Source organism: Panthera onca, chromosome B2 (genome assembly GCF_046562875.1).
Source record: "Panthera onca isolate mPanOnc1 chromosome B2, mPanOnc1 haplotype 2, whole genome shotgun sequence".
Taxonomy (NCBI): domain Eukaryota; kingdom Metazoa; phylum Chordata; class Mammalia; order Carnivora; family Felidae; genus Panthera; species Panthera onca.
In genome coordinates, this window is record NC_138343.1 from 39,529,680 (window position 1) to 39,666,332 (window position 136,653).

Genomic DNA, 136,653 nt, shown 5'->3' on the forward strand with positions numbered 1-136,653 from the left:
GATGGGGAAGGAGGGGAGTTGCTGAGGCCTGGCCTCAGAGGTGTGGGTGGCTGGGAGGGAGGGGGAGAGGGGGTGAACCCTGTGGGGTCAGCAGGTGGGGGATGGGGGTAGGGAAGGGAGGCGCGGCCTGCTGTCACCCAGGGAGCAACACAGCTCCGGGGGCCCAGATCCAGGGACTCTGGTAACAGCAAGAGTTACCAGTGTGCCCCCGGTGTGTCGTGGGCCAATCGGCTTTTCTTCTTCTCTACCAAGGGCCCTACTTTTCTACTCGCTGCCCCCCCCCTTCCTTTTCTTGTCCGCTCAGTGTCTTCTCGTCTGGCCTTGCCCTGCCCTCTTCCCCCACCCCTTCTTCCTCCCTGTTCCCCCTCCTCCAGGCCCCTTGCTCTGACTCCTGGGAGACCACAAATGGTGGTCAGTCTTCAGTAGGAGTGGGCAGCCCCCACCCCCTCCCTCCCCATCCAGTAAATAAAATACTAAATAACGCTAAACAAAATACCCTGGCTGACTTGCCGACAGACACACACTTATCCCAGGCACACATGCGTGCACACGCGCGCACACACACACACGCACACACAGAGGCACACTCACACATATTTTCTTCATTACCTCCTCTAATACTGTCTTTCTTCCATCTTGAGTTCAATGTTGTTTTTTGTGTCTTTTCGACCCTCCCCCTCCACTTCCCCTCAATTTATTCCAGCTGTGAAAACCTTTTTCCCATCTCCTCTGTCACCCCGGCAGATAGGTGAGTGGCAGGCAGAGGAGTCCACTGCGCAGCCACCGTTGGTAATCGATGCCAGATGTGGAGCTGGCCCCCAGCCCAGCCCCAGGCAGGGCTCCCGCGCCCGGCTCCTGCATCTGGTGTGAAAGGCGAGCTGCGGCCCGGGCCCGGGTCTTGGTGGGCTCAGGGGACGTGGTTGGAGGGGGTTGCTGGGCCCAGGGGCCCCCAGGAGGGAGCAGGCCAGGGTGCAGAGGATAGGATGTGGGAGCCCCTTGGAGGAAGAAGGTGGCCACCCAGCAGGCTGGCGGGGGTATGAGGCTGGGATGCGAGAAGCTGAGACAGCCCAGAGACAAGACGGGGAGAGCCGGCTTCCCTTGGCCCCTTGTCAGCCATTTCACTCCCTGGGGGAAAAGGTTTGGGGCCGCTGTTGTTTACAAACGTCTGTATTTGGGAAAATAGAAAATGCCAATTAAACACGCTAGAACCCTCCACAATCATTCTACCATTCACGGTACAGAAAAAAGCTAACATTTGTGGAGTATTTTCAGTGCTTTCTGAGCCATTGCACATGAATTCACTCATTCTCTTGTTTCGTTTTCAACACAGTCACATGAGGTAGGGACCATGATTGGCCCCATTTTACAGATGCAGCGAAAGAGGCCCAGAGCATCTAAATGGCCCGCCTAGAAAGCGGTGGTAACAAGACTTGAACCCAGACAGTCTGGCTCCAGAGGCGACTATTAGGCTCTCAGGAAAAGACTTTAAAATATGAAAAGGTCAGAGCTAGAAGGAATCTGGTGCACACCCTCATCCTAAGGAAGGAATGGACGTCCAAGGAGGAGAGGCGACTTGCCCAAGGGCACACACAGTGAGTCGAATCCAAAGCAGGGCTGAATCCCAGAGCTCCTGGTACCTGTTCAGACCCCTTCATACAACACCACCATTCTGACTCAGACTGCAGACCCTTAGCCAACAGCCAGACTTCCTGGAGGAGGTGACTTCTGTAGGGCTTAGGTCGAGATGAGAACCAGAGACTGACAGAGAGGCAGGACACAGCACCTTCAGTGGAAAGCTTTCTTCCAAAGACCAGCGTGTGGGGAGGCAACACCAAGGTGGGGCTGGCAGACAGCATTAATCCTATTTCTACTGCCAGGCACTGGAGGTTACAAAAGAGACTTAGAGCCAAACTCTGCCCTCAAAAATTTTTAAAAACAAAAGAGAAGAGAAGAGGAGAAGAGAGGAGAGGAGAGGGGAGGGAAAGGGAGGGGAGGGGAGGGGAGGGGAGGGGAGGAAAGAGAAGAGAAAAGAAGAGAAGAGAAGACAGAGAAGAGAAGAGAAGAGAGAAAAGAAAAAAGAAGAGAAAAGAAAAGAGAAAAAAGGCAAATGAGATAGGGAGTACCACGAGGGGCAGCAGTATGCTGTTTCAGATACAGTGGCAAGGTGACGTTTGAGCAGACCTCTGAAGAGGCAAGGGAAGGAGCCACGTGAACATCTCGGGTAAGAGTGTCCCAGGTGGAGGGATGGCAAGTGCAAAGGCCCTGAGGCAGGAGTGTGCTTAGCTGGCTGGGTCCAGAATACAGGGAGCAAGGGAGAGAATAATGGGAGGCAAGTGAGAGGAGGGAAGGGGACAGATCATATAGGGCTATGATAGGGTCAGGCTTTTTATTCCCAGGGCAGGGGATGCCATGGAGGGATTCTGAGCAGAGGGGAGACATGGGACCCGAAGGAAAGCAGTGGAGGTGGGGGGGAAGTGGTCGGATTCTGGGTGCATTTTGAAATTAGAGCCGACCTGATTTCCTAAAAGTTGGGTGTGGGTGTGAGAGAGAGCCGGCAAGCCCGACTCGGGTTTTTTTGACCAAAGTGACTGGAAGGATAGAGCTGCCTACGAGGGATGAGTGTAAAGGAGCAGGTTTGGGGCAGATCAGGAACTTGCTTTTGAACCCACTGAGTTCCAAGTGGCTGCTCTCGGGACCACAATGAGTCACGTTGGAGACTGAGGCAGTAAGGGCGATCAGGGAAGATCCTGTCCTTATGTAAAATTATAGTAGCTTGTTCAGCGTGGATTTTTTTGGCATTCATTTTGATTTTTTCAGATAGTACCTCAAAATATTATTTATCTTGATTACTGAGGTTTGGGGCCCCCACTTAAGTCTTGTATCCTCGTCTAGGTCCTGCCTGGTTCAGATATCCACGCGGAATGCAGGGGTTGGGCCAGCCTCCCTCGATTCCCAGACACTCTCCGTCCACAGTGAGCAAGAGGTCCCCCGAGGGGAATCTGTGGCAGGAATGTGACCTCAAGGGTGGCCGCATGCAGCCAGGAGGTGGTCCCGAATGGAGAACGTGGCCAGGGCAGGCAGGGAGAAGAGTTGGTTTGGATGTGTGGCTGGCTGACCTAGAAGCAGCCAGAAGGGTGTGAGTCCATCAACTCACCGCGCCCCACCCGGGGCCCCAGTGATGGATGGCATCTGTCTTCTGCTTTATTAAACTCACGCCGCTCAGTTCAGCCCTGGATTTGCAAACGGCTTAATAAGCATTTGGAAGGGATCGGGGGAGGGAGGCCGGGATTTCAGGGGGTTACCAACCCAGACAGGAAACAGGCTTGCGCCCAGAGTGGGCCCCAGGAGGGAGTCAGGTGTCCGGGTGGGCGACTGGGGGGAGTGTTTGGTTTCACAGAAGGCACTTGGGAGCCCCAGAGGAGGGGGGCCACGGGCCTTTGGTGCCACCCCTCCCCCAGCACAGTTGTTACCACACATTAGGAGTTCACAGCACCCAGAGGGGTTTTCTGGGCACTTTGAGAGGGCAAGGGGTTGCAGGAACTGACCAAGGACGGGGGAGGGGAAGAGGCGGTCCCTGTCCTCCACAAGTTCCCAGCTGCAGGGGACAGTGGGATACACAGCACTGACGCCTCCCCACCCTCCACACACACACACACACACACACACACACACACACTTCCTTCCCACTTGTGAACTTCTACAAACTCCGTAGCATGTGCCATGGTTTGGAACCTTCTGTACAACCCTGGCATGGGCCCTGAGTGTGGGTACCCGGTGCCGCTTCTCTCCTGAACGAGGCTGGAAGCCCCCAGGGGAAAATAGGGGTCCTCTAAAGCCACCTTCTGTCTGCACGGGCAGCTTGGGCCCCCCTGACTCAGTGACGTGCAGAAGCCAGTTCACACGGGCTTGCCAGAGCAGACCGCGGGTGGGCATCTCTTCCGAGCTCCGTCTGGTGAAGGGCGCCTTGGTAGCTTGGAGTGAGCCATGGTGGGGGTGTTTACACCAGGGAAACTGGTGAGTGCTTTTTTTTTTTTTTTTTTTTTCCTCTTGGAGATCCAACTGTTGAACACATACCTGCCTACCTCCGCCCTCAACCAGAACCACAAGCCCCTTCGGATATATAAAAATGATCCCTTCTTCCTGAAAAGGTTGCGCGGCTCCTTCTGGACCGTGGCAACTGGGACTGTGTCTCTTCTTAATAAGGACAGTACCCGGGGTGGTTAAGTCTCAAATGTCTGGGCTCAGATCGTGGCTCCACCACTGAATAGTTGGTGATTTACCATGTTCTTCCGTTAGATCTTGGAGGGGTTGTTCTGAGATTTCAAGGAGGTGACACTTGAAAGGTGCTTTAGACCGGGGCCTGTGCCCGGTAAGTAACCAATAGATGTTAGTCCTTGCTGTGGGTCTTTGGTGACGCTGAATACCTTGCCCTACCCTGAGCCTCACAATCACCCTTGATGGAACTGCGACTGTTATCCCCATTCCCGTAGATGGGGAAAGTGAGGCGAAGGTGTGTTCATCCCTTCCTGAAGTCACTTAGTGACCGAGCAGGGGTCTGAACCCAGGGCTGTCATGTCTCACAGCCCTGCTGTCTCACTACTGTGCCACCAGACCTATCCAACATGGCAAACACAGGGCTGGGGACTTTAATCACGGAGGAAGTGGCCCTCGGTTTTCCCCCCCCCCGTCTCCTTCTTGCCAGCAGCAGAAGTGACGGACCCCCCCCTCCTGTACCACCCCAAGAAGAAGCCTCCTCAGAGCGCTGTCCCCCAGCACCTCACCTCCACACCTGCTCCTCCAACCCCCAGTCGCTCCAGAGGCTGGGAGCTGCCTTATCCAGGAACCTCCCACTTCCCCTCTGGCATTTCCTGCCTACCTCTCTTCCAACCCACTACCTTTGTCTCTGGGCCGGTTTCCCCGCCTGCCTCTCTCTCTCTCTCTCTCTCTCTCTCTCCTCCCCCTGCCCAAACTCCCTCTCCACCCTAGTCCTCCCAAGCTGTAGGAACCAGGTCGAGAGCTGCCTGGCTCAGCAAGGGGCCAAGGCCAGGGTCCTCAGCCCCGGCCCCAGGGAGGTCAAGGGCCCAGCAGCTTTTCCGCAGCGTCCCTTCCAAGTGTCCTTTTATTTATTTTTTTCTTGCTTGCCAGTTTTAACCATCTCTTCTTCCTTTTCCTCCCTCCTTTTCCTTTCTTCTCCTCACCCTTGTTTGTGTCTTTGGTATCTCTGTCTTTATATCTTCCGTCCTATCGTCTTTCTCTGCTCTTGTCTCTCTATGGGTCAGTCTGGTGCCAAGTGTGTATGTGCATGGTTCTCCCTTTGTTTTTTTGTGGATGTCTGTGGGTCTGTCTGTCTGTCTGTCTCTCCTCCCCCTGTCTCTCCCTTTTCCCAACATCCTGGAGTTGGGGGGGGGGGGGAGGGGCGGCTCCCCATGTCTCAGAGTCTCTAACTCTACCTCAGTGCCTTTCCTGCTCTGTGTGTGTCTGTGTGTCCGTGTGTCTGTCTGCCTCTGACTCCGCCTGTCTGTCTTCAGGGCTCCCCCCCCCCCTCCCCCCCCCCCCCCCCCCCCCCCCCGTCTCTCTCTGGCAGCATTCTTTAGGGCTGCACTTTGGAGGCTCCCGGAGGAGACCCCCACTCACCCCTCCCAAAGTTCACTGCCTTGTCAAATGGAGCTAATCTCTTATGGGAGGAAAAAGCCTCATTCAAACTGGGGGGCGGGGGGGGCGGGGAGCGGAGGGGGAAGGGGAGGTCTCCTTGGCTGCAGCCTGAAAACACCCTGGCCCATAATACCCCTTTTGTTCTAGGCTGGTGGGAGGGGGTGGGCGGTGGAATGAAAGAGGGGGGATATTAAAGGAGCAGGTGAAAGACATGTGTCTTCAGCAGCCAGAGATAAGCGCTTACCCCCTTCTAATCTGACTGAGGCCTATTATCTTCCTGCCACAGTCATTACTATTAATATTAAACACCCCCAACCCAGCTAGAAAACAACCTGAAGGGGCTGACTCCCAGCCCCAGCCAATTCTGGGGCGGGGGGGGGGGGGGGGGGCGGCAGAGACCCTGCCCTGACACCTCCTCCTACAGGACCTGACCACCTCCACGGTCTCCAAGCCCCCTTGAACTTCCCTAGGACATCCAGCCCCCAAGGCGGCCCCCTTCTTCTGCCCCTCCCCCAGCCCCACCCAGTAGCCTCTCTGATCCCTAACCCTTTCTCTCTCTAACAGACACCCCCCCCACACTTCACCGTCATTTCTGGGGGTATCTCTCTGCCACAGCCCTCTTCTCTGCACACCTCAGGATAACGTGAGGTGTTAGACAGAAGCCATGTAGACGTTTACTCCCCTGACTTTGACATCTGACAGAATTGGATTTGCATTCCAATGCCAGCATGTGCAGGCTGGGTGACCTTACCCCTCTGAGCCTCAGTTCCTCACCTCTAAAATGGGGGCAAGTTACCTAGTCCTTATGACACGGGAAGCAACAAATGAAGGACTCCTATATGCTCGATGCATTCGAACAGCTCAATAAACAATGATGGTAACTGTTGTCATTTGGACCAAAAGCGACCCAGGGCAGAAGGTCTCCCCATTCACTCCTTCATCAAGCCACCCAACAATCACTACCCATGCCACCCTCCCCGTTGCACGCCGGAAATATGGGGGTGGAAAAAACAATTCCTGCCTCCAAGAATTCACAAGCGGGTGACTGTGAGAGACACGTAAACAGGTAAACGCATCATTGCAGCGCTGGATAATATGAACCACAAAAGAAGCTAGTAGAAAGAGCTTTGGGAACAGGGACGGTGAATTCCCTCTCGGTGGGTGATGTTGTGTCTACGCAACCCAAGGATTAATTGCCTATTCAGTGTCTACAGGGCGGTGAAACCAGTTACGACCTTACTCACGTCTATGGTTATAGCTCTCAAGAGGAGAAAGTCATTAGGCTTCTGCCAGGAGTGGCAGAAGGTTTAGCGGGGGGCCATACATGGGGGCCCCCTTCCCAGCTCCCAGGGCCCTGAATTGCAGGAGCTGGCCTAAGGAACCTGCAGACACAGGAAGAGGGAAATTGAGAGCTGATGTTTACTAAATGCCTTCCTCTGAGACAGCCACTGGCTTGGGTGTTTTGGTCTCCGGTCACTCACTCCTTACCACAGCCCCTCTCCCAGCAGGCATCATTGTACCCATTTCACAGGGGAGCAAACAGGCTCACAGAGAGCAGGTGACTTTCCCTAAGATCCCACTGCTGGAAAATGGAAGAACGCGTCTTCCTCTCTCTGGTTCCCAAATCCACATTATTTCCGTACCGAGTGCATCTCAAATTTCCAACCCCCAACTCATCCTTACCATCAGAGAAGCTTGAAAAAATTTGCAAGGGGATGAGGAAAGCAACCTGCTTACAAACCCTGGACTCTTTTGCTATCTTCTATTTTATCTTAGAAGTCTATATGAATTGTGAATTTTAAATTTTACTCCATAATATAGCTATGTGTGCTATAAGTAAAAATAATGTTTTAAGATGTCATTGATAGGGGCACCTGCGTGCTCTGTTGGTTGAGCATCTGACTCTTGATCTCAGCTCAGGTCTTGATCTCAGGGTTGTGAGTTCTAGCCCCCATGTTGGGCTCCATGCCCAACATGGAGCCCACTTTAAAAAAAAAAACAAGAAGAGAGATAATGGGGCGCCTGCGTGGTTCAGCCGGTTAGGCATCCGACTTCGGCTCAGATCATGATCCCATGGCTCGTGAGTTCAAGCCCCACGTTGGTCTCTGTGCTGACAGCTCAGAGCCTGGAGCCTGCTTCGGATTCTGTGTCTCCTTCTCTCTCTGACCTCCCCTGCTTGTGCTCTGTCTCTCTCTGTCTCTCAAAAACAAATAATAAACGTTAAAAAAAAATTTTAAACAAAAGATAAAATGTCATTAAAAACTTACCCAAGGGACTCCTGGGAGGCTCAGTCGATTAAGGATCCTACTCTTGATTTCAGCTCAGATTATGATCTCATGGTTCATGAGTTCAAGCCCCACATCAGGTCCTGTGCTGATGGCAGAGTCTGCCTGGGATTATCTCTCTCTCTCTCTCTCTCTCTCTCTCTCTCGTGCGCGCGCACTCTTTCTCTGCCCCTCCTCTACTCTCTCTTTCACGCATGCTCTCTCTCAAAATAAATAAACTTAAAAAAAAAACTTTCCCCAAAAATCTTGGACTAAAATTTGAGGCTCTAAGAACATGGGCCAAGTTTATTCTGTTCTGCCTCCTTATGGGAGGGCGTTTGTTGTTTTGTGTCTGTTTCTGTGACTTACTTATTTTATAACTGGAAGTTTGTACCTCTCAATCCCCTGTATCGATTTCACCCATCTCTGTACCCCCTCCCCCTCGGGCATCCACCCTCTGGGCACAAGCACCAAGCTGAGCCAATCATTGCATGCTGTTTTCCTAGCCACTTGATTTGCCTAAGAGGTGGGCACATGACTGAAGCTAGGCCAATAGGAGTCTTCCTCTAGGATTTTATAGGCAGAGGGTGTTGGAAGTCATACATGCTCTCTTTCTTCTGGGCAAAGCCCTGACCTCCCTCTCCCTCCCCACTCCCAGTGGGGAGGGGGCTGGTGGGGGGGAGAAGCTATTGTACACTAAAACACATAGCCAAGATATGGATGAGGTCAAGAAAGAACGCAAGAGAGAAAGCTGATGGTATCTTTTGAGGCATGACAATGTCTAAACTGTGCCCACACTCCCACCCCATGTGTGCGTGCACACATACACACACTCCTTCCTGGTTATTTGAATCAATAGATCCCTTCCTTTTGCTTTAACTATTTGGAGATGGGTTTCCATTACTTGTTTGCTAAGCAGCACCTCCTGGAACACTCAGTCCTACTGAGCTCCTCCCCGCTGACCAGCACCTGCTGGCAAGAGAAGGACCAGGGGCCCCACAGGCTTTGGGATTAAGGAAGCTCAATTTATATGCCACACAGGTGTCACTTCTTCCATCAGGGACCTCTAGGGGCTCTCCCTCACAGTTTTGGAACCAAAAGCAGAGGGATGATAGGAAATCTATTCTAATCAGAGAGCTCTCTGCTGTCTTCAAGGAAGACTGCCCTGGAAACACATCCCAGGACCCCCTTCTCTGAGCTGTTGCAAGTTCTTTCTAGCTGCTTTGTCCTGCCTTAGTGGGAGCTGGACAATATCGATCTTTCTTCTGTTCTCTTCCTTCAGAGGCTTCACTATTCTTTTGCCCTTGTTCGGTTCATGCAGGCTGTGTGTACTATGTACTGGTTAAGAGCCCAGGCTCTATGGGGCGTGTGGGTGGCTCAGTCAGTTAAGCATCTGACTCTTGATTTCGGCTTAGGTCACGAGCTCACAGTTTGTGGGATCGAGCCCCACGTCACACTCTCCACTGACAGCACGGAGCCTACTTGGGATTCTCTCTCTCCCCCTCTCCCTGTCCCTCCCCTGTGCATGCTCATGTGCTCTCTCACTCTCTCAAAATAAATAAACATTAAAAAAAAAAAAAAAAAAAAAGGAGCCCAGGCTTTAAACAGGATCAAATCCTGGCTCAGTTACAGTGTGACTTCGAGCAAGTTGCTTACCTTCTCTGGGCGTCAATTTCCGCATCTTGGAAATGGGAATGATTCTATGAATTAATTAATGCATGTCAAGTGCTGAAGCCATCCCTGGCACACAGTAAGCACTCAACAAATGTTACCTGTGATTATTATATGCTAATGCTGTGTGTCTGTCTGTGTCTGTGTCTGTGTCTGTGTCTGTGTGTGTCTAGCCTCCTCCATAAGGCTGCGAGTTCCCTGAGCACAGGAGACAAACCTTGTTCATCTCTGAAGGCCCAGACTCATTGAGAGGGTGCTCGAAAGATGTTTGTTCGTTCAACGAATGGTAAATGAACGAAGGTTGTCGGCTGAATACTCTGAGAATTTGAATCTTGATTTCGGTCCTCAGGTCTCTCCATAGCCTCATGTGGGTAATCTTTAATTCCCCCTACCCCTGCCCCCCAGAGGGACGCTTTGTTAGGCAGACGAGGTCTTGCCACAGAGTAACAAAAGAAGCAAAAGCAGTCCGCTCTGCCTCAGGTATGGCCCTTGATGGTGTCCCAGGCTCTGTCACAACACCACACAACGCTGTGAGGCAGACAGGGCAAAGGTCGTGACAGATGAGTAAACTGAGGCTTAGGGCAGTTATAGGACTTTCCAAGGACAGACACAGCTGGCTTGTGTCCCAGCTGAGGCCAGAGCCCGGTCACCAGACCGCTGGACTTGGATAGACCTCTGTCAACCACATCCCAGTGGCCAGATGCTCTCTCCCTGTTCCATCCTGGCTGGGGGCTGGGGGGCGGGGTGGGGAGAGGAAGGGGAAGCCCAGAGCCCAGGCGTGACAGTGACTTCAGCACACACAATGGCCCATTGTGCCCCCCACACACACACAACCGCGTCCCCCCTCCTCCTCCACCACGCCCAGCACGCAGCGTCCTGTTTACCTGCCTCCAGGACCTGGCTCCGTCTCAGGTGCCACTCCAGCTGGGCCTACGCATGGACACTGCCAAGCCCTCTGCCCACGAGCCTAGGCCTGGCAGTGGCACCTTCCTGGGGACTCCCCCCAGCCTTTGTCCTATCACCATGCCCTTCTACCCCACCACGGTCACCCCCTCTCGGCTCATAGCACTGCGGAAATGGTTCCTGATGATCAGAAGTGGGTCCTCAGTGACCACAAGAGCCCCCAGCACGTGTGCCTCCGGGAAGGAAGAGCTTCTCCCAGCCTCAGAGGTGGGAACTGCTATTGGGGAGGAGGCACACTGGGGGCTCAGTGTCAGCTAGACTTAGAAAAAGCTTGCTCTCCTGCCCTCCCCCTCTCCCTCAGCCTGGGTTTCTGATGGGGAGGCGGCAGCATGGGAATAGCCAGCCTGCCAGCCTCTGGGGACAGGAGACCCATATAAGGTGCTCTCTTGGTCCAACTGGGATGCCATTCTCCCACCAGTCTCGGAGGTCAGAGGTCAAGGGTCAGGGTACCACCAAGACCTTCAAGGACAGACTCCCAGCCCAGAGGACAGATGGAGAGGCACGGATCTTTAGGCCTAGGTCCTGTTCGGGGGGTCAAGAAGCCAGGTGGAGGTGAGAGGGGGAAGCCTGGGGAAGGAGTCAGTTCAGCCACACGTTCTCGAGGCACTAGGACTGTGGCAGAGGAAGAAGAGGAGAAGGAAAGATGATGGACAAGAGGGGCAAGCAGGGAGAAGGACAAGGGGGACACCACCGAGAAAAGCCAAAAGCTGGCGAGAAGTGGGAGGGCAGAAAACCATACCCTCAGATGCCCAGCCTCCAGAAAGGAAGCTGAGGTTCCCCCAGCTCGGAAGAGAAGCACCAGAGGCTGCGGGGGAGTTTAGAGAGCATCCAGTCCAACCCACTTGCTTTATTTATGAAAAGCCCAAGGCCCAGAGAGGGGACGCGTCTTGCCCAAGGACACACAGCAAGTCAAGGCCCAACCCAAACCGGAGGCGCAGAACAGCGGCTCCAGGCCAGAAGACTCTTCCTGACTTTCTGCTGAAAGGGGGGCAAAAAGAGCCTTCCAATGGTCCTGCTCTGTCTGGCTTCCAGAGATGTAAGAGCCAGAAGAACGGCCCTCATGGCTCCCCCAGCCTGGAGCCAGGTTTCAGAGGGAGGAAATGGCACATTAGCGCCCACCAGCCACCACACACAGCATTGTCTACCTGGTGTCGCATGAGCCCAGGTTTGACAGGCTTTCTATTTTCCGCATCCATTTCTTCCACCACGTACTCTGTGTGCCCAGCACTGTGCCAGGCCCTCGGGTGGGGGGTGGGGGAGCAGGCAAAGGGAGAACAGCAGGAGAGCTTACAAGGTGGTCTGCCCATATCCTTTGGAAGAAAACCAGTTAAAGTGGACATGCATTTGGAGCTCACCCCAGGCCAGCTACTCATCCTCTCTGGCCCCCATCGGATCCTCACAAAGCAGTTACTATTGTTGGTCCCGCTTTTTAGATAAACTGAGGCTCCAAGAAGCTACGAAGGCCTGGATCCCACAGAGCAGGAAGCCGAACCGTGCCATCTGGCTTCAGAATCCTCGTTCTTACCCACCAGGCTGTACTTCCCCTGATGCTAGAGCAGTGAGCCCCTCCCTCCCCCCCCCCCCCCCACCACCACCCTGAATCCATCACACCTGTCCTTCGATCCGATCGGAGCCCAGCTGAGGGACTCCCTTCTCCCTCAAATACGTCCCTTGGGCCCTTGTTTTCTGCCTTGTCTTAGAATTAGTGGTTGGCATGTCTGTCTCCCTGGCAAGTTTAAGGGCAGAAATGGTCTTTGATCATCTCGGAATCCCCAGCACTCAGCACAGTGCCTGGCACAAGGCAGGTGCCGAGCTGGAAGATGTGACATCTGCATATGAACAGAAGATAAGTCCCAGTCAAGGCTTAGGCCTTGGGGTCCCATCTGTCTCCAACTCCTGATCCTAGCGCACTGCCTGGCATACAGTAGGTGTTCATAATTGCCTACTGGAATGAGCACAGTCAATATGGAGGATGCTCCGGATATAAGTCTTCTGTGGGTCTGGAGGGTGGGGTCAGGAGGTCTGGGACTGCATCTGGATTGGGGTCAGAACTGAGTGTCTCTCCTCCAGAAGTCTGAGGCCCAGCCAGGCCTCCAAGAGAGACTGCAGAGGACTGAGAATCAGGAGGTGGAGGGGGGTGGGGGATGGGCAGCTGTTTCTGGGGACTTTGCAGGAAGTCAGGAGTGGCAGGGGTGGGGGACAGTGGTGGGAGTGGGCAGGCTGGAGCTGGTGTACATTTCCCAGCCTCTTCTGTTTACAGGTGCCTGAGGACACTACCCTGGGCCTGTAACGGTCACTACTAACTTTGTATCCCCAGGGACAGGGCAGGGGAGCCACAAATGGTGGTGCCTTGGGCTCCAAAGTCTAGAAGAGCCACAGAAACTAAGAGATGGACAGAAAGAGGTGAGGAGAGAGACCCAAGGAGGCTTCTGGGGAGGAGAGGGAAGGTTACCGCGGGAGGAAGTCTGCACTCCCAGCAAGCCATGCCTCTGGCGGCAACCCCACTGGGCTGGGGTCCCAGGGATTTATTGACTAATCCTCAATGATACACTCTCCCTGATTTATTCTCTCTCTGGCTAGCACCCTCACAAGATCCCATTGTCTCCAGACACCGCTGGCCCAGGGCCTCCACCGCAGGGCCTCCTGCCTCCCATGCATTTCCGGGGGGGGGGGGCGGTAGAATGGAGGCGCGCCACCACCAGGCACCGAACCTTCGCTTTGCTCTCCCCGCCCGAGGGTCAGGCTGCCAGGCCACGGGGCAGTGCCAGGCACAAGGCTGACGGCACCTAGTCAACTCGAGGAGCTGCCGGTGAGCAGGGTGACTGCCCGGGGCTGCTGGCATTTGTGCCTGGCTGATGCAGTGGCTCCGCGAGTCTGAGGGGGGAGGCAGGGGCGGGTGGGGGCGTGTCACCAAGGAAGTGGGTGTCAGGGGTGCTGAGCGAGGGGGCAGAGGAAGGTCAGAGTGGAGGTTTTCACTGATCCGAGTGGGCGGGAGTAAAGAGAATTCATAAAAAGTTTCTTTCTTCTTTAATGGTCTTTTTTCCCTATCCGAGGGCCCGGGCGCGGGAGGTGAGGGAAGACGGGCGGGGGCAGGGCAGGCCCTCCACAAGTGACACTTAATTCCCGGTCTGGACTGGGCCGGCATTTGAAAGCAGCTAAATTAGCAAAACAGAAGTCAACTGTCGATTGCTTCATTGGAGGATTAAGTGTGATAAATGGGGGGTTTGTTCGCTCCCAGGTCCAGATGTTGTGTCTAAGTGAGGGTTTTTTTTTTTTTTCAAGTTTTTTTTTTTCTTTTTTCTTTCTTTTTTTTCTTTCTTTCTTTTTTTCTTTCTTTCTTTCTTTTTTTTTTTTTTTTTTTTACATTCTTGGCCCAGGGCCCATATATATTTTGGATACTGCTGGGAGTATATAATATCATTGGAAAATGATGCGGTCTGCTAACCTTTTAAATAACATTTCCTCCCTCCTCTATTTTCTAATAGTTTGTTTTTCTTTCCATGTTTGCCTTTTATTGGGGGAAATTTTTTTTGGAAATTAATGAGGCTCAAGTTTGGAGAGCAAAATAAAAAAAAAAACTTTTTTTTTTTTTTTTTTTAAGAGGGGAGTGTAAGCGGCAGAGGGGTGTGGAATGAGGCTGGGCGGGAGGAGGACGGCTCTTTGTATCTTTTAAAACTTTCCTGGGTTTTTTTCCCTTTTTTTTTTTTTTTTTTTTTTTTTTTTTTTTTAATCTTCCTGCGGAGGCTGCCCGCGGTCCTCCGGCTGGGCTGCGCGGTGGCGCGCGCGGGCAGGGAGCCCGGGACTCTCCGCGGCGCCCGGCGCCCGCTCGCCCAGCCCGGGGCCTCGGTGCTGCGCGCCGCGGGCCTCCGGGAAGAACCTGCCCGGCCCGACGTGAGACCGGGTGGGGGTGGGGGCGCCTCCTTCCTGAGTGAAACCTACGGAATCCGGCAGGAATTCGGGCCTCCCAGATTTAAGAAAACAAACAAAGGAAAGATTGTCAGAGAGGGGCCGCCAAGAGCCGCCGGGCCGCCGCGCTGCCCTCCGCGCTCACCCCGGGGGCGCCCGGGCCTCCCGGCGGGGGCGGAACACGAGGCTGGAGTGGGGGGGGAGGGCTCCCCCGGGTGGTCCCCGGTGGGCTTCCTTGAGCTGGGCCTCGGCTAACCTGCCGCCCCCCGGTCTCAGGGCGCCAGGGAAAGGAGAGTGTCGCCGGAGTGGCTGCCTGGTGGAGGAGGGGTCCTGCGGGAGTCATTTGGGGGCAATACCCAGCTGCGAGGCAAGCCCCCGCAGAGCCCCATCCCGCTCCCGCCCGCAGTGTCCAAGCCCCTAAACCACGTTTGGGGCTGAACTCCAAGGCTCAAGTTCCTTTGTGGGCGAGGGCTCTTCCTCCGCGCAGCCACCTAGGTTCCTCGAGGCCAGGACTAGGTCCCCGTGCGGGCCCAGTGTAGGAAGAATCTAGGAAGAATTATAAAAAGTGAGAATGTGAGAAGGAGGCTCTGTAAAACAAGAAGGGTGGACACCTGTAACGCAACAGGACCCGGCGGTACACATGTGGGTCTCCAGGCCCCGGTTCTCTCCGGCCCGGCCTGTCTACGCGTTTACCTCTCCCTCACGACTCTACTCTCCGGTCAACGCCCCCTGCCTCTGTTTCCCTGTCTTTCCTTCTCTCTGTGTCTGTGTCTTGCGCCCTCTCTTCTTTCTCTGCTCCTAAATCCGAATGCGGCTCAACATTTCTGGTTTCCCCTTTGTCTCTGTAGCTCTGTCTCCTTTTGAGATTGTCTCTGTTCCTTTCTGTCTGCCCTCTCTTCGTGTGCCTCTGTCTCTGAGTCTCCCTCGCGCTTTCGCTCTTGCTCTCTCGCCCTCTCTCCTCCTCCTCATTCCCCTCCGTCTCTCCACCCCGCCCCCGCCCTAGGTAGTTCTGCGGACGGGCCCCGGGCCAAGGCCGCCCCCGGCAGGGCCTTGCCCGCGCTGACAGAGCCTCGCGCCCGCGGCCCAATTAGCGCGCCGCGCGAGGGACGCGGCATCTGGAATTGCGCTGCGCTCACGGCCAAGGCCGATTGTTTAGTCTGCGCGGCGGGGCGGGCGGCCCGCGCGGTGGCCCCACATCTGGAGCCGTGGCCAGACGGCCCTGCTGGCGGCTGGCCGGGGTGCGTGTGCATTTTTAACTCTGGGATTTGCTGACAAGTTAAGAAGTCAGAAAGTCAGTGGCGGCGGGAACTGGCGAGGCGCGCAAGGAAGGGAGGGGCAGGCCGAGGCTCGGGCGCACACGCCGCCAAGGAGACACGCTCCCGGGGCGCGCACAGCCGCTTGGCGCTTTGGCCCAGCGTGGCTTTCCCCAAAACTGCCCCCACCCGCTGCTGCCCAGCGCCACAGCCGCGTGTTGACTTTTCTTCCGGATTGCTTCCCTCCCCCGCCTTTATCCACTCCCATTTCTCCTTCCTCTTCGTTAATTAAGTGGCTGAGTTATCCCAAAATCCCACACTCCCCAGCGGGTTGGAGCTCCTTGGAGGCCAGCCTCTAAGGAGGAAGCCTGGGAATCTCAGGGCTCCCACGCTTTGGAGGGAGGACACAGAGGCCCAGAGAGGGCCAGCGACTTGGCCGAGGTGGCTCAGCAGTCAAGTGGCAGGCTAGGACCGGAGGCCAACTCTCTTGACCCCTAATATGGTTCTTGGCCCAGCTCTGGGTCCCTCTTGGGCCTGGTCCTGACTAATGAGTATTCTTACATCGTCATAGTTCCTTCCCATTCTTAGAAATGTGCTTTTGCACTTCTCATTCATTTAACAAATACCTGCGGCTCACTGCTGGCAAGGCTTGGGGACTATCCCTGTGAATAAGACTAGCACGTTCTTATGCTACAGAACTTACACTGGAATGGAGAAGACAGAGATGTGGGAGAGACAGACTTCACAGTGGATCAAATAAACTACTCAAAGTTACTGTCAAGGAGCAGGAACAAAATAAGTAATGTTTATTGAGCATTTATTATGTCCCAGGCACTAGTAAAGGTATTCGCATTAGGGGCACCTGAACGGCTTCGTTTCTTAAACATCTGACTCGTGGTTTCGGCTCAGGTCATGATCTCACGGTTTGCGGGTAAGTTCGAGCCTTCGATGTCCAGGATCCATCATCCAGGCTCTGTGCTGACAGCACAGCACAGAGGCCCCTTGGGATTCTCTCTCTCCCTTGCTCTCTGCCCCTCCCCCCTCTCAAAATCAACAAACTTTAAATCTGCTAACACAACATTCTAAAAAACAAAACAAAACAAAAACAAAGGTATTTGCATTTGCACTAACTTGTCCATTCCTCATAATGTTCCGAGGAGGTACCTATGGGTCCCCACTTTGCAGATGGACAATCAGAGGCCCAGAAAGGTTAAGTGATTGTTCCAAGGTCACACACATTCACACGTGGTGGAACTGAGGTTCAGGTTCAGGCTTGACTCCGGAGTCAGGCGTCTTAGCTTGCAAGAGACTGCAGGAGAACTTCCTAGTTGTCCACAACTGGATAACTGGCATCCAGGTAGTATACCATTTCCTCCCGCAGCAGAACAAGAGTTCATCAGGCCTCTGCTGTAATGACCATCACTAACATTCGCGTATACCTCCCATTTTCATCAGCCATTTTCCACTCGGTCACCGCGACTTAGATGTAAGCATTATTATCATTTCCATTTCCACATCTGCAAACTGAGGCCGGCGACTGTCCCCAAGCTTCCTGGGGATGAGGACTTCCTTTTCTTTCCAGTTCTGGTCTGTTTTTCTCTTGTTCTGTTTTCCGTGGAAACAGACCTCAACAGCCACTCTCATCCCCGGGGAATAGTGACTCCATCATGCCTTCGAGATGTCTCCCCAGGAGCGTCCTGGTTTTCTGGTTGAACAGACCTGCTTGAGCTACATAGCCACACAGGGTTAGGGACTTTGGGGTCCATCCGGTTCCTAAGGTGTCCCCCAACACAGTCACATTCCCTCTCTTGAGATGGGAGATGTGGGGTAGAGCACGTCTGCTTTCCTTGAGTCACAAACTCATTTGAAAATTTGCTGGAGGCTCCAGATCATCAACTTTGACTGGTTCACGTGCCCGCATATACTCACACACTCAATTCCCACGTGTTTTCAGGAGATTTAGGGGCTCCTCAAACGTATCCATGGGCATCCTAGGGATTCCAACACCCCGCCCCTCTCATATGGAGCATCTCCGTACTAATGGTTTCTACATTCCCCAGCCATTGGCAACCTCCAGTGCACACTTAGAAATAAGCCACACAGCATCCCTGTGGATGCCTTTGGATCCTTTTGGGATTCTTTCCACTGAAGAGTCAGCAGTTTGAAGCCCTTTGGCCTTTTCTTTCCCGATCCTTTACCTTGGAAGTTGTCACGTGATGGAAAGAGGCGGGAGGCATCCCTATAGGGCCGGGGAGCGCACCTTTGCGTTCTGACCACAGAGGTGTGTGAATAGTGTGGCTCTTGGATAAAGCCTGGATGGAGGAACTGCTCCCCTGCCCAGCATCGTCACAAGCCACACCTTACCACTTCTCAGCAGCCACTCCCCACCCCCCTAAAGATCATTCCAACTTGTCACAACAGGGCTCCGGGCTAAACAGACAAGGTGGCAATAGCCTGATTTTACAGAAGGAGCAGGTGGGGCCCAGAGTGGCTGTATCTCTCTCTGCGTCACACGATGAGTTCAACCCTGAGCAGCGGGGAAAGTCTAGGTTTTCCCAGTTCTTAACCCAACCCCCTTGTAGGCACCAGTGGTTATCGTGAGCCTACGGTGTGCAAAACCCTGTGCTGGAGGCTGTAGGGACAGAAAAGTGAAGAACTCAGCCCTGGGGCACTATTGAGGCCCCACCCATGTCCCCGGGGCTACCTCTTAGTTCATCTGCAGGCTGTCAAGGCCAAGAGGCAGGGGGCCTGGAGTTGCCTGCCCCAGCTAGCTTTTCTGCTTCCTACCTGCACCGTGTTTCCAGTGCTGGGACCCCGGGGTAGCTTTACTCAGCCTATAGGGTAGCTGGGACGGGCCAGGGACTTATGGCCCCAGGGACAACTCTAACTGAGGAGGGCAGGAGCAGATGGAGGAAGAGGCTGGCTGCCTCAGCACTCTTTGGGATGATTCTATAACGTGTTCTCACGGTCCTTCAGCGAGCCCACGTTGCCACAGTGTGAGTCGTTCATGGACCATCCTTCATTGGCTTATCTCCCTTCCCTTCCCGTCCTGTCTCCCTTCCCCATCCACCCCCTCCCCCCGCCCCCAACTTCCAAGGACTACCTTCCAAATAAACTACCTGCACTGGAGTTCTGGCTTCAGAGACTCTTTTCAGGGGACCCAAACTAGGACACACATACACACGCAGCCATGTCTCTGAAAACGCAGGGCACAGAGAAGCGTGTTGGCCACTCATGACTGGGAGGCACCGATAATAAATACTGATGTGCACACGTTCTTAGACTGGGCCCCTCACTTTGCCAAACACATTCATTTCACACTCGCTTCATTTAATCCCTGCGGCCATCCCATGATTATACCTGTTTTACAGAGTAAGAAACTGAGGCTGACAGTAACCTTCCCCAGATCCCTCTGCTTAGTGGTGAAGCCTGGCTGTATGCTCAGACCTTTCTGTCTCCAAAGCAGCCCCATAATGACCACACTGGGCTCTCAGGGGCCAGTGTTGGAGGAGCCCAGCAAGGTCCAGAAGGACTAGGGGTGGGGGACTTCCTGGAGGAGGTGGGGCTTGGCTTGGGCTTGCAGGACAGGGTAGGCTTTAACTGCTCTGATGGGAAGGAGGAGGAAAGTTCTGAACAGGGTTTGAAAGTGTGAAGAACTTTGAAAAGAACGGTGAGGAGCTGGGTCTGGCTGCCCAGGGATCTGTGTCTAGGAATTGGAGCAGGTCAAAGCCTGGCTGTGGCCGCCTGCATATCAGCTCAGACGGATGGCTCTTCCTTTCCCCTCCTGCTGACTGGCCTGTGTCGGAGAGGGCTCAGGAGCAGGGATGGAGGCGGTTGGGGACTAGCCAGAGGAGTCCCGCTGTCCACCTGGCCTCTCCCCTGTTTCCCGGCCAAGCACCCCGCGGGACTCGATGATCCCCCGTTTCCAAGTAGTAAATAGATGTATAAAGCAACCATTTCCATTTAAAGCTCTGCAGACCGTAGGGAGGAAGGCCTGCAGGCCATCTGGGCCCTTGTTTGGCAATGTTTGTGCTCACAACAAACCTGATAGACAGAGATTTATCACCGTTTTCATTAGCTGAGGTTCGTTTGGTTTGCTGCTTTTCTACCACAGCACCCCCTCATCCCCCCCCAACACTCCAGAGTTACAGATTTATGGTGAGTGGGAGGGCCAGGGACTGGGGGAAAAGGGAGGAGGGGGCTGAGAGCAAGGTGTGGGCTTGGAGCAGGGGGCAGGGGGGAATTAGGGGCTCTGGAAGGTGGGTTGGCCAGAAGCACACCAGCTCCAGAGAAAGGACTGAGGGAAAGAAATGTGTGTGTGTATTAGGGAGTAAGGAAAGACATCTGCAGCAACACCCCCCCTCCCACAGGCACACACACATCTCATAATCACCATAATTGTTAAGCATAGAGGCTATTGACATTCTAAGCCATCACTACCAATGCTAGGCCAGAGGGTCCGGAAGGACACACGACTAGGGCAACCTCAGGGTCCGCTCGGGTCTGAACATAATTCGCAAAGTTCTATACACCGTTCCTCCTGTGCTAGACACTGTCCTGGGGCTTTAGATACATTAACTCATTTCGCTCTCAAACCAATGCTCTGGAGCAGACACCAGGGTATTTGCTATTCTGCCTCCTCCCCCGCCCCCCCCCCCCCCCCCACCGCAGGCTGTGCCTCACTCTTCTGGAGGAAAGAGCCTGGACGTGTGTGTTCCCGGATGTTGCAGAAATCATCTTTACCCCTGGATGTGCCCGTGGCGCTCCCACGAGCACCGACTGGGAACCCCTTCCTCAGTTTCTTTCCAGCTCCTTTGCTGCACAACCGCTGCCGCCAGGCGGGCTCTGTGCCCGCGTGGACCTTGCGGGACCCTGGCTCGGCATCTTTCCCCACCTCCCGCCTCCTCCCTGCTCTGCCCTCCCCACACCTCCAGGCCTCAAAATTCCTCCAGCCTTCAAGTCCATCCTGGCGTCCCCCGTGAGGCCATTCCTGAGGTTTCTCAATGTGGTCAGGCCTTCCAATCAGAGACACTCAGAGCTGCCCTTTGAAATTATCTGAAAAAGAGGAAGAAGCCAGAGAACAAGGGCTCCCCGCCCTCGGAACGGAGCTCCTCTACCTTTTACAGCTGAGTCCTGTGTTGTATTTCATTAGAGCCCAGGTCCCATATTAAGAGAGGAAGAAAAGGTTTAACCCAGTGATCAATCCGAACGTTCTCATCTTATGGATGAGAAACCAAGATCGGAGAGGGTAAGTGACTTGTCCAAGCCCACACAGTGAGTTCACAGGGCCAGAAGGCTGAGGCTCCCTTTATGTGATGTTCCCCCCAGTGTGAGCGTCCGTCTTCCCATGAGACTGTGAGCCCTAGAGGGAAGAAGCCAGATTCAAACATCTCTGTCTCCAGCCACAGCTGAGTGTCATTTCATGGGTTTTTGCTCCCCAAATCAGGCATCCTTCCAAGAAGCACATGTCACCAATTTGCGTCCGTGGTGCCCAGTAGAGACAGGTTATGGGGCTGCGACAGGGTGGGGGGAGGACAGCTCCTTGTCCCTGGAGAATCCCCTGTGACTGGAACCCACACCACCGAGAAGCTTTGCCTCAGAATTTCCAACATACAAAGGACCTTCCTTTCCTTCCAGATCCACCCAGCCTGCGTCTCTAGAAAACAGAGGGTTGTTTTGTTTGTTTGTTTTTGCCTGGACAGCTCTCAGCTATAATCTGAAGGAAACCAAAGGAACTTCCTTTCCCCCAACACACCAGGACGTCAACCTACCATCTTCCTGCTAAGTGCCTGCAGCTCCCCCATCAAAGTGCCTCCTTTGGGATAGGGCCTTGTCCCCAGCAAATCCAAACCCCAAGCAGGAATGCCACAGTGGGCACTGAATGAGGCCAGATCCCTCATAGGGGAAAGAGAGTGCCCCCCAGCCACACATTCCTGGGTTCTAGTTCTGGCTCTGCCCTGGGAGATCCGGGGCAGGTTACTTAACCTCTCTGCTCTGGTCTCCCCGTATGTGACATAGGGACAATAGCATTGGGAACAGTGCCCATAGGATGGTTACACAGATTGAATGAAATCACGAGTTGAGGGCACTCAGCACAGTGCTGGGTGCAGTCTCGCCCATTGATACCTTCCTGCGAAAAAGCTTCAAGGGAAAAAGAGCCTAGGGACAGTGGAGCTTGAAGAGACAGAAGACAGGGGGGATCACCCAAAACATCAGACAGCCCTGGGGGCGAGGCGGTCCCTGGAGGGGGCTTAGGGGGAGGGGCCGCCCGATCACTGAGTGCCCTCCCCCCCCCCCCCCCATGGGAGAAGAAAGATCTGGCACCAAAACAGACTTTGATTCCTTCCTTGGTTTGGCAGGAACGCTTAGCTTGGCTTCATGTTCCCTCAAAGGGGCCATTTTATGTGATAGTAATAACAAATGTTTTATAGCACTTACTGTGTGCCAAACAGTCACTGCATCTTTCCCCTCCCCATACCCTGTGAGGTGGGGTAATTAGGGATTATTATCACCCGCCAGTCCTACGAGTACTGAGGGGGGCTATGCCACTGGCCAGGGACCGCTCAGTCCTCAAGAGCAGAGCCCGGCTTTGCACGGGGCAGTCTGTGACTGGAGTCCCTTCTTCGAACCCCTGGGCCCCGGTCTGCTTTCTCCCCAGCCCCTGTCTAGGCCACACCATCCAAAGGCCTCCCTAGACTCCTTTCCCCCTGGGGCCACATCAAGTCCGCATTTCTCGCTATCAGGCTGGGATCTGATTCTCTTTCCAGTTCGGTGGAAATTACCAAGCCTAGGGGCCCCTGGTGTGGGGTGTGGAGGGAGGGAGAGTGCACAAGGCAAATAAGACATAATCCTGGCCCTGGGAAGTTTTCCACTCACCCCTTCTGGACCGGGCAAAAGTACAAATGGAGGCCCACATTCCATATGTCTAAATATTTAAAAGTTATAAATCAAGTTAACAAACTGTTAAATAAAATATGTTCTATTCTCCTATGCTGACACATATACCTTCTAAAGATCTGGAAAGCCAGGTTCAAATTTAGAGTTCTCAGGCTCCTTGGAGCTCTGCACAGGGCAAGGCGGGGAGAAACTGCCTCTGTGCTCCCCCAGCTCCTGCCTCCCCCCTTCCCTTCTCTTCCCATCCCCCACTGCACCTGAAACTTTGAAGCACTTCCGGGTGTGGACACCCTGGGCCGCCAGCCGCTGGGAGGGTGAACCGGGGGAGGCAGACTGCACAGGCCCCTCACGCAGACTCCTGTCCCTCTCCCGGAATTCGGGGCTCTGGGAATCTGGAGAGTGATCTGGAAGGAGGGTGGCTCCCTGTGTAGACTCCTTGCCTTGTGAGAAGGGGCAGAGGAGGCCCTAAGTGGGAGACCCTCATACCCAGTCTAGAGGCCCTGGAGCTGAATGAGGGTCTCCCTTCATTCCTCTGTTTCCAGCTCCCTTTTATCCAGTCAGCCAATGTCTGAACCTCCTGACGACTCTCATTGCCAGACAGTTCTCTGAGCCCCATCACAACCCCTGTGGTCCAGGCCACTCTCATCTGTAACCGGGTCACCATGACAGCCTCCTAACTGGCCTCCCAGCCCCCAGTCCTGTCCTTCCCCCTCTCCACAGCCAGACTGATCTTTCTCCAGCACAGCCTGGATCGTGACGAGGTCAGGCTTGACACGCTTTTGGCTCCCCGCTGCCCACTGGAGAAAGCCCACACTCTTCAAGCTCCAGCCCTTGGCTCCTGGCCCCCCAAGCTCCCCAGCCCCAGCCCACACCACTCACTGCCTCTAAATGCTGCTCTGGCCCCTCGAGGCTGATCCCAGCTCCCGGGGACACGCGTAGACCTCACTCAGCCTTGCTGCCCCTCTGGCCCATCTCCCATCCCCCACCTGGACCAGTTCCTTCTCTTTCAATTTCAGCCCTGATCAAACCTCCAGCAATCCTTTCTTGTCAACAGCCCCGTCCTGCCTCCAGGCCCATCAGGAGTCCCTGACTTGTGCGCTCATGATGGACCGTCTCCACTGTACTGTAATTGTGTCTAATCTGACCACTTCCCCATACCCCAGCCACCTCACCCAAACCATCACCATCTCTTGCCTGGACTATTGCAGTAACCTCCTTACTAGCCTCCCTGCTTCTACTCTTGCCCCCCGCCCCAGGCAGTCCACTCCCCGGAGCCAAAGTGAGCTTTTTAAAACAGATGTTTGCTCATTTCACTCCCTCCCAGATATCCCCAAAGGCTCCCATCTGACTCTAGAATCCACAGACCTTGCCAGGGTTCCCGCACCAGTCACGATCTGGCCTCTGTTGCTGCTGACTCCTCTTTTCCCCTCACCTATCCTTCTCCAGTCACACTGGCCTCCGTGTTCCTTTTGGCTCACACAAGCATCCCTGCCTCAGGACCTTTGCACGCACTATTTCATCCCTACACTCAGGTCTCTGCTGAAGTGTCCCCCTCCAAGACCCTTCTCTTCCCCGCTGCTTTGTTTCCCTCGCCTTGCTTATCTCCACCTTGCAGGTTATCTATCTCTTGGTTTCTGTGTGGCTGCCTCAAGCATGTAAAAGCTCCATGAGAGCAGGGACTCTGATTTTTTCACCTCAGTGTCCTGAGGGCCTAGACCAGCATCAGGCACACAGTAGGTGCTCAACAAATATTTGGCAAAGGAATGAATCTGTTTATGCTTCTATGTTTTAACTAGAATGTGTCCATCTAAAAGCAGAACCCATGGCTTATTCATCCCAGTGTCCCCACTGCTTAGCCTGGTGCTGGGCACATAAATGGAGGTCTTCATTTGGATGGTGAAGGAGAGAGGGCAGGACCATAGCGTGCACCTAGGCACAGAGGTGGACAGAGCTAAGGTGGAGTGGAGCCCAAGTTATGGAGGGGCCTGAAGGTTGCTGGGAAGACTTGCCCCTATCTGATACGGAGCATTACAAGGTCTGGGGCAGAGAGAAGAATTTTATACAGAAACTAGAATTTGGGAGAAGAGGAATTCAGAAGGCATGGAATTGACCAAGAGATTGCAAGAGCCCCTCACTCCCCAGTCTCAGATCCCGGAGGAAAAGCATCATCTCTGATGTGCTCGCCTTTGGATACTTGTGGACCTGCTCACCTTGGGTTTGTCACCTTCTAACTCTGGACATGGGTGGTGGACACGCCTGCCCCACCACCCTTGAGGCTGCCTGGATTTGCGTGAGCAGGTGTATGAGAGAAAGATTTGGACGGGGAGGTTACAGTGACCCTGCCGACAGCGGAAGATCGAAGGCCCCTTTTGGCAACCCCTCTGGCCCAGGGCTTGGTCACAGGACGGAAGATCGAAGGCCCCTTTTGGCAACCCCTCTGGCCCAGGGCTTGGTCACCAAGAAAGGCCTGGGAAACAGGACGACAGAGTGTCTAGGGTCTCCCCTCCCCCCTGCCCACCCCCAAGGCTTTACTCTGGGTCAGTTGGAGCCTGAAGTGGCTTTTAAGCAATTAGACTGAGCACTGGGCCCTTGCAAATCTAATTGTTTCAAAAGCCCTTGAAGGGTTTGAGTCTGAGCTCTTAAAATGCCAGAGAAGAGGGAAATCAGTGATGGTAGGAGGTGTGGAGGCCCTGGCTTCTCTTCCCCTACCCCACTTTCTGCTCTCCATCTTCTCTGGGGATGGGGAGGGGCCCGTTCGGGGCAGAGGGGCCCCTCCCTCCTGTCTCTTAAACGCCCCCCTCACCCTATGTCAGGTATCCAAGCAACTGTCTGACCTGTCCCCGTGGGCAAAGCACCTCGCCTTCACCCCCAGAAAACATGTCAACAGCTTCCCCACGATTGCACACCTATTCATGGGCTGGATGCTTGAGATTAAAAAGACACCCCTGACCTCAGCGAGCCCAACAGTCCAGGAAGGGAGAAAAGATCTGCTCCGAGGGAGTAGACATATAGGGGAAACTGATCTTTGGAGAGGCGCAAAGACAGGGAGCTCTGGGAACACCAAAGAGGGTGGGCATGGGGCCAGAACTGGATGAGAGAAGGGGACAACGCTCCACAAGGAGGTGGTATTTCAACTGAACCTGAAGGGCGGGAAGGATTTTGCAGGTCACGTTGGAAAGGAGGACACATCGTGAGTCCAGGAAATGAACGTGAACCAAAAGCAGACCATGGGTGGGCGGAGAACCCTAAGGACCAGCATCCTCCCCACCATGTTCTGACTCGGTTTCCAACCAACTCAGTGGATTCTGTCTGCATTCTCTAAGCTTTGGTGTTCCACAGGGGAGCTTGGGACCACTTCCGGGGGGGGGGGGAGGTAAGTATATAGCGTCCACCCCTGACCCCTGCCCCACCTCAACTAGAGCTACAACTCTTGGCCGGTTTACCTTTTGGGTTTCAGTGTAAATTACATTTATTAAAAGGCAGTACTATTTTAAGCCACTCTACCCGCTGGAAACTACTGGACCAGATGGTTCCTTGGGTCCTTTCAAAGATCTGAGCTCAGAGTTTTCTCATAGCTCCCAGGCAGCCCTTCGTCTACTGAGGACAGAGTGAGAAACAAACCCAGAACCCTGATTGCCGGTTGGACCCGTTTGGACATTGCCCGCAGGATCTGATTTCCTGGATGGGCTCCTTCCCACCCGCCCGGAGGAGCTCAGCCCCATGACCAAACTGGAATAAACCAGGTGATACCTGAAGAGGCACCCTCAGAGTACCACCTTTGTCATTTAAGGCAAACCCCCCTGAGCTCGTTCGTGGGGATGAGTTACCTTTCCTTTCACCCAGCTGTGAAAAAGCGAGCCTGGGTTGCTGCCACTATACCTATGCCTTGTGTGAGAAGTTGGGGGTGTCAAAGCTTGGACGGTAGCCCAGCAACCCGCGTAGAGAGGTCGCAGCTCGGGTTTTCAGATGGGGTGGAGGCCCTTCAAGAAGGCCAAAGGAAATGATTGAGTAAATCAAAGAGTGAACGGACAAAGAAGCTGTTGCCAAAATGCACTTCTGTCACGAAAGGGTCACTTTAGAAGCTGTTATCAGTCCTGTTGACTTTGGTGGGAGTGAAGTATCTTAGAGCAAGAGTTGATAGGGGTAGGAACGGTTTGGGAACCCGGGTATCACTCTATAAAAGAATTATACCAAAAGGAATGTGACCAAGTGTAAGACAGTCCCATAACTTTGTCTTCCCCTGGACTACCCCCACCGACCCGCCTCACCTCACCCCAGCCCTCCGCTCCTCACACTCACCCCCTTTCTTCCCTGGGAGCCCGGCCAGGTGCTGAAAGGTGCCTTCAGGGGAGGGGAAATGTATTTGGCCTGGAGCAGGCGGGTGAGGGACAAAGTGTCAGTCTGTGCCATTGTGAGGGGTGTGGCTGGCTGAGTGTAAACACGGGGGAGAGGCAGTGGCTTCCGGCCTGAGCTCTGGGCAGGAAGGAGTGAAAATTCCTACCTGCGCTCCTCTCCCTTCCCCACCTGCCACAGCAGCCCCTTCCCTTCACAGACAAAGCACAGACTGGAAGTCAGTGGAATCTTTGCTATGACATCCACCCTAGCCCAGGGCCTGGGCCCTTGCAGACGTCCTTGGATCCAGCCTCCGGCACCTGGGACCCCACTCTCAGAGGCCTCTGCCCTGGCCCACTTCCCTGGCTCCGTTCTCCCTTCACATACAAAAGCTCGAGTAGGTTTAAGAAAACAAAAACAATAAAATCTCCCACGGGGCTCCCAAGTTCATAGGTGGAGAAGTCAGGTGTGTGTAACTTAGAACAGGTCCCTTAATTTTTCTGGACTTCAGTGTCTTCCCAAACAGACAAAATAAGCATAAAGACAGCTCGAAAGCACCTTTCCAGGGTTAGGGAAAAAATATAAGGCCACTCAACTGTAGGTCCAAATCCTGCCTCTACCTCCTACCCTATAGGTGGGGGGTCTTGAGCAAGTTACTAAGTGCTTGGTAACTCAGTTTTCTCATCAGGGGTGCTCATGTGACTTATCTCAAAGCTCCCAGAGGTAAATTGCATGACTTAATGTATTGGAACCACCCAGCCCAGGCCCCATAGGTGGGAGATATTCCTACCTTGCTGTATGTCCTTGAACTAAGATTGTAAGATGCACCATTATTTCACGTTCCACTAAGAAAGAAATAGTGCCGGGGCACCTGGGTGGCTCAGCCTTGCTTTTGGCTCAGGTCATGGTCTCACAGTTTTGGGGGTTCAAGCCCCACGTTGGGCTCCGCAGCTGGCAGTGAGGAGCCTGCTTGGGATTCCCTCTCTGTCTCCCTCTCTCTCTGTCCCTCCCGGGCTTGTGCTGTCTCTGTCTCTCTCAAAATGAATAAACTTAAAAAAAAAAAGAAGAAGAAGAAGAAAGAAAGAAATAGTGCCATCAATGGATTGGGAGACACATCTCAGATATCAGAGATGAGTGCACCTTAGAGAAATTTTTTTTTAATGTTTATTTTTTTTTAATTTTTTTTTAACGTTTATTTACTTTTGAGACAGAGAGAGACAGAGCATGAACAGGGGAGGGGCAGAGAGAAAGGGAGACATAGAATCTGAAACAGGCTCCAGGCTCTGAGCTGTCAGCACACAGCCCGACGCGGGGCTCGAACTCACGAGCCGTGAGATCATGACCTGAGCCGAAGTCGAATGCTTAACCGACTGAGCCACCCAGGCGCCCCAATGTTTATTTTTTAAGAGACAGAGAGAGCACAAGCAGGGAAGGGGCAGAGAGAGACAGAAAGGGAGACACAGAATCCGAAAGGGGCTCCAGGCTCCCAGCTGTCAGCACAGAGCCTGGTGTGGGGCTGAAACTCACGAACCGTGAGATCGTGACCTGAGCTGAAGACAGACCCCTAACCGACTGAGCCATCCAGGCGCCCCAAGATGGGTGCACCTTAGAATTGAAATACTGCAGGGGCACCTGGGTGGCTCAGTCGGTTAAGCGGCTGACTTCGGCTCAGGTCATGATCTCACAGTCTGTGGGTTCGAGCCCCGCGTCGGGCTCTGTGCTGACAGCTCAGAGCCTGGAGCCTGCTTCTGATTCTGTGTCTCCCCCTCTCTCTGACCCTCCCCCATTCATGCTCTGTCTCTCTCTGTCTCAAAAATAAATAAATGTTAAAAAAAAAAAAATTAAAAAAAAAAAAAAAAAAGAATTGAAATACTGCATTATCCGGAGGACAGACAGGGAAAGGGCAACAAAAGAGTCAATCTCTAACAGCAATAGCTCTCCACTCGGGATGCAACTTAGAATCGGAGGCCCCGAGTATATCTCAGTTTAACCAAAACCTCCGGGGTGCGACCCAGTAATCTTTCCGTGCCTTGTTTTCCCCATCTGCAAAACTGGGATAATTATAGAATCTACTTCTGATGTTGTACTGAGTTAATTCACACAAGTGATTTAGAGCAGCGCCAGGCCCCCCAGAAATGCTAACCTAAGTAGTGTAAGTAAATGTTAACGATTTCTCAACTCTGCGCCCCAGGTCCTGGCACCCACGAGGTACCTCCTAAGTGTTGGTAGAATGCAGTAGATATTGCCTCGTGACTGCTGCCCTGCACCCCCCCCCCCCCACCGCCACCCCTTAGCTGGGAGAGGCCCTCTCTGGCCTCTGTCGGGGGTGGGGGCCCAAGAAGAGGCTCACCTGCCCAAAGGCCTTCCGTCCAAAGTTCAAGAGAGCCACACCCTTCCCAGGCACAGCGCCGCCCCAGCCCCCGGAGGCAGCCCCCGGAGGCAGCCCCCGGAGGCTGCTTTGCGGTGGGCGCCAAGAAACTGGACCTGCCATGGCCCTGCAGAGTCAATGACAAGAACCAAACTTCTCCCCTAGCCTCCACCCCTCCCCTTTCCTGCTTTTCTTATTTTCTTTTCCATAAAGATTAGTCTGTTGCTCCTCTATCAAGGCCTGGAGGATAAACATGTGGTCCAGAGGCAGAGAAACCCCAGGCTTGAAAGCCCCACTGCCCCCACCCCGGCCGCATAAACCCAGGGCTTTTAAGCAAGGAATGGTTTTCAGTAAATCTCTCCTATCAGCAGAAACCTTTGAAAGAGTTTGTTTAAAGGCCAGGGAGATAAACAGCAAGGAGAAGTGTTTGTTTAAGATGTATGTTCTGTGTGGCCACTCTGGGGCCCGGATTCACATCTAAGGGAGAAGAGCCACTCAGGGACCAGGGTGGGGGCCTCCCAGGGGCGCCTGGGGCCCTGGGTGTGGATTCCAGCCCAAGCAGGGACTGAGCCTCAGGAGGGAGGGGGAGCTGGACGGCACCTGCAGTGTGTGTGGGGGGAGGGAACCTGGCAGCCAGGGGCTAGGTGATGGGGGCTAAAAGGAGCTTCAGGGAGGGGGAGGGGTGGGGGAGGGGGACCCGGAAGGAGCTGCTGGTTGGAGAGCAGGTGGAAATCCCCCAGGAAGCCCCCTAACTCAGAGTTCCAACCACCGGCTCAAGGCCCACCCCACACCATACTCAGCAGCCCAAACTAAGCAAGGGCTTGACTCTGGGTTCTGACAGCTCTGTGACTTTGGGCAAGCCACCCAGCCCCTACCTAGAGCCCTGACTCCTCTCTGTTGTGCAAATAACACGCCTGCCTCAAAGGAGTTGACAAATAGGCGTGTTGAGCACCTGCTTCTACCAGACACTATTCTAAGGGCTTCGTGTATACGACAGTAAACAAAATCAACCAAGTCTCTGTCCTTTGGGAACCTAAAGCGAAGGGGAAATAGGCAGTGAGCAGAATGACCGAATTATTACTGTGCTAGGTGACAGGAGCTGTGGAAAGTAATGGAACAGGGCACGAGGGACTGGGAGAGGCTGGTCAGGTTCAGCCCGGCTGAGAAGGTGGCCTTGAAGGACATGCAGATCGCTGAGGGGAGAGGGGTCCGGGCAGAACACTCAGCCGGGGCAAACGTCCAGAGAATTGAATGAAATGCCCTACGTTAAGCACACCTACCAGCCCAGGAGCACAGTCCTGCGGTCAGAGAGTGATAGCTGCCCTTGTCGTTGTCTCCCTGAAGCAATTACTGAGGGCAGGAGAGCTTTCAGGGAGGAAGCCGGACTTGAGCCGGGTTTCCCCTGGAATTCCTTGTCCCTGCCAAGTAGAAAGGAGAGAAAGCCTCTGTGGTGCAAAACATTTTGAAGGTGGGGAGACAGGCAGACCGATGACAGAGCCCGTTCCCCAAACCCAATGGATCCTCAAGGAAAAGCCCTGAGCTGCGCCCAGGAGTTCTCAACTCCAATTCTGACTCTGCCTCTCATCTACCAGGTCATCTGGGGCAAGTGACTTGTAGCTTCCTGGGGTTTTCTTTTCTCCAAGTAAGATGGGAATAATACATCCCCTCTCACTGGCTGGCTGCTGGAATGGCAGGAGGTATGGTGGATGGTGGATGTGTGTGCCTAGAACATAGGAGATGCTCAATCATGTTAAGTTTGTGTTTGGGGCCCTCCCTCATCCTTTTTGAATCCCTTTTGGCTTTTCCACGGGAAGGTGACCTGGACGGTTGACGGGCTCCCCAGTTCCCAGCATTGGAGGAAAAGTTATTTGACAGCTGAGTATTGTCTCCATGTAGTTGAAAGGCTGCCCCACTGGAGAAAGTTGCTTTGTTCCTGGGCTCCAAAGGGGAAGGTAGGAATTTGGGAGAATCTTACACTCAGGAGGAATCTTCCAGTGACCAGAGCCTCTTTGGCATGAGTAAGTTCCTGCTGATGGGAATTGGGTGAGCACAGACAGGCAGCTGAGCTTTGGGTGGAGTTTAAGCAGAGGAGATACCTGCTCTAAAAGGAGTTTAGACCCTGAAATCAGAGGGTCCCTCCCAGCTGTGAGATTGGGGGATTCACTTCCATTCCTTTCCAGACTCCAGCGTCCATCAGTATCTGCCCACACATCAGACCTTCTCCGTTACCTTGTGAAAACTTGCCTGACCTGTGGCCTTCAGGTTCTGCCATGGGACAGGCCAGCATGTCTGATAGCTAAGTCCATGTGAAATTTGGAATGGTCCCAGATCAGCATATCAGTCCTGCCAGGTAAGCCAGGTGGCAGCCTAACGGGGACTAGGATGCGTTAACTCAAAAGCATGAGGAATGGTGGAGTTTCAGGCACTGTGGGAGAGACCAAGGGACAGATATGTTTGGGAAAACGTGCCTGAGTAGTTGATCCAATAGTTCCCAGTACTTAGCTAAGATCACAGACCACGGCTCAAAGATTTAAAGGGCCGGAGTGCCAGCCTTGGCCAGTCCTCAGCGTGTCCTCACCAACCAGCGGAAGTCCCAGGGGGTTCTCTGTGCACCTCTCCCTGCTCCACGGACGCCTTGCCGAGGAGAACCCACTCGCCTGGCAGCTGGAAGCCAGCACTTTTCTTTTCAAAGCCTCTACATCTCCTTTCCCTCCTCCTTCCTTCCCGCCTCCCCCCCACCCCGAAAGGAGGATGCCCCTTCTGTTGAGTACACAGCCTGTAATTTTGCTGTCAGATCTCAGCCAGGAGGTCAGTGTTGTGACTGACTGTGTAAGGATCGCTCCCTTAAGGGTAATTACACTAAATTCCCCTCTGAAGGACAGCTCTCTCTGGATAGAATACAAGAAAACCCCACATCCCCCCATTCATGGAAATTCATGATTGCTGTGGTTGTCACTGGCACCCTGGCAGTGAGACACTTTGAGGCGCTCCAGCTGCTTGGAGGTGAGTCTGCAGGGTGGCAGGACCCAGGCAGGGAGAGGGCGTGGGGGTGGATGGTCAGGCAACCAGGGAAAGGGGGCCACAGAGAGGGCCACACTGGGAGCCAGGGGCCTGGGTGGCCCGAAAGAACTGGGCCAGAGCCGGGAGGATGGTCACCCTGAACAGGAAAAGCAGGACAGCCCCCTGCAGACACCGGACACCGGCCCAGGAGCGGAGACCCCTCCACATTCACTCATTCCTTTGTTTAACAGGTTGGCTTTGATGGTCCGCCTGCCCCACACTACACTAGGCCCTGAAGGGTGACTCCAGGATGGGCAGCAAATCCATCTGGAAAGATCTGGAGGGCTCTTGGGCAAAACAAAGAATTCACACATGGAAGGTGAATGAATAGCCAAGCCCCTGCCCACCAACGCCAGGCCCCTCATCGCTGGCTGCTTCCAGGACCACAGCCCGACCTGCAGAGACCTTCCAGATCTAGCCTTCCCTGCCCTGGCACTTCTCCTCCCCCCTCCCCACCCCCCCAGGGAGACCTGAGGGGGAGTTGGGGAGTCACTCACCCACGACAAACAGTTAAAGGGAAGAAAGCGGGTCTGGCGATATCAATGCACTTTGATAACAATAAACTCTGCTTTTAATTTATGCTAATGTGTAGGGCTGTGGTGACAGTAAGAACTAAATTACAGAGTGGCTTTCGAGCTGGTAATTATCCCTCCATTTTTCGCTGCTCTGGAAGATGGACACACAATTATGCTCTCTTGCTGTATATTAATACAGATTCTTGACATCTTCAGCAGACCTGGAGCTGTCATGGAGCTTTTTGTCTCCTTTAATTGAAAATTAATGGTTACTGGGTTGCCACGGAAACAGAGGCCACGGACGCCAATGGCGCTCACGTCTCACCAAGGGACTGGCGGCGTCAGGAGTCCGGAATGACCTTGAAAGTTAAAAGAAAAAAAAAAAACTTAAAAAAGAAGGGAAGAGGAGGGGAAATGAGGACAGAGGACAGGAGGGTGGGAGAGTGTGCCAGGGCTGAAAGAGAGAAGGGAGAAGGGGAGAGAGAGGGAAAGGAAGGAGAGAAAGGGGGAAGAGGGAGAAAAAGGAGAGGAAAAAAAGAAGAGAAAAATAAGAAAGAGAGAACTACAGGAGGTTGGGAGAATGGATGCTTGAGAGGGGGAAATTCAATTAGGAAGTTTTACCTCTCGATTTTGGTCTCCTACCTCTTTTTTTTTTTTTTTTTTTTTTTTTTTTTTTTTGTAAGACCCATTGAAAAATTAAGAGTTTCAAAATCCATGACTCTTAAAAATCTGTATTAGGAGGAATGAGGGCCTGTGCCCAGAGCCCCGGGGTGGGGGGGGGGGGAGGGCAGAAGAAGAGACAAAAGCTCCTGGGGGCCGTGGGACGTGGCAGGCAGAGCTGGGGGCAGGGCTGAGGTGCGCCAGAGTGGGCACCTGCCGGGGGCCGCTGGGCTGTGCGCTGTGCTGACAGAAAAGGAGGCCGGAGAGGGGGCTGCTTCGTGGGGAGCCCGGGGAACTGCCACAACATTGCTCCAGCAGTAATGAGCAGGTGAAAGGGCTCTGTCGGCTGGGCCCTCAGCTTGAAGACACAACAAAAGAACTCAAATGAGTCAGGGATGGGGGGTACAAAGGAGGAGGGTCCCTGCAGGGGGAGGCAATGTTTGGTTTGCTACCAGGAAGATAAGAGATACTGGGAGGGATTTCCATGTGCGTCCAGGACGGCCAGGGGCTCTGAGCTTGGGAATGTCTTTTTCCCAGGAGAACTGGGCAGGCCCAACATAGGGGCACCGGGGATCCCCTGAGGGTTCTAGCAAGGAAGGTGGGCTCCTCTCTGATCAGCCCACCCTTCAAGTACCTCACTCCAGAACAGGTTTCAGAAATGCCACGCAACTCCACAATTATGGCACGTCTACAGTGAACGAGGAGCCAAGCTAGGGTGCAGAGTCTGGTCTAGAAGTTCTCGGGCTCCAAGCAGAGGTGGGAGGTGGGTAGACAGATAGACACACAAACACTGCAAAAGTCAGCCGCCCACACGCATACACCCCCACACAAAGATCTCTATAAGGGAATGTTTATCACGGTGTTGTCCACACTAGAAAAATCTAGAAACACTCTGGATGACCAATAACTGAGGACTGATAGAAGTATAGTAGTTCCCTTTTATCCGTGGTTTCGCTTCCCACGGTTTCAATTACCTGTGGTCAACCACGGTCCAAAAGAAGATGATCTTCCTTCTGACCTATTGTTGGAGGGTCAACAGGATCCTAATGCTATGTCACAGCGCCTACGTCATTCCCCTCACCTCCTCTTACCATGTGGGCATTTACCATCTCGTGTCATCACAAGACGAGGGGTGAATGCAGTACAGTAAGACATTTGAGAGAGAGAGACCACATTCACCTTTAAAAAAATTTTTTTTAACACGTATTTATTATTGAGAGACAGAGAGAGGCAGAACATGAGCAGGGGAGGGACGGGGGTGGTGGGGGGAAGACACAGAATCCAAAGCACACTCCAGGCTCCGAGCTGTCAGCACAGAGCCCGACGCGGGGCTCGAACTCATGAACCCAAGATCATGACCTGAGCCGAAGTTGGACGCTTCACCGACTGAGCCACCCAGGCACACCCACGTTCACTTTTTATTATTACTATTGTTATATATTGTATAACATATTGTTATATTAAAGTTATTGTTATGTGTTCTATTTTATTATTAGTTATTGCTATTAATCTCTTACTGTGCCTAATTTATAAATTAAACTTTATCATAGGTGTATGTGTATGGGAGAAAAACATAGTGTATATATAAGATTTGGTACTATTCACAGATTCAGGCATCCACTGGGGGTCCTGAGGGTAAGGGGGGGACCACTGTATACACCTTATGACACATCCAACGGATGGAACATTTCAAATTATGTTCGAGAATATTTAATGACCTGGAGACAAGGTTCTTCATATTTTGTTTGATGAAAAAAAACAGTTTATGAAACAGTAATATATTCTTTCTCTTTTTTAATTTTTAAAATGTTTTTATTTATTTTTGAGGGGGGAAGGGGCAGAAAGAGAGAGAGAGACACAATATCCCAAGCAGGCTGCAGGCTCTGAGCTGTCAGCACAGAACCTGACGCGGGGCTCGAACTCACGAACCCAAGATCATGACCTGAGCCAAAGTCCAACGCTTAACCAACTGAGTCACCCAAGCACCCCTGAAATGCTAGTGTATTCTTGATTCCATGATCCTGTTCCTAAATTTTGGAGATGTATATACATCAAGCATGTTATGCTGTATGTAATAAAGTTAATACATGTGTGTGAAAATGTATGAGTGTGTGAGTGAGCGTGTACTTAAAAAAACTAGAAGATACGGTAAAATCCTCCCACGGTAATCTCTGAGTGGTGGAATTATGGCTGAACGTCATCTCCTTTTTTTTTTGCGTTTTTCTGTATTTTCAAAATTTTCCACAATACATAGATATAACTTTTATTGACAGGTTAAAAAAAAAAAAGATGTATTTTTGAAATTAGCTTTTTCAGAAACCAGTCCCCTAGAAATAGAAATTCCCAGCCAGGTGCTCCCCACACACTGGGACTAGAACCCCTGGCCCAGGTACTTTTCCTAAGAAATCAGACTCAGCAGACCCTTTTCCTCAATTACCAGTATCTCTCCCAGGCTCTCACTCCCACCCACACCTTTCCCCAGTCCTAGCCTGTCCCACCCTACAGTGTCCAGAGATGGGGTGAGGGGCTGAGGACCTCCAGAAGGGACTGTGTGGTAGGCCAGGCTAAGCAGGTCCTGAGTCACATAGCCTGGAGGCCAGCAATGACCCCTCCTTGGTATGAATCTTAATCCCATTTTGCAGACCAGGCAACAGAGGCCCAGAGAGACTAATTGACTTGTGCCAAGTCACACAGCTAGAAGGTGGCAGAGCCCTCTGCCTCCAGATGTGTAGCCTCTGTACCTTTCTCTGTCGCCTCGTCCCTCAATGGGCCCAGAGAACTTGAGTTCAACTGGAAGCCTCTTTGAGTTGCTTGGATTTCCGGAATAAGCTCCATTCTGGGAAGGTCACCATGATAAACAGCATCTTTTCATGGTCTTTGTCCCCTTGGCTTACCCTTGGTTGGACTGGGAGAGGGTAGTCATGTTACCCCTAGTTAGAGTAGGAACTTTGGCTCAGAGCAGGGCTCCAGGAGGTATATCCTTTCCCCCTTCTCAGACCCTGCACTCACCTGGCAAGTGGGACCTCCACCCCCACCCCTGACTCACACCATCCCCGTCCCTGGTCTCAGTCTCCAAACTCAGATTCCATGCTCCCTCCCTCTAAGACACTTTCAGGCGGGTTAACTTCACACAGCCCCCTGGTAACAAGACTGCCCTCACTGCACACATCCCCTGCGGTGGGCCCTACATCAAATACTTTTCACGTGCTCTCTCCGTCTTCTTGACAACCTTGACAACCAAGCAGGGGGTGCTAGTATTTTCTTCCACTCAGGCATAGAGAGGTGAGCCGACATGACCAAAGTCACACGGCAAGTTGGTGGCAGAGTCGGAATTTGAACCCAGGCAGTCTGAGGCCAGAAGCCACAGTCTTAACCAGCTCACCCGGGACACTGAGAGGGTTCGAGATTTTGCTGCAGCTCTACTGGCACTGGCTGGCCTGGAATTCAGAAGTCCATCTGGCTGGCCTCTTGTGACATTTGGATGAGTAGGCACATCGGGGTGATGGCCTTGCCCCCAAAAGAGGGGACCTTGCATTTGTAGGCAGGTAGAAACAGGTTCGTCCCCTATCCAGAAGGATTCTGGCGTCTGCCATGTTGTTCTGGTGGATTCTGTCCTCACTGGCCCTGCCACCGACACTCAGGACAGGCTCTGCCATGGGGGCAGGTTCACAAGGGGGTGGCTGGCCTGCTGGGGACAGGGTCCCAGGGAAGGGCCCCCTGTGTGCCCCTGAAAGCCACGAGGAGGCCTGGCGTCCTCTGCTCTCCACTGCCCTGCACCTGCCTCTCTCCTCCCTTTTCTGTCCTCCTCCCCCAACGTCCCTGCCTGGCCCCAGCCCACTTCCCTCCCCACCCACCTTCCCAGAATGAGAATAAACAAGAAGACAAACCCAGCATCATCACGGTGGCAGCAGCAGCAAGGGGAGCAGGGAACTTGCCTTCATTTCCCTGGTTTCCCTGATCCCGACCTTAATCCCCCGCTCAGCATCCTGTCAGCCGGCTTGTTCTCAAGCTGACTTTGCTGCAGGCGCCTTCTCGGCAGCTTTTCCTCAGATCTGCCTCCTCCGGGGACTTCTAAAGAGGAGCCCGAGGTTTCTCTGTTACAGCCGGCTTCACTCGCTGCCCTCAAGCAAAGCCTGGGCTCCCGGGGGGCCGTGGGGAGTGGGGGCTGCCGGGGGAGGGGGGCAGTGCCAGGCCTGACGTTTCGCAGGACCAGGACGAGGGGAGGATGCGGGCGGCTGCACCCCAGAGGCTTCCAGCCTGAGGGTCAGTCCTAGGGCAGAAGCCCCTCAAGCGGTGGCAGAGCCTCGCTCGGCTGTGGCGGCCCACAAGAGGGGACACCGAGGCTGGAGCGCAAGGAATTCAGGCCGGTGCTGGTTCTGGCTGTGGAGGAAGCAAAGGGGCCTGCGGTTTGCTGAGTCTGCACGGAGGTCACAGCTCAGGGTGGGTTTGGAGAAACGGCAGCCGGGGCCTGCGCTGCTTGTATACGAGAGAAAACCCATATACACGCACTGATCAGTTGACCTGCGGAACATTCCTAGATGCCGGGTGCTGGGAGAAAAACGGGAAAGGCGGCCTGGTGAAAGGAATGGAGCGCGAGCTTGGCATGAGACGGATCCGGGGACCAGCCCAGCTCTGCCATGTAAGAGCTGTGTGGCCTCGGGCCAGTCACTTGGCTTTTCTGGGCCCCGTGTCTCTCATCTACAAGTTAGTGGGAGGTGGCAGCGGGGAAGGATATAATAAAAGCTTCCTTGCAGGATCAATGTGAAGTTTAGAGACATGTGCGGAGCACCTGGGGTTCAGGATGGTATTTACTACTCCCGTCATCACCCACAGGGGACATTAGAGTCCAGAGTTTTGCCTGGGTCTTCACGAAGGGGGTCTGCATGCAAGGGGATCACCTGAGAGCATGTGTATGCAGGTGAGCATCTGTGAGGGGTCTGAGCAGGGGTCTCATGAAATTGCACAGTCCCTGTGTTTTAAATCAAGCTCAGCATGAACAAACGACTAGGACAGTAGGCTCTGGCCAGCCCTGCCCCTCCCCACACACTCCTACCCTATCCTGCCAAGGGGACAGAGATGTGGGAGGCACCTGGAAACCCAAGAAGCAGTGTTCCTTGAGCCCCCTCCCCCCATCACACGGTTCCTCTCTCCTGGGACGCCCTCAGAGCCACGAATGCTCCAGGGACTAAATTGGCCTGGAATTCAGAAGCCCATCGTCCAAATATCACAAGAGTTCTGGGCATCTACCCTCGGGCGGAAAGCCCTGAGACCAGGATGCAGGCTGGGTGGGCTTCGAGAGAGTCCACGGGGTTCCAAAGGCAAGAGGCTTGGTGAGTGGCAGACAGGATGCCTCCCAGTCTAACTCCTTGGTTCTTATTTGACAGGTGGGAGGAAGGGAGTCTTGGCAAGAGGGCTGCAAATCGGGTTCTGCATTCAGTTACTCTATCTCCTTGAGATGATTCCTCCTGGGAGCAGTGAAAAGAGCAGTGGCTCTTCCTGATGCCAGGATTGACTTAGCTGAGTGGCCTCAGACAAGTTACTAAACCTCTCTGAGCCTTGGTGTCCTCCTCAGTAAAATGGGAATGTTACTGTTTGTTGACGTTGTAGCACAATAATAAATAGGATGTCCACGATGTTTCAGGTTTCAGAAATGGCAACAAATGTCAAAAAGTCGAAACAGCCGGATCCAAATGTCCCATAACTACGCCTGGCACCTAATAGATGTGGGTAAACTCTCATTTCTTTCCTTCCTTCCTCCTTCCTCCTTCCTCTCTCCCTTCCTTCCAACCGAACCAATTTTACCATTCTTCTGACCAATTCGTTCCTGCCCTTTGGGGAAAGTCAAATTCCCTCCCGACCCAACCCATAAGGCTCGTGGCTCATCTTTGAGGGCACAAGCTGCTTGCAGGACCCATTTATGTAGGGCACTGTTGACTCCAAGTCTTTGGGGGAAACCACCAATCTCAGAATTTCCAGGAACTTGCCCAATTCCTGGGCATTCCCCACCTACTGAACTAGCACCCAGGGGTGAGCCTGGGCACCAGTGTTTAAGAAGCTCCCTTGTGGGGCACCTGGGTGGCTCAGTCGATTAAGCGTCCAACTTCGGCTCAGGTCACAATCTCACAGTCTGTGAGTTCGAGCCCCGCGTCGGGCTCTGGGCTGATGGCTCAGAGCCTGGAGCCTGCTTCTGATCCTGTGTCTCCCTCTCTCTCTGCCCCTCCCCCATTCATGCTCTGTCTCTCTCTGTCTCAAAAATAAATAAAAACGTTAAAAAAAAAAATTAAAAAAAAAAAAAAAAAAAAAAAAGAACTCCCTTGTGATCCTGACACCCGCTGGATTTGAAAGCCACCACCCTGGCTCGTGTTCACTTTTGCACTGGGCCCGCACCATGTGGTCTGACATTTGTCACATGGTGTTTAAAGTCCTTGTCTTGGGAATGTGGCCGCTTCTTCCACCGGCCAGGAGATGCCCGTGGAACAGTCCTGTGAGACCGTGCAGCCGCTGGGTGGGACCGATCCCATGCTACCTGTATACATGCCCCACCCCCCACAGTCTGCGGGGGTGGGGGCTTCCTGGCCCATCTTCCCCAGTGGACGCTCTATTCCTCAGGTCAGTACCTCTGGGTTTCCCCAGTAGATGGCCTGGGATACCACTGGGGCCCCATGCCAAGCAAGACCCGAGCCCCCTGCCTTGGCATTCAAGGAGACAGGCTCAGGCTGAGCAGGTTGCCTTCAAATGTCCCCAAAACCTCCTGGCCCTGGGGTTTGGGGAGCAAGGCAGTTTTCTGTGGCTTCTTCCCTCCCTGGATCATCCCCCAAAGGATGGCTGCCGTCGTGTTTGGGAAGGCTTGGGAGGGGGCATGTCTCAGATCTCTGACAGCTCACATTCCCCTACATTCCAAGACCCACACCCTTCTAACTACTCCCACCTGCCTTAGCAGGAGTTAAGTTGACCAGAACCCTACCAAGGGAGGTGCCCCTGGTAGAAGGGGAGCTGTGGGATGTGTGAAAAATCCGGGCTTTTCACAACCAGTTGAGCAGACCATGGCAAGTCCCTCTGGGTCCCTGCCCTCCCCTCCCCCTCAGGGAGCAGCACCTGAAAGCTGACCTTCAGACTTTTATAAGTGCTAAGTGAACACAAGCTATGGATCTTTTTATTCATATTTTATAGAATGAATCCTTTCGGGCCCTCCCCGCTAACAGGTGCAGGCCACCTAGGAAGCCCCCTGTCCCACCGCTACCTCTCAGGGAGTCCCAGCCTCAAGCTGTCTGGCTCTTAAAACAAGCCCATCTGCTTGAGGGGTTTCAGAGGCAGCTGGGAGGGGCCCCCCATCACCCCACTCCTTCCAAGAATGAGAACCCCGCTCTAAGGTAGCCTTGAGCCATGGTGTCTGCCCAGGAGGTACCGGGTCAGGCGGGGAGGGGAGGCACCAGGGGAGGAGGACTCTGGGAGCCAGATCCCGAAACTCCCATGGGCGTGAGACCAGAAACCCAAACCGGGGCCCCCCACCCTACCCCCCAAGCCACCGTCCGGAAAAAATAAACTATTTCCTGCAACCAGCTCCGAAACAAAGTCTGTGAGTGAGCTGTGACACATGTTACATAAATAGAAGCCGCAGAGGGGAAAAGCCTGTTTTCTCTTTCATTATTTATCACTCTCTAACCATCTCCAGCTGGGTGAGTAAACAGGCGCATTGGCCCATAATGAGGAACAGACTGAGCCATGGGGCTGCCGCAGGGGCACGGGTGCGAGTGTGACAGTGTGTGTGTCTGTCTGTCTGTCTGCCTGCCCCCGGGAGGAGAAAGTGGGGGTCTGCAAGGAGCAGGCTTGTAGGGGGCACCTGATTCCAGAAGGCAAGGGGCTGTCGACCGCCTCCCCGCCCTGACGGTTGGTTGTTCAGGGACCGGGTGTTCTGGATGGAGGCGTCAGAAAGGGAGAGGCTTGTGTGGGTCGGGGAGGATGTGAGAGATACGAGCGGAGTGTGAGGCTGTGAATGTGCCAGGTCTCAGAGCGTGACCTCGGCGGGGTGGCCTCTGAGTGTGGCCAGGGGATGTGTGGGAGTGGGGCGGGGGGCTGTGGAGAGTGTGTGTGGCTGTTTGTGAGACAGAGACTGAGGAAGAGGGGATCGGGGGTGGTGGAGGCCCTGGGAGTGTGGACCGTGTGGTAGGCATGGGTATGTGTGATTTTGTGACTATGGCAATGTGAGTATGAGCGTCTGGGTGACTTGGTAGTGCGTCTACATCCGTGTGGCACTATGGGAGTATGATCCGTACATGTGAGATCTTATGGCCATAGACGTGGTTATGGGTTGAATTGTGCCCCCCACCCAAAAGAACATATGTTGAAATCCTACCCCCCAGCACCTCAGAATATGATTTTTTAAATGTTTATTTATTTATTTTGGGGTGCCTGGGTGGCTCAGTCAGTTGTGTCTGACTTTGACTCAGCTCATGATCTCATGGTTCGTGGGTTCGAGCCCCACGCCGGGCTCTGTGCTGACAGCTGGGAGCCTGGAGCCTGCTTGGGATTCTGTGGTCTCCCTCTCTCTCTCTCTGCCCCTCCTCTGCTTGCTCTCTCTCTCTCTCTCTCTCTCTCTGTCTCAAAATAAATAAATAAATGAACATTAAAAAAAATTTTTTTTAAGTTTATTTATTTTTGAGAGAGAGAGAAAGAGCGTGAGTGGGGGAGGGGCAGAGAGAGAGGGAGACACAGAATCCAAAGCAGGCTCCAGACCCCGAGCTGTCAGCCCGGAGCCCAACATGGGGCTCGAACTCATGAACTGGGAGGTCGTGACCTGAGCCGAAATCAAGAGTTGGCTGCTTGGCCAACTGAGCCCCCCCAGGTGCCCTTCAGAACATGATCTTATTTGGACACGGGGCTGTTGTCGAGGGATTCAAGAGGGGGTCGTGCCGGGACAGTACTGGTGGTACCTAGCGCGATGTGACTAGGGTCCCAGTAAAAAGATGTCCGTGGGGAGATGGAGGCGGATATTGCATAGTAATTGATAATGAGGTTCTGTTGTTTCAGCCACCCAGCGTGTGGTACCGTGTCACAGCAGCTCTTAGGGAAGAGATGCTGGAGGATACGAGTATGCGTGTGCACTTGGGAGCAGGCAAATAAATGTGGGAAACCATAGGAATGTGTACGCGAGATCCTGGTAGTGAAGATGGGTGTGGGTGTGACTGCCCGACTATGGGGGTGTGTAAATATGTGTGCAAGACCAGGGAATGTGCCAACGTGCACGTGTGTCTGTCCGCACCAGCACATACACGCTCAGTATCCGCTTACCATCATCCCAGAAAGGAAGCCAGCAGCCATCCTTCACTTCCGGCTGCCTCTACACACCCCCAGAACCCTTCCCTGACCTTGGGCAGTCAAGGTCAGGTCCGCCCTGGAGGTGGGCTGAGATGGTCTTGCTGAGAGCGGCCCACAGCCTGCCCACCCCCCCACCCCCGCCCCGCCTTGGGGTCAACCCGACATCAAGGTTTAAACCCCACCCATGCATGCAGAACCGGGAGCGTTCAGATTCCTTGTTTGTGGCCCTGGTCATTCTTGCCCAAAGCCTGATTCCTCTCTAGCTCGGGGCTCCTGAGCTGATATCGAGCTGTCTTGCATGGGGACTTCTAAGGAAGACAGGCCTAAACCCATTGATTCTTAAAACAGAGCTGTGTTCCTGAACACCTTTGTTGACCAGGCCCATCCCAGGTGACCACTGAATGTCACAGAGCCACCTGGACACCTAGCCTCCCGGGCCATGTCCAGACCAGCCTGTCCTCCCACTGGCCAGCCTCTGTCCCCCAACCAGGGGCTACCACAATTGTTCAATCACTCACTGAGCATAACACGTGTCCCTAGAGCCTGTCTTAGAATCCCCTAAGGTATCCCAGAGAGGCCTTTCTGCAAAACTTCAGACAAGCCACTTAGGGAACTGAGCCTCAGTGTCTCCTCTGTGAAAAGGGTACAACCAACCCTTGCCCTGCCTATTTTATAGGAATGGTGTCAGGTTTAGGGGGTCTAGTGGACATGGACTTGTCTTATAAAGAAATGCCTTATAAAATGCTCCCACAGCCTGCCTCTGAGAATGACACATCACAAAGGGAACCCCCCAACAGGAAGACCTGTGGTACCGGAATCATCTCCACCATCAGGGTGGTTTTCTGTCTCCTTTTCCAGCTTTCCACAATCTCTTCCCTTAGCTTCTTAATGGTTTGATTTAATTCAGGGGGTCTGCAAACTGTGGCCCCTAAGCCAAACCCTGCCTATTTCTGTACGGTCTGTGAACGAAGAATGATTTTTATAGATGAACTAACATTTGCCATCAATTTTATGATAGGGAGCATTACCTTTGAGTTCCAATCAAACAAAATGTTACCCCTCTCCTCCCCCCAAATCCCATTCTTCTCATTAGCAGATATGGGCTACAAATATTACACTCAGTTACTTTTTTTTGTACTCCGTTATCACTGTAATTGTAATCCTGTCAATAAAAATTTTGTGAAAGTTTGTTTTCTTTCTTGTTATAGGAGTCCCTATGTAATATCTTTGATTCTGCCTCTTGGCCCACAAAGCCTGAAATATTTACTATCTGGCCTGTTACAGAAATCATCTGCTGGTCTCTGCCTCCACTACCGAACTCTGCCATTCCAGAAACAAGTTGGCCATAGTTTGCCAATCCCCAAATAGAACACTCTAAGCCCTTGGCCATTTTGATTGGTTTGGAGCGAGGTAAGTAAATTCCTAGACAGGTCCCAACAAGCCAGCATTTGCTCGAACAGTTCACCGGCCTGGACTGGGCAGGATGTGAGTCTAAAGCTGATGGGACTCCCTCCAAGGACTCTGAGAACAAAGCCCACCCAGGGAAAGGCAGAGTTAAGCAATGCACAGAACCCAATGGCAGGGGTTGAAGCCCCTGGATCACACATCACCTGCAGGGAACCCTACCCCTTGATTTTTTGGGTTACACGAGCCAATCAGTTCCCGTTGTTATTTGAGCCTATTTGCGGTGGATTTTCTGATGCTTGCACGGATACAAGAGTATAAAAGAAGAGTGTCTAAGCTAGCTCGGGGCATTCAAGGAAAACTTCCAGGAGGAGGTGTCATCTAAGCTGGGTCTTAGAGTCGGCCAGGAAAGCAGAAAGAAGAAAAGGTATGCCAAGCAGGGAGCACGACGGGAGGACAAGGAGCATAACACAGGCCACAGGTCCCAAGTGGCAGAGCCGGGAGTGACCAGGGATGGACTCAGAGGTTCAAGGGAGGAAACCTGTGCACCAGGCCAACGTGCTCGAATTTAGCTCTGTGGAGATGGAATTTTTTTTCTAATGTTTATTTATTTTTGAGAGAGAGGGAGAGAGAGCACGAGCAGGGGAGGGGCAGAGAGAGAGGGAGACTGGGGGATCTGAAGCAGGCTCTGCACTAAAGCCCCACCTGAGGGCTCGGGGCTCGAATTCACAACCAGACTGATCAGACCTGAGCCGAAGTCGAATGCTTAACCGATTAACCGCTAAGCCTACTGAGCCACCCAGGTGCCCCACGGAGATGGGTCTTAAGCAAGGCACGACAAGCTCTGGTTGGCACTTGAGACTGAACTTTTGACCAATGCTACAGGGAGGTATAGGAAGGGATCAGGTTGGAATTGGGGGAGGGGTGGCAATTAGGAAGCTACCGGAATACCTCAGGGGGAAGACGATGAAGGTCCAGACCATCAAGAGTGGGGATGGAGAAGAGGGAATGACCCTGAGAATATTCTGGAAGTCACATCCGGAGGACTTGGTGACTGATTGGATGTGAAAAGGAAGGGATAGGGAGAATTAAGGGGTGACTCCTAGTTTCTAGAGGGACGGGGTGGATCAGGATGCCACCACTGAGGAGAAAATGCCAAAGTGGAGTATGTTTTGGGACGCAGATGATGATTTGAGTCTGGGATACGTTGCATATGCCATCACTGGAGGCTCACAGACGTGGAGGTGGGGGTGAGAGGTCCAGATTGGGTTAGTACTTGGAGCCACCAACCCAGACTTCGTTAAAACCATGCGAGTGGGTGGGACTGTCCAAGAGGACACGCAGCTTGAGGAGAGCAGTGGGTCAAGGCTGAAGCCTTGAGAACACCAAGCATTTAAGAGGGGGCCGTGGGAGATGATACGAATTCACAGAGGCACACGGAAAGGAAAAGTCAAGGAGGAGAACAAAGGGCAGAGTGTGCCAGGCGCTGGCACCCGGCCCATTATCTGTGGGCACATACCTCTAGATGGACAAGGCCGCTCACTGCCAACACCTGCTCTTTGCCAGAGGGTTTTTCTGGCCATGGACACACTCTTGACTCCAGCTCAGGGCAAGCTGGAAGTGCTGGAGAGTTAACGTGCCCTGAAGCAGCCCTGAACCCACGGCAAAGGGGAGAACCAGTAGATAAATACCCCAGCTTTCTCGCCCTGTGGTATTGACAACTTGAAGCATATCTCATTTATCTTTCGGAGTTCCCGGCCAATGCATGAGGACACTCCCTCCATTGGCTTCCTGGCCTCCCTTCTCACTTTCCCACTTCTCCACAGGTATTTCCAGGGACCCCTTCCCAAACAGACTACTTGTGCTGGAATCTTTGTCTCGGTGCCTGCTTCTGGGAGAATCTAAACTTACCATGAAAACCAAACGGGTAGAAACTTTCAAGATGTTCCCTCCAGGTAACTTCTGTCTTGAGGGAATCAGGTCCTCACTGCTCCCGTGCTCACCTCTACGCTCACAAAGAGGCAGGCCAATTATTGCCCACTCCCAAGGTTCTCGGAATGGGGGGGGCTTTCTCATTCTGAGGATGAGCAAACCTCACTCTCAAAAAATCCTTTCTGGGGCGTCTGGGTGGTTCAGTTGGTTGAGCATCCAACTCTTGGTTTTGGCTCAGGTCATGGTCTTAGTGATTCATGGGTTTGAGCCCCAAGTTGGGCTCTGCACTGACAGTGCAGAGCCTGCTTGGGATTCTCTCTCTCCCTCTCTTTCTGCCCTCCCCCGCTCGCTCTCTCTGTCTCTCTCTCAAAATAAACAAAGTTAAAAAGAAATCCTTTTCCTCTCTCCTCACCTCAGCCCCTCCTGTGTTTCGGGGTTCCTGTGTGCAGGGAAGAGGGGTCACATTCTCTTGAATAGTGCAGAGGCTCAGAAAGGACTCCCTCGGCCTGAGCACCCTCTCCTTGTACCCCTGGCTCAGCCCTCTCCTTTTCCAGCACTCTGGCACTTTTTTCCATTCGTCACATGTCCAGGCTGGCAGGTTCTCTTTCTGTCTGTGATCCAGGAACTGGCTCTGACTGCCAGCAGTGACCCACAAGGGAGGCAGGAAGGGCTGGGTGGCCTGGAAACACACCCTACTTCCAACCTACCTCTCACCTCTTATCTCTCAAGGCACGAAACCAAGAAGAATGGCCTTGAACCAGACTTCTGGGGGGCAGGGAGGAAGAGCCCTCAAGAAGCCATATGGTAGAGCAACAAAGTGGACACACGCTGTGTACCAAGCCAGGGTGTGGACACAGGCACTTTGCTTATGTCATTGGGGAACTGGGCATGAGTTTCACTGAGCTGTGGTCTTATCACTTGTAAAGCGAGGTTAATAACACTACCCACCTATAAATTGGTCCAGGGTGGAAAACAGTACGGAGGTTCCTCAAGAAAGTAAAATAGAAATACCATAGGAACCAACAATTACACTACTGGGTGTTTACCCAAAGAAAACAAAAACACTAACTTGAAAAGATATATGCACCCTATGTTTATTGCAGCATTATTTACAGTAGCCGAGATACGGAAGCAACCTGTGTCCACCAATAGATGAATGGATAAGGAAAAAGTTGTGTGTGTGTGCGTATACACAGGCACACACGCACCCCCTGGAGTATTACTCAGCCATAAAAAAGAATGAGATCTTGCCATTTGCAACATGGATAGACCTGGAGGGTATTATGGTTAGTGACATAAGTCAGACAGAGAAAGACAAATACCATACGATTTTGCTTACATGTGGAATGGAAAACAAAACAAAACAAAACAAATGAGCAAAGAAAGCAGAAACAGACCCCTCTGTACAAAGAACAAAATGATAGTTGCCACAGAGAGGACGGGAGTGTGGGGATGGGCCACATGGGGTGAAGGGGAGTAGGAAGGACAGGCTTCCAGGTATGGAATGAATAAGTCACAGGATGAAAGATGTCGCATAGGGAAGATAGTCGAGGGTATTGTAATAGTGTCATATGATGACAGGTGCCAGCTACACTTGTGAGCACAGCATAATGTACAGACTATGGAATCACTGTGTTTTACACCTGAAACTAATATAACATTGTGTCAACTATACTTCGATTTTTTTAAAGGGGGGGGGGGGAGTGGGCCTTACGTATGAAAGATGCACAATACCACTCCCAATGAAGGAAATGCAAATTTAAAGCTTTTTATTTTATTTTGAGAAAGAGCAAGCGAGTGGGGGAGGGGCAGAGAGAGAAGGAGAGAGAGAGAGAGAGAGAGAGAGAATCCTACACAGGTTCCAAGCTGTCAGCGCGGAGCCTCACTCGGGGCTCGAACTCATGAACCATGAGATCATGCCCTGAGCCAAAATCAAAGAGTCGGACGCTTAACCGACTGAACCGCCCAGGCGCCCCTGGAAATACAAATTTAAAAAAAAATCACAGTGCCCACCTGACTTAGGCTGGATTCCCCCAGAAGGAGCCCCCGAGACAACTATTCCAGTATATGGGGCTGATTCAGGAGGTAAACACCAGTAGAGAAGTGAAGAAGTAAGACAAGGAAGGGAAGGAAGGTGATAAAGGGTGGGGGGCTCTCCCAGAAGCGGTTAATGCCCCTGCACTTCTGGCATCCCACACAGTGGTAAAGTGGATTTCAAGGCCCAGAGGGAGCCTTCAGGCAAGGACAGGCAGGTGTTGGTGACTAAAAGCCTTAGGAGTATAAGAGGTCAGGGGGAAGGCACAGGAGTGGGGCACCAACATAATATATTGTATCATCTCCGGGGGCTGTTAGGAGGTGAAATGAGGTCACACATGAAGAATGCTTAACACAGTGCCTGATGCACAGTTGGTTCATCTCTAATTGAGATCCAGCCTCACTCCAGCCTCCCGATGCCTGGCTCCAGAGACTTCCTGCTGCCTAGTGACCACGAGGAAGGTCTTGGGAGACTGGAGGGCCAGGGGTCAAGAGAAGAAGGGACTGGAGGAGAGAAGGCCAGAAAGAAGAAAGGGTGCAAAAGAACCAAGAAGGAGGCGGGCCCAGCCCAGACCTGGGATGGAATGTGATTCAGGACACAGTATGAAAGCCGCAAAAAATGTGTGAGCTCCACTCCATGGGCCCAGCTGGACACCACACACAATAAGCAATGTGTAAAAACTCTCTCTTATCTCTTCTCATATCCACGCTACATCTGTTGCCTCTGCCATTTGGGGCACTGCCTTCTAAGAGAGAGAGAAAAAGAGAAAGAGAGAGAGAAAAAGAGAAAGAGAGAGAAGAAAGAAAGAAAGAAAGAAAGAAAGAAAGAAAGAAAGAAAGAAACAGAGGAAGGAAGGAAGGAAGGAAGGAAGGAAGGAAGGAAGGAAGGGAGAAAGAGAGGGAGAGAGAGGGAGGGAGGAAGACAGGAAGAGAGAAAGAGTGGAGGAGGGAGAGATAGGGAGAAGGAGAGAGGAAGGAAGGAAGGAAGGGAAGAAAGAAACAATCCACATTAGGACCACTGTGGGGATCAGAGATACGTATCAGATACATATCAGAAATGCCTGGTATATTGGGGCGCCTGGGTGGCTCAGTTAGTTAAGCATCCAACTTCGGTTCAGGTCATGATCTCGCTGTTCATGGGTTTGTGCTGAGCCTGGAGCCTGCTTTGGAGTGTGTCTCCCTCTCTCTCTTTCTGCCCCCCCCCCCCCCTCAACTCACACTCTGTCTTGTCGCGTGCGCTCTCTCTCAAAAATAAATAAACATTAAAAAGAAAAAAAAGGCCTAGCATATAATAGACGCTTCATAGGTGGTAGCTATTCCCAGTGTGAGGCTACCTTGGCTTTGACTTTCCTCCTTCACATCCCATCCCATCTCACCCTCCAGCGCTGATGGCTGAGACCTCAAACCCTAGGCTTTCAAGGTTCTCCTGGGAAGGAACGCTTCCCTTGCTCAGCAGAGTTCTGAAGGCATCCTCATGGACCAGCAGAAGGGGAGCAGGAAGAAGTGTGGAAAAGAATGGAAGCACAGCCTTCTGGGAGGAGGAGTGCCTCTGAGGGTGTGAGAGTGCCACCTTGTCCTACCCCAGCTCCCTTGACGCCCCCAGCCCTGTCCCTCCATCAGTGAAGACACATTTCCTGCCCAAGTTCTACAACCAACCCCCAGCCGATGCCTTCAGGGCACCAACTTGCTCTGCAGTGTATCAGGCTTTTTTTTCTTTAAGCTCTGCTCTAAAGTATCTAATCATAATAAAATGCAATCAACAAGCATTTACTGTGCACGTACTATGCAAAACACACTGTGCTGGGTGCAACAGGAAATTCCAAAATGACTACAATTGTAAGCTGCTGACCTCAGTTTCTTATGTAGTTGGAGAGATGAGGCATAAATGATTAAACAGTTAACAAACAACAGAATGTGTTACAAGTTCTTAGGTGCTTACTGAATAAAAGTTAGCCAACAAGGCATTGTAACAGGAGCGCGGAAGGGGAGAGGGAAGGAGGTGCAAGCCGGACAGGTAATCAAGGAATAACAACCCAGCTCCAATCTACCCAGTGCTGAGACTGAGAAGCCCACGTGACTTACACCATGCCTCCCCACCTCTCTGCCTGATCATGTGTCTCTCCATTCAGCAGCTGAAAAAACCCAGTAACCCCCCACCGGCCCCTCAGCTTTGGGATTTCAGGCTAGAAAGTGACAGAATTGGGATTAAAATCCAAGCGTCTTCACAAGGAAGGAAATCATGGGGCAGCTCCCAAAGGGGATGAAGGGAGAAGGGGTTCTGTCCTCTGAGCCTGCTCCTTGCCTTGTCACCAGGCACACCCCTTCTTCCGTGAATGGCAGGGTGCCATGCACAGGGGAGGGGAAGGGCAATGGGTGTGCTCCTGGTGTGTGTCCTGCTCTATCCCTCCAGGGAAATCTCTCCACAGAGAAGTCTCATTTGACCCAAAGACACTGTGTTCTAATTGATGGAAAATTGTCCACTGCTTGTCAAGTTATTGTTCATTTCCTGGTCCTTAATGACTGATTTTCCACCAATTAGCCTAGAGTCCCATGCCCGCCACCCTATGGACAAGGCCCAAGTCTCTGAGTCCCTAAAAGTGACTGCAGGGGGCCCTACAAATATCTCCCAGGGCCCAGGCACGCGGCCAGCCTAGCACCAAGCAGGGCAACTGGGTTCCGCCCCCAGTCCTAAGTGCCCTCCACCTCATAGCCCCTTGGGATGGTTCCCCACACAGTGCATGGTCCTCTACTCAGGGCAATATGGTAAACTGATAAAGCTTTCCACCCCCCCCCCACCCCAGGGCTAGGAGCCTCCCTTAAGGGGTGTGTGTGTGTGTCTAGAGAGTGTCTTGAGGGTTCCTGGCACAGTTCATTAAGATATCAACCCTTAATGAAATATTTCTTTGTTTAAATCATCATTTATCTTGCGGAACAGAGGCCTTTGTGGCAAAGGAAAAGGCTGCCCCCTTCCATCCCTCCCCCACCTCCACCCAGCACGGACCCAGGGTCTTTCTGAGTCAGAAAGACTGGGAAGCAGGGTGGGGAGGAGCAGCTGGGAAATGAGGAGGGGAGAAGATTCCAGAGTGGAGGAACCACAGGCGGAAAGGGGAACAACTTGATTGAGCAGGAGGCAAAGGAGGAAAGAGAAACAGAAGGCTCTGGGGGTGGGATGGGGGAGGGGAGGTGGACACAGAAGGAAGCCCACTGCAGTGTGACCACAATGGCCAAAGGTTGGAAACAACTCAACTGTCCATCACTGGGAGGCTGGGCAAGGAAACCAGGGCACCTGCTAGAGTGGAATGCTCTCCACCAGCCTTTTCAATGATTGACCTAGAGATACATGTAGCAAACCTAAATTAATCTCCCCAGCATGGAGTTCAGTACTAAACACCAAGAACAAAAAGTAAAAGCAAGGAGCAGAAAGATACCTTCTATTTAAAATTTCATGATACCCAAGCGACACTAAATGATGAATAGTATAAAACTTAATTTGGGAGGGATCCCTCCAACTGCAAGGAAGTGGCTACCTCTGGCAAGGGAAGGATAGAGAAAGACTAAAAGGGATATGGAGAGGTCCTCAATTCTAACAGCAACAATGCTGAAGCTTTTTAGTTGAGCATGAAGAAAGGCACACAAATCAGAAGGACACATCAGCTCAAGTAATTTTCACACAGTGAACAGAACCGTGCCACCAACTCCCAAATCCAAAAAACCCAGAACAGGGGCATCTGGGTGGCTCGGTCAGTGGAGCCTCCGATTCTTGATTTCGGCTCAGGTCATGATCTCACGGTGTGTGGGTTTGAGCCCCGTGATGGGCTCTGTGCTGACAGCTCAGAGCCTGGAGCCTGCTTCAGATTCTGTGTCTCCCTCTCTCTCTGCCCCTCCCCACTCGCGCGTGCTCTCTCTCTCTCTAATAAACATAAAAAAAAAACAAACTCAGAACATGCCCATGCCCAGATCCCCCACCCCCCCACCCCGGAACCCCTTTGTACCCTCTCCCAGTCATGTCCCCTCTCTCCTGAGTTCTAATGTTATCAATCCGACCAATTTTTGAATTTCAGATAAATGGATTCACACTGGCTGCTTTCTCTTACGGCTTGTCTTGTTCTTATGCACAACATTCTGTGCATGAGATTCCTCCACGGTGCTGTGCGTGGCAATGGCTTATTCATTCTCCTTGCCAAGTACTCGCCCGTGTATGAGAATACCCTGATACGTCTACTTATCGCAGTGCTGCTGGGCACATGCTTGTGTATGTCTTCTGGTGAACATGTCTGCATTTTAGGACTGGAGTTGCCGTGTTAGGCTGGAAAGTTTAATTCCGCAATAAGGCTGAGGGAAAAAAAGTTAAGACCCAGTCGGTCAGATGAACGGAAACATCAAGTATCTGGGCCTAGATGTGTTGGGACTGTGGGATTAACGAGAATACTATTTTTGGACACACACCCACCACCACGCAGGAGCGTCAGGCTGGTATGAGGAATGAGCTCACCCACTAGCCCACTTCATCCCCACAACAGGGAGGCAGTGGACCCCGGGGGAGGAGCTTCTGCTTGGGAGCAGGAAGATCTGGGAGCCCACCCCTGTTGCAATACCTCCCAGCTGTGTGGCGTGGGGCAAGTTGCTTGACCTCTCTGAACCTCAAGTCCCTCACTTATAAAATGAGAAGAGCCACCATGTCTGGGGTGATAGAGGTCAAAAGCATGTGAGTCAAGTGGCTGGCATGCAGCCAGCAGCTAGTAAGGATCAACGGCTGTTATATGCATGATGTGCATTTTTGTGAGGTCGGAATTCTGCATTTGTAGGTGAGGAAACTGGGATTTACAAAAGGGAAAGGGAGCATTTGTGGAAAGCTGGATGATTTGCCCGTGCCCTTTCCTGCCAACCACCTAAGGAGCCATTCTCTCAGTGTTGTGGACGAGGAAACTAAGGCCCAGACATAACGTAACTTGCCCGGGTTACACTGCTGGCAAAGACAGAGGCTGAAGTTCAACCCAAGGCCGCCTCACACCAGCCCAATCTGAAGCCAGCTCCAGGCTCTGAGCTGTGAGCACAGAGCCCGACGCAGGGCTTGAACCCACGAACCGAACCGTGAGATCATGACCTGAGCCGAGGTCAGCTGCTTAACTGACTGAGCCACCCAGGCGCCCCCAAGGGCTACTCTTTTGAACCTTTTCTCAGAGCTCTTGTACCAGAAGGAAAAGCTTTGAACTGGCTGCTTTGATTTCACGGTGTTAATTCTGTACCTTTTTCTGGTGAGGCCTCGCCTTCCTCACCAAAATGCCCTTTAGGGGAGGATAACACAGGATCTTTGCCTCTCTCGTGTCCCTAATGTGACTCACAGGGTGCTGGAAACTGAGCTGGCCTGGAGATGACCAGTAACCTGAAATGAAAGCCAAAACAACCCAGGGAACTCTGTTGGGGCAAGGGAGCCCGTGTGGGAGGTACAGAGGGCTGCTGCAAGAAAGCCATGTGGAAAGGACTTGTTGGGGCTGAGAGCCAGAAAAGAGGTGGAGAAGCCCACCCCACCTCCCCTCTGCAAAAATCCCTTCTTTTCCATTGAAAGTCCTGAGATGTCACCGCACCCCAAGCCTCTGCAAAAATGATGAGAAGGAGGCCTGAGGGGCACGGCCACTGCCCAGCTGGGCTTACACGAGGGCCTGCCAACCCCACGCCTGGCCCAGACCTGTCCACCCATCCTGACTCCCACCAGAGCTGAATCCCCATGGAAGATAAATTGGATCACGTTATCAAGAGCTTCCTTCCTCCGCAACCGCACTCCTCCTCAGGTAAGACCCGAGCAGTACTGTTCTAGAAGCTTCCGTGAGGTTCTTCCCTGTCCTCATGGAAGCGGCTCCGGTTGGAATCCTGCTTCACCACTTACCAGCTCTGTAAGCCTGGGCAGGTGACTTCATCTTTCCGTGCCTCAGCTTTCTCCTCTGTAAAATGGGCATGACGGCACTATCCACCTCATCAGGTTATTGAGAAGATGACACATGTCTTCTGCCTGGCCTGTGGCAGGACTCGAACGTTTGCTGTGGTTATTGCTACTGCCATGGCTGCGCTGGGAAGGACACTGTGGCGCTCACATGAATGACCCTTAGAACACTCCTTCCAACAATCTCACACCTAGATACCTGATGGTTCCAGCTGGACCTAAATATGCCCATCACGCCCACACAGCAAGGCAAATACATAGGATTCTGGACCTGGACAGGCACCACTAACTTACAACTACTTCTGACTATTTGTACCCAACAGAAGAGGGATGGAATAATTGATGAACAACCCAAAAGGGAGCCTCCTCTCCTGAGATCCTTTTCTTCCAAGCCCCTTTGGAAAGACTTTCTCCTCCGAGAAATCCTTCTCTCCCCAGGCCACAGGACTGACTTACCATGAGGACCCCCAGCTCACATTCCACAGGGGCCTCAATGTGCCTGCCCTATCTCCACCTGCCTCCTGTGATTTGGACTAGGAGAGCCTTCAAGAACCACCGTCTTCCTGCCCTCCTCCCGCAGCAAGGCCCTCCCTCCGTTGCTCACGGGCACTCCTTGAAGATCTCTGGGGGCGTCCTTCACCTCTCCCCACGCGCAACACGGAGACAGACAGGAGATGTTTGGGGGGTGGAAGATTTATTCAGATTTCCACGGGTCTCTGAGCAGAGCGGCTGCTACCAGCAAACCCTTCTGCGTTGGAATTCGGGCCTTTCCCCATCTGGACTCCCCCCACCCCCTCCCTGCCCCCACCGAAACCCAACACACGCCACTGCCTCCACCACTGTCTCTCCAGCCCCCCACCCCACCCTTCCAGCCCCCCAGGCAAAGGCTCTGCGCTGAGCTTTGTTTGTAATCTAATTTGCCCGGATAACTGCCTCGACTTTGCACCTCGCTTCTCCCGCGTGTATCCGGCTTTGGGCCCCTTCTTCACCGGTTCGCAGAGCACTTTCTGGGAAATTCCCCTTCCGGAAAGGGAGTCAGCGCTCGCCGGGGGTGAGCGTTCACAAAGCCCAGAAGGAGCCTCCCCGCCTCCCCCACCCCCGGGTCAGAAAGCTCACCTCCAGCCCCCACGCAGTGGCGAGCAGGAAGGAGGCCAGGAAGAACCCGGGCCGACACCGGCCCCGGGCTCCGAGCCCCCGGCCACTCCCCGCGCCGAGCGCAGCCCGCTGGGAACCAATGAACCGTGTGGGAGCAGGGCTCGGCCGTACCTCCAGACTCCAGGGAAAAGCTGGGGTTTGCCAAGCGCGCCACAGGATTCGCGAGGGCAGAGAGGATCCCTGGGGTCTCTCCACCTCCCGCCTTTCTCAGGTCCGCAGTCCCGTGTCTTCTCCCCAAGTCCCCACTTTCCTTCCCCTAAAGTTCGCTCCACGTGGTGTTCTCTCGCCCGCCGCGGCGGCCTGGCCGGGTGAAAGCGGCTGCACCTGCTTTAGGCGAATTATGGTAGCGCTAGAAGTTGGTCTCCCCTCCCTCCGCCGCTCGCTTGCTCCCTCCTCCTCGGCTCTCCGCGCGCTCCCTCCTTCCCCCTCCACCCCGCGTCCCCCGCCCCCTCCCGCCCCGCCCGCGCGCCGCCCGCTCGCAGCCACTCGCAGCCCGGGCTCAGTCGCAGCCCCTCGGAGTCCAGAGCCGGCCGCCCCTGCGGACCGGACAGCGCGGCCCGCGGCCGGGACGGAGCCCCCAGCCCGCGAGGAGGGCGCGGCGCAGGCGGCGGCGGCGCGGCGGGGAGGAGCCCGGGCCGGAACCAGGGCTGGGCCGGGGGCGGGGACGCCGGGGTCCCGGAGCCCCGGAGCCGGAGCGAGCGAACGAGCGTCGCGGGAGGATCGGGAAGGAGGAGCACCGCCGGAGCGAGCCGAGCTGCCCACAAAGTGCGATGCCCCGGCGGGGCTAAGGCGCGCGGCGGCCGGCGCGGCGCGGAGGGAGGACGCCCGGGAGCTGCGCGGCGCCGGGCGGCGCGGAGGGGCAGCCCCAGCGGGCGGCGGCGGGCCCGGGCTGCGACCCGAGCGAGCCCCATGCCCCGCGCGGGCTGACGGGCCGGAGCCCGCACGGAGCGGCCGGGCCGGACAGGTAGGTGGCGGGCCGAGCCCGGGGACGCGGGTGGGGGCTGGGCTGGCGACCAGACCAACTCCCTAGCTCGTGCACTCTCTCCCCGCTCACTGGCTCACTTTGTGTTTGCAAACTGCCCGCCGGAGACGCGCCGGGCGCCGGGAGGAGCCGGGCCCAGGCCGGCGCACTTTGTTCCAGCCGGGGCCGGCTGCGGCGCCCTGACCCCGCGCCGCCACCACACCCCGCCCCCGGCCCGGGCCCCCGCGGCCCAGAGCCGCCTTGGGAACAGGTGGGGGCTGCTGCGCGGCGGCGGGAGGTGGGGGCAGCCGGAGGTCGGCTGGGGCGGGGGTGCTGGCTGGAAAGGCTACTGAGGCCCGTCCTTCCCCCCCAGAATCTGGGCCCCGCCCCCTCCCGGCCTGGCCGCTGGGAGTGGGGTGTAAGGGGGCGCGACCCCCCCCCCCCCCGGTCCCCCCACCGAGTCAAACAAAGAGTACTTCCCGGCCCGGACTTTCCAGAGCTGGGGAGGGAAGTGGTAGCGCCAGCTCCCCCAACCCCAGTCTGTCCAGCACTCCCCGAGACGCGCCGGAGGCAGATGGGGGGGGGGGGGACCTCGGTGGCACCCGCCGCGTCGCCTCGAGTGAGAGGCAGACTTGTTTTTCTTGGGGTCGCACCTTGGAGGCTCCGGGGCCAGTCAACCCCTTTTCTCCATCGCTCGGTCAGCTCGGAGATTGAGCGGAAAACTTCTTGGGGACTTGAGAACGTCTGGAAACGGCCCCCGTGATTTTGTGCGCCTGTGCTGGAGGGCGGGGGACGGACCCGGCAGATACCTTTATTCACCGCATTTAGGGAGAACCACCCCCACCCCCCCCTCGACCTCACCATGGTGGGGAGAAAGGGAGGATGGCAGCAGGGTTCTTTCCAGGGAAGAGGGTTCCCAAGTGACCAAGCCCAAGCGGGACGACCCCCCCCCCCCCCCCCACGGACGCCTCTCTTTGACCGGCGGTCACCCCGTGGCGCTCTGGCCTCGCGCTCCCCATCAACGCCAAACAAACTAACTTGGAGCTGAGCCCGGGCAAAGCCTGTGGCGCTAGAATGCGGGGCTCCCTGACCGACCCGGGGTCCCGGCCTCCCCGGCAAAGAACGGTGTGATTTCGCGGGACGCGGATTCTGAGACAGAGGCCCTAACAGCTGCGGATTCCTTCTCTACAATTGGGACACCTCGTGAACACGTCCGCGTCTCACCCAGACTATCTAGGTTGGGGGAAGATGATATGGGCATGCGGCCCCCCTGAGCCTGCAGAGCGACCGGCTCATCCCTTTTGCACCCCCGCTTCTCTTGCCAACCCCCGCCTGGTGGATTTCCTCCCTCACTGGGCGCCTGGGGTTTAAGGCGTCTGGAGATCACCGCGTGCCTCGCACCCTAGCACCGGGTCTCCCTGCGGATTGGCCGCGGAGGCTGGAGCAGGGGTTCAGGTGGGGACCTGAAAGAGCAAACCGGAATATGAAGCTGTCACGCAGTGGGGGTGGGGGGGTTCCTGAGAAAGCCCAGGAGCGTTTTGGCCAATGCGGGTTTTTACTTGAACTTCAACATCTTTATCCCCCGGCTTAAAGCACCACCTGGATTGTCCCAGGGTGAGCTGTGTTGGGTCTGGGATTAAGGCCCCAGGAGTGAAGCTTGAGAGGCAGCTTGGGGTTGGAGCCAGAGACTGGCCAGGGTGCGCCATCTCCCACGCAGGAAGAAGGGGCAACCTGCCCTCTATATGGCGTGTAGCTGCTAGAGGGTTTGACCAGTCCCACCGGGCAAACGGAGTGGGTAACCCAGGCTTGAACCCAGAAACTCACTTTCAGCAGAGAACTGGGACTGAACGCTTCCATGCTGAGCATTTCAAGCCCCTGAGTGTCTCTCCTGGTGAGCTAGCGGGTGGTCGCAGGGGCCGGAAGGCAGGGATGGCAGTGTCTCCAATGCCCCCCAGAGAGAGACATTGGCTTCAGACAGCCCCTATCCCAGACAAGCCTCGCATGCTACCCCCGCAGAAAATTGCTTTGGGGATGGGGGAAGTCTGCAGGCTGGCTTTGTTTTGTTTTAAACTTAAGAAACTTTGTCTTGCCGGGGGTTCTGGGGCTCTTCGTCACCTGGCAGGCTGGAGGGAGGGTCCTGAGACTGTTGTAGGCACCTGAACAGCTTGCTTGCTCTGGCTACCTTAGATCTGAGCCTCTCAAAAGCAGGGATGTGCCCTGGGGCTGGGGGGGGGGGGCGGATTCCCTATGGGGTGTTAACCACTCTTGTCAACGGGGCAAGGTAGCATGGGGAGGAAGCGATGCTGTGGGTGCCCTGTCCCCCAGACATACTCAGGACCCCAATAGGATCTGAATCTCCTCCCAGACCCTCCGGCCACTACCTTACCCTGGTCCCAGCCTTAGCACTAAGTTAGGGGAGACCACAGGAACCTTCTTCTTTGGCACTAAGCCGTTGGGTCTCTGGGTGGGGTTTTCTATCCTTCTTCCAATCCTGGGCAGGTTTCCCAGGACTTATAGAATTGGGGAACCACTGAGTCCTGGGGAGAGAAAGGTCTGACACCAGTGCTGGGGTATGCCAGGGGTAGGGGCAGGTTGGGCTCAACTTGTGACAGCCCCTGTCCCTTTGTGGGGGTGCCCTTCTCACACCTACACACCAACACCCCCACCCCCTTTCCTCCGCCTTTGGCCAGAAACTTCCTTTCTGGCTGCCGGCAGGTAGGTCCCTTCTTGCCAGGAATGTGCATATCCTGCTGGGCCCCTACTCCAAACACACCTCTTCCTTAGGGGGAAGAAAGCCAGAGGACGTGGGGGTGGGGGGCTTCCTTCGATGCAGTAATACCCTAAGTGTTTGCTGAGCCCCCCTACTCTGTCCGGCAGGTCCCAGGCTGGGCACTAGAGTGCCCAAGCCGTGAAGGCTGGGGTCTGCTCTCTGATCCTCATATTGTCAGGGTAGGACAGACAGGTAAGATATCACATCAGGGAGAGGAGAGTGGGAGCAGGGTGTCTGTTTCAGAGGAGAGGTGTGAGACGTGAGGGGAAGGAGGGGTCATTTCCTCAAGAAGACTTCCCTGCTCCGCCAGCGGCCCGGTCTGGCAATGGCTGCACCCGCCTTTCCTACATCCTAACCCTTCACTACACCACCCCACCGCGTTGGTGGTTTGCTTGTCTCTCCAGCTGAAATCCAGGCCCCTCCACGCCTATCCTGAGCACAGTGTCTTTACTTTCCTACTAGCCTCAACTGTGCAAAATACTAATTTCTTCTACCCAAGGAGCTCCACGCCATGTCCCTTCACGATCTTAGAACTCTCCCAGCTTCCCTAGACCAAGGCCAGGCAGATGCCACTTTTGACAGGATTCCATTGGCTGAAATGGTTTCCTTGGACTTGGTTCCAGAACTCTGGATCCCAGGGCAAGGAACTCAGGGCCTGCCCAGGGCAGACCATGGGTCAGAGTGGAAAAGGCTTTGGAACTGGCCAGCAGTGACGGGACTCTGGGGAACTCAATTAAGCTCTTGGAACCTCAGTTTGCTTATGTGTAAAGTGGGTCAATAATATCCACCTTAGAGGATCCTTTTGGGAGTCGAACGGGAGAGTGTATGTAAAGTCTGTACCACGGTGCCTGGCACATGGTAGCGCTGACCAACGGTGACTTTTATCATTAGATTCCCAGCACCGCCAGCCTGCACAGCGGACAGCATGTTGGAATTGCTTGAGTTTTAACCTCCATCTCATGGGCTGGGAAAATGAAGCCCAGAGAGAAGAAGCAACTTGTCTGATGTTCCACAGCGAGTTAGTGGTGAAGCTGGCAATAAAATATGGGGCTCCCAACTCCTGGTGCAGCCAGTACAGCTTGGGGCTCTGCCGTGGGGAAGGGAGAAAGGAGGGGATGCGGAGGGCCTGTCAACTCCCCCCTCACTCCTTTACAAACTCAGGCCTGGGCCGCCCCTCTCCCCACCGGTGACAAGGCTATGTTCTCTTCTCCTGCCTTCCCTTTAAGCGGGGAGGGTCTAGGTTCAGAATCTGGCATTTCCCACCCACACACAACCCTGGAACAGTCCAGTCATACATTACCCCCCACCCCCCACCATGCCCTTTTAAGGTGCTCATAGAGACAAATAAGAAACGGGAGGGAGAATTCCCCCGGGGTGTAGAGGAGGAAAAATGGCTGGCACCAGGAGACTTCTGGGGCTTGGAACCCTAGCCTACACAGTCTTCTGGAAGGCAAGTTTGGCCACCCATCTGAGATCAATTTGGGACCTACTATGGATGGATCATCTCAAAGAAGCAAAAAGAAACTTCAACTTAAAGCTTCTGGCTTTTTGCACTGCCTTACTGGATTGTCCATGGGAACGCATACCTTCTTTACCCATTGCCAGTCCCACCTTGCCAGGATCACAGCAGGAAGGAACCCTGTGACTCCAAACCTTGTGGCTGCCGATGCAGTGGTCTGGGCAGGTCCCTCAGGAGTCTGAGCTCGGGGCATGCCTGCCTGAGCTAGAAATCTAGAGCTCCCAGCACAGAAAGTGCGCATGTAGACAGGGCCATGGGATGTTGGGCTGTGAGACCAAGCATCCTGTGCCTTGAGGGGGCCATCCAGGCCTGGGTCTCGTGGAGGCCTTCCTTCCCTCGATCCTTGTCCCAAATCTCCTCCTTTCCGGGCCTTTGCCAGGCTGTCCCTCAGTCCAGGGCCTCCCAACACCTTCTCCCCACCCTGACCAGAACCATGCAGCCTGGGCCCAGAATCTCAGTAGCTCTGCTGACCTCACCGGTCATCCTGTGCCCATCCTCTGCCCAGCTGGAGCCTCTAGAGCTGGGACCTGAGGGCCATTGGGCTCACTGGTGGTACTGGACAGAGGTAAATAATGTTTTCTCTCCCACTCAGAACTGATTCCAGTGGCACCTGACCTGGGCTGCCGGGCAAATGGGGGTGAGACGGTGGGTTTTCCTCAGACAGTAAGAGTGGAGTGGGTAGAATAGCGATTCTCTGGCATTTGTTCAAGGTAGGTGGAAGTTACCTAGAATTCTCACTGACAGCAAAGGAGGGACAAATGATGGTGACTAAGAAGGCAGGTGACTCAGGGAGTCCTGGTCTCCACAAACATTGTGGAGCACTTACTGTGTGCAGTGGCAAGCAAGAGGGTCGAGGGGAAGAGGTTTAATTAGAGGTGACTCGGTCCGTGGCAACTTGGAAAATCAGAAATGGAGCAGGTGCCCCAGGGCTGATCTTGCAGATAGGGACTGTTGTGCTCTGGCCCTGATGCCCCCCAGGGGCAGCCGGCTGCCTGCCTGCGTTGGCCTGGGAGAGCCCTCAGGAGGGCTGCACTGTGTGAAGGGGAACTGGAGTGGGGGTGGGTGGGAGAGGGGGGCGCCCATTCTTATTTCCTCAACCCAGTGAGCTCCCTCCGATTGGGTCCCCCAGCTCTGGAGCCCACCCTTCCGGGAGACGGAGGCTGAAAGAAAGTGGTCCAAAAAAAGGGTAGCAGTGTACTTCCTCCTTTCCTTCAAAAGTGCCCTGGGCAGATGTGCATTCGCACCCTGCAAGGAAGGGTGTGCGCAAATCTGGGGAGAGATTTGGGGGAGAGGTTGAATGGCAGGATTTGTGGGACACCCAGGGAGTGGCTGCAGCTGTAAGCACTTAGGGAGCAAAGTCGGAGCGCTGGAGAAGCTCCCTATCTTCTCAAGGCTTCCACACCACTGGATCAGAGCAGGAGGCGCTTGGGAAGGTGGGGTCTTGTTAAGGATGTAGAGTTGGTCCTCTTGGGAGAATCCCTCCTTTAGGAAGCCTCCAGGATATCCGCCCCACCCCCCACAACCCCTGAGAGCCAGGGCTACTGGTCTCCCCGCCCCAGCTCAGCACGCTTGCTTTGGGTTGCTTGCCTCCCCAGCCTTTTCCTGAGCTTCTGCGAGCGCATCAGTGCAAGTTGCAGGAAGCTCCTTAATCTCTTAGACCTGAGCTCGGAGATGCAGCATGGAGAAAGAGCCTGGGGCACGGGGCCCACTCCACCCAGGGCCTGGGGGTCTAGGGAACGTTGGGAGGGGGGCTGCTTGTCTTTTAGCCACTGGGAGGGCGGCCTGTGCCCGTGTGCTGCACTCTACTCTCTTGGCGATTGACTTCGCAGGTCTGGGTGATAAACAAGGTCTGGATTCACCAGTCGTCACACTGCTACCAGTTTCCTAATTCTAAGACCTTAGGCATGGCCAACTTCTCTCTGGGCCTCGGCTTTCCTAACTGCACAGAGGACGAGGGATCGATCACCTGTGGGCTCCTCTCCCGGGCCTCTGCAGGCCGAAACTGCGGGTTGGGCATCGGGCAGAGAAGAGACTGGAAGGTCTCAGTGCACTCCCCCTTTGTTCCCGCGCCCGGAGCCTACTGCCTCTGCCACTCTTTCCCAAAAGGGGCGCTATGGAACATGGGGCAGGCGACCCGAGGCCCAGCCAGGTCTCCTCCTTCCCAATTAGTCAGTGGAGCCTGATTAAAAGGGGGTGCTGCCCGCCCCCCCTCCTGCCCGATCTCCATCGACGAGATTTCCCTTCATCAGAATCTCACATCCTCCAGAAATTAATTTGATGCCTCTTGTTATCAATTAATTGAATCTCGTTGGGAGAGAGAGCTCAGCAAGGCAGGCTGCAGCTTGGCCCTTGTATGCCGCCGTTCTGCCCTCCCCCTCACATCAGGACAGCCTCCCCCCCCCCCCCCCCATTTCTCTGTTTCTGCCTTGCTTTTATTCCACTTATTTTCTAAAACCACCGCTGGGAACCCTTTTGCCCAGTTTGGCTTGGATGGTACCCATGGACTGGACACTCCCTGGGCTTCACCCTTTCTGAGCTGGGGAGGGGGATAGGTCCTCTCTCCTGGGCCCTGTTCCACCCCTCCTTAAATCAACAAAACCTCACCCTTTGGGAATTTGGCCCTGACCCTGACCCTGACCCTGTGCACTCCGGGGGCTGCTGGTGAGAAACTTGGAGAGGAGGACTGGGGGAGGGAGAACTAGGGACAGACTCCAAGGAGCCTCTCCCACTAGACACCCACACCCTAGATGGGGGAGGGGACACTGGAGGACCAGGCTAGGGACATGTCAGCCATCAGGATTTTGTTCATTCATCTTTTTTTAGAAGAGGCAGTTAGGAGCTATTGCCCCTGCTAGAGCCGATCACTGTAGGGGGCGAGGGCACAGATGTGTGCTACCTCCTGGCTGCCCAAGAGCTGAGGCAGGCATCTGAAGGAACAAGAAGGTAAATGGAAGATGAAGGAGGAAGGTTCTAGAAGACATCCTGATCTGGGAGGGGGCTGTGGCAGGTACAGGGTACAACTAAGTGGTCACCAGACCCTGACTGAGGAGCCGGGCCTTGCCATTTCACATACTTTCTTGTTCTGATCCTCATAACACCCCTGAGAGATCCTCTAGGCAGTGATACACGTTACTCTCAATTGGCGAGTGAGGGACCCGGGGCTAGAGTGGAAATGTAACTTGCCCAGGGCCACATAGTTACCTGGAACCTGCCTGTCTGGAATGCTGGCCACAAGGGCCGAGGTCACAAATTGACTAACTTTACCCCCTATGAGTTTTTTGTTGGCCCACACAAAGTTTATTACAATGGCACATTTCACATAAATATCCCCACTTTAGCCTCTTTTGAAAAACCAGAACCCTGTCAACAGTCAGCCTGCATTTCTGGGTGTGGTAAGGACAGACTGGGATTGAGTGCCCTGCACTTCTCACCTGCCCTCCTAGGTGACCAGCCTTGCCCCTGAGGGCATTTTGGTTAGTAGTTCTGTCTTGGAGATTTCACCTGTCTTCAGTATTCTTCGAGGAAGAGCTGGGGGAAGGGGGGTGGTCTCCGAGACTCTGCAAGCTCTCTACTAGAGCTCAGAGAAGACCTTTAAGGACACCCTGACCCCAATCGAATTCCCACACACCTGTTAAAAACGGATGGTGGGGGACAATTGTCCTGTTTTCTACCATGGCGGGAATTATAGGGTCTTGTGTCTCCAGGAGCCTGTTTGAAGCTAAAACCAGCCCATCCCCGCCCAGGTGAGCCTGTCTGTGAAAGTCATCATCACCCTCTTCCCTGTCCCCCAAACTTATTTACTTTTTGTTGGGGAGAGGGGAGACTCTCTTCCAAGAATGGAATCTCAGGTGGGGACTAGAGAAGAACTACACATAAGTCACCTTTCTGGAACTCATTTGGAACAGGGAAAGAGGTGAGGAAGGATGCTGAATCTTATGTATTCGGATGTGGCTGTGTTTTAGATGCCCCTTGAGTTGGTACCCAAGATCCCTGTAAATGCCACACCTAAATATCGTGAGGGGAGACAGAGAGAGGGCCCAGGGCCTGTCAGGGACAGGTTAGGCCTAAAGCAGTCAAGGCCCCAGGAAGGGCCAGACCAGTGATCTGTCCCAGGCTGGCCAGAGCCCCTCCTTTGCTCACGGGAGCCCCCTGGTGCCAAGGGCACTACCAGAACCAGGCTCCAGATGGCCACTCAGGCCCTGGATGAGTCGCCCCCACCCCTTCACCAGCAGGCCCCCCCACGTAAGACGTCACTATTTAATTAGCCATCTCTGATTAACCAAACTTGGCATTCGGCTTCTCTTGCCCTCATCTTTCCCAGCTCCGAATCAATGGCTTTGATATGCTAATTAGGGAGTAATTTAATTTCAAAAGGCCGCAATTAACAAGGGTGTTGTGGACATGCTGTAGTTAAGCGGAGTAATCTAATTTGCATTAGTAACAAGCAGGGACTAATTAGAAGCTTAATTAGACACTTAGATGGCTCTTATGTTTACTTTCTTAATGAGATGGAGTGGGATCTTTGGTTCTCTTTCTTTTTTCTTTCTTTCTTCCCCTTTTTTTTTTCATTGTTAATTCTTCCTCTTGGTCTGGTTGTAGAAAGGAGTGCTGAGGGAGGCCACCTTGCTAGGGCCTGGTGGAAGCATTTTAGGGCCAGAGCCAGGGGAGAAAGTCCACTGTGCAGGGGTGGGTGGGTGGCAGTGGTGAGGAAAGGTTCACATCCCAGGGAGGTTGCAGAGTGACTGCCCCAAGCGAGGCTTGCGGCTTCTGAGGTGGGAGTCAGGAGAAGAGCACTGGTTTGGGAGTCAGAAGAGCTGTAGGGTTTCAGTTTGGCTCAGACTTCTAGCAGCCAGGTGACCTCGTCAAGTCACTAGGCATCTTCAAAGAATGGTTCCTTCGTCCGTCAAATGCATGCCAGATTGTATGAAGAGGGGAGATGACAGGGGTGTGGGAAAGGGCTTCCAAGGACTCTGTGAGTGGAATGGTTGTTATTAAAATAAAATAGAGTCACAAATTGTGTGCCCAGGCTTCACTTCCTTGTGACTCAGCTTAGAAGTCACCTCCCACCAGAGGAGCCTTCCCAGAGTATCCCCATTCCCTCCAGGCACCCATAGCCAGCCCGCCCACCCCCCCCACCCCCCCCCCCCCCGTGTCAATTTAACATAACATTTGTAAAGTTGTGTGTTGTATAGAGCAGAGGTTCTCAACCCTGGCTGCAGTTGAAGTTTAGAATACTTGGAAAAGATTTTAAAATTATCCACGCCTGGGTCCCACACCCCAGAGTCCAATTTAATTGATCCAGGGTGGAGCCTAGGTACTGTTTTTGTTTTGTTGTTGTTGTTTTAACACCCTGTTTGCCTGCATGTCTCCCTTTCTCCTCCACCAACTGGTAAGCCCCCCAAAAGCAAGGGCTGTGCTTTCTTCCCTCCATATGCCCAGACCCCCCTGTGTTCAGAGGGCCACCAGCCAGCTGTACCCTGTAAACTCACCCAGACTTGACAGTGTTGCATTTTGAGAACTTTATACAGGATCTGAGAGTCTTCTGGAGACAGACCTGAGGAAAATGGAGGGAAAATGCTGAAAAGGTGAGGGGCTTATAAGTCCTCCAGGATATGGGTGCATTGCTGAAGGGAGGATAAAATTGGTACCAAGTTTTTGGACATCAAGTGGGGAACAAATGCATTAACAGCCTTAAAAAGAGGCAGTTCTACCTAAACATGTATTGTAAACAAATAGTTAGAAATGTAGAGTATTCCGTTCACAGAAGGGTGTTTATTGCAGAGTCATAGTAAAAAAAAAAAAAAATTGGTAACGGTCTAGATATCCAACTCTGGGCGATTGGCTAACTAAGTTCTGGAACACGCAGCCCATTCGAGCAACTATGTGGCCACTAAAAACTGTTGCTTAAAATATTTGATGTCATGTGGAAATGGTTATGATAGTAAGTGGTGAGTGGAAAAATAGGAAAATTCAAACCATGTACAGATTATGACCCCAATTTCACTTTTTAAATGTTTATATGCCAAAGAGGGTGAACACGAAGAGAAGGGGTAGATCCCAAAAGGCCAGCTCCCTGGGTGGCAGAATTATGGGTATGACTTTTTTTTCTTTGTACTTTTTTTTTCCCCCCCTCTTCAAAATTTTCTACCAAATTGTTACTTTTACGATTGGGAAATAAAGTTATTTGAAACTCGGAGAACTTGGAACAGCCCAGGATGGCAGCTCACCTTCCAAATCACAGAGGCTCGTTGCCGCCTTTTAGAGAGGCATGTCCTCACCCTGCCACCTGCACGAAGCTCCTCGGGCCCTGAAGTTTTGTGCTGAGAGGTTGAATGGTCGCTAACATTGGGGCAGGTGGCTGCTAGTGTGTCATTTAGGGAGAGTCGCGAAGGACAGGCAGGACATGGGCTTGGAGAGGGGTTAAGCTTTTTCTGGAACCCAGGAGAGCCCCCATCTTCTTGGGGGGAATTGGCTTAGTCAGAAAGCCAGGCAGTGATGAGACTCACATCATCCTTCTCTGGTTTGGGGACCCATTTTGGAACTATAGAGACATTCTCACCCATGGGCCCTACCTCACTTTCCTCAAATGCTGAACCAAGAGCTGTGGTAAGGGGATGGGCTCATAATCCATAGCCCACTCAGAGTTGAGTTGTAGCAGGTCCTTCTGGGCCCCCATAATTATACTAACTACCCTTCTCTGAATGCCTTCTTCCTGCGGTGTATTTTATTTGATATCACAGCAACCCTGAAAGGAAGGCTTATTGGTATTAGCCCCAAATCAGGAAACCAAGGCTCAGACTGGTGACCTCACTGCTCAGTGCTCTCATTACAAAGATAATAAGAGACGAGAAAAGGGCCAGCAGATAGGATGGCAAATGAGTGGCTAGCAAAGGAGGGCCAAGGCCAAAGGTGGCTGCCGCCTGAACGAACCCTCAGCTCTTCCGGTAGCCTGAGCCAGTAGGCCTTGGGGGCCTGAGCTGAATGAGGGAGGGAGATCCCGGGGCCTTTGGATGACAAATTGGGAAGGCATCCTTCAGTTACTTGTAAGGTCAGTGCTTATTGCTCTGAAAAGCCCTCTGCTTTATGTCCCTGACACAAGTAAGATCTGATAGTAGGACAGCTAGAAAAAAAGGCAAAGAGAGAAGGAAATATAAGCTGTCTTCATGCTCTGTTCCCTGTGGTACCCACGTCTTTTTATGTAATCTAGCAGTATGTCCATTTCAAGGACTTGTAGCTCTGGAGAAGTCTGAAACTGGCAACCTCTCTTATAAAAGAAGGGCCTTTGCATATGCTGTTTCCCCTGCATTCAGTGTACACTTCGCCTGGCCAACACCTACTCATCTCTCATTTCTGAGCATAAATGCCATTTCCTTAAAAAGAAGGCCTTCCTTGCGCCGCCCCCGCCCCGTTTAAATTAGATTCCCCTGTTTATTCCCTGTACTCAGCATTTGATAGAACCTACTTTATTTGAGCCTATCTATTTATTTGCGTCCTTATTTATCATCTGCCTCCCCTCAAGGGAACCATAAGCCCCAGCATAGAAGGTCTGCATATTCAGAGCATGGCACGCTGTAGGCGTTTACCTATATGTGGAACCAGTGAACGGATGGAGGGTCATTGCTGGTGAAATACGCCCCAGGCCATCCACTGGAAGAGAGAGAAGAAGAACTCCGTTCATGGCCAAAACTCTACTAGTGGCTAAATGTTCAAAATGACAAATGCCTGGGGCCCCTGGGTGGCCCAGTTGGTTAAGGGTCCGACTCTTGATTTTGGCTCAGGTCATGATCTCATGCTCTCTCTCAAAATAAATTTAAAAATTAAAAAAACAAAAGAAGGGGAAATTCTGGGAAAAAAAAGACAAATGCTAGATTTACCTAGTAAAAAGGGGTGCGGGGAGTAGGACCCCCGTTATTACAAGTTGCCCTCGAAGCATCTAGGACACTATGCTGGCCACTACTGTACTGGCTTGTTCAAGATTTTTTATTTTTTATTTTTTAAAAACTGTTTTTTAACATTTATTTATTTTTGAGAGAGCGTGAGCAGGGGAGGGGAAGAGAGGGAGACACAGAATCTGAAGCAGGCTCCAGGCGCTGAGCTGTCAGCACAGAGCCCGACGTGGGGCTTGAACCCACGAACCATGAGATCATGACCTGAGCCGAAGTCGGGCGACTGAGCCACCCAGGCACCCCTTGTTCAAGATTTTTAAACCTGCAAAGGGCAGGGACCAAATTCCAGGTTCCTTCCTGAAAAATAGATCCTCACTGTTTGTCTTCTTTTATTTTATTTTTTTTAAAGTAAGCTCTTTACCCATTGTGGGGCTCGAACTCACCACCCTGAGATCAAGAGTCACATGCTCCACCAACTGAGCCAGCCAGGTGCTGCCCTCAGTGTCTGTCTTAAGCAGGCACTAAATCCCTATTGAATGAATAAATGGCCTTGGAGATGGATCATCTCATTTTGGCCACCAGGCAGCTCATAAACTAAAGTCAGTGGCCATAATCCGGGACACCTGTCGTCTTGGATGAGCGGCCTCAACATTTAAGTGGAAACTTTTTAGAAATGAAAATTCTCAGGCTGGGTCCCAACCTACTGAATCAGAAACTCTGGGCCTGTGGCCCAGTAATCTGTGTTCTAACAAGCCCACCAAGGTAATTCTGATGCATTCAAGTTTGAGATCCTCTGGCTTAAGGTTTTGGTCCATTCGTTCTCCCTTTCTACTACCCAGTGACATTGTATTTTAAGAAGCTTCATCCGCCTTTTATTGCAATCTGCTTCCTGACCTTCCTTGGAAGCTGATAGGGGTGTACATTGTAAATAGATAGCTGCATCTAGTCTAGTTTTCCCCGTTATACAGAGGAGAAAAGAGGGGAATGAACTTGGCTCAAGTCACACAGCAAGTTGGTGATACAGACCTGGGGCTAAGATGCCGGGTTTCCCAACTTCCAGTCTCAGGCTTTCAGCTGTCTCTCCGCCTAGGTTATGGGTTTGCGGAGCGCTGGAAACCGTGTGTACTTATTTCATCTCAAACCGCCACCATTGCTATGGGTACAGGTTACCTGTGGTCACGCCCCCACCGGCTTTGCTCGGATTAAAGCTAGGAGTGCCTCCTCGGGCTGTCCAGCTGCGCGCATGCACGTGTGCGCTGGGGTCTGCCCCACCCCCTTCCCCCCCTCCCTCCCTCGCGGGTAAACTCCGGGCATCCATCAGTCTGTTAATTGCACTAATTAGAGATCGCGGAGGTGTTAATTGGAAAACCCTGGTATTGTGCCTGTTTGGGGAAGAAAACGTCAATAAAAATTAATTGATGAGTTGGCAGGGCGGGCGGCGCGGGTTCACGGCGAGGCACAGGGTGTCGTGGCAAATGTTACCGCTCAGATTAAGCGATTGTTAATTAAAAAGCTACGGTAATTAATACTCCCTTCACCATATGTGCCCGCGGGAAAGGCACAAAGGTTTCTCCGCGTGTGGGGCTCCCCGTCCCTCTTCGTCTCACCCCAAAACACCCTAGTCCTTGGGTTCTCCTTTTAGCCGCAAGGTGGGTAGAACTCGTCACTTCCGGCCTGGGAGGGGACAAGGCGGACCAGAAAAGTTACAAGGAGGCCTCCCTTGTTAAGTGCCCCCTGGGGTTCTTCGAAGGGCCACGAGCCTCAGGGGAAGTGGGAGCCCCCAGGGGCCCGCTGCCTCCCCCAGAGAGGAAGAGAAGGCTGCGGCTTTGACCCAGCTTCCTTCCTTCCGACAATGTCTGCGGGAGCTTCGGGGCCTGGCCCCAGGCTGAGGTGCCCGGGTTCCCCAAGGGGTTCCCTGAGAGAAAGGAGACAGGGAGCTGCCTAAGGGCGGGACTAGAGAACCAGAGAGAAATCCTAGGCCACATAAAACAACCCAGCCTGAGTCGCTTTCCCCTGCCCCCAACACGTGGTAGAAGAGGGGTCAGGGAAGGCGGAGGGTGGGGGATGAGGGCCCCATGTTTAGCGAATCCTAGAAAGATCTAATTTCCCCCTTACTTGCTGTGCGAAGGAAGAAAGACCAAACCAGTGACTTGGGCAAGGGGCAGTGACTTGCCCAAGGTCACAGAGCTGGCCCTTGAAACCAGATGGTCTCCTTCCCAGAGCTTCTCTCCTCATCTGCAGGTGTCTGCTGCTCTTTGCTGAGGAAACAGGTGACTGGGGGAGGAGTGTGTGGAGAGAGAGGGAAGGGCCAGAGTGAAAAAAGGAGGGGGCCCCCCACCCCATTACCAGAGGAGGAAGCTCAGGTCGACGTTGGGTGGAGCCCTTCTTTGGGCGAGGGACCACAGCTGTAATTCAAATGGACCCTTGGTGGCTCCCACCGGCCCTAGAACACTGTGGCTTCAGGTGCACCTGCTGGAAGAGGGAGTTTTACTCCTGGAGCTTCAAAGTTAGATAAGACCTTCAAGACCACCTCTCCATGCAGAGAGGGGGAAATTGAGCCCCAAAGGAGGAGGAAGGCAAAGGATTCACAGCTGGTTGTGGCTGAGCCCAGGCCCCTGCCTTCTCCTTAGCCAGAGTCCGGGCTCTCTGGGCATTGCTGTAAAGGCCTGCGTCTGCACCCTGTGCCTGGCTGTCTGGCCCTCTGAGCCTGCTCACCCACCGTGCAGGGAACACCCCAGTGCTGTTGGAATGCCCAGCGGAGAGATGGGCAGGAGGCATGAGGCTGCTGGTGTGCTCATCTTCAGAGGGCAGGGTGTCCCAGGGTAGAGGAGGTAAGGTTGCGGAGATACAGGGAACACGTGCAGGTTTGGGTGTATGTTGGTGGGCGGGTGGGAGCATGGAAGGAGGTGAAAGCCCCGGGAGAGGGCAGAGCGTGCCACATGGGAATTAATGCCATTCATACACCCTGCGGAAATGACTTTTCAAATGCATATAATCTCAAGCATGCAAATGAGAGGCTTGCTTCACCCTGTTTAATATGAATGATCGGCCCCTGAATAGCTATTATTACACGCCACATTGCAGCAATTATGTTGTTCACTGGGTGTCGCTCTGTTACCCACCCTCCCCCCCCCCCCATAAAAAGACGGAAAAGAAAGGGACACCTCTGTTAGGAGCCTCCTTCCTTTTTTCTCCCTTTTTCCAAACTTGCTGTCTGATCTACAACTTTATACTGTGTGTGTGCGTGAGTGTTGGAAGGGAGGGCACTCTCCTTTACCCCAGGGAAAGTGCTGGATTCTCTTTCCTTTCTCCTTTGCACACACACACACCCCTGAGGCTCTAGTCTTTGTCCCCTGGGGCCCAGGAGTTCTCAGATCTCAGAGAAGCTAGACTTGGAATCAAGGCAGGCAGCTGCTCTCCACCCCGAGCAGGGCCAGGATTGGGGGAGAGGAAGCAGAGTGGGCCTCTGCTGTCTCCCCATCCCCCTGATGTGTAGCTGGGGCCCAGGCCTGAGTGGGGGAAGGTGCTCTGTAGGCCGATGGCAGGGATCAGGGTGGGTGGCTCGGAGGAGGGGGCTGGGGCCCTGTGCTCTGACGGGTGGAGGATGGCGCCCGCCCCATCCATCATTTGGCAGCCACTGGCCCTCGGGCTGACATGGCCATTAAGGCCTGGGACCAAGTGCTCAATCTCTTCCGAACCATCGCCCCCAACCTCACCCTCGCCCCTGGCCCACCTCCTCTCAGAACTCAGGAGTGGGAGAGGCCACTGGGGGTGGGCGCTGGGGAGACAAGCCCTTGGAAACACACAGAAATGCACAAACATGGGACACGCTAACAGCACAGGGTCACCCAGGAAGCCACACAGATCCATCCACTAGGACAAAGAAACCTAGAGTCACAGATGGAGAGGGGCCACAAGAGCAGCGATGTGGCACACGTGACCGGTGGGCTCCCCGTGAACCCCTTAGCACCTCTCCGTCCCCCCGCCCCCACCAATCCCTCCAATACCCTCACACGGCTCCCAACTCTGCTTCCAGCAGGGACAAAAACAGCAAGTGGCCCAGCAGAGCGAGGGAAAAGAGTTCTTCCGGAGTGAAGGGAGAGAATTTTCGGGCCAAGAGAGATCCAGAGAAATAATCCAGTCTCTCCCAGCAGCTTTCTGGTCTGCTTCCTGCAAAGGCCCTCATCCATTTACCTGTGGGGAGTCCCATGTGGTTGTGGGTCTGCCTAGGCCAAAAAGGGATCAAGAAGGGAAGAAAGAACACTGGCTGGTTTCCATAGACTCCTCAAGCTCTATGTGGTCTTGGCCTCTCTAAGCCTGAGAGTCTTCAGCCTTACAAATAGGGCAGGTGGAGAAGGGGTGGATTGGAGTAGATACCCCTGAGTGGTTTACGTGTACTGTTGTATTTACTCCTCACAGAACTCTTAAGAGGCTGAAATTAATAACTTTTACAGACAAAGAAACTGAGGGTTAGGGCTGAGTTTTTTGTTGTTGTTGTTTTTTAAGTAATCTCTATACCCAACGTGGGGCCCGTTGAGATCAGAAGTCACATGCTCTTCCGACTGAGCCAGCCAGGCACCCGAGGTTTAAGGGAGTTTAAGACCTGAGTCAAAGATCAGTGATGGGTACCAACCAGGTCCCTTTTAACTGCAATCCACGTTCCTCTCAAGGGACTATGGCTTTGGGGATAGCCGGGGACTGGGGACACTGCAGACTTTGAAAGCAGCCCTGGATGCTAAAGCCCCCTATCTGCGTCACAGTGTGCTCCTACATGCCCCCTGCCCCTGCCCCAAAGATGTGGGAACCTCCTTGAGTGGTAGAAGGAAGCTCGGGCCTCCTCCTTTGCCTGGCTACCTTTGACCGCTCCAAACATTCCCTCTCTTTCTGGGAATGTTTCCACCACTCGTTGAAAAGCAGCTAGGGAAGGGAGGGAGGGAGGGCACAGGATTCAGACCTTGACTCTTTGCCCCGACCTTTCTGGACTCTCGGTTTTCCCATCGGTAAAAGAAGGAACCATGGTGCTTGTAGAAACAGTGAATGTTATTGGGTGTCTACTTTTGGCCAGGTGCTGGGCTGAGGGCTTTAGAATGGAAGGTCAGAGACGTGGGACCACTGGCTGCCTTCCCTGCACACCTCCAGGCCCACCTGAGTGGCTCCCAGTAGGTGCTGGGCAAAAGGGCAACCATTTTTACTATGGAACAAACATAGATTAGAGCCTTTCTGGGTCCTGGGGAAGGAGACCCTATAAGGAGGCCCTGCCCTGGTTGGTCTCTATCTATGGGGAACATACAGAGAGGTCATTCATGTTGGTGGGGCTGGGGTGCAACCTATCCCTTTGCTATCCTAGCTGGACCCTAGCTTCCCCACGGCCCTGGCCTGGAGGGAGAGGCCAAAACAGGTTTCTGACGCCACCCTCCCCAGGGGCAAGGGTGAAAGCATCACCTCCTCCCCTTCCCTGCCAAGGTCTCCTGGAAGTCTAGAAAATGTGGGGGAGGAGGGCAGTGGGGTCGCCTCAGCCTGAAGCTGCCCCCTCCCTGGGGCCGAGGGGAGAGGGTGACATTGGGAGGGGGGGCCGCCCCCCAAGAGGGTTCCCAGGAGCTGCTTCCAGGAGGTTGAGGAGGAGGCGATGCCCTAGGACTGGGGAGGATAGCGGTAGTGTGATGTTGTGGGGGGGGGGGTATGGTTAAGGGGCTTTTTGTTGGTGTTGAGGGGTTTCGGTGGCCGCCCCTGGGGTAGAACCCTGTCCAGCCTGGAGTCTCAGCCCCTCCCCCACGTCTCTCCTCCCCCACTAGGTCCCGCTAGAGCGACATGATGGTGGAATCCGCCTCGGAGACAATCAGGTCGGCTCCGTCTGGTCAGAACGGCGTGGGCAGCATCTCCGGGCAGGCGGATGGTGGCGGCGGCGGCGGGGCCGGGGCTTCGGGCACCGGCGGAGGCGGCGCGGGCAGGGACGCGGCTGGGGGCGCCGACAGCAACGGCGAGATGAGCCCCGCGGAGCTGCTGCACTTCCAGCAGCAACAGGTAGGAGCAGCCGCCCCTTCCCGGCCACCGGGAGGAGAGGGGGCTCGCCTGGCCTCTTCCCTCTCCCTCCTGACGTCGACGTGGGCCCCAGGCTGACTGCCCAGCAGCCTCACTTTCAACCTTCTTGAAAAGGGCCAGCCCTCCAAGGACTCCTGCTCCCTCGAATTCTAGTGGCCACCTTGGGGCAGGCAGAGGGAGAGCGGGGGCTCCCAGGAGAAGTGGGACCCAGGAGGCCCCGAGGTCAGGGAGCTTAGGGCAGTCTCAGAAGGACCCACGAAGACAGATGCCTGGGCAGTAGGCTGGAGAGTGTGCGTCTGGGATGGCTGGGCGCCTGGGCTCTCCTCCTGCACACTGGCTAAGTGAACAGCGTTGGGAGAGGGAGACCCCACTTTAGGTGCATGCCCCTTGGAGGAAGGGGGCTGTGTATACACTGTCTTCACTTTATTTGTATTGTAAAACATTCCCCACCTCCATGTCTGCCTGGGCCCCTGACCCAAGCTGTGAAGAAATTAAACTTCCAGGCACCAGAGTCCAAAGCAGCTAGGAAAAGGCCAAGAGCAACAGGCAAAGTCAGGCCTCCATTTTTAGGGCTCAGACTGGGGATCCCTATCTGCGTCCCCCTTCCCATTTCCCCCCTTCGTCATTCCCACCCTCAACTGCAGAGTTCAGGAGTTTAAGACCAGCTGCTGACGTTCCAGAGGCTCTGGGGTGGGGAGCCTGGTTGGATGATGACAGAGCAGGGGCCCCAGGCCCTGGCCCCATGGCCCCACCCCTGGAAAAATGGAGAATCATGCTTGACAAGTTCAGGAGAACCGGCCCAGCCAGCCTCAGCCTTGGGATTCTCCTCTCATTTGACTGCTCAGCCAGGCACACTGGCGGCACAGCCCCTTGGGGGCTCTGCTGGGAATGTGGAAAAGTCGGGTCTACATGTAGTCCCCGCCCATGCCTCAAGCGTGCACAGATGTGTGTACCCATATTGCCCTCACGATCTCTCCCAGGCTCACGCTGGGGCTCCTCCCTCAACTGCATAGCCCCTAAGGGGCCCTTTCCCACCACACTTGTGGAACCCAAGGTCAGACTGGAAGCCCAGCACCCTGTACGGAGTTGCTCAGCCACCACTAACACAAACTGAACAAACCCAGGTTAAGTCCCAGCCAGCCTCTTACCAGCAGTGTGACCTTGACCTAGTCATGGGCCCTCCCTGAGCCTTGGCCTCCTTGACACCCTAAAGTACGGGGTTTTTAGGATCAGGTGCAATTTGAGTGTGAGATCCCTGCACACAGTGCGTGGTTGATGTGGATACTAACCGAACTGAGGACTTTAGAAATCACTTCCTCTTGCAGACTACGGACACGGGAACAGGAAGGACCTGTCACCTTTCCCTGGGGAGATAGCCCTGGGGAGTTTGCTGGCATCTCCCAAGACTTCCTAAGCAGGATCTCTGCGGAAGAGACCCTCAGAGTCTGTGCCACCTACCGGGGACAGAATGTCAAAGGGCAAAACCTACCCCTTAGGAAAATAACAAACACACCCCACCGGAAGTCTCCAAGGCCACCCATTTTATACAGCCACCTCTTCCCCTCCCTCACCTCTATGCACACACAGCTAGGAAAGATTTGAATGTGGTGGGGGATGGGCTGTGGGGGGAATACTGAAACTGGAAAGTGTCTTTTAAAACAATTACTTAAAACTGCAGAGTAAACACAGATATCTCTATAACTGGGGAGATGTGTAGGGCAGGGAGAGACAGAACTGTCTGTACTGATCAGGTTTCTTCATTCTGCATTGCACACAAGCCATGGTTTGCCATCTATATTCCACGTTCTAGTTATTCCTGTTTGTTTTGGGGACTATCCCAAAGTCCTGGAAAATCCTATATCTGTTTCACAAATAAACTGGGGTGGAGCTTTGGAGGCAGGCGGACGGCTGTTTTATCCATTTGGGCTCACTATGGGCCTGGGGCCTGGGGCCTGGGGCCAAGGAAAATATTTGAGACTTTAAAAAGGTTCTATTGGCTCCAAACTATGAGAGAACCCTGCAAAATTACAATTATAAATGTTTCAATTAAAAGGAAAGTCTGTGGACGGTCCTTCTACCCCCGTACGAGCAAGGCTTTGAGGAAAGCTTCAGGGGTAACACTCTCTGGTACCCCCAACAACAAATGTTCCTGATTGTTTGTGGAGTAGAATAACTAGGGAAGAAAGCCTGGCCCAACGGGTTCCTCCTCCCTCTCCTCCATCCCATCCAGGAAGTCCTTTGAGGACAAACCAACAAATACCTTGCCTCTGTTTGGTGCTTTGGGTCTTTCTCCTACATGGTGTCATTTAGCTGCCTCCCCAGCCCTGGGAAGTGGGTGTTACTATTATTCCCATTTCACAGGTGAGGGGGGCACTGGCTGGTCCAGGTGACACAGGAACAGCTGCAGCTAGACCTCAGGTCTCCCAATTCCTAGTTCAGGGCTCAACACAGCCTCCTTTTGGCTGCTGCCACCTCACACAGTCCCTTGTAGGAAGTGGAGGGAGTAAGGCCTGGAGCATAGTAGGTGCTAAATTAAACGTCTGCTGGTGAGTGTATGAGAGGACTCTATTCCCAACCCTAAAAGCTCTTAAAATAAACAAACAAAAGCAACACTGCCGGCCCTAAGGAGCCACTGTAGAGGGAGGTTGGGGGTGGGTGTACAGTCTGTGCATTAGTCCCATCCCGCCTCCTTGGGCCGCCAAGCCCCTCTCCCTGTTTCCATCTGCCTGTTGGTCTCTGTCCCTCCACTCTAGGTAAACAAGCCCTGGAAATGCAGTCTTAGCCTTTGGGAGTAATGAGTTGACAGAGGAGAGAGAGATAAACAGGGCAAGTCAGAAGTCAGACCAGTGACAGGACTTCAGGCTGAAACAAACAGTACTAGAGACGGTGGCCGCATCACTTTGGAACAAGATCAGGCACTCGTTTCCATGCAACAGCAGGCCGGGAGCTTGTTTAAACAGAGGCTGGGGGGTGGGAGTAAGGGGGTGACATGGCGTGGCTGCCAGGCCCCATCTGACTAGAGAGAGGGTCCGTGGCCGGCTGCCCCGTTTCAGCCGTCAAGGCCCCAGCTTCCGGCTCCCTCCTGTCAACCCGCTTATGGATGAGTGATAGAGCCACACCACCTCCACTCTGTCCTTGGGGCTTTCGTGGGGTCTCCAATCTCACCCCCTTATGGAGAACGTTCCCCGAGAAGAAGGCCTTGGAGTGTGCATTCATTCAGCAAACAAGCATCGAACCTTATTTATACCAGCACCCTGCTGGCCAGCCAGCTGGAGGTGATGATCCCCAGCAGCTATTAAAGAATACCCTGGACCCAACAGACCTGCCAGCCACCTCCCGTTCCCGTCCCCTTCCTTCACCAAGGCAGAGTCTCCTTCCTCATGGCTCCTTCCTCCCTTATTTCCCTCTGATGGCTTTTTTCTTTGAAGGTTGCCCTTGCATTTCCTCCTATTCTGGCTTCACCTGTATGAAATGTTCCCAGTGTGTGGGGGCTTTCCCCAGGGACTGCACGGATACCCTTTGAGCTCTGTGATGGTGATGGAGGGCAGTGAGGGCCAGGACGAGTGTGGGAGGTGGAGGGCCTACAGAGGCCTTGGGGACGGGCCAGGCCGCTCTGGCCCAGGAGAGCTGGACCTGGGGCCGGGAGGGCTGGGCCAGGCAGGGTGGGGGCTGGCAGGGCTGCTGGTGGCTGCGCTGAAAGGCGTCCTGGGCCTCCGGAGCCTGCACTTCCATTGTCCTCGGGTTTCGGGGGTGACAGGTCAGCGAGGGTCACAGGAGGGTTGCCTAGCGTCTGGGAACTCCCACCACAGTTGCTGTGGCAACCGAGGCCAAATCCCACCCTGTTCACATCCTGTGAGGAGATTCAAAGACGTTGGGGGGCTCTGCACATTAATGGGCTTTTAACTCACCCCCTCCTAAGAGATGGTCGGGGTGGGGGGACGTCAGGGCGAGGAGGAAAAGAAGAATGGAAGACATTTTTGTTTCCTTCCCCCATCTGGCTGTCCTCTGCCCAGGCTACTTAGGGGGATGGGGTGGAAAGGGGAGCCTTCTAGGGTGAATTAGCACAGACACCCCCCACCTCACACACAGTCCTCAGTGGTCTTCAGCCTTCGGGTCTGGGGCCCATTTCTCCCTGGGACTCATGCCCCAGATTTACTCTTCCTCTCTGGTCCCACACCTTTTGGACTCTTCTTTTGGTAGAATGAGCTCCTCCCCAGGAGGCGCGGGGGCGGGGGGCCTGAAGGGAGAGTTGGGGCCCCAGCGCCCCAGAGAGGAGACTTAGGAACTTGTCAGTGAAGCCCTTGACTCTCCAACAGCTGTAGCATAGCATGTGGAAACTACTTTCCCACCGTTGCTGGAACAGAGGGCCGGTGAGTAGGGCCCAGCGGGAAGGCATTCTTTGGGGTTGTGCAGGGAGAAGGCCTTAACCCCCTTCTTATATCCTTCCTGGGTTACTAAGCCAAAGGCCACCCTGTTTTATGTGTCTGCCTCCAAGTCCCCAGGAGGGTGCTAGGGCAAGAAGGGTGGAAAAGGCAGAGGAGAGGCCCTGGGCCCAGGAAAAGGGGCCCAGGAAAAGGGGCCCAGGTCCTTGCTTTGCTGGGACTGGGAGGGAACCAGCCCACTCTACCGCTAGCCTTCCCTTCTGGTATGGAATTCTGAGACTTCCTCTTTCCCATGCCAACCCCAGGGTTCTTGTCCTTACTCATTGGGAATTTGGAGACAGAAGGGAGAATATGGGGGAGTGGTGGCTGAATGTTTCTTCTTCTGAGTGTGAAAGATTAAAGTGGAGAGGGTCACATCCCAGGGCTACCCCTTGGTGGGCCAGCTAGTTTTGCACCAGGAGAGCCCCTTTATTCTGAGAAGCCCGGTGAGAGTCCTTGGGAAGGGACTCGCATGCCCCTACATGTCCCGCTCTGTGCCCCACACTTGAGCTCCCTATAGAAGCACTGGTGTGAGGGTAGCAGCTGGGCGCACAGTGGCTCTGATCCCAGACCTGGAGAGACACCCACTTCCAGAGACCCCACAGCTGCTGTGGGTCTGGGAGGCGTCCCAAGCGATCAAGCCACCCCCGCAGAGCCAGGAGGGAATGAGGGAGCCACAGAGGAGCCCCTTAGCCGCTTCAGAGCAGTTGGGGTCACTTGTTAATTCTCATCTCCCGGAGGTGGGAGGCCGGCCATTCCTGGCGTTGGTGAGAAAAGGGGCCTGAAACCCGGCTGTGCACCCAGGCTCCGAGTCTCCCACCCACGTGGGCTGGGCCTGCTTGTATCAGTGCGTTGCTGGTTTTCATTTTAATGGTTCTAATTTGAGAATGCGCCGATGTCATTTTTACGAGGTTGGTGTAAAAAAAATTTACAGCCTTTCCAAAAAGCTTTTTTTTTTTTTTTTTTTTTTTTTTCCAAGGGAAAAAGGTGTAGAATCACTTCGGGGGTTTTATGGTCTCCTCTTCCCCATCCTCCTTGCCCCCCTTCTCTGTGTCATTTAATTTTTATGTCTCTGCTGGAGGACAAAGCAGGGCTGGTAGAGAACCTGGATCTCTCTAGGTCAGTACCTTTAGTGGTTGGGACCACTGACCTCTGACCCTTCTCCCTGGGCCCCTTTCCTCCACTCTCTGGCCTCAGAGGACTTGCATTTCAAGCAGTAGACCAAAAAATGCTTCCTATTTAATTCAAATCAACAAGTTCTTATTAAGCACCTACTGTTTACTAGGAGTGGGTTATGTATCTACCCTCAGAGATTATATCACTCCCTCCTTAAAATCCTCTGGCATTTTTTCCTCAAGCATGAAGTATTGCCCAGATGCAGTGAGTATCTGACCCTTGATTTCGGCTCAGGTCATGATCCCAGGGTTATGGGATCGAGCCCCCATGTAGGGCTCCGCACTGATTGTGGAACCTGCTTGGGATTCTCTCTCTCTCTCCCTCTCTCTCTCTGCCCCTCTTCCCCACTCACACACACTCTCTCTAAAATATATATATATATATATATATATATATATATATATTTTTTTTTTTTTTTTTTTTTTTTTTTAAATTAAAAAAAAAGAAAGAAAGATGGGGCACCTGGGTGGCTCAGCGTCCAACTTCAGCTCAGGTCATGATCTCACGGTTCGTGGGTTCGAGCCCCGCATCAGGCTCTGTGCTGACAGCTCGGAACCTGCAGCCTGCTTTGGATCCTGTGTCTTCCTCTCTCTGTCTCTCTCTCTCTCTCTCTCTCTGTCTCTCTCTCTCTCTCTCTGCCCCTCCACTGCTTGTGCTCGTGCTCTCTCTCGCTCTCAAAAATAAATAAATAAATGTTAAAAAAATGTTTTCAAAGAGAGAAAGAAAACCACGGTCCCTCCATGATCTGGCTCCTGCTCACCCCTGGGACTTCCTCTTAGGTCACTCAGCACGGCTGAACTGGCCTTCATAGTTTATAATGCTCCCAGCTGAGTCCCACGTCAGGGCTCTTTTGTTCACCACGAAGACTCTCCTGAAAGGGTTCCCTCCCCACCCTCACAGCGGCCTTCCCTGGCCAGCCTCTCTGTGTGACGCTAACCACCATGTCTTCACCCGCTTGGCTTTGCTTTAGTATATGCTTCATCCCATTAGAATGTAATCCCCGTTAAAGCAAATGCCCCGTGTCCCCGGTGTCTAGGACAGTGCGAGCGCCCCATGGGGCTTCACAAATACTCGCTGAATTATCAATAAGTGAATAGAGAGTCCTACTGTGGCCATGCGGCGGGGGACAGGTGATGGGCTTTCCTGGGGCTCTCTTTGGGTTTGGGATAGGCTAACCCACCCCCCCCCCGCCCCCCCATCACCTCTTCATGCCCCTTCCCCTAAATCTAGCCAGCCCCAGTTGAAAGTAACTATATCAAGATAATTTCTCTCTCAGTTTTGCCCAAATTAGCTATATGCAGACAAAAGAAGTTTGGATTTTATTTTGCCCGCCCCTCACCACGATCCAAATGGAACCAGAATTTGCTAGAAGGTCCTCCATCTTGCCTGGCCGCTCCTGGTTCCTCTTCCCTGCACAGAGCCCATTCAGGCTCTGCTTCCGCTCCGGTGTGGCTTCGGGCATGTCGCTGCCCCTCTCTGTGTCTCCATCGCCACCTCTATGAAGCAAACCACAGCTATGCTTCACAAACCATTTAGCTTAAGAGCTACCGTAAGAGATACATTTTACGTGGAGCCCTAGCACACACCATTCCATGAAACAATACTTATGCTTACCCTAATAACTCTGATGCTTTCTTACATACTGGTGTGTGTGTCCCTATTTTTTGGACCCCCTACATTGATATTATGACCCACCATTAGCTCATGACCAGCAGTTTAGAAAACACGAGACCAGATGGCTCTAACGCTTCCAGCCTGCCAGGTCTGGCTGATTCTGCCGCTCCATTCTCAAAGTTCAGCCCTTCAGGCTTGTCTCTGAGCACCCCATCCCCGCCCTCCTAATCTTCAGCCTGGGGAAGGGGCCAGTGAACAGCCCTGCACCTGGCTCCCATGGAGAGGATGCCTGTCCCTCCCCGCTGAATTTCCAGAGACAGAAATGAGGGTGTGGTCTCATCCTGCGGAGCGGAGACCCTACTGCTCCGAGACTTGTTTTTCTTTTCAGAGCGGGCCCCCGTGGCCCTCAGAGCTCTGGCTTCGTTCCCCTCCATCCCAGCCGCCCTCCCTGGATGCCTGTCCGTTATAAGCCATTTGTTCCTAATTGTGGAGATCCTGCTAATGACTTCTGAATGGGCGGTGGGGGGAGGAGAGTTCGCCTTCATTAGCAAGACCGTTCTTAGGCTTGAGGGGGAAAGGGGGGCGGTGTAGCCCTGAGGAGGGTTTGGTTAGCAAGTCCTGCTGGGTGGCACTGGACAAGTGACCGGGAGCTGCCTGGGAAGGTGGCAGATTAATAGTAACGACAAAAGTTGATGTCTGCTCAGGGCCCGCTGGGCGCCAGGCACTGTGGTAAGTACTACCATGTGCCTCGTGTACGCTTCACAACAACCCTGGGGGTTAAGGACAGGGTTCTTCCTACTTTGCAGAGACAGAAGCTGAAGCTCAGCGAGGTGAGGTGACTTACCCAAGGTCACCCAGTGTATGGTGGAGCCGGGATGTGCATCCAGATGTCCACCAGCGTCCATGAACTGAATGGCCCACCGCTGCCTCCTTTTGAGGAAAACTAGACCTTATCCGCCCAAGTCCCCCAGAGCTGAAGATTAGGTTTTAGGTCCAAGGGGTGGAGAGAGGGGATTTAAGAGGCCAGATGACTCCAAGTTTTCTATTCTGCCCCTGAACCCCCTCTCCCTCTCCTTCCCTCCCTCCTAGGTTTGCCATGATGGCTCCTCCTTGGTGTGGGATTCTGAATGCCTTTTGCCACCCAAGGCTGTCTTCGGATATCTCTGGCCCTCAGGGAAGGGACATTGAGCCTGGCTTTCTGAAGAGTCCTGCCTTGGTCGTGTCTACTGGCCTGAACCAGTTTTACCTCCCTTTCACACGTAGACAGCGGAAAGCACACAGGCTTAGGGGAGAGATTCACAGGCCCTGAGAGACCATGCACAGCATCGTGAAGGCCCTCCAGTGGGTGAAGGGAGCTGGGGCATCAGAGGTGTGTGGACTCCATTTCCTGGCCGCGGGACCTTGGGTCTCAGTTTCCTTGTCTGTAAGATGGAGACAGTGACCCGTGCTTCAGCAAGATCTAGAAGGCCCTATACCGATGCTAGCTCTTTGTCCACCTGCCCTGCCAACCCTGTTCAGCCTAGACCAAAGTGAATTTCGCAGGTGTGCCTGCTGCTGGGGAGGGGGCTCACAGGTACATTTCATAACATCGGTGTCTTCAGGGGGGCTATGACCTGGTCGGCATCAGCAGAGAAGGTGGGGCTGGATCTGTCCAGGGTTGGGGGCCATCATTGCCCACGGCTCTCAGCAGCAGGCAGTGGTGATGTCATCAGGCCTCAGGGCCAGCAGCCAGTATTGAGGATGCCTGGCATGTCAGAGTGGTGGCTAGGAGTCAGGTGGGGCTTTAGAAAGTCTCAGCTCTACCTGATCCCTTGGGTGACCGCCCTGGAGGAGGGAATCCTGGGCCAGAGGGAACCCCTAGTTTCCAGAGTGCTGTCCCCAGCTGGGGCTCTGGATGTGTGGATGGTGGCAGGGAGTGGGGAATGGAGCAACACTGGAGGACGCAGCAGTCAGGGCCTTCCTTGTCCAGGCCATCTGGGGAGGGGAGCTTGGGCCCCAAGTCCAGGGTCTGCCCATCACCCTTAACCCTGGGTACGCACAGCGTGACTTTTAGATGCTACCCATGCCACTCTCAGTTGGGTCAGGGCTGAGCTCTGTAAGCAAATTGCACGAGACAACCCTGTGTACCATCACCTCCCTGTCTCCTCTGAGCACAGGGCCTGTGCAAGGTGGGTGGCCACGAATGTGAGAGACTGAATGAACAAATGAATGAATGAATGAATGAATGAATGGAGTGCCTGCAGGCACTCTGACCCTAATGACCTGAGGGCCCCTGTGGGCTCCTCCAGACTTTCCAGCTGCCAGCCCAGGAATGGTTTCAAGCTCCCGGGACTTGCTGGGCCATTTCACTCCTCTGTACGGCGGGGGTCGCTATGCCAGCCTCCTGTCCTCCTGAGGAGCCCGCCCTTCGGGAATCCAGGCAGTGCAGCCAGTGCCTCTGCCTTCTCCGGGCTGTGGTGCCCTGTGCTCGCCTCTACTCAGGCTCTGAGGGGCGGCCGTCGTCACAGCCCCGCAGCCACGGGTCCTGGGGCAGGTCAGCGTTGGCTTCTGTGTGTCTCAGCACCTGGCACACAGCAGGCGCTCAGTAATGTGAAGGAAGAAGTGAGTGGGGCTGTAGCTGGGCTCCCTGTCACATGGCCTGCAGGGGAGGCCCCGAGTGGGAGGAGGGCACGAAGGCGAGTGAAGGGCCTGTCACCGATTGAGACTATCAGGCCTGTCGTTTTTTCCTACAAATCTTGTAATTTCGTGCTCCAGGGGACCACAAAGCAAGAGAGTCTGTGGGGAGTGAATCCAACTCCCCCCAACTTCCCCTGGAAGCCCCTCCCCTGCAGCTCCCCTCTCCCCACTCTGGGTTGCCTGGGCTGGCCAGCTTCTCCAAGCCTTCCTCTTCCCCCAGCTTGCCCCCTGACCTGTGACCTCCTACCTCTCTACCCCACCTCCACTTTTGGAGGACAAAGAGCATCCGTCTGACTCCCATAGACCTGGAGGAGGTCACTAAGGCAGATAGAGGCAGGGGCTCTTTCCTGATGACCACGTGGCCACCTCCCTTCCTTCCCTCACCCCATCTCCCTCTTTTCAAAGCCCCTCAGAGCCTTTTGACTCAGGTCAGATTTCTACTTTCTGAAGTCAATCTGGGAGAAGAAAGCCCAGGCCACCTCCCTAGGGGAATGGAGGGGGTGCTGGGGAAGGTCTAGGACCTGGGGGACTGGGGAAGGCATCTGAACTCCAGGTTTGCTGGGGGGCATGTGCCCCGAGGTACACAAGTGAGTATTTGGAAACCGTGCCAAGGGGAGCTAGGCTTAAGCCTGGGGGTGGCTCAGCTGTTCAATGGCAGTTAAGAAGGGGCCGCGAAGGACGCCTATATACGTGCAGTGGGCCCCCCGTGAGCATTCGCTGGGTGGGGAGTGTGTATGAGCGTGTCCATATTGCACTGCGTAAGGTTTGCCTTGGTGGTGGTGAGGTCAGAGAGCAGAAGTCCACACGGGGACAAACAAGTGTGTGGGTGGATAGACGTGAGGGAGCTGCGGTGAGCATGCTTCGTTGCATAAGTGCGCTGGGCAGGAGGCCGTGCTGGGGACTGGCCGAAGGAGCCAAGGGAGAGAGCCCAGGAAGAGAACCGAGATTCCCGAGAAGGGAAGGGGGCAGACGCTTCGTGATGCCACCCTGATGCCAGGCAGGGGTCCTTTCATCCCCCTGGTGTTTCAGAAATGGGTAGTGTCCTGGTTTCGCAGAAGAGACTGAAGCCCAGGGAGAGAGTAATTTGCCCGAGGTCATACTGCTGGGAAGCAGCACAACTGGGGTTCAAACCCAGGTCTGTCTGGTGCCAGAGCCCCCTATCAAAGGCCGGGACCCAACTGCCTGGGGTGTCGAAGGAGATCTTTGTGGAATGTGGGGGGAGACAGGTGTTGTGCTCCTGGAATGTGGATTCAGGACAGGTCCCCACATCCCCTGCCTCTACCCCCTCTCCCCCCCCCGCCCCCCCCCCTCCCCCACACACACATAGTGACTCAGAGTCTGGCAATGGAGGGCCTGGCCGTCCTTATGGATGGAGAACTTCCTATGGCTGCCTCCCTGACCCCCCACTCTCCCACCAGACCTCTCGCTGCTCACCTTCCAGGCTCACGGATGGGCCGGACCTGCTCCGCCTGCAGCCTCCACACCCTGCCGGCCCACAGTCCTGTCCAAGCCACCAGGGCCTCTGAGCCCGGACTGCCACAGTGCGGTCGGAGCTACTCGCTGGTAGTTCAGACACACCCTTGAGGATTTGACCGAATTCCCCCATACCACGAGGGCCTGCACCCAGATCCCCCGACTCAGAAAGCCACACAGTGCACGGACCCTGAGATTCCGCCCTCGTGGCCCTCAACTCTGTGCAGTGACTCCGAGTAAATGCCCCTCCCATAGCCTCCAGACCCGCCACCCAGCCAAGGCTTCCTGGGCTCAGATCCTGTCTCTGACACCTGGCTGTGTGATCCTGGGCACGTCCCTTTACCTCCTGGAGACTCCATTTCCTCAGCTGTAGAATGGAACACATAATCAATCCCTGGCTCCCAGCCTCACAGGAAGGATTCAACGAGATCTTGTGTGTGAAGGGCCTGACTCGTAATAGATGTTCAGCAAGTAGTACCTATTGTAGTCCTGGGGTCCAAATGCTGCACTTTCCCCTGGAGTCCTTTCGTGGCCGCTGTCCCTTCCATTTGCTACCCCCACTGAGTCCCAGTCAAACCTCTCAGGTCCTAGAGTCAGGACCTAAAGGCTCTGATCCCCATGCCCTGGCGGCTTCTCTCAGGGACTCCTACTTTGGGCCTTACCTCCAAGCCTAAGTGGGCCCTGGGACCTGTTCACTCACCCCCAGGACCTTCCACCTTAGCCTGCCCTCATCCCCTTTGCTGCCCACCCCCCCCACTCTCCCTGAAACCCAGGTCCTGCACTGACCCCTGACCACCCCCCTCTGGGCCCTTCAGGCCTTTGTTAGAGCAGGGAAACCTTGCCCTGACAGGCCCCTATCTTGCAGGCTCTCCAGGTGGCCAGGCAGTTCCTGCTGCAGCAGGCCTCGGGCCTGAGCTCCCCAGGCAGCAATGACAGCAAGCAGTCTGCGGTGCAGGTGAGGAGAAGGGTGTGGGCTGGGGCCGGGCAGGTCGGGAGGGGGTTACTGGGCCCGGAGGGAGGGGTAGGGCCAGCAGGAGGATTGCTCTTGCCAGTCCCCAGTGCCACAAAATGCGCAGCTTTCCAGAAGCAAATGCAGCCAGTGCAGGCGTGGGATGGAAGAACTTCTCTTTCTCTGGCTTCACCTGATCAGCCAGGCCTTCCTCAGCTCAGCCTCTTTGTGTCTGTGGCTCGGAGTTTGTGGCCACGCGCTGCAGCTCTCTCTCCCCTGGCTTCCCTTCCCTGGCTCTGCCCTCAGGGTCCCCATCCCTTCTCAGCTTTCTGCTTCCCCATCCTTGTGAATCACTCAGCCTGTCCCTTTCTCCCCAGCTCTCTCTTAGAGGCTGCTCCCCATCTCTCACCCACCAACTCTGTCTCCCCCAGTTTCCTGTCTCTTGGTGTCTCTCTGTCTCTTTTGTTTTCCTTTGCACAATCTGCCCTTTTTTCCCCCCCTCTCCCTTCCCCCAGCTTGCCGGCCCATCTGGCTGGCTGGGGGAGGGGAGATCTGTGGGAGGTGGGGGGGTGGGGGGGTGGGGAGGGAAGCTGGGCCTTCTGTTTACCTTTTGTGTCACAAAGAACTTGGGAGAATTGCGGTCTGAGTCGGGTGGGTCATGATTCGGGCAGCCAGCTCCCCTCCCCCGGGCCCTGCAGCCTTGTTTCCAGGCTCCCCTACCCCTCCCCACAGCAGCAGGGGAGGCTTGGAATTGGGGAGAGGATTAAGCAGGGCTTTGAAAGGAAGTTTATCCAGGGGAGGAAGGGTGAGCACAGATCGCTCTGGAGTTTGGGGAGGGGGTGCTGAAGGAAGGAGGAAAGTGAGGAGGTAAGCAGGGGTGGGGTGCACCGTGCTTGGAGGACCCAGGACTAGACTTTGTGGGGGTGGGGGGCGGGGGGAAGATTCTGGTGCTCTGAGGAGTATCTGAGCTTTATGTCAAACAAGCTTATGTTCCGGAAAATGCTTTGAAGAAGTTCAAGGTGACTGACAGATGTGGGGCCTGAGCAGGGGCCCTCTTTTAAAGTCTTGAACCTAATGAGACAGCCCTCAAGGGGGAGGAGTTGGGTCAAGATGGGTAGTGGTCTGGGTGGGGAGGTGAGAACAAAATCTGGAAGGTCAGTAATGGGCAGAGGAGAAAGTTCTCACACTGCAATGATGTAGAAGGTTCTCATGCTCGTGTGGTATCCGGACTGGGTCTCTTTGAATTAGGGATCCCTCCACCCCCCACATATTCCCTGGGTCTGAAGTGGTCTTCAGGCTACTGCTCTGGGTCATCCTCACCCTGGGCCCAGCCTCCCACCTCCTTCTAAGAACAGGGAGGGGTGGGCTGGGGAGCAGGAATGCTCCCCCAGCTAGAGGAGACCTGCTGACCCAAAGGCAAGAAGGAAGGAGCTAGATGGTAGTTGGAGAGACCGAGGTCAGGCATCAAAAAGGACTTTACCGTTGGCCGTGAGGCATAGGAGATCTGAAATCATTAAGAGGGGAAGGGAGACCATGGAATCTTCCTGAGAAGGGCCCCTTCCGCCAAATAAGGGCGACCCTGGATGGCAGACATTTTGGTCAGAGGGACAGATCAAATGATCCTTTTCTCAGGCCTCCTCTCTCTTTGCCTCCTCCTCCTAATCACTGACTGAGTCATCCATTCATCAAATACTTACTCAGTGCTGACGAAACTAACATTTACAGAGTGCTTACCATGGGGCAGACGCTACGTGCTTTACGAGTGTCCTCTGTCTCCCTCTATCCTCACAACCCTGTGGGGTCTACAGATGCTATTATTATTAGCTGTCTTGCAGATGAGGAAACTTTGGCCCAGATAGGTTAAGTAACGTGTCCAAAGTCACACAGCTAATAAGGGACAGAGCCAGGATTTGACCCCAAACAACTTAGCTCCAGAATTTAAACTTAAATGCCAACACTGTGACATTGTGTGTGCTTTGCACAGTAGTGAACACCAGTAGTCCCCAGGGATGATTCTCTGGGCTCAGGGAGATGGGGTTCATGGGGCCACGTCTGTACTTCTCCAGGAGCCTGGAGCTCTGACTTTGATCCTCCTTCTCCCCCAACCCTGGATACCTTCCTTGCCTCTTCTCTCTACCCTTAGGTTCATCATCTCTAAGGAAATGGGTCTGATTGGGTCGCAGGGCCTAGAAATAGCTTTTCTGTGAGTGAAATGGTTAAAAGAAGGAGATAGGTGGCGGCCCTTTAACAGTGGCCCCCACATGACACTGCTCTGTTCCCCATCTCAAGACAGGATTGGCTGCCCACTCACCTCCCCACCATGTTCAGGACCCCTCTCCTGCAGCCAGCTTCAGAAGTTTCTAGCACCATTGGAGTCTCCACCCCTAGCCTGGAGATGGCCTAGTTTGTGCCCCAGTCTGGGCCCCCAGGCAGGGAGGGGTCAATTATAGAAGGCAGCAAAGGTAGCTGGGAGTTTTGGGGGGTGGAGGGGATGATGGTAGGCTAGGGCCAGGCCCCTTAGCTCTGTCCAGCCTCTGTATCATCTTCTCTAGAATTTCTGGAAGTTCATCTTGGCGCCCCACCACTTCTTTACTTCTTCCTTGCTGCAGCTCCAGCCCAGAGCTAGCCTGCGGACTTCCTTCTGGTCATTTGCAAGGGAGTTTAACCTAGACCAAGCTCTGGCCCGTCTGGCCTGTCTGGCCTGGTGTCTCCACTGAGCCAAGGACCTTAGACCCCACTTAAGAGGTTGAATTTGGGTCCTTGATTCTGGCACCAAATCGCATCCATGGGGTGCACAGCCTCCCAACCCTCAGGTCCCAGATAAGCTGCCTCTATGTCAGGCCACCCAGCCCAGCACACTGTAGTCATGGTGGGTGGAGGACTCAGGGGCCTGGGCAGGGTCCCTGAGGGAAGGGCTGGAGGCAGCTGTCGGCATTTAGCCCAGGGCTCGCACTGCCAGGGCTTTAGTAAGCATTTAGCTGTCCTGGCCACTCTCCAGATAGTGACTCACGGGCCTTGCTGAGCTGACAGGCTGACAGTGCCTATCCTGACACATCCTAGCCTGGTGAGGGGTCAGTGGGGACACCAGGGGAGCTCTAACTCAGTTCTCAGGACCCTAAGGGGCACGGGAGGAGGCGGATGGGGTCAGGCAGTTCAGAAGCTCAGCATGCGGCAGCCACTTCGCTGACCTTTCTTGACCCCCTTGGCCCCACTGGACAAGTACACACAAGGTGATCCGTCCACATCTCTGCAGCCGCCTCTCCGGCCAGCTATTCGGCCACTTGGCAGGAATGGCAGAGGCCAGGGAGGCCTTCCAAGGTCATCTCTTCCATTCCCCTGCGTCCAAGTAGGAAAGCCCCAAGGAAGGAAATGCCACATCCTTTCTTGCATGCCACTCACGGTGACTCACAACCCTAGTGGCTGGAAAGATCCCCTGGTGTCTGGTCTGCCTCCCTGCCTGGGCCATGTCCAGCTCTAAATTGAGTCCTCCCTGGGAATGACAGGCCCCAAACTCTGGTCCTTGGGGACCCTCGCCATGCAGTACCCTCCGGGGCTCCAGGCGGGCCTAAGGGGCAGTCATGGTGAAGAGAGAGGGAAAGGGGGAGAAGAGAAAAGAGAAGAGGAAAACCCAGAATGTTTTTAAAAGTAGTTTTCCCTGCATTTGTATGGAATTTGATGGCCTACAAATCACTTTCACTTACCCCTTCTCCCATTGTGCCTTTGAGGAAAGGGCAGGTGATTTGACTCCGCTAGGCCTCAGTTTCCTCATCTGTAAAATAGTATGAGGATTAGACCCTCCTTCCTCGGGGTTCTGTAAAGATTTGTGAGACAATATGCACAAAGGAGCCAGCTTCAAAAGTTTGTAGAACTTAGGGTCTGGGTGCCTAAAGGCATGTAATTAGCAATTGGAGGTCTGGTAGGAGATGAGATGGGGTACAAAGGATGGTCAGTGTCAGGGACAGGAACTTAGGTCACCTGCCCCAGGAATCCAGGACTGAGCTCAGTACCACCATGGTGGGCACCCCCATGGAAGGAGGAAAAAAAGGACAGCTGAGCCACCTCCCAGCGTTGGGGACAGCCTGCAAGGGGCGTGGGTCTGTGCTATTGTCTGCCCCCTCGGCCCCGGCCCCTCTGAGAGTGAGGACCAGAAGACCCCTACACCCTGGCTTTCTAGAGTCTCCTCCAAATATGCTTGTAAAAAGGGAGGCTGGACTTTGGATCTCCAGCCTCATTGACCCCTCAGCTCCCTGGATAAGTTCAGTTTCCACATACTCTTCCAGACCTTCCTCAAGACCTGCTCTGGGCTGGAGAAGGCAGTGTGGGACATAGAAACACCAGGAGCCATGGAGTTCACAGACCTGGGTGTGAATCCCAACCCTGCCATTTAAGGCTCCTCGTTAGAGGCCCCTGGGAGCCTTCATTCACACAGAGCATCACAGCTAAAGAGCTAGGGTGTGCCCCACCCCAGGCTGTTGGCACAGAGATGACTGGGATAAAGGAGAAAAGCCCAGGGCCGGGGCTCAGCCACTAGTTGTTGGTGGGGGGTGGGGGAGAAGAATTGGGGGCATTGGGACTTCCCCGATGTCCCTGGATCCACCACACTTCCCCTGCTGCTCCTCTGTCAGGGAAGCCCCTAATTGGTGGCTTGAGGCTGAGTCCTGCCCCTGCCAGGGATCCAGAAGGGAACCAACTCCTCTCCCTTGCCCCACCCATGAGGCGAGGGGGAGGTGACAGGGCCACAAGTCCCCTGAGGACATAACCTGTCACATCCTGCCCAGGACAAGTCCCTGCAGGATACCCCTCCCTGACTGGGCTGCCCGAACCCCTCCCCACCCCTGGGCTGGCAGAGGGGCCTCTGATCTGCTGGGGAAGGTATTTCAGCTCAGGGGTGCAAACACTCAGTGCCTGCTGTGTGTGGGAAAGGGGGGGTTGTGGGGGCGCTTCTAGGGCTTGGCCGTGGGAGGGGAGATTAGACAAGCCGGGCTCAGAGCGGTGGGGTTGGCATAGAGCCCCATCAGGGCACCTGCCCTGCCAAAACAACGGGAGAAGACAACGTTGCAACTTGGGCCTCCCTGGCGATGACTGCCCCAGCCTGGGGATTTCAGGGAGGTGGGGCCGAGAAAAGAATGATGTTATTGCTTTTCCAGGAACCTCTTGCTGGTAGCTAGGTCCTGCAGGCCTCCCACAGAGGCCTAACCCAGGGCAGGGGATAGAAAGCTGCTCTACTTTGAGACTCCTGCACGTTCCTACTGGGAGTCCTCTTGTAGTTCAATCCCTGTTTCACATTTGAGGAAACTGACGCCCCAGAGATGCCAAGTGACTTGCCTAGAGGTCACACAGCAAATTCATTCCAGGGCTAGCAGCAGCAGCGTGCCTCCAAACTCCCTGCCTGGTGTTCTTTCCACCCGCCCCCCCCCCCCCCCCTTTGACTTAACTACACCTGTGTGTGCCATCTAGACAGGTATGTGAGAGTCTGTGACATGTCCACGATCAGAGCCAGAGTCCCCATGCCATGCGGGCCACTTTCTGAGTTCTTCCCATAGCTGCAGACCGCCCTCCTGGCCAGGCCCAGCTTGTAGACAGTGCTGTCAGATTAGACTGAGCAAGAACTGGGAAGGGCCCGGTGTGGCCTGTCCCCCGGGGGAGAAGCATTATGGGTTCTACTGACTGCTCCTTCCTGTTCAGCGACCAGAAAACAGAGACCAGGGAGGTAAGTCACTTGTCGCAAGACACACAGCTGGCAGGTGGCAGAGCCAGATTTTGAACCCAGGCAGTCTCACTCCAGTCCATGCCACCATACTGTGGGTGGGATCGAGGTGAGCAGGCTAATGGGGCCAAATCCCACAGGTGCCTGTGTCGGTGGCCATGATGTCGCCGCAGATGCTTACCCCCCAACAGATGCAGCAGATCCTGTCACCCCCACAGCTGCAGGCCTTGCTCCAGCAGCAACAAGCGCTCATGCTCCAGCAGGTGAGTCGGGCCCCGGGGCAGCTGGGAAGTCTAAGAGAGGAGGGGGGGGCAGGGTAGGTGCTGGCTTCCCATCTCCCACCCTGTTTACTGCCAACATCACTGCTGGCCAAAGCAGTGGCAGGAACCAGAGAGACTGCTCAGGCTGGACTGGTCTGCATTCCTCCAGGGCCGCTGGGGACAGGTCAGAGGTCAGGCCTGTCCCACAGCAGCACCCCCAGACTCCTCCTTGTACGGACCCCACCTCTATATCCAGAACCCCAGGGAAGGGCAGAGTACTGGAACCTCCTGGCACCTTGTTGTGACCTGTTCAGGAGACCCACCAAGAGGCAGGGAGGGCTCACAGCTGTGGGTGAAGCCCCCTCTCCCTTCTCCACCGCCTCTCCATCCAGGCCCTGCTGGGGACCCTCAGAGCCCACTAAGGAGAGCAGACATCTCCCTGCAGGGTGTCTGTGTCACCGCCCCAGTGAGACTCCCTCCTTCTGCCTCCGGGAGCCCAGTTAACAGCAGGCTGGGGTTGCTGTAGGGTCATCAGTTCCCTACCCGTGGTAACCCACTCCCACCCCTGCCACCCCTTTCTCCCCTCCCCCCGCTCCCACCCCAACCCTCCACCCAGCTGCAGGAATATTACAAGAAGCAGCAAGAGCAGCTCCACTTACAGCTCCTCACCCAACAGCAGGCTGGGAAGCAGCAACCCAAAGAGGTAAGGGGCTTGGACAGGGCTGGCTGTGCCCTTGTGTTGTTGGATTAACGAGAGCAGAAGGCTAAGCCCTGCTGTGTTCCTCGCACACGGGCGTGTAGATGTGTGTATGAGCGTCCGACGGTCCTTGCTCATGACCGGTTGCTTTGTTGTCGGCCCCTTTCCTACCCACTTGCACCCCCCCCACCCCAGCCCTGCCCCAGCCTCGGCCACTTGTCATATCCTGCCCTTCCCCTCCAGAGAACTCCCTAGCCTGCATCCCCTCACCTCATCTGGGCCACACGTCTCCTGAGCTTCCATACCAGGCCCCTTGGCTCTCCCTCCATGCCCTAGACATGAGCCTCCCCTTCAGCTGGCCAAACCACAGCCAAGTCCTGAGCTGCCTCTTCCCAGAAGGCTGCCCTGGTGATGCCTAGTCATTTCCCCAAAGCCCAGCAGCCTCCCCCTCAACAGTCTTGTAATTGTTGCATTCTCTGCATTATCTCTAGGCTGGGTTTATTGAATAGCCAGCCCCCCACCCCACCCCCAGGGCAGGCAGGCAGAGCCGTCCCTGCCTCCCAAGCACCCAGGACTTGCTTGGCTCCTGGGACTCAGAAAAGACTTGCTGACGGCCAGACTTGTCAGTGCCTGTGTGAAGAACTGAGTTGGGGGGAGGGGGTGGAGGGGGGGCGGGCAGAGAGAGAGGGAGAGAGCAGAGCTCCCATACAGCGAGCAAGCGTGCCACTGAGCAGTAGCGATGTGGCTCTTCCCTGGGCCTGGGTCCCAATGACCAGCCGATGCCGATCTTTGAAAGTCTCGTCAGACTCTTTGATTCCTTGTATCTAAGAAGCAGGCGAGGAGAGGAGCTGGAGGGGGTAGGCCCCCTCCTCAGCGCAGAAGGGGGGCACCCGGGCATGTGGGAAGGGTGCCCGCCAGGGGAGAGTGGCCCCCGGAGTCTGACAGGCTCATCGATCATTGTGATGAGAGCCCCCCACCCCCCCCTTTCCAGGCGAGCACAGCTGCGGTGCGGGGAGCTGAGGCAGCGGAAGGAGGGGGGCGGGAGCAGGGAGGGCATCGTGCTGCGTGTCTGGGTCCGCTGTGTGTGTTTGCGCGCGTGCGTGCGTGCGTGCGTGCGTGTGTTTACTGCGAGGAGGCATGCAGCCCTATGGAAGCTGGGCCGGGAGCAGAGAGGCAGCAGCCGCGGACGCCGCTCCCACAGCTCCGGGGGCTGACAGGCCCTGGGAGGGGGTCGCCGCAGGGTGGGGGCCAGACGGCTCGCCCTCGGCCGATGGCACCCCTCTCTGCACGCCCCCTCGGGCCCCCCACCAGGCACTGGGGAACAAGCAGCTGGCCTTCCAGCAGCAGCTCCTGCAAATGCAACAGTTGCAGCAGCAGCACTTGCTCAACCTGCAGAGACAGGGGCTGGTCAGCCTGCAGCCCAGCCAAGCCTCAGGGCCCCTCCAGACCCTCCCGCAAGGTGAGTGCGCCCCCCCCCCCCACCCCGCCTGACCTGGCCCACCCCCGCTCCCCTGGGGTGAGGCGGGAAGCCCCGTGGATTCTCCGGGGGCCCTGCCAGCCTCCCGCCTTTCTTTCTCCCGCAGCAGCCGTGTGCCCGACGGACTTGCCCCAGCTGTGGAAGGGCGAGGGTGCCCCCGGGCAGCCCGCCGAGGACAGCGTCAAGCAGGAGGGGCTGGACCTCACTGGCTCAGCCACCACCGCTACCTCGTTTGCCGCCCCCCCCAAAGTTTCACCCCCTCTCTCCCACCACACCCTGCCCAACGGACAGCCCACTGTGCTCACACCTCGGAGAGACAGGTGCGGGGCCCAGGTTGGGAGAGGGTGCTGCACACCTGCCCCTGCCCCCGGGGTGCCCCTGGAGCCCCAGGGATTGGGTGGGGAGGTGCAGCTGGGTTCTGGATGTTCACCCCTCTCCCAGGGCACACGAAATTGTTCCCGGCTTCTGGGAAACCCATAGTAGGGACAGAAACATCAACTGCCGGGGGGAGCCAGGGCTGTTGGAGTCTTTAGGGTCCCTGACCACTGCCTCCGTCCTGCTCTCCTAGCTCCTCCCATGAGGAGACGCCAGGCTCCCACCCCCTCTACGGACACGGAGAGTGTAAGTGGCCAGGCTGTGAGACCCTGTGTGAAGACCTTGGCCAGTTTATCAAGTAGGTGTCACCCCCAGCAGCCTTTCCGTGGGGCCCCTGACTCCCCAGCCGGCCACCTAGCTTGCCCCTCTTTGGGCCTCCAGCCGCCAGCTGTCCTGCTGTCCTCACGCCTGGGGTACCTAGCTCCTTCCCTGCCCCCACCAGCTCCCTGATCACTCCCCCCTCCAATATGTCGCAGGGCCTGCAGCCTCTGTGTACCCCATCCCCAGGCTGTCAAGAGCTCAGCAGGGTGGGGGTGTGAGGAGCAGGAGAGGACGCCCCCCACCACCCTCCCCAGCTTCCCCACAGACTCAGCCCCGGAGACTGATGGCCTGGTGACAGGCCGGAAGGCCGGTGGACAGGCAGGGAGGGAGGCCGACAGGCGGCTGGCAGCAGGCGGCCAGCTGCCACAGCCGTGCCAGGCTCTGTCACTGACTGATTAACTCCGCTGTCTCCCAGACCCTTGCAGCATCAGGGTCAAACAAATTGTTTTCACGCTTCGTCAGAGGTTTACTTAATTAGTTCATTTGCAATTAGATCTCTCTGTAGCTGCGATTTTAGCAAAGACATCAAAGGAGGCTGACGAGAAGGCGGCTTCCTTCGTTGCCCCGTTGCCCCGTTTTTTGTTTTGTTTTGTTTGGTGTTTTTTTCTTTCCCACCTCTTTCCCGTTGTATCCCTTGGTCTGTCTACTTTCCAAGCTGTGGGTGGGATTAGAGCATGGGATGGTGGGGCGGGGGCGGTGGCGGGGGTGGGTAGTAGCAGCTGGAAAGCCAGGCCCAACTTTCTCTTCTCTGCCCCCTCCCCCTCCCCCAAGACACCTCAACACAGAGCACGCCCTGGATGACCGGAGCACAGCCCAGTGCCGGGTGCAGATGCAGGTGGTACAACAGCTGGAGATCCAGGTGTGCGCTGCAGGGATCTGGGGACCTCCGGGCCCTGCCCCACCTACAGCACTGACATTCCAGGAGGGGCTTAGAGGGTCTCGTGGAAGGGTCATCTTATGCTTTCTTGTTCCTGATAGCCGAGGTCACGAGGTGATCGCAGTCTGATTCTGAGCAAATCCGGGGTGGGGGGCGGGGGGGGTGGCCAGAAGAGTGCCATCCTTATAAAAACAATAAAAACATTTAACAGCTAACACGTTGAGCACGCCCTTTGTGCTGGTTTAAATACTTTACCTGTATAACTCGAGGAATCTTCTAAACAACCTCATATGGCAGGTACTATTACCATCCCCACTCTACAGATACGGAAACTTAAGGCCCAGAGAGGTGAAGAAACTTGCCTCTGGTCACTCACCCAGTGGGTGGCCAAGCGGGGATTAGAACCTAGGCAGTCTGTCTCCCGAGCGTGCACTCTGAAGCCCATTCAGGGCAGTCCGTCAGGCAGCCAGTCAGCATAAACCCATTTCCCTCCGGCACCTAGCAGAGCGCCCTGCCATGAGAGGGCAGTTGTGAAAGATCTATTGAATTTATGAATGGGGGTGAATGAATCATTCATCCATTCCCACGTCTCCATTCATCGCGCGAGGACCCTCTCACACACAAGTGCCACTGAACTTGGGTGTTGTTCAACCACAGCCTCTGCCTTCGATGGGGAGAAAAGGCCTGTGCCATGAGGAAGGAGGCCCCTGACTTGTAGCAGCTTGCTGAGCTTGAGCCTGGGACACACAGTGTTGAGGGGAAGGCGGGGGGGGGGGGGGGGGGTGCTTTATGCAGTGGGCGGCGGCCCCAGGCCCTGGCCTTGAGGGTATGAGGGGGCAGGGTGGAGCTGAGGCTTTCCAGCAGTAGGGGACCGCTGAGGTGTGGAGGAGACGGGTGGTGGGAATAGGGGTTTTCATGGGTGTCTGGTGGAGGGGTAAGAGGACTGGAGGCCCCTGGGGCTCAGCCCCTGTCCACCTCCCGCCTCTTCACAGCTCGCCAAGGAGAGTGAGAGGCTGCAGGCCATGATGGCACACCTGCACATGCGGCCCTCCGAGCCCAAGCCCTTCAGCCAGCCGGTGAGTGACTCACCCCTCCCTGCGGCCCTCCCGGGACCCCCACCCTTGGCGCTGGTCTCAGCACCCGCCCCATTGCTCACAGCTGAACCCGGTCCCTGGCTCCTCCTCATTCTCCAAGGTGACCGTGTCTGCAGCAGATTCCTTCCCAGATGGTCTCGTGCACCCCCCCACCTCGGCCGCTGCCCCTGTCACCCCCCTCCGGCCCCCCGGCCTCAGCTCTGCCTCCCTGCACAGCGGGGGCCCCGCCCGGCGGAGGAGCAGCGACAAGTTCTGCTCCCCCATCTCCTCAGGTAAGGACTGCCGGGAGGGTCATTTTCCCCCGCAAGCCGGACTCCCCAGCTGGCTACCTCACCCTCTGCCTGTCTCCCCCAGAGCTGGCCCAGAATCATGAGTTCTACAAGAACGCTGACGTCAGGCCCCCCTTCACCTATGCCTCCCTCATCCGCCAGGTGAGTGTGGATGGTACAGGGGGTGGGAAGGGCACACAGGCTGCACACACACACACACACACACACACCCTCAGTGCCCCAGCCTCCAGGAGGGTCCTAGGGCCAGAGGAGAGACTTCCCCTCCCACACCTGTCCTGTCCTGGCACATGGGTTTTCCTTCCCAGCCGTACGGCCTCTGGCACAGGCTTTGCCTCAGCACCTGCTGGTGCAGATATGTCTCTGGGGGCACACGCATTATTTTTTGTTGCTCATACCCACTGTCAATCGTTCTCTCACTCCCATGTACATACACTTCTAGGAGATTATTTTCTCATAGGCTTACCCTTTGTCTGCCTGCCCCCTCTCCCCCTCCCCCCAACCCTCTTACACACACACACCCCTGTGTTCCCTCCCTCATGTCCTTAATGCTTAACGTACGTTTACATGTACGTCCGCTTGCTCTGATCTCCACACACAGGCACACACATCCTCACACTTATTCTCATACGTGCTGCATACATACCCCATCTCATGCTTTGGGTGCCCTCTGCCAAAATTAGGATAAATTCCAAATGGCCCCCACCCCGAGGACATCTCTTTCCTGAGAACGCTGCTTCATTCCCACTCCAGGGCAGGGGTGCTTGAAACCAGTTTCCCTCCAGAAGGAAGTCACGTGCTGCTTGCACAAGTGCGTAGCCCTTGAGGCTCGTGTTTTCTTTGGCCCCTGGCTGGGCTGTAACCAGCCTGCTCCCATCAGGGGACCGACAGGCACCCACCAGTCCTCTTGTCCCACAGGCTTCTGTAGTGGGTGTCCTCTCTCCTCGGGGTGAGAGTTGGGCCAGGCAAAAGGTAGAGAACACAGGCCTGTGACCCTTCGAGGCCCAGACTAAGGGTCTCTTTGCTTCTCTCTTGCCCGTAGGCCATTCTGGAAACCCCCGACAGGCAGCTGACCCTGAATGAGATCTATAACTGGTTCACCAGGATGTTCGCCTATTTCCGGAGAAACACTGCCACCTGGAAGGTGAGGCATGCTCCTTCCTCCTTCCCAAGGGCCCCAGTCACCCTTGGACATGTCCACCTCCCTTTGAGACCAAGGGTGCATAACATTTAGTCCCCTCGGAGGAGCAGTTCTACGAAAATGGCCCCAGCAGGGCCCAGGCCGCATCATGGGCCCCTCCACCCCCACTTCAGCATGGGCTATATAGTATGTTCCCAAACTGCTTATTAATAGCCCCTCCTTTCCAGCCTTGTGCTGCCTTCCTTCTGGGAAGAAAGTTTCCTTTCTCCGGAGTGCTCCCCGACAGGCCCCAGAGACTCCAGCCCCATGAAGTAGGGCCTCCAGGAGTCCGTAATGCCCAAGCCTGTTAGGAAGAGCCAGGTTACACCCTCAAGAGACCCTAAGGGTCTAGGTATCTTGGCTAAAGGTACATGTTCGGAAGCGTAGGGTGGGGTGGGCAGTGTGCAGGCCCGGACACGTGGATGGACCAAGCAAGACCCGTAGACTGTGCTGGGGCACAAACACAGGCGCTCACACCCTCTCCCCAGCTCTGCCATGGCGGCAGGAAGATAATTGTCTCGATCCAATTAGTCATTTCAGCACCTTCAGCCATAGAGTGTTCTCAGGGGACCAGAGGCAGGGAAGGGAGGGACCCTAGAAAAATGGGACACTGAGATGTGGACTGGGGCACTCAGCTATTTGGTTTTCCATAGCCAGGAGGGGATGTGTGTGTGTGTGTGTGTGTGTGTGTGTGTGTGTGTGTGTGTTAGAGAGAGAGAGAGATGGGTGAGAGTATGAGGGTCTGTGCAGCAGAGTGGGGAGGTGATATCTAAACTGGGAAGGGGGAGGGGAGAGGAGAAGGGATTGTTGGCACCCTGCAGGGAAAGTTAGACACCCGGGAAAGAGTCCCTGGGTCTCAGAACCTTAATTGGATCCCTGGCTCTTGAGTCCCCCTGCTGGCCATCTTGGAAAGTGCAGCAAAACAGGCTGCCGCCCCACCACCCCTCTAGGTTTCAACAAGTGTCATTGAGGCCCCCTCCCCACCAGTGCCGGATTGGGTGGGGTCTGCACAGGGCCCGGTCTCCTCTGCCCCGAAATGTGCTAACTGCAGCAGGAGACACTGCTCTATGACCTTCCGTATCCCTGTGCCCAATTCCCAAAGCTTGGGAAAGAGGCTGTTGGGCTGGGACAGCTGCTCTGATTGGCTGTGAATGATGTCATTTCCTGCCAACCACAGTCCTGCCCTCTCCCTGAGCCAGCAGGGCCTTGTGGGGACCATCTAGCCCGGTCTCCAACCTCCAGGCCAGTTTGGATGCCTGGTCTTATAAATGAGAAGAGTTCTATGCAAACATAAAGGATCACTACAGTTTTTATCTAACGTTTATGTTAATGATGCAGAGTAATCTTCTGTCTTTGGGGGTGAGACTATAGAGCCTCACTTCATAAGACAACCTCCTTCTGAGGGCAGAGTGTCATTTAGCCACCTACCCTCCTTTCCTGTTCTCTTAACTGTATCACCCCATTGTCCTTTCTTGAGATCAGAAGGAGCTGGTTTGGGGGACTTCCTGAAACCCCTCAATGACCATCTTGAAGCCTCTCCCCTTTAGCCCAGTGCCTTTGGCCTCCCATGCCACCTTCAGTCGTCACCCAGCCAGGGTCATCCCAGTCATGTGTCTCTCACTCCCAGGTCTTCACCTCCACCCCCCTCACCTAGTGTAGGTCCCAGTGCGACACCGGGAGCTGGGGGAGCAGTTGACCTTCCTAGTTAGTGCCCTGCTGCTGTTTCTGCCACTTAGGGCACTACCTGTGCCCTCCCTACCTGTGGCACAGTAGAATCTGTCCCTGCTCGTGGTCCACTTTCACCCTCAGGATTTTTGCAGCCAGGCTTCATCCCTGTTCCTCAGGAAACGTACCCTGTCTACACCCAACTATTCCCCTTCCACTTTCCACCCATTCGTCTGCCCCTTGAGGCCCCGCCTCTTCTCAACTGTATCTCGTCCCCTCCTCCCTCTTCACCCTTTCTGGCCCACACCCTGAGTTGCTGTCCACTTCAGACCAGGGCAGAAGGGTCAGGCACCAGCGTGGGCCAGGCCAGCTGCCGTTCATCCGGGGACAGAGCTGCCATCTGCCAAGCCAGTGGTCCTCACCAGCCCGCCCCCTGTGTCCATCCCCTCTCAGGGCCCGTGTTGTGGGCCCGTCCTTTTGTTTACACAGCCCCCCGCCAGACCCCTTAAATTGCCGTTAATGTTTCAGCGTAACGAATTAGTCTCTCATCACGAATCAGGCTTCGAAATGAGGGAAAAAAGCCCCGGTGAGGCCATCCTCGGAAATTGGGGTCATTCTCATTTGCAAAGCGGAGGATCGGAGCCCCGTAATGCGGGCAAATTTATTCCGAGGCAGGAGCCCCGGCGTGATTAGGCCCTTTGTAATTATCGCTCCAAGAGATTCCACTCCAGCCGCCCGCCTCCCTCGTGGATTAGCAAGCGAGTCGGAAAAATACACAGGATTTAATTAGAGGCAAATTAAAATTGGTAATGAAATCGGGCCAGTTGCAAGTGGCAAGAGTTGGAAGGGAGAGAGGGAGAGGGGATCTCCAGGGGCACGGGCTGCCCGCCCTGCCGGCTTTCTTCCCCGTTTAGAAATGTAAAGAGGAGACAAGGATGGGGACAAGGCGGGGGAAGCAGAGGGAGGACAGGTAACAGGGACAGGGATGGCTGGGGGTGGGGGGGCGAAGCCGAGAGAGGAGAGCACAGAGACGGGACTGAGGGCCATGCGGGGAGTGGGTGGGCTAGGGCCCTCGTCTAGCCCCCCCCCCCCCCCGCCCCGGGGGAAATTGGGCCAAGCACCCCCGCCCTCACCCAAGTGTCCTACAATTCAGATGGCCTCAATTCCTGAAGTTACCCTGCCAGGAGGAGGTGGGAGCGACAAGGTGACTTTTCCTCTTTTCTCTCTCCTCTTCCTGCCTCCCAGCTACTAAACCCGTGCTCTCCTTTCTCCCCGTGTATTTCAACAAGTATGCATTAGGCCTGCTGTTTACCTCATGCTCTTAATAAGCTGTCTGTTCTCAAAGTCATGGTTCCCACACTCCTAGAAATTGAGGAAGGTTGCAGCGAGGGTTCCTGATTTATGTCCAGAACTTCTAAAGCCTAGTGGAAATTCTGCATGCACCTGAGATAACAGGTCACTGATGTGCCAGGGCCCGAGTGTGATCTCCTGGTGATCAGGAGCCCCAAGTAACAGCTACGTGTGTCGGATCAATGCTGCCGGGAAAACAAATTATTACTACCTAGATAGCATTTAGTTGGTAGACAGGGTTTTCCAAAAGATGGCAGGGAGAAGGGAGCAGATCGTAAAATGGGTTGTGGGCTCTGAGGACCCTGGCAGTCCCTGGGTCAAGGGCGGGAGAGAGGCCTGCCTTCGCCCCTGGCTGGGACTCCTCCCTGGGGCAGCCTTCTTGTCCTTGGGCCAGGGGAGGTGGGACATGGTGGGACAGGGACTTTGCTGTGTGTGCTTGCCTGAGTGGGGAAGGGGCCTCTGAGCACCCGCCCTGTCTCCGCACCCCCAGAATGCCGTGCGGCACAACCTCAGCCTGCACAAGTGCTTCGTGCGCGTGGAGAACGTTAAGGGCGCCGTGTGGACCGTGGATGAGCGCGAGTATCAGAAACGGAGGCCGCCAAAGATGACGGGGTATGTTGGCCCAGCCCCGAGCAGAGGCATCTGCCTGGGGCGTGGACCGGGTCACCCCCCATTTTTCTCCAGGACACCCATGTGAACCCAGTCCTTCCCACTTCGGGGGTGGGGAGCCTAGAATCTGGAAGTGGCAGGTGATCAGAAAGAGGACATGTATGTCTTATTCTGTCCCTATTTCTGGCTGAGGGGAAGGAGCCTAGGGGGACCTGGCACCAGAGACAGAGACCCAAAGTAGCCATGGCTGGAGCTGGGACATGGGCAGATGCCAGCTAGGTAGCCATTGGTGAGGGGGCTGTCAGCCTCAGAGTCGTACTCCCCTATCTCATCACAGGATGAGCTGACCTCTGAGGACCCCAGGCCCCACCTCTCTGTTTTATAGGGAAAGGAGACCCAGAGAGGGCAAGGGGCTGGGGGAAGGTCACACCGTACTGCAGATTCACAGCAGAGCTGGGTCTCTGAACTCCCACCTTTTGCGTTCGCTCTAGCATGCAGCATTTTCAGTGGAAACTGCAGAACCTGGGGGTGGGTCGAAACCTCCCCTTGGCTTCCCTTCCAACGCCCAGTGGCCTTCCCACCCCAGATGTCCCTCACGTGGGCCACCCTTTGCCCGTGCTTCTTGGGCCAGAGGACTTTTGGGAAGGGGAGAGAAGTGAGGCAAGTAGGTGGATATCTATTTGTGTGAATGCCTTTTGCCCTCGAAGATCTTTCTCCTGGGAAAAGAGCCTCTCCACCCCACTCAGCTGTGGGGGCTGGGCAGGGTTGGGGCCTGGAAAAAGGAAGGAGAGCCATCCCCTTCTGAGTGCCCCCCTCCAAACATGGGGGGATTATCTTTACGTCTCTTTACCCACTTGGTCAGAAGACCTGGATTCAGATGCACCTCTGCTTCTCACTGGCTGGGTGAGCTTGGGTCAGTTCCTTAACCTCCCTCAGATGCTCTGTAAATGGGGGGTAGGGGATTAATTGCTATGGAAGAGGGACAGCCTTGAGCCATGGTTTTTCCTGACCCAACTCCTGAACCCCTTCCTGGGCAGACAAGCCTTTGGCGTGGAGCACCTGGGGACAGGCCAAGCCAAGCCCCTGGGTTATTAGATGTCCCACGATTCCGTATGGCAAGATAGCGTGGATATTACAGACTGGGGAGGTCAGGGCTCTAGCTTGGGTCCGCCAAGCACTGGGAAATGGAGACAGCAGAGAAAAACTGCTGGGGTGGCATGATGTGAAGACAGGCATCGGGAGGGACCCCCGTTCCCACTTGCCGGCTCTGAGACACTGCCCAGGGCCCGGGAAGGGGGCTGTCAGCACGTGCCATGCCATGCCGGGTCAGCGTGAGGGTTGAGGGCGATGGAGCCCGCCCAGGGCTCGGCAGACGCTGCTGACCGTGCCGTAGCCTCCTAGCATCAGGAATGGAATATCGCCGAGTGCAAGGCGACCTAGGACCTAGTCAGGGTCAAGGCCTGAAGGAACGAACGGAGCACTGCCTTCTCTGTCTTCCAGGAGCCCCACCCTGGTGAAGAACATGATCTCGGGCCTCAGTTACGGAGCACTTAACGCCAGCTACCAGGTGAGTGTGCCCTGACGGGAGCCCTTTTCCCTCTTGCCCCCTTGCTGTCCTGCCCACACACACTGCCCTTCGTCCACTCTCCCCTGCAGAGCTCCCATCTGGCTTGGGAGGGGGAAGACCACTCTGAGGGGCCCAAACCCCAGCCCTCTGCCCCACCCCAACTCGGGGCACCAAAGCAGGGAGGGAGGTCGGCATAATCAGCTGTGTCCCCTTCTCTGGCTCGTCAGGCTCGGGGCCCTCTGCCTCCTGGGAAGGGATAGGTCAGGCCCACGTTCCCAGGTTCCCGGGAATGTTGTGAGGCAGTGGGTCAGGGTCACAGTCTGGCCTTGGGAGGGGAGGGGTGATGTGTGGGAAAGGCCGAGCCTGGGCTGGGGACTTGCCAAGATAGATCTGCCAGCACAGGACGCCCTGGAGGCTTTCTAGGGACACGGAAGGGACAGCACCTGCCTGGATAGGGCTGGCTGACGGGGCCAACCCTGTGCCCTCCAGGCTGCCCTGGCCGAGAGCAGCTTCCCCCTCCTCAACAGCCCTGGCATGCTGAACCCGGGCTCCGCCAGCAGCCTCCTTCCACTCAGCCACGACGACGTGGGCGCCTCCATGGAGCCGCTGCCCAGCAATGGTAGCAGCAGCCCCCCTCGCCTCTCCCCACCCCAGTACAGGTGAGCACACAGCACGGATCCCCCACCCCCGGGGCCCCTCAGACACCACTGCAGGTGGGGTCTCTATCTTCTTACACCCCCCCACACACACCTGTCTTCCCAGACAAGTGACTTCTCTTTCTCCCTTCCCATGGTGCCTCTCCTCCCCTCTCCCTTCTCATTCTCCTCTCTCCGCTTCCTTTTTATTTCCCTCCTTCCTGCTTTCTTCCTCCTCTCCTTCCTCCTCTCCCCCTGTTCTCTGTCTTCTCCCCAATCAGAGGCGACCGCTGCCCAGCCCAACATCCCCCTTCCTGGGAGGAGAGCTCTGGGGGAGATCAGACCTAAGACGTCAGGCGCCAGTGGCTCAGGGATGATGCGGTCCTAGGGGAGTGAGCTGCGGGCACCCCACTGCACCCCCAAATTCTGGGTGTTTGTGGAGGCTGGGGAACATGCCCCCCCCCCCCCCCACCCCGGGTGCCCACACGATCCCTTCTGTCACAGCCACCAGGTGCAGGTGAAAGAGGAGCCGGCCGAGGCAGAGGAAGACCGGCGGCCAGGCCCCGCCCTGGGCCCCGCCAACCCCAGCACCGCGGGGCCTCCAGAAGACAGGGACCTGGAGGAGGAGCTGCCGGGAGAGGAACTGTCCTAAGGGTCTCTAGGGGCAGGCAGGGCAGGGGTGAGACCCCTCCCTCCGGAACCCAGGCCCCACCTACCCCCCCACTCCTCAGCCCTACCCAAACCTCAAGGCACTTCCAGGACTCAGATGGGGGGGTGGGGGAGGCTGGGCCAGCAACTCCCAACGTGACCTGACTGACAGACGCTTGGGGGCAGCGATGGTCCTGCCCCCGAAGGGACACCAAACCCCTGGTCTGGGACCGGCAGAGGAATCGGAGGGCCCAGACCCTTCCTCAGACCCTCCCCTACATCTGAATACCGCCTCCCCCCAACCACCAGCAGCAGGGCCCTCCTCCCCCACCAGCTCTCCCCTACAGGGCCCCTCAGCGCCATGGAGACCCGCAGGCGGGGCTAAGCCACCCCTCTCAAACCCAGGGCCCCTCGCACCTGGCTCTGGCAGTGTTTTCTGGCCAGAGGCCCCCCCCCTTTCCTAATTTGTGCCCCTTTCACCTTCTTTTCCGTACTGTGAAGAAATCTCCCCAGCCCCCACCTCCTCTCCCTGCCCCGGCCTGGGCTGGGGCGGGGGGGAGCTGACGTTCCAGACCATCCCCAGAAGAAACGGGCCCCCTGAGCTGTGCCCACTCAAGAGCCACAGCTGGGGTGTTGCTGCCCTGCGGGGTCTGTGAGAGCAAGGCTGCCTCGCTCCTGGACAGGAACCCAGGCCGAACTGGGCCTCCACCCCATTCACTGGGTGCCCCTCGGCTGCCCCCCACACACCAGGGAGCAGAGGAAGAGGCCCAGTGCTGGCTTCCTCGCAGAGGTCTGTGCCGGGTGGGCCGATGGAGGGGGAGCCGCGAGGTCCTCGAGGCTGAAGCTGCCAGTGCCACCCAGGAAGCATCCTGCCTCTGTCACGGGAGAGGCCAGGCCGAGACCAGGCTTGAGGGACAGGTGACTGCTGTGACCCAACAGGTCACCCCCAGCCTACAGGTCCCCTCATGGTAGTCCTCCCTCACCCCTCCTCAGTCCCCCTCCCCACCCCCAGTTAAACCGATGACCAAAGACCTTTCTTATGCCGGAAGCAAAAACCAAAACTTTTTGTTGGCTTTTTCCTTTGTGGCCTCCCACCCCCACCCCCACCCTTCTTGCTCCCCGTCCCTAGCCCCAGGCTGGAAGCCCTCCCTCCACTTAAGTTATTGTTTTAAACCAAAGTTTACAGTGTCTGTTGGTGGCCCAGACCCTCTCTCCACCCTTCCTCCACCCCACCCTGAGGACCCTGGGACTCAGTAGAGGCTGGGGGCCCTGCTCACCCCTACTTCTGCTCTTGGCCAGCCAGGAGGAAGGTCCGAGGGCAGAGGGAAGGAGGTGTGCTGCCCTCAGCATCCCGAGGGGCTCTCCACTCCTCGGGCAGTGGGCCTTGAGCCCCAGTCCCAACCCTGGGCTGCTTCCTGGGGGCTCTCCAGACCCCTCGCTAGGACCAAGTCCCCCATCACACTGGGAGTGTGGATTCCAGCAAAGGAGCTGGAAAAGAAGTGAGACTCCACAGACCCCCTATGGGGGACCCCGACTTAGGCCATGGACTGGGTGTGTTGGATGCTCGTGATACCCCAGGCCAGGCCCCTTTGCTGAGAAGACCTCCTTGGACTATTTCCCAAGAACCCCCCACATACACCCCTTCACAAGCCACCCCTCCTGAGAGGCAGGGGGCCCTCCGCCCCCTCCCCTATGTACTCCCCACCTGTGTTCTGTTTGACCAGCACAGAAATATTAAACGTCCTCTATTCACCGGGCCCTGCGTGTGTCACCAGGGTGAGGGGGGAAAGGCACTGAAGTGGAAAGATTGCTCTGAGGGGCTGGGGGAAGGAGGCCCTGTGGACAGTGGGGGCTCCTTAGGGGTGCTTTCTGGGAGTGCATGAGCAGACCAGGACATGGGGGTAGGGGGGCTGTGGGGGGGGGGGGGGCGGGGCAGGGAACCTATCAGCAGCTCCCACCTGCCTCTTCCACTGTCACCCTGGTGGTGTTCTCTGGTATTTTCTTTCAAACCAGGTCTCTCCACCATTTTTTCTCCCAAAGTCACTGTTCCTTCCTGCCCGCCCCCACCCCTTCCTTCAAGGGTAGGTTCAGCAGGGAGATTTCTTCCGGGGATGGAGATGATCATTGCTGCAGGACCACCACCCCTGGAGACCTGTGCTTGCAGGCCCAGGTGCCCTTCTGGGCCCATCACTCGGCCTCCGTAGGGGCCTGGATAGGGGCCTGGGTGTGCACATGCATGGGGGAGGGGGTGGCTGTTAGTGGGTGCAGGCCTGCCGCTGTGTGCCCTGTCCGTGTCGTAGTGCTGGTTGGCTCTGCCAGGAAAGGGGGTTAGCCTGACCCACAGGTAGGGGTGCCCTCGATGGTTAGAGGAGGGAGGGAAGGAAATCGAAGCTGTGAACCCGAACGTGTGTCCTGACACCTCCCTTGGACTTCCATCCCGCAGCACTTCCTGGTCCTTCCCCAACGGGGGACCCCCTCTGGCCTTCTCAGTGCCCAGCACCCACCGGGGTCCTCTACCAGTTCCCTTCTTCCAGCACCTCGAGCACCTTCCAAACACTTCCTTCTTGAGGGCAAGGCCCCCAGACCTCTGTCCTGGGGCAGGAGCCCCCAGAATGTGTGTACCTGGCGGGGCGGGGGGGGGGGGGGGAAGCCGGGAGGTAGAGGAGTAGGTGTGGAGAAAACAACCCTGTTGGAATCTGTTGCCCTTGCCACCAAACTGCTAGAACTTTCCCAAAAACGAAGCTGGGGGTGGGGGAGCAAGTGGGGCGGGAAAGGATACAGGATCTGGAAATGGGAGTCTTCGCTGACTTCTCTGTCTCAGGACTGCCTTGTCCTTTCCTAGTGCTTTTGACCACTGTCTGTCACCTTCTGCCTCTTTCTCCCCCTGTTTTCTCTCTCACTGCTGTCCAGGCTACCTCCTCCCCCTGCCCTAATCCCCTGGACACTTGCATAGAGCCTGGGGTGAATTCCCAGTACCTCCTCCCGGCATCTCAAGATGGCCTGGGCGGGTCAGGCCAGGGGAGCTCGGCCTGGAGTCTGAATCCACCCCCCCCTCGCCCCCGAACCCTCCACCCACAGACTCGCCCACCAGCACCGTATCAAGAAGCAGCAGTGCGATGTGCCATCGTGTGGCCCTCCCTGCCCTCTGTGGAGGCTGCCAGCCCAGGAGAAGTGGCTGCGTGTGTAGTCTGGGGACAGCAGCATCCCCTGCAATGTAATAAAACAATCCCCTATGATTTCACTGCGGCCGCTTCCCCTCGGGGACCCACCAACCCCCTACAAAGCCCCAGAGAATCCTGGGGTGTCTGCGCCAAGCTCCCAGCTCCCTTAGTCCACCCTGGGAGACCAAGGTCTCTGTCCTCCAAACTAGCCCCAGAGACTAAAGCGACAAGACTACACCCAGCCTCGCTCTCAGGACAGTCCTTCCTGCAGTCTAACTTGTGTTCTTCTGCTTTTTTGTTTTTAATTCCTCCCTCCCACCGCCCCCCCCCCCCCCCCCCCCCGGAGGTACAGCAAATGTCTGGCCAGTGCACTTGGACATGGAGGGAGGATCTATCTCGGGCTTTGAGGAGGAGAGGGGCTTACAATATGAGCAACAGGAGACAGCTGTGGGCCACCACCTTCTGAGTGCACTGGGCTTACAACCCAATAACCCATTTTCTCTCTAGTCTCCCAGGTTCCACGTGGGGCCCTCTCCCATTACCTTCTTCAAAAGAAGAACCAACCCCCTAAGCCCTTCATTGTGCTTTGCTGTCAGGATGCCCTGTGTGTGTGGTCTTGTCTCTCCTTCCTCCTGTTTGGGGAAATGGGAGCAGGTGGTCAGAGCTGGCTGGCAGCTTATCCCGGTCTTAGCATTTCTGCCCTGGTGGGGAGAGGGGAGGCTATCTGCTGAGCCCGTTCTCAGGCTGGCAAACAAACAAACAAAAAAGGGCTACCCCAAGCCAGATATTTTGGAGATGAGAAGGTAGGGCTCTGGGCTCTGCACTGGACAGAAGTCCCCCTCGCATTCAGAAAGCTCTTCCCTGCCTCTACCATGAAGTGTCCACCCCTGCTCAAGGTCTTTTGCCAGCAACCAGCAGAGGGCGCTTTAGCCAAAGCCGACCTTGGGCTCCTCCTTTGGGCAAACTTGCGGGTCTGAGGAGGTGGGGAGGACGGGCTCTATCTAGGGTGAGAACAACAACCCTTCACCCCTCTGGCCCAGGGCAGAAAAGGGTTCCGTCCGTTGAGTGGGGACTTCGCGGACCTCTCCAACTTGGTGACCTACGCAGTCTCCTGAACAGAAATGGGAGAAGGCAAGAGAAATACTGAGTGATCTAGAAGGAAGTCGTCTCTAAAGACTAGTATACCGGGCAGACAGGCTCAATAAAGATGTTTAATGGTAATTGCTAACATTTAATGGGCTCTCGTGTGCCAGACACAATTCTAGACACTTTATGTTTCCTGTAATCCCCCCACAACACCTCTGAGTTACATGCCATGATTACCCCCATTTTACCGATGAGGACATTGAGACCCAGGAATCAAAGAGATTAACAGACAAAGCATTGAGAACAAGGAATACTGTGGTGGGAGGCTCGGTGGCTTAGTCTCAGCGTTTTAGTGACACTATTTGCTTTGCCTTCTCCCCCCCGCCCCCCCCCCACCACCTTCTTGGAGACTCCCAAGGGGGAAACTGAGGTAAGAGCCCCTCAGCTGCCGTTCTTCTCTCGGCAGAATGAGGTAAGTCGGGGCTTGTTGGAATAGCCACTGTGGGACAGAGGGAACGGGAGAGAGAAGGACTGGAACGCCCTATAAAAATAAGCAACCGGGGGCCTTCTGAAGGAGCAGAGAGTCTGAGCAGGGAACACAAAGAGGCCCTTGTCTGAGGTGGGGGATTCACGACGACCACACACAAGCATACACCTGAGCACGTGTGCAGACACACACGGGCACACACACGTGCCCCTCTCTACTCGAGCTATGTTTACACCGAGAGGTCCCTTCCACCCCTAAAGCCTGCAATTAAGCCTGTGGACACCCAGGGCAGGGACACATACCACACGGTAGTCACAGAGACGTCCCATCACACAGGCCCAGGACCTCTCCACACCTGCAGTCTGCCTCCCTCCTGGGATCAAAAGTTTAGAAAAACAGCCCCTCCCGAGAAGGTGGTCACGGCGGCAGCCAGGGCTGAAAGGCCCTGTGTCCTAGCCAGGAGGGGCCGGGGCCAGGGGGGTGGGGGCCGTTGGGGGTGGGGGCGGGGTAGTGCAGAGGTGGGATGGGCACTCCGGAACTTCCGGCCCGGACTAGAAGGCCTGTAGCCGCACTAGGGGTCAGTGCCCCTCCCGCTCTTGAACCGGGAGCTCAGACTGTCTACCTCAGGCCACTGCCTGGGCTTTAGGACGGGCCAAGCGTGTGGGGTGGGTAAGGGTGGGTGGACACCAGAGAACTCCAGGAGGGGTCTCTGCTCTCAGAGAGCTGGTTCTCTGGCTGAGAACCTGACGGAGATGGGCTGAGCGCCCGGTGCTCCAAGGAAGAAAACTCAGGTCCTGCGGAGGTCAGCCCAACGAGGGTCTAAATCCTGCGTCCGCTACTTGCTGGCTCTGTGGCTTTGGGAAACTTCGTGACCTCGCCGGGCTTCCGTTTCCTCATCTGTAAGACTGGAGCCAGATAATCATCTCTGGCTTGCTGTTCCTGTGTAGGAAAAGTGGCACATATTAGGCCCGCGACACATAATAGCTGTTAATAAAATGTAGTCTGGGATGCCAATCACCATTGGGGGTGAGGGGGATCAGAGTGCTCCTGGAGGAGGCCCTGGCGGAGAGGCTGGGATGTAGGGAGAGGAAATGTAGGGGAGAGGAGCGACGTTTTAGGTCTGCGGCGGAGCTTTGCTGGAGCTCGGGGAAGGTTCTCGTGGCAGGAGACAAAGGGTTCAATCGGGGCAGGAGGGGCAGGGGCAGGGAGTCCAGGGGGCCGCCAGCAGCCCAGCCCGCCACTATCATTGCCGAGGCACATCCACATCCTGCGGCAGTGGGCGAGGCCGCGGGCAGGTGAATTGCAGCCGGATTTCCTTATCTCTAACGTGGTGAGGAGCCCTGACCTCGCAGAAGGTTAAGGAGAGAATTAAGAGGAACAGCGGATACGAAGCATGCGCACCAAGCTTGCACCTGTTCATATCCCGCAAGTGCTGACGCTGCTGAGGTTGCCGAAGAAGCTTCAAGGGGTGGCCCGCGTCACTGAGGAGCTCCCATCAGAGGGGGACAGTCTCGTATTTAAATAAACACATAGCGGGCTAGGCTTCCAAGTGGTTCCAGCACTACGTGCTTGGTCTTCGAAGGGCGTTCAGGAAAGGGCTCTTGGAGAAGATGAGGCTTACAAGGAGCCTGGAAGGAAAGACAACGGGAGAGCTTGCCATGTAGGCCAATACGTGAGTCAAGGCAGGGGTGGGACCGGTTCGGATGTTCGGGGAAAGGCCGGAAAACCCCAGGGGCTGCGGTACTGGAAGATGACACTAGAAAGGTGGGAGAGCCAGGCAGTGAGGGGGTCCCACAGGCCAAGCTGGGGGTCCAAGCCAGGGGCATGGGGCAGCGTGCCCAGGAGGAGCTTAGAGCAAAGTAGTGACGGATCCGTGTCCCGTTTGGAGAGAAAGTAGGTGTGGGGAGGATAGGCTGGGTGAAATGTTGGGGCTCGGGGGCCAACCGGGTGGCCACCCGTATTGGCAGGTGGCAGGCGGCAAAGTCCCAAATAGGGAGGGTGCTCTGGAGAATGCCAGCAGGAGGCTTTTTGAACAACAGCGGAACAGAAGACGGGACTGGGTTGCTGCCTGAAAGAAAGGTCCAGAATGGCCTCAACTGGGTATGTCCTAAAGGTCTATTCCAAGTGTGGCACATTCTCACGTAGAATATTAAACTGCAGAGAAAGGGAATGCGTAAGACCTGCCTGTATCCATGGGGTACATTTGAGAGGGAAAAAAGGAAGGGGAAGAAAGCTATGGAGAGAGTATTGCCCTTTACATAGTGTTTGAAAACAGGCATAATAATGCCATATGTCATGTAAGGGTGTATGTGCATGTAGCAAACATTTAAGTAATTTGTAGGACAGATGGATAACAAGTTCAGGTCACTGCCTCTCTGGGGAAGGTGGGGAATGCGATGGGAAGGGGCACTCAGGGGGCTTCAAGTATACTGATAATTCATTCTAGAGCTGGGGGCACTAGGGCAAGAGGCACGGCTGTGAAAGAAGGCAGAGATGGTCGGGGCCGAGGAGGAAGAAGAGGCAGGAGGGAGGGCAGTCCCGAGGCAATGATGGGACTCATGGGCTACAAGGCCTGGGAGATCCCCTCCCACCACCACCATGGACTTGGCAACGGGAAGCCTCTGGCCCCCTAGGACAGCAGTTTCCAAGGACAGGGATGAGCTAAGTAGTCAGTGTGTAGAGTGGAGATGAAGGCAGAGGTGAGGTCTCTCTTTCGATGAGTTTGGTGGCCAGGGGAGAGAGGGGACGCCCAGAGGCGGAGGGGAGGGGGACACAGCATGGAATGCCAGGAAAAGGTTTTCTTATTGATTTTCTCAACTGTAATGATCTCGTGTATTGTTATGTATCTTTTAATGTTTTTTATTTTTATTTGGGGGGTGCAGAGAGGAGAGGTTGAGAGAGAGAGAATCCCAAGGAGGCTCTGTGCTGTGAGTGCAGAACCCGACACAGGGCTTGGTCTCACAAGCTGTGAGATCATGACCCGAGCCGAAATCGAGAGTTGGACTCTCAGGCAACTGAGCCATCCAGGGGTCCCTGTATTGTTTTGTATTTTTAAAATTTTTTAAAAATGTTTACTTATTTTTGAGAGAGAGAGAGAGAGAGACAGAGTGCGAGCAGGGTAAGAACGGAGAGGGAGGGAGACACGGAATCGGAAGCAGGCTCAAGGCTCCGAGCTGTCAGCACAGAGCCCGACGCGGGGCTCAAACTCACAAGCCGCGAGATCATGACCTGAGCTGAAGTCAGATGCTTAACTGAGCCACCCAGGCGCCTCAATTGTTTTGTATTTTTAAGTGGGGGAGAGGGCAGGAGAGGATCAAGCTGGATATTCCTATGAGTATGTGTGAGGGTGCACCTTCCCTCTTCCATCAGACTAGCCGATGCTCACTGTCCGTCTTCATTAGCTCTCCCAGGACTCAGGCCCAGATGCTCAGGAAGACAGGAGTCTGGAAACCATCATGGCGCTCACATCCGGCCCGGGGAAGGAGTGGGGGTGGGAATCTCATCCCATCCCATCCTGGAGCTGAGGTCTGGGTCCGGACTGAGGACACGCAGGGGGAGAAGGGAAGACTGGGTGGCTCCCCCACGCACACTATAAGGTGTGAGGTCCTGAGGAACTGGAGGAAGGCCGGTGGGAGGGAGGGCTGGGGCCAGGCAGCCATGGGAGGGAGGCCTTCCCACCTACTTCAGCCCTCCCGCCATTGCACTCGCCACCCTCACCCAACTGCCACTCACCCCCCTTTCTCTCTGTCACCATCTAACACCTTCCTCATCCTCCGCTTGCTCCCTGCTTCCCAAAGAACACGTGGCTGTGACCGGCTGTTCCCAGACGTTCTCTCCCACAGGCTGTTACCACCCCCAGGCCAGACCCAGGCCTGGCGGGGCTTACCTGATTTTGCCTCCATACCAGAGACTCACCCCAAACTGGCCCACTTCTCTCTTCCCGTACCCGGAGCACACACAGTCAGTCTACAAATCTTTACTGAGTGCCTCTATGCCCAGTGCTGGGTGCTGAATAGCCAGGCACAGGCCCTGCCCTCAGGAGGCTGACAGAACACCGATAGATCAAGAAGTAAAATAAGAAATCGAGATAAGGCAACGTGTGAAACAACATACTCTTCTCCCCCTTGCTGTCAGCAATCCTTGATATGGAGACGGTCCTTCTTAGGAGACTTTCAAGGAGTTCAATTGCTAAAAATCGAAATTAATAAAATTATTATTAATATGGTGGCGGGGCGCCTGGGTGGCTCTGTCATTCGAGCGTCCGACTTCAGCTCAGGCCATGATCTCACAGTCTGTGTGTTCGAGCCTCACGTCAGGCTCCGTGCTGATGGTGCAGAGCGTGCTTGGGATTCTCCCTCTCTCTCTCTCTCTCTCTCTCTCTTTCTCTCCCTCGCTGGCCCTCCCTGACTTGCTCTTTCTCTCTTTCTCAAAATAAATAAATACACTTAAAAAAAAAAAACTATAAAAAACCAAAATATTTTAAAAATACACGGTGACCGTGAAGCCGGCAGCATAGACAGGCATGGATAACTAATGAAGTCCAGTTATAAAGTCAATCATTCAGTCAATGCTTACTGAGAACTTATTGCACACAAGGCACCAAGCCGGGCCCTGGAAGACGAGACCCATTCCCTCCCCTCTGCAAGAACCCCCAAGAGAGAGACAGACATGTAAGCAAACACAACATTCTGTTTTGAGTCTGGGGACCCAGAAAGGGTGGGCGCGCTTCCTTGGGGAGCGGTGTGTCAGCGGCAGGGTTTAAGCTGGGCCTTGAGAGGTACACAGACCAAGTGAACAGAGTCAAAGCGGGGCCAGTGTGTTCCCAGTGACCACGCCCAGCAGAAGTGGCCGGAGTATTAAGCCCAGAGAGGCGGACTGGAGTCATATTGTGGAAACTTGCCTGAGCAACTCAGAAGCATGGACTTTCGGCTCTAGACAAAATCTGTTGGGGCAGAGAGTGACAAGGCATGGCAGGTTGTTTGTTTTGTTTTGTTTTGTTTTGTTTTGTTTTGTTTTGTTCCTTCAGGCCTGGGTGTGAGACAGACGATCTGGGGGGTGGCTGGCTTCCTCTGGAAAGGAAGTAGGAAGAAGGTGGGATGCTCCTCAAGCTGGAGGCAGGAGACAAAGGTGTGAAAGAGGCCCTGCGGGGTCCCCCTCAGGCGAGAGAGGGTAGCAGAGGCACCTGCAGCGGCAATCAGGAGAGACGGAGGAGGAGTTTATCCCGGGCGGAAGGTGATGGATGGATCCCAGTTACGTTGGCTTTGACATAACAACGGAAAATCCAGTGGGAGCAACTTGTAATGAAAGGTGGTAGATTGGGCTCATGCATTTCCCTTCAAGTCAGCCCAAAGCCCGGCTAAACTCTGGTAGGGGGCCTTTTTTTTTTTTTAAGGTTTGGACTTGTAGAAACAAATAGAACAAGCAGAAGAGGACAGCAACAACTTTTGGAGGTTGGGGAGAGGGTGGCACAGGAATCTGAGTCCTGAGCCAGCAGCCAGGAGAGCTGAGACGCGCCCAGATGTTGATGGTGGGGAGGTTGTGTGTGTTGGGGGGCAGGGGGGTCTTTGCACCAGGGGACACTGATGTAGTTGAGGCAGGGACACCACAGGTGGATTAAGTATAAGACTCTGACATCAAGATTTCTAAAGAACAGGGCAGGAGAGGCCCACCCCCCTGCACAGAGCTTTGAGAGTCCCATTCTTCAGTAGAAATCCAAGGATCAATAGACCTACAAGGAAAGTATCTAATAGGAAAAAGAGACGGGGGGGGTGGGGGAGATCAAAACAAGCAGACAGGGGTGCGTGGGTGGCTCAGGCGGTTAAGTGTCAGACTCTTGATTTTGGCTCAGGTCATGATTTCATGATTTGTGAGATGGAGCCCTGCGTTGGGCTCTGCACTGAGAGTGTAGAACCTGCCTGGAATTCTCTTCCCCTCTCTCTCTGTCCCTCCCCTGCTTGTGCACTCAAGCCCTCTCTCTCTCAAAAATAAATAAATATACATTTAAAAAAAAAAACAAACAAAAGCAACTTGGAGGACTCTGCTATGCAGAGAGAAGGAAAAAATTTTAAAGTCATTTATTCTAAGAGAAATATGATAATATACCCATGAAATTTTTTTAAGAAATGTTATAAAAGTAAATGTTCAGAGAACAAAATGAGGTCTTAGAAATTAAAATATAACAGAGGGGCACCTGGGTGGCTCAGTCGGTTGAGTGACTGACTTCAGCTCAGGTCGTGATCTCAAGTTTCATGAGTTCAAGCCCCACCTTGGGCTTGCTGCTGTCATCGTGGAGCCTGCTTCGGATCCTCTGTCCCCCTCTCTCTCTGCCCCCAACCCCACTCATGCTATCTCTAGAAAGAAAGAAAGAAAGAAAGAAAGAAAGAAAGAAAGAGGAAGGAAGGAAGGAAGGAAGGAAGGAAGGAAGGAAGGAAGGAGGGAGGGAGGGAAGGAAGGAAGGAAGGAAGGAAGGAAGGAAGGAAGGAAGGAATTATATATATAACAGAAATGGAAACAAATAGGAAAGCTGGAAGTTAAAGATATCCTCTCCAAACTACAACAAACAAAACAACAAAGGAAAACAGAGAAGAGGATGAAACTAGAAGACTGGTTCAGATGGACCATCATCTAACCAAAAGGAAATCTGGAAAGAGAGAAACTGAGAAAGCAGAGGAGAGAAAATCCCTGAACAGGTAAGTGAAGAGCATTTCCCAGGATTGAATGGCGTGAGTTTCAAGCTGAATAGGCCCAACAGTGCGTAAAAATGTGCCCTCACCAAAGCACATGGCCGTGGAATGTCAGAACGCAGGAGACAAAGGGAAGATCTTACAAACTTTTAGAGAGAAAACCGAGCCACGTTAAAGGACCAGGACTCAAAATGGCATTGGTTGTTCAGCAATAGAAGCCAATGGAGCATCTGTTGCCTTTGAAGTTCTAAGAGAAAATTATTTCCAACCTAAAATTCCATACCCTGCCAGACTATTAATTAACTGTAGGATAAAAATGTGTCAAGACATGCAAATTATCCAAAAGCAGCAACTCCGGTTTACCAGTGACACGGTGGGAGGGGAGAGGGTGTGTTCCACCAAAAGCAAGGAAAAGGAACAGAAGTTCAGCAGCAGAGAGCGGTTAGGGACCCATCCCAGGAGCAGAGGACAGCCGGGTCTGCCAGGAAGAGTCAAAGGGCTCTCTCAGGCAGAGATTTCTTCAAGAAGATAAAATGCACAGGATGCCTGAAATTTAAGCATATTGTGATAAAATCTATGCTACTGGGAAAGATTTGGGGGGTGAATCACTCACATGGATAAAGAAAACTAAGCAAACCTGGGGCGCCTGGGTGGCTCAGTTGGTTAAGCATCCAACTTCGGCTCAGGTCATGATCTTGCAGTTCGTGGGTTCGAGCCCCGTGTCGGGCTCCGTGCTGACAGCTCAGAGCCTGGAGCCTCCTTCAGATTCTGTGTCCCTCCTCACCGCCCCTGCTTCCGCACTGCTCTCCCACTGGGGAAAAGCAGCTGAAAGAGAATTTAATCTACACCTTATAGAGTGAGAAGAACTTAACTGGTACTTAACACTGAAAAACCCAGAAGTAGCCATGCACGTCTCTTTTCTACAGGTATGATGACTCAAAGGAATCCTCTAGAAAATTCAGAGCGGCCATGCCTAGGGAGTGGGAAGGGAAGGCCGAGAGGCCAGGAGACTGCTGCTTTTCTTAACAAGTTTGCTACGACCCGCTGATTCTTTCAACTGCAGCCCATAGCCCTCTGTGTTGCATTCCATGCCTCTCCGCCTGCCTGTCTTCTAGAAGGTGACTTCTGTAGGGACAGGGACAGGCCCCACTCATCTTGTTGCCCCAGCACCTAGCCCGGTACCTGTCCGACAGCAAGCCCTCAATTACAGGTTTGTGGAATGAATCATGGTAGGTTCAAGCTGGGAGGGACCTCTCATTTCGCGTCTATCATTTTACAGGTTAGAAAACGGAGGCCCACAAAGAAGAAATGACATGTTCCCAATTGTTCCGGGGGTGAGTGGCAGCTCCAGGGCGATGCTGTCAACCTCCGGATGCTCTGTCCACTGCTCCGGCAACGCCAGAGACTGCCTTCTCATCTGCATAGAGGCCACCGTTCTGGGAGCTGACAGCTCTCTAGGGGAGAGGCTTTAAAGAGAGAGGAGCGGGAATGTGCAGAGGGGAGACAAGCCATCTAGGAGGAGAGGTTAGACAGTAGGCACGGCTCCTACCGGCATTGTGTAATGTTGCCAAGCAGGGAGAAGAGCATCTCCCAGAAGAGGAGGTGGCCGCTGGGGACCCCCCGGGGCGCTCCTCCCCGCTGAGGCCCCACTGGCTCTCAGAGTTCAAGCCCACTCCCCACGGCTGCCATCCAGGGATCAGGAAGAGGCCACCGCTGCGGCCAAACCTGCTTGTCAACGGGCAGGAAGCTCAAGAAAGGCGCCTGGAACAGTGTTGCCGAAAAACTGCACATTTCTACCACCTGATCTGTGAGCAAAAGCAGCCGCAAAGGGTGCTTGGTGCGGCCTTTCCAACAGCACTAAGTGCATCGACATAGGGCAGAAAGGAATTTGCACCTGCATCGCTGTTGCCTGTGAGCTTTTGAGGGACGTGGCCGTCGCTGTCTGCAGCCTCCAGAGAAGGTTGGACCAGAGATCGAGAGCGACATTCCACAGCCTCCTCTGTTGTCATGCCATCTGTCTTGTCTCTCCCTCCAGCCTGGGCAACCGCACCAGAAATGGCCCTTCCTTCCCAGGCCTCTGAAGAAATGCCCGCCTGGGCATTTGTAAATTCATACAATCAGATGCCCTGGGGTGGGGGTGGGGCGCCCGGACACCCAGTTCTGCCCCTTAGCCTAACCCGGCGTGGGCTTAGCAAGGACACCCTGCTCCCCACACCCGAGGAAATATTAGTGTCATTAATGGGCACCTTGTCCTTCCTCTCTCATCCATCAAGGACAGCATGCAGCACCCAGAGGAGAGGGGGATGCTAGCTTTAACTTGTGACCCGAGGAGAATGTTCGCCAGCACACCGGAGTGTGATATAAAGAGGCAGGAGGGAGAGTGGGTTCAAAAGAAAGGAAGCAACTGATGCTCTCCCCAACGGGACTCTGATGTGATCCTTGTGCTCCTGACTCCAGCTCTGTGCCAGAGATATGTGCTGTGCAGGCAGCCTGTCACTGTCACAGTGTGGGTGCTGGCCTACAGGAGGCGGGCTGCATGGGTCCCCAGGTCGGTGAGCTGAACGAGCCAGGAGACCTTTTCAGAGACCATATCCGTTTGGGACGGTGTGAAGGTGGGTGGCATGTCAGGCAGAGGACGGGGTAAGGTCTGCCTGGGCCAAAGAGCTCCTGGCCATGAGGACCCTCCCACCCCATGAGCCCTTGGAGTTAACCCCCGATGCAGAGCCCAGTCTCCCCACCACATTCCATCCAGCACTTTCCTCCCTCATCTGCTGTGCACCTGCCCTGGCACGAGGACCATCCCGCGGGGAGTGAGGCGGGAGGCACCGATTCTCCCTGCCTCCTGTCGCGAGAGCACGGGCCCTGCCCTGGACCCCTGGCCATCCCCTCATCCTGCTCCTCTCGGAGTCAGACAGACTTAGGTCCCAATCCACGGTCCGCCACTCTGTAGCTGTGAGACCGGGAGCCAGGTGGCGCCACACTTCTAAGTGTGGCTTTTCTCATCTGCCAAAGGTAACATTCTCCCAGAGATGTCGTGAGGATTGAGTAGATAACATGAGTCAGGCTTCCAGCAGTGCTTGGCCTGCAATGCATTATCTGTTGCTGTGTATAACCCACTCCCGAAACGTGACTTCAAGCAACAGCTACTTATGATTTCTCACGATTCTGGGGGTTCAGCCGGGCCCTGGTGGCTGTTCCTCACTGTGGTGGCTGCGGTCACCCATTTGGCTGCATTCGGCGGGCAGTTCAGCTGGGGTGGCTGGAGCAGGCAGACCTCTTGGACCTCCTGGCTGGACCTCTTTCTCTGACAGGGTGCGTTTCTTGCACGGTGGCCCAGGGCCACAAGAGCTCAGGCAGAAGCGGTCAGTTAACGCCTAGGCTAGAACTTGCATGATATCACTTCCGGTGCATTGTAAAGGTCAAAGCAAATCCCAAGGCCAGCCCAAGAATCCAGGGGAGGGGAAACAGCTCTTGTTCCCTGCTAGGAGGAACAACATGGCATGGGGGTGGGAGAAATGGTTGGAGGGTGTCTTGGGAGACAGTGTACCCAGCACATAACATTAGAGGAATGGCAGATGGGAAAGGCGGGAGTTTGGCGTGGCCGTGCAGATCAGCACCCCCATATCAGTCCGGCCCAGAGCAGGGTTTCCCGGACAATGGGCTCTGTAATCACTGGTGTCCTAGAGATGACGCAGTGGACCTGGGCATGGCAAAAAGTAAGTTTGCATTTTGAATTCTTTTTGCAATCTTTGGGTGCCACCAAAGAGAAAGATCTCAGCCTAGCTCGCTTGTCGGTAACACCTCTCTGACCCTGGCCATCTGTGGCCGGCACTCCCAGTATCTAGAAGGCAACAATATTTAGCTAGACTATAATATGCTACTTTTCCCCCCTGTATATATTTTTATAATTGCCAAATGAGGGGCGCCTGGGTGGCTCAGTCGGTTAAGCACGTGATTTCGGCTCAGGTCGTGATCTCACGGTTCGTGGGTCCAAGCCCCGCGCTGGGCTCTGTGCTGACAGTTTGGAGCCTGGAGCCTGCTTCAGATTCTGTGTCTCCCTCTCTCTGCCCCTCCCCTGCTCACACTCTGTCTCTCTGTCTCTCAAAAATAAATAAACGTTAAAAGAAATGTAATGGCCAAGCGATACTGGCTTTCCACGCCCGAGGATAATAGTTGGCTGATAGAGAGGGCCAGAGCGGTCAGAACCCAGGGACTTCCTAGTCTAGACTACAAGCTCTCTCCTGATAGCCCCCTTTCAGTGAGTCCGTTGTCCCCAGAGGGAAAGTCAGTACCTCCGGGACTCCCCACCCTTAATCTGTACTCCTTACCTCCCTCACCCATCAAACCTTTCCCCCCTCAACATAAATTCCACTCCCTACAGAGCTTCCTAGACCTCTTTACAGGCCTCTTCCAGAAACTTCTCTGTGCCTTCCTCTTCCCAAACACCCTGCCCATTGTCTACAACCAGGCAGTGTAGTACAGTGAGAAGTGCTTGGTCTGGGGCCAGACCACCTTGGGGACGTCCTGGATCTACCACCTGACAGACATTGCCCAACCCTTCATGTTTGCAGCCCAGGGCAAGAGAGCAAAGGAGACCCCCAAATTCGATATACTTAAAAGTTATAAATAAAGCCAACAAACCATTACACAAAATGAGCTCCAGCCTCCCATGCTGACAACTATATTTTCTTTATAACTAGAAGAAATGCACACACATACAGAGGTATGGTTTTTTTTATGATGAAAGACAGAAAAATATAAAAATGCCTGAATTTAATTACTATCGTAAATGTATGGGAGTTCTTTTGATGGGCTGGCAATGTTTAGATGAGTGATCCACAAAAATATTCATAATTCATGAATTATATACTTATTCTAGAACATTTCTATTTCTTGCTCTCATTTCATTAAGATCACCAACTATGTTTTTATAATTGATTCCCATATAATTGTTGTATTATTTTTTAAAGTTATTTCGGGGACAGCACAAGTAGGGGAGGGGCAGAGAGAGGGGGACAGAGGATCCAAAGTGGGCTCTGTGCTGACAGGCTCAGCAGCGAGCCCAGTGTGAACTTGAACTCATGAACCGTGAGATCACGACCTCAGCCAAAGTCAGAGTCTCAACCAACTGAGCCACCCAGGTGCCCCTGTAATTGTTTTATTGACAGTAATGGTATGACAGCTTAAAAACAAAATGTAATTGTGCTCAAAGTAGACAATGTTTTAATATATTTTACTATAAAAGCATTTAAAGATTTTTAAATATCTACTTTTGAGAGAGAGAACAAGAGAGACAGAGCCTGAGCAGGTGAGGGGCAGAGAGAGAGGAAGACACAGAATCCAAAGCAGGCTCCAGGCTCTGGGCTATCAGCACAGAGCCCAACACGGGGCTCAAACTCACAAACCACGAGATCATGACCTGAGCCAAAGTCGGAAACTTACCCAACTGAGCCACCCAGGTGCCCCTATAAATGCATTTTTTTTTTTTCAACGTTTTTTTTTTATTTATTTTTGGGACAGAGAGAGACAGAGCATGAACGGGGGAGGGGCAGAGAGAGAGGGAGACACAGAATCGGAAACAGGCTCCAGGCTCCGAGCCATCAGCCCAGAGCCTGACGCGGGGCTCGAACTCACGGACCGCGAGATCGTGACCTGGCTGAAGTCGGACGCTTAACCGACTGCGCCACCCAGGCGCCCCTAAATGCATTTTAAAGTAGATGTAAAAAGTTTGAAATGATTTAGATTCTAAGTTTACTTATTTTTATTTTAAAATATTCAACATTATCTATTATAATTAAAAAGGGGAAATGCAAATTATAATTGATGAACACCAACTGATGATTTGTCTGTACATGAATACCACACTATAATTTTATGACAAGCTTTGAAATCAAGTTAGTGTAATTCTTTCTAGTTTACTTCTTTTCAAATTTTCTTTGGCAATTCTAGATCCTGAGTTTTCTGTCTGTAGGTTGCCTTCATTTCTGAAAGATATTTTCACTAAGTATATAATTCTGGGTTGACAATTTCTTTCTTCCTTTTGTTTCTTGTAGTACTTTAAAGATGCCTGTCCATAGTCCTGTGACTTGCATAGTTTCTCATGAGAAATATACTGTCATTCTTTTCCTTTGCTCCTCTGTATAAAATGTGCCCTTTTTTCTCTGGCTGTTTATACAATTTGCCCTTTATCATTGGTTTCCAGCAATTGAATTATGATGTGTCTTCATGTGGTTTCTTTATGTTTCTTCTTCCTGGGTTCATTGTACCTCTGGAATCTGTTGTTTCTCTCTTTCACCAAATTTAGAAATTTGGGCAGGGGGGGGATGAATTATTTTATTTTCTTTTTTCATCATGATGAGTGTACTCTTTAATCCCCATCATCAATTTCTCCCATGCCGCCACCCCCCTCCCCTCTGGTAACCATCAGTTTGTTCTCTATAGTTAAGATTCTTGGTTTCTGTCTCTCTCTCTCTCTCTTTTCTTCGTTTGTTTGTTTTGTTTCTTAAATTCCACAGATAAGTGAGATCATATGGTATTTGTCTTTCTCTGACTGACTTATTTCACTTAAATTTGGAAAATATTTGTCTGTTATTTCTTCAAATATATTTGTTATCTCCTTGCCCCAATCTGGGTGTCTGATTACTCATATGTTTGATTTCTTGATATTATCTCAAATGTCACTGATGTTCTATTTACTTTTTCCCATTCTTACTTTCTCTCTGGGCTTTATTTTGGGTGTTTTATGTTGCTGTATCTTCAGATTCACTGATCATTTCTTCTAGAGTATCTAAATCTGCTTTAAATCACATCCAGTACATTTTTAAATTTAAAATACGTATTTTTCATTTATGGAAATCACTTTTGGATCTTTTTTATAACTTCTGTTTTTCTCCTCATAATGTTCATGTGTTTCTCTATCCTCTTTAACATGTGAGGCATATGAGGAATATTATATTATCTCTTTCAATGTCCTTCTCTAAGACTAATTCCTTCACATCTCTTCATTTCTGGGTCTTTCTACAGAATGACTTTTCTCCTGATTGTGGATTATACTTTCTACTTTTTTTTTATAAGATTCTATTTTTAGGTAATCTCTAATTAAGATTAAGATTAAGTTTAAGCCCCAATGTGGGGCTCAAACTCACAGCCCCAAGATCAAGAGTCCCATGCCCTACTGACTGAGCCAGCCCGGCAACCCATCCTTTCCACTTCTTTGCATACCTTTTGTTGTTTGTTTGTTTATTTGTTTGTTTGCTCTTTTTCAGGTTGAGGACATTTCTTTCTATTCCTAGTTTTCTGAAAGTAAATGAATGTTGAATTTTGTCAAATGTTTTTCTATATCTATTAACATGATCATATTGCTTCCTCTTTTTAGTTTGTTGAATATGGTGAATTAAATTGATTGGTTTTAAAATATGAAACCAACTCTGCATTCCTAAGATAATCCTCACTTTGTCATGATGTATTATCTTTTTAATATATTGTTAGGGGCACCTGGGTGGCTCAGTTGGTTAAGCATCTGACTCTTGATTTGGGCTTAGGTCATAATCCCAGGATCGTGGGATTGAGCCCCATGTCAGGCTCAGAGCTGAGCATGGAGTGTGCTTAAGATTCTCTCTCTCTCTCCCTCCTCCCTCTGCCCCTCTCCTTCACTTACACACTCTCTGTCTCAAAATATAAAAATAAAAATAATTTTAAAATATTGTTAGATTTGATTTACTAAAATTTGTTTAGAATTTTTGCATCTGGGACACCTGACTGGCTCAGTCCAAACAGCCTGCAACTCTTAATCTCAGGGCGGTGAGTTTGAGCCCCATGCTGGGCATGGAACGTACTTTAAAAATTGTGTGTGCGAGTGTCTACGTTGAGGGCTATCGGTTTCTAGTATGATTAGACGCCAGACATTGTGAATCTCGCGTTGCTTGATGTTGGGAGTATGTTGCGTTCCTTTGAGTAGTATTGGACTTGGCTCTGATACATAGCTAACATACTTGGAATACGATGTATGCTTCTGAGGCTTGCTTTTAAGATTTTTAGGACAGATACAGAGAAGCTGTTAGACTAAGGTTAATTTAGACCTCTACCAAGGCAATACCTTTCTGAGCACTGTACCCCACGTATTACAAGGTCTTGCCCTTCTGCCTTTTGGGAACACAAACTCATCCCTTCCCTGCGTGAGCTACAGAGCTACGCCTATAGCTCTAGTGACTATTTTCCCAGCCATTCCAGATATATGTTCTGGATATATGTTCTGGATATATGTTCAGCTCCCCCTCCCTGGGACTCTGCCCTGTAAATTCTAGCACCTTGGCCTCTTGAACTCTAAATCTGTCTTCTCAATCAGCAAGACGTCCAGGCTCTGTTTGGATTCCCTCCCCCCTCCGCTAAAGCCTGGAAACTGCCTCAGGCAGGGAGGTGGGGTAATTACAGGGCTCACCTCATTTGTTTCCCTTTTCAGGGAATCGTGGTCCTGAGACGCCTTTGTCCAAAGTCTGAAAATCATTGTTTCATACATTTTGTCTGGAGTCCTACGTGTTTAAGGGCAGGGGAGTAAATCCAGCCTCTTTCACTTCATCATGGCCAGAAGCTGAAGTCTTGTTCTGTTAATACATTTATTTTTGGGGGCGGCGGGGAACCACGGAGACTTCTAAGGTACAGATCCCAGGTCAGAGGCCCCTTCGCCTACATCTAAAAACAGTACTAACTAGATGTGTTACTTTGGACCAGTTACTAATCCTCTCTGTGCCTCTGTTTAGATTACTGTCAAACAGAGGGGACAAGAACAGTATTGATCCTAAGAGTTCTTGTGGCGAATGGCTAAGATTTGATAAGCTTAGCATCTAAAACAGTGCCAGGCACACAGCGAGTGGGTGTTCAGTAAGTGTGGATGCTTTCGGGAACAATCAGGACCCCCCGGGCTCCGTCAATCTCCTGTCACTTTTGCTCAGAGAAAGAGGAGTCCTTCTTTATTTTTTCTAAGGCCATCATATCCCCTGGCCGATGAAGTAAAAAGATCTTTTATGGTTATACCTTCTCTTCATTCACTTTTTTCCCCGGATTTTTTTCACCCGCCTCCCTCTTTCCACCGACTCTTTTCCCTCAGACTAAAACATATTCCTGTCTGCTGCCTTCTAAACACAAACAAATAAAAACATTCCCTCTTTCCTACCTCCCTCCTGAGAGCCTTTCCTCTGGCTCTATTTCCGTTCACTGCCAACTTTCCTGAAAGAGGGCTCTGTACTCTCTGGTTTCTCCCCCTCACCTCATGCTCACCCTACATCTCTCCACACCCAGCTCGGCTCCCACACTGCCCTCTCACAAAGCCCAGGCCACCTTGTAGCTGCAGTGGCCACATCTTGATCCTTGGGCCACTCAACCTCCCTGGAGAATTTGACATTGGATGGATGGAGCCTCTTCTTAGGGCCTCCATGATTCGGATCCAAAATGACCTTCAGACACGGACAAGCAGAGTCCCTGACCCAACAAGTTGCTCATGGGGCCAAAGACTCACGCCGTCCTAAGAGCACGGAACTTTTCTTCTAGGCCACACTCCGGGTAGCCGATATTTAGGAAGTCTTCGCCCAGGCAACCCTAGGCTCACTTGTAGGGCCTGCGAGGGCTTCCTCCCTCAGTGTCTCCTCTTTTTTTTTTTTTTTTTAAATCTTTATTTTTGAGAGAGAGACAGAGTGTGAGCCAGGGAGAGGCAGAGAGAGAGAGAGAGAGGGAGACACAGAATTGGAAGCAGGCTCCAGGCCTGAGCTGTCAGCACAGAGCCCGATGTGGGGCTCGAACTCACAAACCACGAGATCATGACCTGGGCCGAAGTTGGACACTCAACCGACTGAGACACCCAGGCGCCCCTCTCAGTGTCTCCTCTTAAAGGGTGAAGTCTGATTAACGCGGGTACCGTGGGCCTGAGGGGTGACGGGGAGACTGTTTGCAGGTGAGGGGTGTGGACAGAGCTTGGCTTCATGGTTGTAACGTGCATGCATGCTGATATGAGACCCTCCCTCTGCAGGACAAGCTGAAAGGGTGAAAAGAAAGGGGACAGGCCGTGAGCCAGGGGCCCTGCAAGTGTTAGGGTGGGTCCCGTTCTGCCCTCTGGCCCTCCTGAACTCCCAGACCAGCTTTCCCTGTCTCCTTCACTGACTTGGCTCCCCCTTCCATCCTCTTGGAAGAAGCTTCCCAAGGGCCAGCTTTTGGTCTCCATGCTCTACCTCCTCTGTGCCCCCCTCTCGGGTACTCACTGTGCAGCAAGGTAGTTCAGCATCTACGCACCTGCCTCTCCCTCCGGATGGGAGGTCCTCAAGGGAAGGCTGCTGATTCACCTTGGTTTATGTCATACAGAGCTGGCTGGTACCTCGTGGGTGCTCCATCCAGATTTGTTGAATGACAAAGTGAATGAATACATGACATTCACGCTTTTGCTCCCATGGTCTAAGTTTACCCTGCTGAGCTCGTATTTCCCCAGAGGATGGGATGAAAAGACTAAGCAGGACCTCTAGAGTCAGGCCACCAGGCTGCAAACCCCGGCTCACCACTCGGAAGCTGGATGTGCTCCAGGGAAAGTCATTCAACTTGCTCTGTGCCTCAGTCTACTCTTCTGCAAAACGGGGATAATAACAGTACCTACTCATTTAGGATGCCATGAGGAATAAAAGAGCTAATCCACAGGCCTCCATTTCCCTTCCTCTTTGCCTTTGCTCGTACTGTTTGTCCTACCTAGAATGCCATGGCATCATCCCGGTTTTTTAAGACCCAATTTAAACATACCACCTCCTTGCAGCCTTCCCAGATTCCCCCAGCCTCGTGCCTCCTCCCCAGCTAAACAGCCATGACATGCTGCCTGAAGGCCACAGTCCTACTCTGCCTCAGGTTCTGGTTATGCCCGGCTATGTCCCACTCTCCCCCTTGGAGAGCTTCTGGAGGGCAGGGCCTCAACAGTTGGTGCTTTTTTTTTTCTTAGTTTTTTTCTTTTTTCTTTTTTAATGTTTGTTTATTTTTGAGAGAGAGACAGAGACAGAGAGCGAGCAGAGGAAGGCAGAGAGAGAGGGAGACACAGAATCTAAAGCAGGCTCCAGGCTCTGAGCTGTCAGCACAGGGCCCGACGCAGGGCTTGAACCCATGAACCGCGAGACGTGACCTGAGGCAAAGTCGGACGCTTAACTGACTGAGCCACCCAGGCGCCCCAGGTTTTTTTTTTCTTTTGAGAGAGAAAGTGTATTTGTGTCCCAGCACGTGCGAGCAGGGGAGGGGCAGAAGGAGAGGGAGAGAGAGAATCGCAAGCAGGCTCCATGCTCAGAGAGGAACCCACCCCAGGGCTTGATCTCACAAACAGGAGATCGTGACCTGAGTGAAAATCAAGAGGCGGGCCCTTAACCGGCTGAGCCACCCGGTTGGTGCTTAATGGATACTTATTGAATAGATGAATGAATGAACGAATGAATGCATAGTTGCAGGGTATATCAGATACTCTGACAGTATTTTTTAAATTAACTTGTTTTATTTTTTATTTTTTTTAATTTACATCCAAATTAGTTAGCATCTAGTGCAACAATGATTTCAGGAGTAGATTCCTTAGTGCCCCTTACCCATTTAGCCCATCCCCTCTCCCACAACCCCTCCAGTAACTCTCAGTTTGTTCTCCATATTTAGGAGTCTCTTCTGTTTTGTTCCCCTCCCTGTTTTTGTATTCTTTTTGTTTCCCTTCCCTTATGTTCATCTGTTTTGTCTCTTAAAGTCCTCATATGAGTGAAGTCATATGATTTGTGTCTTTCTCTGACTAATTTCACTTAGCATCATACCCTCCAGTTCCATCTGCGTAGTTGCAAATGGCAAGATTTCATTCTTTTTGATTGCCGAGTAATACTCCATGGTATATATATACCACATCTTCTTTATCCATTCATCCATCGAGGGACATTTGGGCTCTTTCCATACTTTGGCTATTGTCAATAGTGTTGCTATAAACACTGGGGTGCATGTGTCCCTTCGAAATAGCACACCTGTATCCCGTGGATAAATGCCTAATAGCACAATTGCTGGGTCATAGGGTAGTTCTATTTTTAGTTTTTTGAAGAACCTCCATACTGTTTTCCAAAGTGGCTGCACCAGCTTGCATTCCCATCTGACAGTATTTTTTTAAGTGTATTTATTTTGAGAGAGAGAGAGAGAGAGAGAGAGAGAGAGAGAATGCATGCAGGAGAAGAGCAAAGAGAAAGAATCCCAAGCAGGTTCCACACTGGCAGCACCAAGCCCCACGTGGGGCTTGAACTCACAAACCATGAGATCATGACCTAGCCAAAACCAAGAGTCGGACGCTCAACAGACTGAGACCCCCCAGGCTCCCCACTCTGACAATATTCTGATAAATCTGCAAGAATTGTTTTTTAGGGGGGCACCTGGGTGGCTCAGTCGGTTGAGCGTCCAACTTCAGCTCAGGTCATGATCTCGCAGTTCACGAGTTCGAGCCCCGCGTCGGGCTCTGTGCTGGCAGCTCAGAGCCTGGAGCCTGCTTCAGATTCTGTGTCTCCCTCCCTCTGCCCCTTCCCCGTTCATGCTCTGTCTCTGTCTCTCAAAAATGAATAAACGTTAAAAAATTTAAAAAAAAAAGAATTGTTTTTTAGGAAGATTTGAACTGAGGTGAAGCTGGCCCTCAAGAAATGGTAGAATCACCATCCGTGTGTTCTTGGCTATTGTTATCGCTAGCAAAAACTGAGTCTGGAAGGGAAAGATGCCCGCAGGCTGATTCATTTGCAGTTAGGACGAAGTCACTTCTGCCTGAGGACTCTGTCACCACTTCCAGCCCGACACCTGTTCTTTAGGTCAGAGGTCAAACACGGGTGTCATGGGGCTAAGCTCCCGGCAGGGCTGCGTGCCTTTCTGGGGCCGGTGGCCCCTCCTCCTTCTTCAAAACTGGCAGCTGTAGGTTGAGTCCTTATGCTCCCATTTCTCTGGCCTTCTGCCATCACATTGCGTACCTTCTCTCCGATCACGGCCAGGACAGTGTCTTCACTGAGAAGGATTTATGTGACTCGATAGGCCCACTTGGATAATCCAGAGTAATCTTCCCATGACCACAAGGCCTTATCCTTTATCATATCCGCAAAGTCCCCTTTGCCATATAAGGTAACCTATTCATACATTTTTGGAACATCTTTTGGAGGGACATCATTATTCTGCCTAACACAGTCTTACACGTTGTTTTCTGTGTGGAGGCTGCCCGATCTCGTCTTCAGAGGACCTCCCCATCACCACCATAATAACAAGTCATTAGGTAGGGTTTAGCACATGCCAAAGCGTTGGTCTAGAACTATACACTTCTTTTTTTTTTTTAATATTTACTAATTTTTGAGAGGTAGAGTATGAGTGGGGGAGGGGCAGAGAGAAAGGGAGACAGAGGATCTGAAGCGGGCTCTGAGCTGACAGCGGACAGCCCGACGCAGGGCTCGAACTCACGAACCATCAGATCATGACCTGAGCTGAAGTCAGACGCTCAACCGACTGAGCCACCCAGGCGCCCTGGAGGACCAACTACACATTTCTTAACTGATTCAGTCTTCACAAATTCCTCATGAGGCTCCCCGCACCTTAAGCATGGGCTGCACACAGTGACTTCCTTCCAAAACGTGCAGTCAAGAAGGAGGCGATAACTTCCCAGTAGAGAAACCGGAGAAAGCAGGACCTCAGCCAGGTGACCTAGGGCAACACCCATAGTCATCAGTCACACTGATTGCATACGATATTGACATGCCACAATGGGAAGGGAACTTCACCCCTGTGATCATCCACCCTCCCTGAAACCCATAATCCCAGTTTGATCGTGAGAAAAAAGCAGACAAATCCCATAAAGGGGCATCCTACGATACAACTCACTCGTACACCTCAAAATTGTCAAGATCCTCAAAAGCAAGAAAAGTCTAAGAAATTGCCACAGCCAAGAGGTGCCTAAGGAGACGTGCCTACTAAGCACAATGTAGTATCCTGGGTGGAACCCTGATGCATAGAAAGCACATTAGGTAAAAGCTAAGGAAGTCTGAATAAACTGTGAGCTTTAGTTGGTTACAGCTCATCGATATTGGTTGATTAGTTGTAAGAAATGTTAACAACAGAAAAAGCTGGCCGGGATATATAGCAGAATGCTGTGCCAGCTTCTCGATTTTTCTAAAAATCTGAAACTTCTCTGAAAAAGAAAGTCTGTTATTGAAAGATAAATAAATAATTTCAGAAAACCCTACAAGATTGGTGCCAGCGCTGTCCCCATTTTACAGATTAGAAACGAAGGCACAAAAAATAACTCATCCTATAAGTGGTGGGGCCAGGAGTTGAAGCCAGGATTCTGCCTCTGAGTTCATGCTCTTAACCACCATATTTTTCTGCTTCTCTAGGGACTGTCCAATCTCTCCTCTTAGTCCAGACGTTCCCCCAAGGTCAGGATCTGTCTCTCCCCCAGACTAGGAGGAAGACTGTGCTTCTCTGCCTTGAGGGACAAAGACTATATTTTCTGCCAGACTGAACCAGCTCCTGGTCACTGGGCACATCCAATGTCAAGATATGTCCTACGTTTGGGGGGAAAGACCCATTTTTTTTTTTAATTCTTTAAAAAATTTTTTTTTTAAGTTTAGGGTGCCTGGGTGGCTCAGTTGGTTAAGCAACCGACTTCGGCTCAGGTCATGATCTCACGGTTGGTAAGTTCGAGCCCCGTGTCGGGCTCTGTGCTGACAGCTCAGAGCCTGGAGCCTGCTTGGGATTCTGTGTCTCCCCCTCTCTCTACCCCTCCCCTGCCCACACTCTGTGTCTCTCTGTCTCTCAATAATAAATAAAAACGTTAAAAAATTTTTTTTAATTTTTTTAAGTTTATTTATTTATTTATTTAGAGAGAGAGAGAGAGAGCGGGGGAGGGGCAGTGAGACGAGGAAAGAACCCCAAGCAGGCTCCACATGGTCAGCTCTCTGAACTCGATGCGGAGCTCGAACTCACAAACCATGAGATTGTGACCTGAGCGGAAATCAAAAGTCGGACGCTTAACCGACTGAGCTGCCCAAGGTGCCCCTAGACCAGTGCTTTTTAGGCAGAGCACTTTTGCACCCCTGGGGAACATTTGTCAACGTCTGGAGATATTTTGGGGTTGTCACACCCCGGGGGAGTGCGACTTGGCTTTTAGTGGGTAGAGACCAGGGCCGCTGCTAAGAATCCCGCAATGCCCAGGACAGCCTCCCAAAACACTGTCTGGCCCCACAATGTCAAGTGCCAAGTTTGAGAAACCCTGCGATAGACCCCACTTCTAATACTCACGTCCATTGCCCTCAGCCAGTCATATGTGTCTCCCCACGTGTGCCGATTTCTGATTTGCGAAATCCCGCCACCATGAACTTACCGGTGACTCTGGTGGAGAGCTCCACTCTGGGGAAACAGGAGGGAGGGCCCAGCGCAGGGCCACCTGCTCCTCTCCTCCAGCCCCTGCCTAGATGACCTACCCTCTATCATGGCCCTTTGGGCAGAGCCGCCAGGATGCCCCTATTTCCCGGGGCAGAAGTAACCGGCAAGGTCACGCTGAGTCAGCCCTTCTCGGCCTCCGCTCCAGGAACACATGGGGACTGGAAGGAGGCATCCACACGGTGGCTCAGAGCTTGCTTGGGGCAGCGGCACCGGGAGGCGTGGCAGCTGCCGAGTCAGCCAGGTCTTCACCCCACAGCCTTCCAGAGGTTTGCCAGACGGGCATGTCATGGCAGCCGGGGCCCTTTGGGCAAGTTACGACTTTCTGGACCTTGGTTTCTTTGTACGTTAAGAGCGGAGAACATTCACGCTCTCTGAGAGGACGCAGTAGTCAGGGAGGACATTTGTACCGAGCGCTGACACCGGTTCTGGTTCCAGGCGCAGCAGCAAGTGTGGGGAACAAACAGCACCCTGTCCTCCAAGAGGTCAGACTCTGGCAAGGGGAGACAGAAAATACGCAGGGAAACAGGGCATCTATTCCTGGTGGGGACCCGCAGGGGCTACATGGCACACCGGTTCTCTTCCTGTTGGCCCTCAGCCTCCTCTCCCCCTCCCCCTATCCGCCCCGCCCCCCCCCCCCCCCCCCCCCCCGCTTCTGTGCTCAGCAAGTGTTGGTGGCCTGAAAACGTTTCCCAAACTCCAGTTAGGTTCTGCCAGTGGGAAGAGCTGGTGAGAGAGGGGAAGGGAGAAGCGGCTTTATCTGCTTCTTCAGGGGACTCCCGCACTGGCAATAGCAGTGGCCACAGTGGGAGGCGCTGCCTCAGCGTGGCGGTGGCGGGGTGGGGGGGGGGCGGGAGGGGGGCTGCAGGCTCCTTGGATGCTGTTCAGGGGCGGTGGTAGCACTTCGAGCTGCTCAACACGAAATGCAGGCTGTGGGCTCCAGCCCAGGGACGTTAGCAGTTTCCTCGCCTCTGAGCACCGCCTCCTCCTTTCCAAGACGTCTGTGACCCGTTCCCTGTACTCAACCCCCTTCTGCTTGCAGCCCCTGGAATGGTTTCTGCTTTCCTGACTGGACGCTAATTGCTACCGAGGGCAATAAATGAGACAATACGGTGAAAATGCTTTTTTTTTTTTTTTAAATTTTTGAGTTTATTTATTTTGAGAGAGAGACAGAGGCAGGGAGGAGCAGAAAGAGAGACTCCCAAGCAGGGGCTCGAACCCACGAGCCGTGAGATCACGACCTGAGCTGAAACCAAGAGCCAGGCAGGCGCTCAACCGACGGAGCCACCCAGGCGCCCCCCCCCAAATGCTTTGTTTCTTATTACTGCAAGGCCCAGAGCAGAAGGGAAACCCCAAACCCAAACCCAAACTCTCAGTGACTTACTTGCCCCTTAGAGGGACTCTGACATGTTCCCACCCATCAGCTAGACTGCTTTAGGCCAGACCACCTGCCACCCCAGTGGTAGGCCATGGGCATCTTCAGGGACCAGGATCCACAAATACCCCCTCCAAACTCTACACCCCCTTCACATCTACCACTTCCTTCACCCTCCACAGTCCCGTTATATTCTCATGGCTATTTAGAAGTTCGCTCTTTCTTTTCTTTCTTTCTTTCAAACATATATATGTTTAATTATGAATAATTAATATATTAATATAAACATATTAATATACTATCTTAGAGACAGAGAAAGAGCGAGCATGAGCAGGGGAGGGGCAGAGGGAGAGAGAGAGAATCCCAAGCAGACTCCATGCTCAGCACAGAGCCCAACACGGGGCTCGATCTCACAAATCGTGAAATCATGACCTGAGCCAAAATCAAGAGTCTGACACTTAACCGACTGAGCCACCCAGGCACCCCTAGAAGTGCTTTCTGATTACCTGCCTCAATCCCACTCTCTATGCCTTCCTTCTATTTTGCTTTCTCTGTTCTCTTCAATAATATCAAGATTGCCCTCAAAGGCCTACAGACGCGGAACATGGCCACACAGGTGGATACGATCTTTGCTCCCTTACCTCCAAATACCACTGCCTGCACGTGCCTGAACTGCCACCCCAGAGTGGTCCTTCCGATTAAGTCAAATAATCTTTTAATGAGGTTCTCTGGGAGTCCATGAATCTCCCAAACAGACAAGGCTGTCTGTCAATCACATATATTCCTTCAGGAAGAGGAGTACATCATTGCCTCCAAAGTGGGATTCAGGAAGGAACGCCTAATTATATTTACTTCTATTTGTATCAGATTCATTCATATTTACCTTTTGTCTCACATTTTTTACTTTTGTTTTTTTAATTTTTATTTATGTATTTATTTATTTATTTATTTAAAGAGAGAGAGAGAGAGAGAAAGAGAACAAGCATGAGCGTTAGAGGGGGGGGGAGAGAGAGAGAGAGAGAGAGAGAGAGAGAGAGAGAATCTTAAGCAGGCTCTACACCCAGCAAGGAGCCCAATGTGGGGCTCGACCTCATGACCCTGCCATCATGACCTGAATGGCACGAAACCAACTGTTGGATGCTTAACCGACTGAGTTACCCGGGTGTCCCTATTTATTTTTTTAAGACTTTATTTTTAAGGAATCTCTATACCCAACATGGAGCTTGAAATTACAGCCTGGAGATCAAGAGTCACCTGTTCTACTGACTGAGCCAGCCACGCAGCCCCCTTTCTACTTTTCTACTTGGATGATGATTCTTACATACATGTTATATTAAGTCAGTAGCACAGGCATATAATTTGTAAGTAAAGAGACACACATCGGGATTGATGCTCAAGTTTTTAGGGGCGCCTGGGTGGCTCAGTCGGTTAAGTGGCAGACTTCGGCTCAGGTCATGATCTCGCCATCCATGAGTTCGAGCCCCGCATTGGGCTCTGTGCTGACAGCTCAGAGCCTGGAGCCTGCTTCCGATTCTGTGTCTCCTTCTCTTTCTGTCCCTCCCCCACTCACACTCTGTCTCTCTCTCAAAAATACAGATTAAAAAAAAAAAAAAAGTTATGCTAAGTAAAATAAGCCAGACGCAAAAAGTCAAATCTTGAATTCATTTCACTTACATGAAATATCTAGAATAAGCCAATTCATAGAGACAGAAAGTATATCAGAGGTTATCAGGGGTAGGGGGAAAGAAAGAACAGGGAATATTATGGGTTAAATTGCATCTCCCCAACCTAAAATGATGTGCTGAAGTCCTAATCCCTGATACCTGAGGATGTGACATTATTTATCTGGAAATAGGGTCCGTGCAGATTGAACGAGGTGGAGGTCATGGGGGGGGGGCCCTAACCCAATATGACTGGTGTTCTTATAAAGGGGGGCAATTGGACTCAGAGACACACATACACAGAGGGGAGACAATGTGAATTCAGGAAGAAGAAGGCCATGTGACTGGATCCATGTGTGTCCAAGCCAAGGAATGCCAAAGACTGCAAGTAAACACCAGAGGCTAGAAGAGGCAAGGAAGGAGCCTTGCCCAGAGCTGTCAGAGAGAGTGTGGCTTTGTGGACACCTTGATTTCAGACTCCTAGCCTCCAGAACTGTGGGGACGATAAACCGCTATTGTGTTAAGCCACCTAGTTTTTGGTACTTTGTCATGACCACCCTAGGAAGCGAACCCAGGGAGTTATAGCTTAGGAGTTACAGAATTTCTTTTATTTATTTATTTATTTATTTTTGGGACAGAGAGAGACAGAGCATGAACGGGGGAGGGGCAGAGAAAGAGGGAGACACAGAATCGGAAACAGGCTCCAGGCTCCCAGCCATCAGCCCAGAGCCTGACGCGGGGCTCGAACTCACAGACCGCGAGATCATGACCTGGCTGAAGTCGGACGCTTAACCGACTACGCCACCCAGGCGCCCCAGGAGTTACAGAATTTCTGTTCAGAGTGATGAAAAAGCTCTGGAAATAGATAGCGGTGATGCTTGCACAACATTTCGAAGGTAATGAATGCCAGTGAATTGCGCGATTAAAAATAACGTGGCAATTTTTTTGTGTTATATATATTTTACCACAATTTAAAGCAACTAATAACGTAATATACACCAAATCTTGAACTGTACGTTCTTTCAAATGTTTATTTATTTTTGAGAGGCAGAGCATGAGCGGGGGAGGGGCAGAGAGAGAAACACACACACAGAATCCGAAGCAGGCTCCAGGCTCTGGGCTGTCAACACAGAGCCCGACATGGGGCTCGAACCCACGACTGCGAGATCACGACCTGAGCCGAAGTCGGCCGCTTAACCAACTGAGCCACCCAGGC

At 53.9% G+C, this 136,653-nt stretch overlaps 1 protein-coding gene and 2 long non-coding RNA genes across 8 annotated transcripts; 1 reads left to right on the forward strand and 2 right to left on the reverse strand.

Moving 5' to 3' along the window:
- Positions 1-52,200: 52,200 nt before the first annotated feature.
- LOC144616378 (uncharacterized) lies at positions 52,201-55,684 on the reverse strand. Its single transcript, XR_013555619.2, has 3 exons — positions 54,108-55,684; positions 53,470-53,606; positions 52,201-52,555 (listed from the first exon to the last, which is right to left on the reverse strand). It is a non-coding gene; the product is annotated as an uncharacterized LOC144616378 (long non-coding RNA).
- Positions 55,685-55,833: 149 nt separating this feature from the next.
- FOXP4 (forkhead box P4) lies at positions 55,834-106,569 on the forward strand. 6 transcript variants are annotated; one of them, XM_060615482.3, is made up of 18 exons: positions 55,834-56,280; positions 74,245-74,473; positions 86,717-86,806; positions 92,648-92,770; positions 93,384-93,470; positions 94,776-94,923; positions 95,048-95,261; positions 95,510-95,614; positions 96,409-96,496; positions 97,507-97,590; positions 97,673-97,880; positions 97,963-98,039; positions 98,938-99,039; positions 101,894-101,944; positions 102,581-102,702; positions 104,200-104,266; positions 104,756-104,925; positions 105,406-106,569. In XM_060615482.3, the coding sequence occupies exons 2-18, from the start codon at positions 74,261-74,263 to the stop codon at positions 105,551-105,553; spliced, it is 2,097 nt and encodes a 698-aa protein (XP_060471465.2). In that variant the 5' UTR covers positions 55,834-56,280; positions 74,245-74,260; the 3' UTR covers positions 105,554-106,569. The 6 variants fall into 6 exon arrangements, with proteins under 6 accessions (XP_060471465.2, XP_060471460.2, XP_060471463.2 ...); XM_060615477.3 differs by lacking the exon at positions 101,894-101,944; XM_060615480.3 differs by lacking the exon at positions 101,894-101,944 and having other exon boundaries at positions 97,709-97,880.
- LOC132667062 (uncharacterized) lies at positions 81,385-84,628 on the reverse strand. Its single transcript, XR_009604964.3, has 2 exons — positions 82,547-84,628; positions 81,385-81,584 (listed from the first exon to the last, which is right to left on the reverse strand). It is a non-coding gene; the product is annotated as an uncharacterized LOC132667062 (long non-coding RNA).
- Positions 106,570-136,653: the final 30,084 nt, after the last annotated feature.

Coding starts and splice junctions, on each gene's coding strand:
- FOXP4 (XM_060615482.3), top strand. CDS start 74,261: ATGATGGTGGAATCCGCCTCGGAGACAATCAGGTCGGCTCCGTCTGGT. Junction 96,497..97,506: donor TACAACAGCTGGAGATCCAG/GTGTGCGCTGCA, acceptor GCCTCTTCACAG/CTCGCCAAGGAGAGTGAGAG. Junction 102,703..104,199: donor AGGCCGCCAAAGATGACGGG/GTATGTTGGCCC, acceptor TCTGTCTTCCAG/GAGCCCCACCCTGGTGAAGA.